Raw genomic sequence first — 144,179 nt, forward strand, 5'->3', positions numbered from 1 at the left:
TTTCGTAATATCTAACGCTATTAGAAATCACAGCTGAGCGTTTTCTTCGAAAGAGAGATTAATAATAATATTGATAAGAACTTGAGCTAAAACAATATTTTATAAAAATGATTTATTATCGAATGAAAGTTTATTAGTTTTTTTTTAAACGGTACATGTTCAAACATGATCTTACTGCCTACTTTATCGTTTGTCAATTTATGGCTACGGCCGTATGTTGTAGCTTAGCCACCGGGAAATGCCAATAGAAATGGCGTATTTCAAAAAAATACTTCCTTATTCTTAGGTCAATAATTATTATAAAGCAATCATTATTCGTAGGATGTTTATAACACTTGAATGGTCAAAGACATAGCTTATAATCAGTATCTTTAGAATTATCTTCAAATGTGTTAATCGTGCCCATTTTTTTAAATAATAAAATGCCTAATTCTTGTCAAATTTGGGATCACAAAGATTATAAAATATATTTTTTTGTCGTAAATATGTCACTATATAATGTTAACATTAATTTTACTAATGGTTTCTTAAATGCGTTTAAAAATTAATAAATCTAAAAAATCTTAACACCACTGCACATGGATGTACTGAAATATGACTATATTCTAAAACATTAGATCGAGAGGTTTAAAAGAATACTATTGTATGTAATAAAAATACTTTATATGGTCATCAAATGTTTAAAATAAATATAAAGAATAATAAGGCTTCAAAATTATATAAATAGATTATCTACAACGTTTAAGGAATGCCCAGGGTTATGCTCTGAAAATACCATAAAAGCTCCATTTTGACCTACGTTGAGCATGTGGGCCGTTAATCTATAATTGAATTGCTAAATTTATCAGGTTATTATTTACGCCAATAGAGATCAACTCAATTAGTAGATATCCATATATTTCTCTCATTGATTATAACAGTAAAACGAAAGTTAGCACTTTACTCTTCATATCGTTAGACGACAGACAGATTATAATATTCACGTTTGCTGGATAATATTCACAGTTTATTTTTATATCAATATATTTTATAGAATTTAATATATAGATCGGGTGCTCAGTGGAGTATAATATGTATAATATGGACGAAGTAGTTTATTTTATGATTCGTCTACCTGAGACGATAAAATATACAAAAAGTCACAATGCCAACGCCGGAGTTGGTAGTCATTCTGAAGTGTCAACTTTCAAACTTATTTAAAAGACACCACGTGATCTCTTTTTTTGGTAGATATGTATCTAAGGGATGAGAGACACATTTTCTTCTATAATTAGTCTATATGACAATATTAGCGATAAAAAGTCATGGTTCCAGCCCCAGAAGTGAACATGACTCGGATTATCATTAAAAAACCAATGATACCTACTCTTTGGTCAGTCCATCTGGAGTTGCTATCAATCCATTAGCTATCCCTCTCTCTTCAGTTTTTTTATGTCATATAGGTACTACGAAGAGAAGATAACAACCTGTATAGCTTGTAATTTATCAGCTTGAAGATTGAAGAAAACGAGGAAGACTTCTAAGTTATAATTTAATATTCTTAAATCATGTGTATTATTTTTTAATTCAATTAATAATTTAGAAAGTTTGACATAGTAAAATTCTTTATTAAGTACACATTATTTACGTAAGTACTAAAAAGGCTTTGAAAAAAATACGACACCTATCGGAGTATGTAAATTAAGGATGTTCAATAAAAATATTTTTTTCACTTTGGATATATAATATTAATATTTTACCTGAATATCACCTTGAAGAGAAATCGGTGTCTTAACCACAGACTTATTGACGTGAGTTTATATGCAAGAAGTCCCTGTTCAATTTTTAATATCCCGAGATTTAACAGAGACTGTAACCGTATGCAAAACACAAAACGTTTCAAAATGTGCAAGCCAAGTCAAAGTGCTACTTCAGTTTGCAATAAGAGACAACCCAATGATTTGAGTTCAATAAGGACCGACCCAAAACACTGCTGCAGTAAAAGACCGATCCGTAGCTTTCCCTGCAATAGAGACTAACCCTGGAGATTCGCTCGTATTACTATCGAAGCCGGATTCCGTGAAATGTCAGACAAACTATTAGTATGTAAGCTGTCTCAGTAGACAATTCGGTACTGTTACTTTAATTAATGGCTTAAATTCTGAATGGCTATTATATAAATTATCCTCTCTTTGAAGATAATTGTTGCAAGTAAATATACCTAACCTTATTAAATACACTTAAGATTCTAAATAAAATAAAACTGCATATTGCTTCGCTTTAGTGTTCGAAACTATTTTGTTAGATTTTTATAGAAGCCTTCTAGTAAGTTCTTAAGTAATTATACATTCTAAAATTATGCTTAAAAATAATTCAATCCATCAATTATATTTACAAGACGTGAAAGAGTGTCATAAATAAATTTTAATCGCTCCTAACGCTACCTTTAAATCAATTTAGTAGTTTTATGAGTAAAATGATGGTAATATAGTCAAACTGAGGTTAATAATATAAGGTCAGTATGTAAAAACATTATTTTGAAAATCTTCAGCAAAATATGTTCTGTTTATTTGGTATTAAATAAAAAAAAAAATAAAAAAAATAACAAGATTTTGAGAATGTACCGTTACATATTATATTAAACATACATAACTTTTTTCAAATATGATTTTTCTAATAAATATCTGAGGTGTTATGTATGTTAAAAAAAATGTATGTTTGTCATAAATAAATTTATTTAACATAATATGTATGTTATAATAGATTTTCAAACAATTTAACATGTTAATTTAAATTTTAATAATAACAATGTTAAGTAATTTATTCCACACTTAGTCCCTTATTTTATATCAGGTATTCAGTTCGGACCTAAATGGTCTTTCCAGTTAATTTGTATTGACACGGCGTCTCTGATAATGTCAGTGAGTAATACTGTTGATCTGTTCCAGGTAGGAGGGCGACATGTCGACGGGCCAGAGGTTGTAATAATTTAATCAAAGACGTCGCGACGCCGGCGGACAACTGGACGGCGTCCAACTCACTGACAACTCAGGCTTGTAGCATTCGGTGAATTCCAGAAATCACTTTGAGTTTGACGGTCCGCTTCATTATAATAGCTAGCGAATAGATCTATTTGAAACGATGTGACACTTTCGTGAAAATATAAGCGTCAACATTAAACAGTTTCGTTTAATTAATTTATTAGACTACATTAAATTGGCGTCGACAATAAAAAACAGTATAATTAATTATATCAAAAGCATACTATAAAAAAATTGAAGATTTTTTTACTGAATGGGACTGAAACCCACATCTATCGCAGTTAGGGCGGTGAATATTAGCTACTGATACAATTGATTAATATAATATTACATGATAATGATCATGCGTAAATTTAAACATTGGTATTATTAAAAAACCATTATTTTGGCGACTAAATTGCATAATGTTGAATCAAGGTATTAACAATATCAACTTATTAACATTGATTGATTTTTAACATTCTTACTTAAACTTTTTAATACTTTTTTTATTCCAGGAATAATACATAATATTTCAGAATGCATTATTCTGTTTTGAAGATAGCAGTGGCAAAGACTCCATACTAGGCGATTATTTGAAGCCTACCATCTTAAGAAAAATATTTTTAAATTGCATGTTGACTTATTTATATAATCACTTGATTATATATTCTATAAAATAATTTATTTTGCCAACGAGAGATGCCGTATATGTAGGAATGTATAACACAGCAATTAGAAAAAATCTGCAAAGGTTTTTAAAAATATACCACAGCGCACCATCTGTCTTGACGTGAATAAAGGTCGGATTAAGTTTCAAATAATTGTCATTTTTTTCATATGGACTTTACGTCACGTAGCCCCGCCCAGTCTATTAAATTGTATGAACTAAGGTAAGCTCCTATCGCAGAGCCTAAAACTAAATAATTAATAATTTGATAATTTAAAAAAAAAAAATCTATGGTGTTTAATCGAATAATAATAAATAAAGACTGTTTTTAAAATAAAAAGAACTTTTATCTAATGATTTTTGATGTGTATAAATGTTTTCAAAAAATACGTACTTAATTTAAACTAATCGCTTAATTTTATGTCGTCAGTGAGTTTTTGAAGTTTCATTAAATTAGTGTGTCATTTTCATTAGTGTGTACCTATTCATTAGTAGTAATATCGTATTATCTTCTTATTTCTCGTAAGTATACCTGACAAGTGTGTTATTTTGCACGTTACATAATTTCAAAGATTCAATATTTCTCAATTAGTATTAGACGATTTCTACATAATATATCATAACCAACTCTACCATTTTCCATCCACTCCTGAGAGAAGGTCTTTACTTATCTACTCTACTTGGTCAGAACCATCCGATCGCTACCAAGCACTTCAGTAAAGTTAAACATTGATAATATCCTCAATCCAACCTCACTCTTTAGGTCGTTTAATCAGCTCCACCGTACCACATATTGTATGTAATAGGCTCTGTGGTATTCGATTACATTTTATATTGGTTAAAAGCGTACATAAGTGAAAAGGCAAATAATTTTCAAAAATGGCTGGGACGAAATTTCGCATTCGCCGAGCGGTATTGGAGGTGAGAGCACGCCGATTTTTTTTTTGATGGCGTCGTAGGAATGTATTCTTATATCGTGGAAAGATGACTAAAAACGTTGTGCCTGTACTCGAAAAAGAAAACATGTCAATGAAAATATTATTATTATTACTAATACAATAATAAACATAACACTAAATGTACGCGTGTCGAATTTTTATGACAAATTATGTTCCGTTCGGCACGCGTCATTAGCACAATCGGTGCGTCGCATAGATAGGATCTTTTTAGACCATGCCTCAGCTGAGGTATAGCCTAAGGTCGCGTTGTTCGAAAAACTGACGCCCGCAACACTACTGTGGAATTTGCAACTAACGACTGGGAAAAGTAGAAACATGAATCGAGAATGGTTGATGTACTGAGGATGACGCAAAAATAAATAAATAAATTATTTACATATTATGAAACTTAGGTACTTTGTGTGTAGAGACATATTATTAAAAGAGGTTAGTCTACCTACAAGAAAGTAGCATACTATTTAATATATTATAACTTATAAGACTGACAAAATAAGATAATAATATAAAAACTACTTAGTCACGAGAGAAAAACAACTTAGTATTTTTTAACTGTTTCATCAACTTTTTCAAAGCACTATCGCGTGATAAATTAACACTTCCACTTAATTTATTAAGATCAAATTAATTATACGCGTAATTACGCCCATAAATTCCGTTCTAGAACTCAGCTGTCATAAAATAATACAAAAAATAATAAACTGAGTCAATTTTAAGACGTCCATACGTCCGTCGGCGGCATTTTAAAAATTATTGCTCTCTCCAAACGGTAGCAATAATTCCCAACAATCGTCTCAAGTAAATTTAAGTGGATACTTGGCAAGGCGCCAAACTAGAGGTATTGTTTATTAATTGAAAATAATATTATTGTCTTCGTATTATGAGCAAAGCTTTAACAATGAAAGCTGTTTTTTTTTTTTGTAACTTGTTTTTATGATGTGATGCTGATGAGTAGCCTATCAAAGTATTCACGTAAATAACATAGATTTTCTTTTAAATTACATTGTTATATTCTCGGACAAAATTAATGTTTGCACTCAGCGTTACCAATTTACCATGTTCCTAGATTTAGATCTAGATCTAACATTTTTCGATTTGCAAAAAATCAGGATTGTGGCGTTTTTACTAGCATTTATCAACAGCTTTAAATGTGCTGAAAATATACTAGATATTTAGTTTATTTGTTTTCATGCCTATCAAATTTATGACTATCATACTTAATGTAGGTTGGTCGGTACCTATTTCAGTAGAGTGAGAAATAAAACAACATAATTTTACACGTTGAATCAATTCATAGCCTTATAGTGAAATGGTAACATTTAATTTATTGTGTATTTAGGTATGTGACACCAGTTTGATGATTATCGGAATGACATGAAATGGAACTTGAACGCCGTTGACAAAATCTAGCGTTTTTTCCTACCAAATAACTTTTTTTCTTACCCCTTAAGTATGCAAAAGAAAATTCCTTAGGATACAGCAGATAATATGGAAGCGTTGTAATAAGAATGAGTATTGTACAGTGATACAATATAAATATTATTACAGTGAGAAAGACATTGAAAATTTTATATAGTCGAAACGTCGGTAACCGGACAAAACGAAACATGATAAAACAGAACAAGGATAAACAAAACAGTCAGTGGAAAAATAAAACATTAATTTTTGTCGTATCCATGAATTAATTAAATACTTATTAAACTTAAGTTAATAAAATAAATTTATACACATATTTAATATATTAAAATCACTGCATGTTGGCGGTGTCAAAATCTCAATTTATCTACGTGATTTTGATACTCATGCACAGCTCCATGAACATAATATTAGATTGATTAAGACGAGATATCGTCTGTAATTTTCTACAAACACGTATCTCAAAAATCACAACTTTTCAGGAGAGGCAAATAACAACTGTATTCTCTCAGTTTTTAATTTAGAAATAAAATTTCTTCTATGAAATATCCATTTAGTATAGTTACACATATTTTCATGAAAAAAATGTTATGTTTCTTCAATTTATCGCACTATACTTTCGACCGATCAGTCATATAGTCGGAGATACTAGAATGCGTTGCATGTTTATTGTGAATTACTGCAGCAAACACGTATCTTGACTTACGAGAAAGACCTTCAGTACAATTTTATTATCTGTCGGAGTTAAGTATTCTGCACACTTACAAACACGTAACTCAAGATACGAGTTTATAATATTTATAAAAGTCTTTAATTATTGTGATACGAGTTTTTGTTAATGCTTAAATCTATTATGTTGTAAAGTATGTTTTGAGATACGTGTTAGTGGAATATGTGCGTATTCAAATTCTGAATTCATTACATCAAACAACTCAAAACTGAAATAATTGACATACGTGTTTGTATAAAATTAGCGACGATATACCTAGCTTGCTGGCAAAATCGAGTTGTCTGGTTCGATTGAGGCTTTCCAAGGATTAGGAATGCAGAAATTATAAAATTTGTTTTTTTTACGACGTAATGGAAACCTGTGTTATTAAAAATCTATAAAACATAATATTGTATAGAGATACGACAATTTCAATATTATATGTTATGTATTATTTTACCTGAAATGTCATAAGTAGTTATGTTTATTTATGTAACCAAAATGTCTACAATGGATTGGACACATTGTTCTTATACGATAATGGAATATGTGTCGCTGAGTTTCAAAACCAGCTATAACACTTTTTTGAAATAATTAAGATATATCATATTATATCGATGGATTCGTTATTAAAATCTCTACATGAAAATTTTATAGCCTCTTTCAAAATCCACTACGATTAACTGTCATTTATGAAACAAAATCAATGCGTCTATCAATACCCGCTATAACACTACTGAAACATTCTAAAACCTTTTTAGTTCAAAAAGTTTTTATTGATTTTCTCAATTCTCAATATAATGAAAAAGTGTTATAGCGGGTTTTGAAACTCAGCGACACATATATTGTTTCAGTGGTTTTTTTAAGTTGCATTACAACTTTACTGTTATACCAAAATGCCTTGTAAGAAAAACACGGTATGTAATAATATAATATTAGGAACAAGTAGCTGGTAAAACACATACTCTGGATAAACACACAGGTAAAGCCGCATAAAATAACATGATATGATAAGTAAGTCTCACACATTGTCTATTTGGAATAACTATCATACATAATGCAACGGGTTCAGAGTTCAACGTTTGGTTGAATTGCAAATACTGAATAAATATTTCCACTCGCTCAAAACACAATATTGAATCAAGCGGTCGGATCGGTAATCGAAATAATATTATTTATTATATTATACGGGTGGATTGCTAATATTTGAATCTATATTTGTATAAACGATTATGCGGTGTTTAACGCATGTAAAAATGATTGGTTGGGCCGATTGTGAGTGATTGTCATCCTTATTCCCCACCTACCTAGAATCCAGTAGTATTGCCACAAGACTAAGTGACCGGTAGTTACGGGTCACTAATCGACCGTAAGTGCGAAGAACGGTTGTCACTTCAAGACAGCCGCCGTGCGTGGTCAGCTCGAGAGACATTAAGAAAACGGTCGTGTTGCGGGCTTGTTAAAAGCCTAGCCGTCATTAACTAATGAGTGATTCAAAAGTTAGTTGCAGACACTAGTGTGGTGTTGGCTTGTTATGGCTAAACCACAGTTTATTGATTAATTATTCAATCCTACAGACATACCTATCCTCATCAATCATACAACTCATCCATCCATATTATATCATCCATCAAGAGTATACCGCCAAGTGCCGCACACCGGGTATCCCGACAAACAATACCGCGCGAGTGATAATGCATCCAGACCACGGAGCCATCATAAATCATCATAAAGGTCAGTGTCTGGCATCCTGTTAACCCACCCTTAGATCCGGAATCCACATCATTCTTAAAATTATACAGTCCACTGCGAAAAGCGCCACCAATGATTTTAATACAAGTATTTTGCTTACATGAGTAACAAGATTTTGGGTTTATCAACGTCCCTCCAAAATCTGCAACGCCACGTACAACAATGACACTTGAGTTTAGCGCAGTTGCACTCAAATAAAAGTTATGTAATTTAAACATTCAAACAATGTACACGTGTTAATTGAGTCGGCATTGGTAGAATTTCATTTTACAAAATTATAATTATTAATTTTAATTGTATTTAATTCTACATCTATTTAGGTTGTGACACCATTATCAAGACTAGTAGACCTGTTCTAATATGAAACAAAGTAATATCGTTAACAATCAAGCACTGATTGTTCCACTGTTTAAGTAGGTATCATGTAAGATAATAATCATTAGAGCACACATTAATGACAAAGGTCAGTGTTAGCCATTCGTTACTCCAAACTCCAACACCCTCCTATCCAATATAGCCAGTCGCAATAGTACACCATTCCATACACTCCACTCGTTTACCTTAATACTTTTTATAATATCGTAATATTATAATAAAATTATTGTCAATACTGAGACATGAGAAAAACCATTACTTCCGAAGGTGTCATTTGATTTCTTCCACAAGTATCATTCACTAGTTTCTATCCCTTACCAATCTTGTCCAGTTTCTCAGCCCTTCCATTCTGGTGTGGTTCTTCCCAACATAAGCAATCCAGCCTTTTCAAGATTTTCCTATCAGTTATATAATACTTTGCCTAGATCTATTAGGTCATATATTTTGATTACCTGTAGTCATAATATATTCTTTTTATATAGGCCACCAATTACTTTTTTATAATTTATAAAATCTAACAATAGTTTTCAAACAAAATACAACTGGGATTTCCTTATTTTATACGACCCATTTGTAGTGTTGGTAAGTCTAAAGATGTTACGGGATATTTTTCTCTGGAAAACTGCTATTTTTTTCACTGTTCAGGCATTTTTTCAATATGTTTTGCCGATTGCAGTTTTTGGGTCTTATAAATAATACACAATGTATTTTTAGAAGAAATGCTAAATTTCATAATTTAATTGAAGAGTGATTTTCTAATAAAATCGTATCACAATTAAAAGCAACTATTTTTTAAAATCGTACAAATTACTTCAATAGTATTCTGCCATTTGTAAATCGGACTAAAGGCTTCGGTCAATTCTCTTTTGTGTAGTTATGTCGTCGTAAAAATGACTTATAAAATCCACTACAAGGTGGCACCCAAAGAAGAAAATATTCATTAAATAAAACACAATCTAAAAACTACGTAGTATGTAACATTTTTTAGAATATTATTTACTCATGCATATTAATAATAATATCACAATGGCGTGTTTTCAATATGAATACTGTAACATAAGAAGCTTTTAAAAATACAATGTCTACGGCATCAAATAGAATAATATTGAAGATATATGTAAATAATCAATAATCACAAAGAAAACAACAATGCACGAGAAGTGATGGTATAGGTGTGATAAAGGTGTACTTTCATTGTGCATTGTATCTCAAACAACAAAACACTTAATGTATTCTTTGAGAAATCACGCATTTATAAATAAATTGGGAAATACGTTCAATACTTTAAAAATCAAATGTAAATCAATATGATGTATTTAAATCAATGCTAGTTCAGTGCTAGTTATTATATAATATATATTTCTTTCTTGCGTTAGATCGAACAATCCATCTTATTGTAATTTTTCAGGTTACCCTTACATGATTAGCTGCGAAAATGTATGTTACTGTTTTTCGCACCACGTCGAAGCATATATGTTTTTACAGAATATTAGTTATTTTAAGAGACTTTTAACAAAAATAGTTGTTATCCATTACAGGTAAGATTTGAATTTGATATCTACAGATTTGGAGACCGGCGTTCAAGTTCCTATACAGATCTACTGTGGGTGATCAGAAACTATATAAAATTACATTGCTTATGGATCATATTGCTATCTTCCAGTCTAGTTTTAGTTAATGGTTTATTTCCATTAAATATTTGGTAAAGATCCATGAAGATACAATTTACCCGTGTTTCAAAAACTAAATTTAATTAAGACTCACGTTTCGTCAGTTTGATATGTATTATTTTTGACTGATGGGCGCAATTATTATCCGACATGTATATAATATATTTATATATAAGTGAGACTTCCTTAGATGTGATAGGGAGTAAATCCGATTTAGCTGCATCATGAAAAGATTCCGATGTTTATTCAACATAATATTTAATATTTACAGTCATACGAAAGAAGCCAATGACGTATCGCCTGCGCTTACGCTTGACAATCATACGGTTTTAGGTTAAATATTGAATGAAGCTTGAATTGTTTTTTTTTTATTTAAAAATATTTTCAACATGTTTTTATAAATAATTTAAAATTTTAATACTGCGAAACCTGGGTTGCTAAAAAATGAAATACATAATACTAAACTGACATCAATATACTCAGTCGATAGTATTAATCACGATGCAGTTGAAAATGGATATTTTTATTTCAAAATTAGGCTGTGAAAAACGGTTAGATCTATGTGAATATGTATTTTTACCCATTGCTGAATTGTTCACGTCAGAAAAACCGCGCACAGAAACCAGCGTACCGTGAAATCGATACGGAATCCTTTAATTAATATTGATTCAATCAACAAGTCTCCCTTTGGATCGGTCGCAATCAATTCGTTGGATTAATTTCTCACTTTTTGTCCTCTGCCCCGCGCACTGTTTCGATTCAGACACAAATAAAATGTGTCCGGTGGCCTTTGACGGCGATTTGTTTGAGGCTTTGGATCAAAGGATTAATGTATAAACCCACGACGTCCTGACTATTGGATGAAACCAATAAATTGTACTATTTAACAATGAAATTTTGCTATGATTCAAGAACACAAACATTTAATATTATGCATATCAAAACGTATCATTGACCTACAAAATTATTTTTTCCATTGGCTATATAATTCAGTGTGATTCTTGGTCGCGTCACAAAAAAGTTTCATAAGATTTAGATCTACCTAGCCAGTGATTTATTACAACAAAATCTTGCTTACTCGTTGAAATCTTAATTGTATTTGTTGTAAATACCAATAATCTATGAAAAAAAACAGTCAGCATTTTAAATAAAATAAAATAAAAACACAAATGCTGCCAGCGGGATCCATCCACAGAACTATCGATAAGCAATCGCGCAAGCTCCCTATTGCAGTATGCCGGATATTAGGTGAGTAATATTTTTTTAATCTTTTTAGTGATAATTATTATTGCAAACGCGAAATAATGAATTATCACTTTTTTATGTATTGCTTTGATTTTTTTAATATAGTACATTTTACCGAGGCTTTGACTGCGACCCTCAGTCATATTACTAGATACGGGCATTTTTCGTTCTTTAGATTGCTTGTCTGAAACCGGTTCAAAATGGCCGTTATTCGTTAGTAAAATCATGACGTCAGTATTGCCAACCAAATGATTCCACGAAAATGTAGGTATAATAATAAATTATACTATATATTATTTACCCCAAATAATCTAAAATTACTATTATAATTTTGAATGATTCAAAACGATAAAAGTTCTGTGTAGATAGGTACTATAGCTTTTTTCAAAATACTATATTTTTTACAAATAATTTTATTGTAAAAATATGACAATACTGCTTCCCTTGAAAATTTCAAAACTATTTAAAGTAGAAGGGTACACAGTACAAATATTGACCTGTGTGTCCCTGACAACAATCTTAGAAATCGGGAGCATCGGTTGTTCGTTCTCCCGAGGAGCAGAACTAACCTACCATTGGTGATGCCAATTATTGGGAGAGCAATAACTCTGTTCAACCAAATAAGTTCGGATGTTGATATATTCCATCTACATGAGGATGACTATAGGTGGACGTTGTTTTATAAATTCTTAAAATCGTGTCTGCTTAACTCATCCGATGTACTTCCTTGTACCTATATACTTTATATTTTTTTGTGTTTACACAAAAAATATTTAATAACTTAATACTGATCTTACTCTTTTTTATGTACCTATTACTGTTTTAATAATATTTCTTTGTTTCTAAATGTCATGTTGTGAACGTCTTAAACTTATAATTTGTAACGTCCACAATAAGTAAAAAAAAAACATAAATAAATAGATAAATAAATAAATAATAAAGATGAAATAATGATTAAAACAATGTAGACATAGTAAAGTTGCTCTCCTTTTAAGTGGTGATTCTAGTTATACGACGATTGCATGCGATTACCAAAAACGCATCGAATGTTTATGTAATCAAATGAGACCATTTTTAATTTTGCGATCATCGTAGATATCATAAAAAAATCACTTCCGAGTTACGTTACGAATTTTAGCCGATATGGCTATAGAATGGTATCTATTGTTGCGATGAGAAAACAAAGAATTATTTCAACACAAAAGGAAATTACATGTACGTTATTTTAATAGCATATCTGGTTATTTACCAAACATTAATAAATTAGGATAGGCTAGGTGTGAAAATGTGTATACCTATCACGATCTCAGATTTCCACGAAAAAATATCGCATTAGCGAGAATCGGTACGTATGAAAACAAATGTGCCTTTCGCAGAAAGAAGAAAAAATAAATTTATGTGCTAGCTAGGGATTCTGTGAATTCGTTTATTTTGTTCGTTTAGCGGTCATAAAAACTTAAGACAAAGTATGTAAGTAATAGAATTTCTAAGAGGACAATGAGATTTATTGTTACGATATAATATTTGCAAAATCGCTCATATTACTAATAAAACAAGTGTAAAGAATTAACAAAAACAAATGAACTTTACTGACCTTTTTGACATATCGTTATTCTACTTAGATTTAATATAATTACACACATTATTTTAGAAACAAAGATAGTTTTACAATATAATTTTTTTTTTTTTTAAATATCGGTTTAAACTTTTTTAACCAATTGTTATAAATTTACTACGGTAGGTCATGTTTTAAATTTTATAAACTATTTATATAACAACACATGATAACAATTCTATAATATAATATAATACCTACAATATTGTCATATTACTCAAAATATAATAACACTGTTGTTTGGTATTGTTTGTGATGGTTCATAAACATATTTTTAATACCTACCTCACTACGGTCCATTGTATTAAAAATGCTTTAACACTTATATGGTTTTCTCAGCGTAACACGGAAAAAATGTCAGATAATAGAGTAATAGCAGTTTTCATCTAGTTTAATCATTAGCCTGAGTACCCCATTGTTTTAGTTTCTCTTTTTTTCATATTTAGTCTCTACCTATAATTTATTCACTGCCTATTACTACGACGTTTGAGCAAAGGACAGTTAATAATATTATTTACATAAAATCCCAAGTATTAAGTACAACATACTGGGATTTTTTTACATTACCACTATATACAAATGGTAAAAGTTTTAATAGGAAAATTTTGACATTATTATATATTTACAGTTCTTTTATTTTATTATAAACTAGCTCCAAATTTCTTATAATACATTTCTTTAATAAGACTATTTATATGTTGGTGAGTCGTTAAAAAATCAACGAAAAATATTTTTCGGTGGATACTTAGTCAACATATTTTTTAACTATCACTAATAATATACAAATAAATTGGAATTTCGTATTATTATAATACCAATTTACGTACTGTTTTTTCTGTATTTTTTTTTTTTGTTTCTCTTATATTTCATAAAGCTTGTAAATAATTGTATGTACGAATTATAAAGAAAATAGCTGGTTCTATGGTGGGAGTTGATAAACATAATTTTAAATTAGGAAAGAAAAACATAGCTAACATACATCTGTAAAAACTAAAAAAAAACACATTTAGATTTTACAAAAACTGTCTCATTAAAAATAATACTGTTTATTTCAAACACGCAATTATTTTTAAAGAAACAATATTAAAAAATGTTCCTTGGAAAAATACATTTAAGCATATTTAAAAAATAAACCTACAGAAAAAAAAAATTAAGCAAATATTATCTGCTATAATAAACGAAATAGAAAATTTTAAATTATATGATATTATTAACGGTCTTTAGATAGGTATATAATTTTCATCTTGTAATGACAAAAACACTAATATTTTTACAATTATATTATTTAAAACCTTTTGCACTTAGTAGTATATAACGGGTGTGGAGACGTGGCGGGTGGTGGAGGGAAAAGCAAGTAGATAATATCTATATATAATAAGATATAGATAATATCTACTAGATATGGTATAGATTGGGTGGATTAATCTGAAGATATATAATTATATACATAACGTTAGATGAGCTACAAACGACTCGCGGGCGTCTTTCTAATTAGAGGGAGCCTAATGACCTGAGAGGGGATGGGGAAACAGAGTGAGAGGGTAGATTTTCGGTTTGCTCTTGTCTGGTATTGCTATTCTTTTTACGCCTTTATGTTGTGTCAATTGAATTAGTATTACGAAAAGATATAGGCGTGACAGTATCTTGATTGTAACACATGGGACTGGCGATAGGATCTTTCGTGTTGCTCTTTGTAGGGTGGCATTTTTCTCCTTCTATGGTGAGACTTCATCACCGTAGATCGTGACCGGGATCATTTAGTCGTTGACCAGCCTTCTTAAATTAAACTTTATAAAATGTTTCATTTTGAATTTAAAACATATCTTTTAATCACGATATTTCAACTATTAAATATCTTCAACTACTTTACGGACCAAAAAGAGATAGTCATCAATGGCACTAAGCTCGAACAAACTACATCTATCTGGGACAACAAGTGTCTATAGATGGATGTATAGGTATTTGATAAAATCTTTCGCAGATTAAAGCTGGGATGGAGTGCTTTTGGCTGCCTGAATATTGTCTTAAAAAATGACCGTAGTAAATGATGTAGTATGGAGAAGTGCATGCTGTGTATAAAGAAAAAGAACAAAAGGCGGAATGATTGAATAAGAAAACAGACACGGGTTTGCGATGTAATAGAGTTCGCTAAAAACCTGAAATGGAAATGGGCTGGACATATTATAGCTTAATTATCAGAAGACAATCGTTAGACAAATCTAGTAATCCAGTGGTACCCAAGAAGCGCAAAACGTCCGCAAAATAGACCTAGAGGCCACTGGATCGATGGAATGCTTAAGTGAATTCGCACAAACGTGTTTTAAAAATTTTAAAAGATTTTTTCTAATAGGTTTATATCGGAGAATTTTTCAAATTATGTACGTTCAATAAAAATAATTTTACATTCATAAATCTTGGGAATTATTCGTTGAATAAAAAAATAGTTTATTACATTAAGTAAGTAGGTTAAAATTAAAAGTTGGAGAGGTCTTGACGTTTGGCTAGCAATGAAGGGAAGCACCTTATTGGTATCTTGATTCAAACTTCAAAAGACGATTGTTAAAACTGACGCAATTTATGAAGTGTTTCAGATTTTATACTACCAGCTAATTGTATTGTAATTAGATAGGATATTGGCGCAAATCCAGCGCATTCGATTCGAGACGTTGTATTTTATAAGTTATTAGCAATAATATGTCTATTTGATGTAGGAGATTTAATTAAAAATATATTATGAATACAATTATGTCGTGTGTTTATATTAACTGCATTTGGGTTTAAAGAGAAGACCACAATTCTACCACTAGCGTGTTTTAAGTAAAATGCTACGGAAATATTTAGGAGCGGGCGGCACACACTTCTCTGTTCTTGTGCTACGACCGCAGAATAATGAATATGTTAGTAAGTATTGTTCTGTCTTTCCTCGTTTTATTCTTAATTACCTCGCAGCTTAAGATAACACTAAGCAGAAAACGTTTTTAGAAGAATTTCATAAAGAGAAATAGAAATAATTGTTCAAGGACGAAAATAATCGTTTGTGTTATTCCAAAAACAAAAGCGAGCAAAAATACTTTTACTATTTCTCAATCATCATTATCCAGATGAAGGCCTCCCCTAGCTCCCCCCACTCTTGTCGGTCCTTAATTCTTCGCTGCCATGCACAACCACCGAACTTTATGAAGTTGTTGGGTTGTTGAAGTGTGGTGTTCGATGTGTAGGTAGAGGATGATGATAACGAAGTCTTCGATGTAGCAGGGTGAGATTTATTAGCAGCGTATCGGTACAATAGTATATTATACAATGATAATTACGAACTAAGTACTTGGATTCGAGTGACATCTAGATAAATTATTCTTCGTTATTTATACACTAAAAAGTAATACATTAACATTAAATTCTGTTACATAATCATATTGAACTAAATATAGAGTCAGCATTTTAAATTGAGTAGCGAAATAAATTATTATTTGTTATTACAGTTGTACGAAAATATGATACTATAAAAATGATTATTCAGCTAATACACCGTAATGATTTATAATGTGCTGTGATATGTAATAATATACCGTATTTCATGTCGCCAAACAACTTGCTGATTTAGCTAAGATTATTTGCTGGAAATTAATTCGCTGGGAATATGTTACTGCAGAGTAATTTGATATCTTCAAACAATAGATATTTGTTAGCTATTATTCTGCAGCTACAAAGTTATCTATTGTACGGGTTTTAGAGTAGCATTATTTTTTTCTACAATTCGGATTTCAGCAATATGGATATTATTATGTTATTGATATCTACAAGCTTTCTTATAATATTTTATTTGGTATAAGTCGGCTATGGGGAAGCCAGGCGGGAACCGTGCTAATTGTCATAGCCGATTTCAGCAAACTTCATGAATTCAAGAATGAAAATCTAACCAAACTTAACTTAACTTAACCTAACTTAACCTAACCTAAACTAACCCAACCTAACAAAAATAATCCAGTAATCGGCTATTTTCAAAATGTATTTGCCGCTGGCTTCCCCATAACCGACTTGTACCTTTTATTTTAAATTTCATTTACAAGACGATGTTACGTTGATCTAAAAGGGGGGTTATTTTTTAATTTAATTAACTAATAGCAATGAAGTAAATTCGCGCATAGCTACATTCACACATTTATAAGTAGACGTCACGCAATTTCTATTATGCGATATCACGCATCGGGAATTTATAGCAAAATCACCTTTATTGTAATGGCATTAGAACAGTGTTTCTAGTATCAATGTTCATTTGAGCGAACCCGTCCGTACCGAACCATTCGGCAGACCCGACAAAAAGCATCGGGAATTTATAGAAATATCACCTTTATTGTAATAGCGTTAGAACAGATTATGCCATTCGACAGACCCGACAAAAAGGTGAGGTCATTTTTTTTCCAGATGCTTCGTCCATATTAATGTCATTCACTAGTAGTTGTATATATATTTTTATACGGTTAAAATATTCTTGTATTACAATTTATTCCTTGAAACGGGTAAATAAATACAATTTGGTATCTATTATTTCATGATATGTTTATTTAAAGCATTGTGGAAGAATAGCGCTAAGAATAAACTCAAACGCTGGTGTAACCCGAGGCAAGAAAACCGAAAAATCCTAATCATACAAAAAAGCGAGTATTCTTACGGTAGACGGGAATTTTTAATTAAAATATCCGCCATGGATGAATATTTATAGAAGGAGCTTTTCACTTGATCAATTGTTTAGCTGACTAAATACGCAATAAACAAGTCAATATGCCAGCATAAGAATTTACAATATTCCTTTAGGTATTTCAAAAAGTTTTCACTTGGCTTTTGTATTTATTTACATAACTTTTGTTTTAAAAAAATATTTATAAAAAAGTTTATAACACTCACCCTAAAATAACAACAGTGGAAGACAAGTTAATGAAATTCTTTAAAATTTGTATCTAAATAATTTGACTTAGTCATGTATATTATTAGGTATTTAAAATATTCAAATTAAATTCGAGGCGAATACAATATTTTTAAAAAGTTTTTTTTTTCAATTAAAAATAGTCTATTGTAGTAAAATTATTTACTTAAATAAAAAACATAAAACCTTTTTTCTTTCACATTTAAAAAAAACAGTTAAAACGGTTTTTCTTCATAATACACTTACTATACGTGTAGGATGTGTGCCTTTCTCGTTATTTAAACTGCATGTATTATAGGTGTCTTACCTGTAAAGAAAAAAAACTAATTAGGAAAAAAAATATCTTATGACAAACTTACGAGTAGCTACAACTAAATATATTGATAATCGAATTGAATAAGTATATTAACAGATATTGTATCTGTAGAGGTTTTATACTGACATGTTCTTGTCTATGCTCATTTCTAGAGCATAAACAATAACGTAGCGGAAATGACACAGTTGTCATAGAGCGCTCCTATACTGTAGTTGACCCGGCGCTCGACCATTTTCTGAAGATATTGATATAGTTATCAAATTTTATGTGTATTAATAAAAATAAGTGTGTTAGTTTTTTTTGTAATATTGGATATCTAGCTCATACGGCCAAATTATTTTTTCCACGAGACGGAGCGACAATTTTACCGATTTTACGAACCGGAACGGCGCTCCGGTCCATTTCGAGCCCTGAGTTGATCCAAACAGCTCATCGTTCCCTTTTAATATCAAAATCCAAAAGTAATATTATAAACCTTTACTCAAAACTTGAGAAATAATTTTTTCGTAGTTAAAAAGAAATATTACTCATTATAATTTATTTGATACTGGAAAATGTAGGTATAACAATAATAGTATGTATATTAGTATTTTTTACATCTAATAAAATTAAAAATAGAAAGCACTTATGTTTTTGGAAAAAGTCACTTCTTTTTATATATTATTAAAATGTATTCTGTTTTGTATCAAAGAGCTTAACGCCAAGAACCGATCTTTATTTTCTGCATAAAGTAATAAAGAATGTATGTATTGACACAGGGAGATAATGGAATATAAAATGTATGCATATATATTATATTTTAACTTCCTTTGTGTTGTGTTATTATTTGATCTTTAACGTTAGAATTTACCTTGGCAGAAAGCTTATAAAAATAGATAGGGGAGCTTTCTTCAGTTGAACGAGTGGGGTAGGTATATTGTCATTACTTTAGGCTGATGTGCCAGTACCCATGCGTGAAATTAAAAATCATTCTTTTAAAGAAGATCATTTGTGCTAACATATATGGTTGGTGCATAGGTATATATATATATAGGTCTCGTAAAATAAATAATAACAACACATAATATAAGAATGGAAGGTCTCAACATATAAATATATTAGTATTATTATTAAGAGAAACATCAAACAATTGCTTGGTTTTGAGACATTATTTTTTGACATCTTATTTCTTGGAATAAAACAAAATGTTATTTTTCCAAAACATATACATATATATTTACGCGAATATATTATGTATTTTTTTTTTATTTATCCAGTTTTTAGAAGATATTTGTAATGTATCGAAGAAATAAAAGCAAGAATCTGCTGTATATTTTATACCTTAAGTTTTGAATCCTTAACCTATGATTTTCTAAAAGCAGGCATTCACTACTCCAGCACCCCCTACAAATACAAATATTATTTAAATACATATTCATTTTTATCAGACTTGTGGGAATAAAGTATTTTTTGTAGCTAACCTAACAACATAAAGTTTTATTTCACAAGTTAACTACGTTAAACAACTTCTTAACGTAACCTATTTAAGTTTTCAAATCTTGTTAGAATAAAAATTGGTAAGTACTGTAAAATAGAACAAAAGGCTTTTTGTTTCGTGTTAGTTTTCAAATATTACGATTTACGTTTTATATATAAGCATGGTACGTTATAATTCTTATTATAAAGTTATAATAAAAAAGTCTTGGCTCAGAAATCTCAGAGATGTGTTTTAGCCTAATTTAATCCCTTTTTAGAGTAGCGAGACAATGCTTACTGAAATCATCGCTGTCGTCTGATAACGAACGTGGCACAGAAAAAACAATACATTTATGATAATATAATCATTATTATAATATGTAGATATTATTTTTTTATTTATTTCGTTTTATATAAATCTGTATTTAGGTTTATTAGAAGAGGTACCCGTAATGATATACAATAAAATATATATTATGTAAGTACCTACTTTATCGACAAATTTCATAAAGTAATTTAAAAAAACATTAATTTTTAAATTTAGAAAAGCTATTCTAAAAAGAATGATCGTTCATTTACTCCAACATTATTTACTTTTGTATGATTAGTGTTTCGTAATTATAGTGAGGTTTTAATTGCAAGGCTTAAATACATAATTATTATACGCAATAAAAAATAGTTTTAACTTTGAATCTCTTTTTTCATTCTAGCTGAGCAGGTTTTATGTGTCAATGTAGTTTTTTTGAATTTTCTGGGATAGTTTTATAAATATATTTATGTAGAGACATTCCTACTAAAATTGTCTCAAATGTTAAAATATTACTATCATTATTTAATGAAGTAATAAACATAATAATTTCATCTAGTCAAGGGTATTTTAAGTCAATAATTATATTTAATATACACAATTTGAAAACAATTCATGCTTGTACACACTAGAAAAAAATCATTTTGTAAAGAAAAAATATGACACCTGGCGGGACTTGAACCTGTATTTGATGTATTCGCGCCAGTATGCTTTTCCAATTAAGCTACGGGCATCTTATTAAATGACGACGATTTAAATTAGTAGTTGTTACATTAATCTAATTGCGTTATAATGTTGGCTATTGGTTTTAGTATATTAAATTAAGGTAGGTATCAATTAACTCCTTAATTACTAACCGACATCGCAGATTACTCCATTATTGAGCTTTTATAATGTACTTACACTTGCTAATAATTTTAATAAATTTATTAAACTATTTATCTGATACATTCTCAAATCTTCAATCTTATTCGTTGAATAAAAAAAAATATTACAATTTTATTTTTAATTAACTATTTCTTTTATTCACAAATAATTCTAAAGTAGAATTCTACTATGCTACGACTGCCATGTTTAATTGCGACAAATTTTAACTATTGGCCTTTTTAATACCTGCGTGTTTTCCGAATTATATTGTATGTTCAACAATTGTATTTATATAAGTATTACCATCTTATTTACGAACCATTAATAAATAGTTCGTGATGAACCGTCCATGCCATCATCTTCGCGTACTGCTATCGAGCTATTAAGACTCTTTTAAAATCCTTTCATAATGTAAAAGATTTCCAGCTTTCATATAAGTATAGGCACAATAAGGGTTGTTTTTGAATAAATTTGAAACGTAGGTGGCTATAACAAAATATTCACTTTTATTATAAATCGGAATCGTAATGATTGATAATAGACACAGTCCGAATTTATATATTCAAAGTTTTAGATTCACCCTTTTAGTTTTGCGGTTTTCTTAAAAGTTTCCTCCGCGGGGATTGCGCTCTTCACATAATAGCAAAGAGGGAAAACTTTCATCCCTGATCTTATCTGACGAGTTCCTGCATAAAATAAATTGCTCTGTCAATGGCTTATATGCAGTCCTAACTCCATATACCCCCCTAGAAGTCGATTTGAATTTTGATTCTTTTTATCATTTATGTCCAAAAATTATTGGACATTGCCGTATTTTTGAATAATTCACGTCCAAGTTAAATGCATTCAAAATATTTTCTTCTTCTTTGCATTCTTATAAACTTAATGTTTAAATGATAAATATTTTTTTACTCGCAATTTTTCTATCTTTTAATATTCTGGGAGATTTTCCAAAAGAACAATAATTGACAGTGAATGTTCCGTGAATGATTATTTATTATGTACGATAATAGTTTCATTCATTGTTTTCAAGATAGATAACATCATGATGCAAGCGTCTTATTAATACTATACTAGTAGAACAGGTTTCACAGTTTAAATATTTAGGGGTAGATTTAGCTGCAAAGATCTCGAGAGTGAAATTAAAAAGCAAGTAGGTAAAGAAATGCGTATGAGGATGTCTACAAGATATCATTTGTGAAATCAAAGCAATTAAATCAAATCCAGAGCAGACATATTATAAACTGAATATATGCTGCGAATCCTAGAAATTATAATAGTAATACACAGATCGTTCGCAAGCAAACCTTTATATGCTGGTGTAAGTATATACTTATACTATAGATAGATTCTATAATCATGTAATTAGGGATTGCAATACCGGTTTTAAAAATCCAAAATACCGGAATTTTCGTTAAGAAAGCACACTCGTTTACGTTTTTGAAAATGAATTATAAGTTATGAGCTGCTAAAATGGAAATATATTGAGTGAATCTAACAGAGGTGAAAAAATAATAAAACAAATTTTATCAAATATGTTAATTGTAGCAATGAATTATCATAATATTATTTCGAAACAGAAAACATCCATGACAAAAATGTTAATTATTCTATAATTATTATTGATGACTGTACAAGCTTTGAATTAAAGAAGCTTTTCTTGCGCTGGACTTATTATTTGCACTTGATAAACTTCTGAGGACTGATACATGTCTCCCAGTGGCGAAGGGTGGAGGTAGGCTGTTAAGATCCGCCATAAATAGTGCACATTAAACTTTTTCAGACATACATATTTGTTTTCATTGAAATAAGACTACAATTTACAGATAATGTTGGTTAGATTTTAAAATTCAATTAAACCCCGAGAAACCAAGCCATAATAGATAATAGCCAAAAAATACATGTATATCTATAAAATATCTTAAATTATGCAATTAAATCATACATAACTTTGAGTATTTTATAGATACAATAATATTTTTTATTTATTATAGTTTGGTTTACGCAGGGCTTAATGAATTAAAAAAATGACCCAACAATATGTGTAACATGTAGTTTTAATCCAACGAAAACAAATAACTAAGATTGAAAAATTGTGCACAATTATGTCGTATTGCCCAAATTAGACCAAATCTATTATGGTTTCGTTTAGGCAGGGCTTGATTGATTTTTAAAAATTAACTAACACCATCTGTAAATTGTAGTCTTAATTCAATAAAAACAAATACATATGACTAACATAGCTTAGTGTGCACCATTTATAGCGAATCTTAACAGCCTACCTCCACCCTTCGCCACTGATGTCTCCCTAACTGAGTCAAAGGCCGTCATAAACATACAAAATGAGCTAACGGACCATATTGTGATTAAGTCTGGTGTAAGGCAGGGTGACGCACTCTCCACCATGATGTTCAACCTGGTTCTCGAGGCCATAGCCCGTAAGGTTGACATACGGGGTTGTGTTAACTCTAACACATCCCAGATGTGCGCCTATGCTGACGACATAGTCATAACCAGCCGATCCAAACAAAGACTGATCGACCATGCCACAACATTTAAAAAGGAAGCGGAAAAGCTTGGATTAGAAATAAACGCCTGCAAAACAAAATACATGGTATCCACGCGAGAGCGGAGTCCACCTCGAAATATCTGTGTGGAGCAGCAGGTATGGGAAGAGGTTCAGAGCTTCACGTACCTGGGCTCTAACCTAAACACACTCAATAAAACAACAGAAGAGGTGAACATACGACTCATAGCTGCTAATAAGTGCTTCTACGCCTGTAAGGGTCTACTGAGTTCGAAAATCCTAAGCAAGAATAGCAAACTGCTTATCTACAAAACAGTTATTCGACCAGTAGCTACCTATGGCTGTGAGACATGGTGCCTCATTCAAAGGGAAGAACATAAACTGGCCATATTCGAAAGAAAGATCCTCAGGAGAATTTTCGGGCCCACATTGGAAAATGGAAGTTACAGGGTAAAAATGAATCATGAGTTAGAAGAGTTAATAAAACATGAAACGGTGGTGAAATTCTGTCGATCCCAAAGACTATGGTGGGCTGGACAAGTTGAGAGAATGCCTGAGCACAGGACGCCAAAAATCATGACCAAGTGGATCCCACAGTGGAAACGGTCTAGGGGCAGACCAAAGAAGAGGTGGGCTGACTGTATCGAAGAGGACTGGAGAAAGATGGGGAGGGCTGGAGACTGGAGAGGAGCAGCCAGGGAAAGGAACGTGTGGAGGACAATTGTAGAGGAGGCCAAATCCCGCCCCGGGATGTAGTGCCGAGAAAGAAGAAGAAGAAAAAACTTCAAGCTTCAATATTAGGACCATACATAAATAAAATTTGATATAAATAAAAAGGATTTCAAGTTATACACATTTATATTTTTTATAAAAATCGATGTTTTTTAAAATAGATATAAAATATATTAAAACTATGAATTAGTCAAAAATCTCTTAGGTGATGCTTAGAAAACTTAACAAACTAAATTATAATAATAAATATGACCATAAAATATATGTAATAATAGGGTGCGGTCCAATTCAACAAATTCACATTTTATTACATTTTTTACAATTGTAAGTTTATCTTTGACTTAAAATAAAAAATATTTTTCTTTTTAATGTTTTCAGATACATATTTATTCATGAATACAGTTGAAATTGTAAATTATCAAAAAAATATCTCAAATTGCAAACTTCGTATTTTTCCGCTAGGTGCCTCTTTAAAAAAGGCTCAGTGAAGACTTCGCCTTAATAATTATGGATATATTATGTAATCAGGTTGGATATTATTATTTTTAAGGGTGTTCGGTCTACCAGTGACACACTGGATTGTCACTACGTATACAATATTAGTAGATTTACGTAGTGAAATAAATAATAAAAACGTTTAGTAATAATAACAGTGTTATAACGGCTTTAGTATAAGATCACTTGGTAACATAATATTCTCGTATCTAACTTTTAACGATGACAGCTGTTTCCAGGTCCGGCCTAAGACCGATTAGACTAATTCGGCCTAAATGGGTACCGCATTTTAGGGGCGCGAAAAGTAAGAAAAAAAATGGGGAAATTTCGTTTTTAATCCTGAATGGTGAATTTGTTCTAAAATATTTAAAATACAGTTCCTCTATGTAGCGATGCTATATGTGAAATTGAATCACTGTCCAAATAAATTAGGCAATACCTTCTAATAAGTCGCTCATGAATATTTTGGGATTATTTTTTGTTTTAAGTAAATTTTGTTAATAAAAACGGCTAACTGCTTAAACAGATTTTACCGCAGCTTATTTTTTATTAAAAATGCTTGTGATCTGTATTTTAAAATATAAATAGTCAGGATTAAATTTGAGTTATGTGTACCAAAATTTACGAAAAAGAATAAGAATAAGGTGATAAATTTATAATTTATCTGTATAAGGAGAAATTATTGAAGTTTATAAGGTGAATTGTTTGATATACATATTATGTTATTTTTAGATGTTAGATGAGTACCTAAAATCTTTTTAGTTTCATGGCTAAGGTTAATTAAAACCAATAAAATTAATAATAAAATATGTTATTTGAAATAATTGGATTTCCAAATTCAAAAATTGTTTTGTCCAAATTTAATGCTTTGATGGTAGGAGATAGTAATTACTCGTATAATGGTAGTGAAATATTTCTTATAATATATCTAACAACCAAAGAAATAGCTAAAGAATGTATGAATAACTATATTTTTATGACGATTTCAGGAAGTTTTCCCTATTAAAGTTCACGTATATCTGCAGCAATCATACCACTTGGCATTAAATGAGTTACAAACTTCAATATGTATTGGTTGTCAAAATACAATAATAGAGCAATAATATTTATCAGCATTTTTTCAACCATAACTAGATCAGTAGGGTCTGTTTTGATTTTATAATTGCGACAATATCTTTTGAAATATATGTACAGCATTTTTATACATTGGAAGGAAAAAACATGAATCCTCACTCAACTCATCGAGTCCATCACGAGGCGCACTAATGTTGTCACGAGTTCTTCACTCAACATAGTTAACCGTCACTCTACTCGAATCAAGCCTCTCAGTTCCTTAATATAATCAATCTATTGATCACATCGATCTCACCAGTACATCATTATCCGTGACTATACCTCACGTTTTTGTCGTTATTATTGTATTCAGTGTATTCTTGTAACGACCAATAAATGCCTCTTCAAACATTCACGCAACAACGACGTTCTATCTCCTCCACCTTCACCTACCGCCAAATATACAATATAAACGATGGATCAAAAGAGTTATAAATGCTACTGCAACTTTTTTTTTTAATAGTAATTAGTGGTGGTATACTTGTATTAGCAGTGGACTGTATTATTTTAAGAATGATGTGAATTCCGGATCTAGGGGTGGGGGCGATTTAACAAAATGCCAGACACTGACCTTTATGATGATTTATAATGGCTCCGTGGTCTGGTTGCACTGTCACTCGCGCGTTATTGTTTGTTTTAGGTCACCCGGTGCGTGGCACTTGACGGTACACAGTTTATGGATGATAATGATATATGAATGATGATGGCAGGTTGTATGAATAATGATAGCCGGTATCACGGCTTTCCAGGTATTCAGACGTATCCGACGGTCACACTGACGAACTACTACTGAATCAGTCTGTATTATTAAGTCAATCACTAAGCGTCGGAAAGCCATTAGAAACCCGCACGCAACCGCTGTATCGATCTAACCGAATGTCTCTTGCATTTTCGCTAGAATTATGACCGGAGTTATGGTCTTGTACATGCGGCATACATCGGCACATGCGTGGTCTTATGACAATACCAAGGAATTTGGAGGTGGGTGGGGAAATAAGGAATAAATGCGAATAAAAATGGCTCAACCAGTAATATAGCTGATAATTAATGAGCCTTAGGTTTTAATTTTATTTTAATAGTATTGTAGATTTATTGAATAGTAACATGTAGGTGTTTTATACATAGATATGCTTAGGCCTCGCATATACTAGAAACGGCCCTGGCTGTTTCGGCTAAAGTTTTCGTTCATTAGTTAGGTACTCATTTTGTTTTTTCTTCTGTCTCGAGGAGGTATTAATGACATCGTTAGTTTTTTTTTGGTTTTCCCTCGCAAAAAAACTCGTTCTATCAAGAGGAGAAAAAACCGCGGACAAACATACGAGCGGGAAAACATGTCTTGGCGCAACAAAAGTTTTGATACGAGACTTTCTTCATTCGTCGAAAAAGTATACCTACGCACAAAACATAAAGAAAAAAATGTTTATTGTTTCTATATCGAATTTTGTTTTGACTACAACCTTTTCTAATATAGGTAATATTATACTGTCATAAAATTTATATCAATCCACTTTATCGACATCATTTTATGAACATGAATTTTTTAGTCAAGACTACTTGAATACGTGTATTAAATAAGGCTCTAAGTACCAAAAAGTAGTATTGCCTGTAGTTACAAAATACCGAGTCATTGCAGTAAAATTTCATGAAGCAGACCTTTTGAAAAATGTAGTTTTACAGTGTGAAGCAATCACGGCAGCTTCTATAATTTTAGGTATTAAGAACTCGCAAGTGTCAACACACCATCGTCAGCTATTTTATATTGAATGCCGTTGACCACTGCAGTGCTACTTACACCATTATAAATAAAACACGCCAACGGACTTACAACGTCGACAGGTTTAATTATTTTGCTGTATTTTTTTGACTTGCTTGAGGCACTTAGACTATGGTTGAAGTTAATGGCGTTGGTATGTAGAACATTTTTCTGTAAATATGTCAGTTTTTATTATTTTGGTACTTAGCGCCTTAATTAATACACGTATTCACTTTGTAAAAGAGTTAAATTACGAATGATATGACAATTGAAATAACAAGATATTAAAAACCAATATTCATAATATTATTATGGAATTATATTTAGTAAAACTTACTAGATTAAGAAAATAAATGTTAACATGCTAATACGTCAGTGAGATTTTAATCTGTTGCATTATTTTAGTTCGAATAGTCATTTTAACTAAACAAACCAATTCTAATTAAGTTTTGTACTACTGTTACTCAAATGGCATAGTACAAAACTTAAATCCATAGAATTTCAATTCAAATTCCATCAAGTACCTTCGGTCGATAGTATTCATATTATGAACAAACCAAGTTTAATTTAAAGTAAAGTTCAGCATTTCTAGTGACACAGTGTTATATTATTACACCAGGTAAATTTCTTTGTTAACAAAAAACTTTGTGGCCACGTGGTAAAATTAGTTATTTAATATTTATTTTAAACATTTGATGACTGCATTGCAATTGCAAATTAATAAATATAAAAGATCTTAACACCACTTCACATGGACGTACTGAAATATGACTAAATTCTAAAACATTAGAGCAAGAGGTTTAAAAGAATACTATTTTATGTAATAAAAATACTTTATGCAGTCATCAAATGTTTAAAATAAATATAAAGGATAATAACGCTTCAAAATTATATAAGTAGATTATCTACAACGTTTAAGGTGTGTCCAGGATCATGCTTCGAAAATAGAAAAAAAGCTCCATTTTGACCCACGCTGAGCACGTCCGCCCTTAAATACTCAAAATCCAATCTAAGAAATCTGGTTTGACTGACTGTCGTGTTTATTTAGATTCAGATACCTATTTTTCCGGAAATTTGTACGCATGCAGTTCGCCGCATCACACCGTGAAATGTTGTATCGGAAATATATTATGGCCGTAAATTAAAGACCGTCCAACCTCTTTGGGTCGTATAGTACTGACATAAAATTCATGTCTAAATAAAACAGGGTTCTTGTCGGTTTACATTTACAGGAAGCCAGCAGCAAACAAATTTTCAAAATAGCTAATATACAAAATTATCTGTTAGGTTAGGTTAGATTAGGTTAGGTAAAGCTTTCATACTTGAAATCATAAATATTGTCAAAATCAGCTATGAAAGTTGAATAAATGTTCATATTGAATCTAATAAAATTGGACTTTTTTGGAATTGGAATCTCTTTCCGATAAGAAAACTCACTACAAACTGTGCTACGGTGATACAATTTATATGTGACCAGTTTTCTGTGTTTTTTTTTAAAATTATAATTCATAAATATTATGTATATCTTCACCGATTTCGTATCCCTTTCTATTGACGATCATAACTTCTTTCAAATGCCTCTCCATCAATCTTTGCATTCTTTATTCCACGTAGCTGAAGGTATCGAAAGGCACGCATCGTCTTTTGCCAGATCAATACGGATGGAGGATGGTCGTCAGCGGACCATCACGCTGACGACTATGCTGCATCAGTATTGATCATTGAAATTACTGAGCTTCTTTCTGGCTATGTGGTCAAAGAATTGCAAAACTCTTTGGAGGCATTTCGGAGACGTAATTATCAATATAAATGCGTATTTTTATTATATTTCATTTTATTTACACCATTATCAACATGACGACTTTCCCATTCGAGATGATTTCCAACTTGATATATTGCGAGCTTTGAAAAATTTCGATTTCAAAAAAACGAGTCTTAAATCCATAAAATCGAAATCCAATTTGAAAATCGCGAATTTATATATGCGGGGAGGGGGAGAGGTGTGGCGAGAAGGGTGGTAAGTAGGCTCTTTCTTATTTATTGCTGGCCTTCCACCTTTTTATCATAAAGACATCCGAGGTGCAGTCACCATGAAAAAATCGACGTTTTATTTGATAACTAATCCTTGTATTAATATATTATTTCACACAGATATAAATAAAAACATTTAGTTTGGATGTACAATACGCTGTTTATTGAAATAATTACAAGATAAAAAGAACTTTTTATATACCACGTTTTTAAATTTTCTTTTGAATCATATAAACTTGACAATTTTATGTATTAATAATTTAGGACAAATAAGGCAATTGTCTACAAATCATTTTTTTGCTATTTTGCAACAAACAAACAAGCAAATATAGAATATTTCATTTCGATTTCCATAGTAACGCACGTATATATTAATAATTTAGTTGCTAGGACCACCCCCTTAGCAACCGATTACGGATTTCTTCCGAAATAACTTTTCATACAAAACAGAATTAACTAAAATGAATTCAATTCTACTTAAAGATGGCTAAAAGTATTAAAAGAATGCATAAGCATCGTGTTCTGATATATTCTAAAAGTTTGGAACTCAGGAAGTTAGTTAAAAATATATTGCAAGATTTGTACTGGATAAACAACTACCGGATAAACAAGAATACGAGCTTAGAAAAACGTGGTAAAATAATGACCCTTTTGACATAAATTCATTTTCCTGCGTTGGTAATATTTTGAGTAGGTATAGTATTAGAAAGGTTTAATTAAAGTTCTGTAACTACCCAAGCAGGCTCTTACATCTGAACTCGCCTCGTCTGCCACACAGCCATAAATCTTATATTCCAAGAACGACGATCCGGTGTTGCATATCGTCACCTTATTATTAAAACCTCGTAAGTCTGTTTAAGAAGAAAGTTGAGGGGTAGGAAAAAACGTAATAAAAACAATATTTATACACCTCTCTAATCGGTGAATCTGCTAACACTGGTTGTGAAGTACGAGGTTTTAATTCCATGTTTGAAACGAGACCTATGAGTTTTTAAAATTTGTCGATAACTGATGGACAGCATACTAGTCTAGACTCTAGAGAACCGAGGTTTTGAAAATTTTTTTTGTTTAAATTTTGTCGACCAATCTTCATTTTTCCATAATATCGGACTTACGAGGTCTTAATAGTAAAGTGACAATAAAAAGATCGCGCACATCTACCTAGCGACAGTCGCATGTAGTATTTGAAACGTATAGATATTCGGATGCGGCGATCGGCGAGCCGGTATAGGTATAGTAATGACCAATTCGTGGGTGTTTGTATGCGACCTGGCGTCTTCGATTCAAAGCTCGAAAAGCATGCAACTTGTCGATTGCAATTGATAATAGATGAATTCTTCAAACTAAAAAGTCACATTCGACCAATCTGCGGAGCTCCATTTGGGAACATTTGTTTTGTGAATAATGAACAACACGTTGCAGGCGAGATGAGCGTTGATGTGAGAGCCGGCTAAGATTTAGACGAAATTATTGTCGTGTCACAAATAATGAAATGCTGGTATTTTGTTTTAAAATTTTTACAAATTACCGTTCTGGCAAAAAGCCTTTTTAAGAAAATTCCATTATACTTGAATTTAATGTTTTTCTTCCATTCGGCCTGACGGTTTCACCCAATTTAACATCATATTGTTACGTAAAAATTAAATGTAACCATTTTGATCTCGGAGAATGTTAGAAAATGGTGGTGTAAGTATGGCTCAAATTTCATTCGTAACTTTTCAATCAACTTTTAATTATGTCTCAATCTCGGTGCTTCAAAGTATACTTTTTGTAAATAACGTACATACAAGACTAATATGGGATGATACGCGACGTGAGAAGCAAGCACATAGAAATCAAATAAATTGTGCGGCAATAATATTTACAACGAAATTTAGGTATGAGCTGTTGTCAAACTCCCAAATTGTCCCCATTTGAGGGTGTCTTCTCTGGGGGTCTAAACATTTTCGAGCGGACTCATAGTAATATGAATAGGGGTCGATTACGAGACAGACCAAATTTTGATACTATAATCTTCAATTTATTATCTGAAATATTTTTTATTATATAAAAAAAATCTATCTTAATCTGAATATACATAATTTGAAAATATCTCATGCATATACACACTTGAAAAAATCGTTTTTGGAAATAAAAATACGACACCCGACAGGACTATCTGCTGGATTCGCGCCAGTGTGCTTTACCAATTAAACTACGGGCGCCTTACATAATTACAACGATAATATTATATACCTACTTAGATTTATATTTTATTCCGACCATGTCCGATCCTAATAAGATCATAATATGGGCCTCCACAGAGTGAAGCTTTGTGAAAAAGATTTTTTATTTTTACGAAAAATGGATGAAACTTGCTCAACTTATTAGGTCCATACAAATTGAAAAACAATATGTGTACTTATCAGACCTAGGATTTGAACCTCGGACCAACGACGCTATAGGCTGAACCGACGCTTAAGCCGTGCGGCTATCGTACTATACTAAAACCGATAGCCAACCTTATAACGAAATTCAATAAGCATTTCATGTAACAACTACTAGTTAAAATCACCGTAATTATCTATGGCGCCCGTAGTTTAATTGGTACAACATACTGGCGCGAATCCAGCAGATACAGGTTCAAAACCCGTCGGGCATCGTATTTTTTTCTCACCCAGGCTTTGAGAAAAACACATAAATGTTTTTTGTCATGGCCGGGAATCGAACACAGAACTCGGGTAGAAGGCCAGCGCCTTACCCACTGCACCACGAGAGCCGCCTTTTTTTTAATACACCATTGACAAAATATTCGGCAACATTGTTTTTGTACCTCGCTGTTGGGTGTAAGTTTGACAGGAGGTGACAGTGTCTACTTATTATTTCCGTATTTCACACGAATGAAATCGTGGATGACCGCTAGTCTGACAATTTATTTGGCGCCTTTTGGTCCATTGTACAATAAAATTACTTTATTTCGAAATAATAATAAGCCATAATATTAATCAAAACAGACAATTGTGTTGTGAAATATTATGAAATAATATTAAGAATGCGATATCCATTATCCAGCGAAGAAGGAGTAAGTATAATCTATGCACACAAAAACTTTCAAGAATCCGTGAAATCAAGATATAAAAAATCTGATAAATGAAATGTCACAAACAAAATCCCATTGTCGTTCCATAATACTTGATAAATCTCCATAGATAAAGAAAATGAAGCGGGAAATTCCACAAAAAAACAAGATACAAAAATTAAATACAGCGTTGTTTGGTGACAAGGGTGGAAAAGTTGCGACGATCTTTTAAGCCACACTTTCACAGAATAAACTATTTTATGGAAAAATTAAAAGAGCCATTGTATTATCATAATTAAAAACTATACAAAAATGTATTTAGATTGAAATTAGAATTACATGAATATTTGGTAAAAAAGTTACTAAAATAGTTTTTCTAATACTGTGTATTTTTATTTGTTGACCATATTCGGTCCTAATAGGACTATATGGGCCTCCAAAGAGTGGAGGTTTGTATTAACAGATTTTATTTTTACGAGAAATGAATGTAAGCCACTTGCTCGACCTATTAGGTCCATACTCTGACTCATACACAAATTGAAAAACAATATGTGTACCTGCCAGACCCAGGATTCGAACCTGGGACCCTCGATACTATAGACCGGCGCTTAAGCCACGCGGCCATCGTGGGTGTTACTGTGTATACCTGGGGTATTATAATAAGGTTGTGGTCGTTAATCTTTTGACAAATAATTTATACCAAACATTTATAGGAAGCAGAACGATTTAGATTTCTATACATGTCAAGAGCGATAGCAAAAGCCGATCGCCAGATAGTAGCACAATTTGGAAAGCGCTTCAGTGAGTATTAAAAGGCCAATGGTTAAAACTTTTCGTAATTAAGTATGATTCCTTTAGCATAGTGGATCATGTGCGTGGGCGCGATAACCGAGAGATGCAGGTTCGATTCGTGGTGCGTGTTTTTCAAAAAGGTTTTTTCTATTGGTTATAATGTATTTTCTCAGAAGTGTTTTCAAATTTATGTACCTATGTTTAATAATTAGAATGTTACATTTTTAAATCTTGTGAATTATGTGTTAAATTAAAAAAAATCAATTAGCGGCTTAGGCGTCGGCATATAGCGTCGTGGGTCCCAGGTTCGAATCTTGGGTCTGGCTAGTATACATATTGTTTTTCAATTTGTGTATTAGTCAGAGTATGAACCTAATAGGTTGAGCAAGTGGCTGACATCCATTTCTCGTAAAAACAAAATTTGTTCATACAAACCTCCACTCTGTGGAGGTCCATAATATGATTCTATTAGAATCGGACATGGTCAGAATATATGCATTTACTTGATGTGGATAGGGAGCGGAAGTAGGTTTGACAGCATGGAGACATGACGAGGAAAAATAGCTCAAAATTGTTGTGATTATAGTACGTAAATATTTAATAGCAGAGCACTTACATTTTGAAATCAGGTTGCATTTTTTCTTCAGATTTTATAGAGTGTATAGATTGGAGTTCCATAACTTTTTGCATTTTAAGTAGATCAATAAATTGCATTTCGATAGTGCGTGTATTAATTTGAAAATATAGAGAATTTAATTATTTGTTTCAATGCGGTACATATTGTAATAAAATCCAGGATCACATCACTATTAATAAATTCTAGTTCTCTTAATATAGAGGTTCTGAAATAGTTAACCTTATGAGGCTAATATTTACTCATCGGTATTTTGACAAGCTTAGTTTTATTTTCACATTGAAAAATTCTGAAAAACCGCGAATTGGTGAATCTTTCCCATGTGTAAAGTAATCATTTTTCAAAACTAATATAATAATTAAGCAATTGTTTATAATGGATGTACAATAATATTACTAATTCTACAGTTGATAAGATATGTAAACGTCACCCCATTCCTAGTGTAATATAAGGAAAATTATCGGTTAAAATTATTTCTTCTATCATAAAATATATATGTGGTATATAGAAATTATGACATTAATATATTAATCCGCTTATATCTTTGATATACGGAATTATACTGCCAGTGATCACTAGTCTTTTTTTTGGAGAATTCTTTGATAATATTATATTCTGTAAATTCTAATGTTGTGGGTTTTGTGTAGAGTTGTTCGAACAGGCGACATTGAATGCTGCCTAATCTACGCTTGTATTCTAGCGGTGCTGTTTTACGGTAGCAAAACATCTCACCTTACGAAGGCTCAGAGAAACTCTATACTGAGTTCAGAATGTTTGTAATGTATACTGAGTGTGCTGTTGTGGAAAAACGAGAAGATAGAGAACGAACCAAGTAGCCTCTCATTACGCTGAGAGTGAAGAACCGACTGGCTCGCCTACGTGCTAAAGATACCAAAAGAGAACTTCAACCTGATTTTTCAAGCTAACTGGATTCCTATGATCTGGAAGGCCGTTAAATACTATATATAGAGTAAATATACGACAGAGCTACAGAATAATGGCATGACGCAAAAATACTAGATAGCAAAAGGGGTTCTTGGAGGCGTCGTGTGGTTTCCATATGCTCCAGATCAGAGACGGACATGACTGAAGTAGAATGAAAAAAAAAACAACAATAAATAAATAACCCTTCCCAAGTCTTGCAGAATCCTTGATGAGAATCACTGATATTGTTGGATAAAGCTAGTTCTTATCATAATTAAAATATATAAATAAAGTAACCATAGATATTTTTTTAGAATATTATTATTATTTCTGAAAATCACACTTATTTCAAAGTACCTAATTGAAGTAAAAATATGGTGCAACTTAGTGAGACCATGAATAGAAAAATAGACTTACCTATTATACTAAGAATACAAAAGAACGTTTCCATTGCAAATTTCTATTAAATTTCTTAATTTCCGTTTCATTGTGAGTGTCTTTTTGAGCGAAAGCTAAGTCGATTACAACTCACACAGAAGGGTGGAATTTTGCAATGTATGTAATACGAGAAAAGCGTTTAGGTGTTAGTATAATATACGCTTTCCAATAAGTCGAAGAATACATTATTTCAAACACTTGTACGAAATCGTATAAAGTACGTTAACTGATGGTGATTAAAGTAGAAATGTCGCACTTGATATTTGTATTAATAATGCCTGTTTATTTTCAGACTGTTAGGTACAGAAATTATCACTAAGTAAATACTTACCAAACTAATAACTATTTATTTGAAATAAAACTTAATTGTTTATGATAAGTAAATAATAATATACGTTTAGAGTATATTTTATACCATCATATATTACATTATTACGAAGAATATTATATTGTAAGTGAATTTATTATTTTTTTATTCAATATCAAAGAATGTAATATTTTATAATTATAATTATTACTTTAAATTCTTATTGATTTGAGTTTAATACTATTACATTAGAGTCATTTATTGCAAGCTGGGTTTCGCCTTTCAGCATCTTCAGGCACTATGCGCACTCACCAATCGCAAATACACACAGATAATGAATATAGTTAATTATCATTGTTTTCTTTTTGTTGTTTATTGTCTCGGTTGGTATTATATTATTTAATAGTTTATTGGTTTATACATCATAAAATGTACATAGATCGTTTCATTTTACACTTATTCTGTGTTACTCTTTTATTATTTAATTAACTAGGTATTTTTTATTCAAACGAATAATTCACAAGATTTAAAAATGTTATATTCTTTTTATTGAACATACATAATTTTCAAAACATTTCTGTGTATAACCAATAGAAAAAATCTTTTTTGAAAAAAACTATGACCTCCTGTATATAATCCTGCTTGGTGTCATATTTTTTCTATTCTATTTCGCAGAATATTTTCAAAATTATGTAAGTATGATCTTTTATTATTACAACGTTTTTACTAGGTCGTATTCTATTATTTTGTCCGGTGGTTGTTTGTCCGGTACAAATCTTGCAATCGATTTTTAACTAACTTCCCGACTAGCTAGACATTTGAAACTTTTAGAATATATCAGAACACGATGCCAATGCATTTTTTAAATACTTTTGGCTATCTTTAAGTAGAATTGAATTCATTTTCAGTTAATTCTGTTTTTTATGAAAAGTTATTTCGGAAGAAATCCGTAATCCAATCCACTATTATTGGTTGCTAGGGTCCTAACAAATAAATTATTAATATATACGTGCGTTACTATGGAAATCAATATGAGTGTCGAAATGACATTTCAGTATTATTTCTATCAAATACAATTTTTTTTGATCGCTTAAGCTAGTCAAGTCAAGTTTATATGATTCAACAGAAAATTTAAAAACGTTGTATATAAAAAGTTCTTTTTATCTTGTAATTATTTATTATGTAATTCACAATATAATAATATGTTACAGTTTGTTTTCAGTAAAAAGAATGTTAAGATTCTAAGAACTGATAGGTATTATATATTTTTGAAAAATCTCAGACTAAATTAATGTAGATAATATGCAATCGAATTTTATATATAACAAATATATTTTATATATTTGTGGTGGACTTTATAGTTACAGAGTGAGTAGGTACTTAGTTAATCTTTCGTACAACTATTATGTTATATTTATAATTATAATATACAATATTCAAACTAATAAATCATATAATAATAGTATTATTATGATTAACGATATTAGATATATATAATTAAAAAAATATCTATAGTAGGTACTGTCTAATTTTACGACATAAATATAAGAGTAAATATAAATTATTCGAATATTTGAGATACAAAATAATACATTTAAAAGAAAATGTACTACACAATATTTCAATATAATTTAACCAAATGCCAGATATTATAACTAATATATAATTGTAAATTACGCTTGGCACCTCTTTGTCCACTTAGTTTATTTTAGATAAGTATGAAAATATTTATTCACCTAAGTACGTATAATAAAATCGTCTCAACAGATTGGAAGTCTAGACGCGTTTAACTTATTTTCATGGCCGCTGGGAATTAAGCTGTACATTTTATCTGCATAGCTTAAAGAACATCGTTTCCTTTTCTTTATATTATAAACGAGAAAACGCCATATCATGTTCTGAAATCTAGGGATTGCAAGCCGGAACAAAAAAGCTTTCCCGGAGCTTTCCACGCTACACCGGGATTCTGCTTATAACACTGTAGATCTCCAATATATATATATTATATAACAACGTAAGATTATCTAGCGTACGTATTTTTTAATACACTTATGAGAAAATAATATATTGTAACCAATAGAAAAAATCATTAAAAAAAAGTAAGACACTCCGCAGGAATCGAACCTGCATCTCTCGGGTTTCGCGCCCACGCACATAGACCACTATGCTAAAGGTACTATACTTAATTACGACATATTTTACCTTATGGCTCTTAATAGTACTCTCTGAAGCGCTTTCTGAATTGAGCAATTATTGCCGATCGGCTTTTGTATTTTAAATGAAAATATCTAAAATGATATAGACCACTATATGCTAAAGGTGCTATTTTTGTTTTTATTTAATAAAACGCATTTTTTATAGTACTTATTGCACGTTTAATCAATAGATTAGGACCGGTTTCGTCCGCCTCAGAGGGACATTTTCAACTGAATACATTTTTTAAAACAATATTTATCAAACAAAATTCAAAGCGATAGATATAATATAACAATAGGTACATAAATAATTATCCGTCCAATACTTCTATCGCTTTGGATTTTGTTTGATAAATATTGTTTTAAAAAAATGTATTCAGTTGAAAATGTCCCTCTGAGGCGGACGAAACCGGTCCTAATCTATTGATTAAAAGTGGAATAAGTACTACAAAAAAAATGCGTTTTATTAAATAAAAACAACAATACAATGCAGTTCCACCATGAATTGACAGTTAACAAAATAAAAGAAATGTGTTATTATTATTTAGCAATTCCCAACCAAGGTTCTGCAAGATTAATATAAACACATGGTTAAAATTATAATAAGTCATTGACTCTGTGATTGGAAAAAATGTTTACATTGGTTATTTAATATTCTTTTATAATTATTATTGAAAAAAAAAATTAATTAAGAATTATATTATTGGTTTATGTTTCGGTATTTAATGGGTAAGAGATTCATAACGATACCAAACCCAAGTTTTCTTTAATTAACGGTAAAACAATTGAACGCGCGACTCGCGCGAGTATTATCGCATGATACAAAGTCTCGCAACCATTTTCCACCAAGTGGTAGCAGTGAAGTGTGTAACTAAAAATCTTTCATTTTCAACGATGGCGAACAATGGTCGAGCTATAACATTATTCGATTTTTATGAAACGAGAGTGACCGAATATTTAGGAATATTGATCAAAAAATAAAAACTAGTTTTGAGACAGAGAGGATAGCTTTTCTCATAATGAGATGCTCCCTTAGCAATCGAGACTAAGATGTACAAATCCATTTGGTTCGTTGTTTTGTATCAACGCTAAACTAGAAGATATCACGGAGAGCTAAGGCTTTCGAAATTTGACGTATCTTGAAAACTCATTGAAATGACAAATTGGCGTCCTAAAATGAATAAGAAAGAACCGACAATTTTGCCTAGTATCAAAACTATAAAAACGACAGTACCTCAGCCACATTATATAAGGACAACAGTCATTGCTCCCACGTCCTGAAGCAGGCCCTCGGGCTAGGATCTTTAATGGCACCCCTTACCTATCGCTAAGCTTAAAGGCAGTAAAATTAAATGGTGTATAAGGTAAAATTAAGGGCATTCAGTTTATTTTTTGCGATTTGTTGTATTTTTAATGTTTCTACTATTGAATTGTGGAGTTTCTGGGTATCAACATACAAAAATCAAAAATTACATCCTACAATTACATTATTATATTTAAAAAATGAATGACGTCGAAGTAATATAGCGTCGCAAGCGACTTTTTTTTACTGTTAGAGCAAATTTGTGATGATCTCAGTTATATGGAGAAACCTGCCACGCCGGGCTCCCCGTGATCCTGCGCCCCCAAGCTATAGCCTTGTCAGCCCCCTCCCTATAATGGGGGGCCGTGACGATAGTAAGCATTCCCAACTCGTTATCCAAGAAAAGATGAACGGACAACTTATCAGAGAACGACGCCACTTTGGATGGATTAAGAACCTCCGCAATTGGTACGAGTACTGTAATAGATAGCAGACGATAAAGCAAAGATCATCCTGATGATGGGTTATCTCCGATAAGAGAAGAATAATGGCCAAAAGACCACCAGTGTTCAATGAAATTCTGATATTAAATAAAACCGGTATATTTTTAGCCCTTTTGTATACCCTCGTTTATTTTTCGTAAAATGTTATACGTTGTTCGTACTTAATTCCGTAACAGTGCTGTGTATCATGTCAGCCTACTGGGTCTGGGTTAATTTAAAAACATTAATCTAAGGCAGACATTTTGAAAATGGGACGCGAAAGGAAATTCGACACTGATGAGGTCATTTGGTACACATCCGATATGTGGTTTTGTCAAAAACTTTCCAAGTTATTCCGGGTAAAACTTCTGGATTCTATGTATAGATATCTTTTCATTAAACAACGTTACCATTATACTAGCGAAATTCATTATTATACGTATCTATACAATTCATTCAAATACCCAAGTGACAGTATTGTAGTTTTATATATCGCATATTATTTAATATACGGTAATACATTAATAATAAATCATATTATCGTCACCTCAATACTACAACTAGATAACTTGATTTTCACTATTTTTGACATGGCCCTCACAAGGGGGGGCTGACAGGGCTCTAGCCTGGGGGCTCGGCGAAGCGAATCGATCAGATAAGTGAGATAAACACACATCACAAATAATTTGCTTTAATAGTAAAATTTACCTTTAATAATATTTTTATTTTAAATTATATGGTAATACGATATAATTTTGAATTGTGTATCAATACTCGACAACTCCATAATTCAAATGAATGTAATAAAATATACAAAAAAACACTAAATACACACATTAATTTTACCGCGTACACCATTTGGAAAACGCTACTGTAGAGCGTCACATTGCCTTTATCCTTAGCGATAGGTAGGGGGGCCCGCCAAAGATCCTAGCCTCGGGGCCCGCTTTAGGATGTGGGGGTCATAATTTTTGACATAGGTATTGAATATGATTCTACATTTCCTTCTCTACAAAATGATAAAATTAGTAAGTAAGAAGTTAATGGGAACTGTATTAATATTAGATAACTGTGAAAATATTAGATAACTTTAAAATCATAAATGCATTAAATAAATAAAATAATATTCTACAATATTTTTTCGTACGACTAAAAATTATTTAATTGTTGCCAATTAGACAAGCACAATATTCCATTTTTATTTTAAATAATAATTATAGCCTAGATATATGTTTAGTATTAAGATTAGATTTAAGTAAAGTTTAAATTTCCCTAACAATGACCAAATTATAAGCACCTTTATACAGTGATATCTAAGAGAAACTAAACGACCACAAAGACACTCTAAACCTGCTAGATAGACGAACTTATAAAGTTCGGTGGATATACGTTGCAGCAAAAAAAAAGGACAGAATTGAGTGGTAAAAGCTATATGATGCCTTCATCCAGCAGTGGATCAACCCCGCCTGATGATGATAAAATAATAGGTATTTAATGAGAGATCAAATTATGTACATACTAATTTAACTCATCACAATGTTACTAAAATAACGTGAAATATGAATATAATATGTTTTTTTTATTTTAGCTGTTGGTAAATGATCCCTGTATTAAAATAATTATTAAATATTTTAATATTTATCACTACAAACTGTTTTTTCTTTATAAAAACACATTTTTTTTATTAAAATAATGAATTTATTTACAATAAGTTCATAAAACAATGAAAGGTATGATTCGCGTGGCAGGTCACTTTCAACAGCTGAATCAATATTAATTTTTCTTTATTTTATTCATTGGTGAAACGCAGTACAAGAAATTATTAAGTCAACAGCTGTTTAATACATTAAAAAATAAACCAACATTAAAAACATAACTATTCGGGATGTAGATATATATATTATAGTATACATTTTTTCTGCCAAAACGATAGAAAGTAGTTAGTATCTATGATAAAGCTTGTATTATTATTTGATTATACTAGTTTTATGAGAAGGTAAACCTTTAATTAGAATCTATAAGCGCATACACCAGATTATACAGTTCACAAATCTACTTAACTAATTGCCTAATGGGTAACAGTGCTAACAGGTAATGCTGGTAGTACAATTCGGAGAAATCCTCTCTTCTCACATAATACAATCGATGGGTACATTCTTTATATTATCAGATATTGAACTTCTTGATACATCTATGAAAACAATCTTTAAGTAAAACAAGAAGTAGGGCAAGGATATAATTTCGTTTAGTTCGAACTCGCGGCCTAACATTTTGCGATAAGTATAATATATTATAATAATATTAATATAATTATCAACAAATAAGCTTTTATTATTACTCTGATAAATCATCATTTTAAATCCTTATTGACTAACAATTATTATAATGACATACATTTTTAAACGGCAAAGATTATTTTGAAATGTAAGTATATAATAAAAATGAAACATAATATTTTAGAATGATTCATAAGTTCGAGACTTGATATATTATTAAATTATTATCTCGATAGAAAGCTCGCACACGATTTTATATTCGATGATGGTTTACAATTATTGTTATGTCGTATTTGTTTATGTAGGATTTTAAAATTAAATTATTGAATTGGCATGGACAAGTTATATTGTTTGTAATAAATTAAAATTACCTCAAATAGCAAGACTTTGCTGTATTTTAAATACCTCCTATATGGTTTGAGTCATATTCTGAGATAATCGAAAAAAACTGTTAATTGCAAACATTTTTTGTAGATCCAAATCATAAATCAAAATTTAATAATCATATTTTTTTAAATATATTTATTATTAAATGGCAACATCATAGCTTTTATCCCATAGGATTGATTCTATATGCACCGTGTTGAATACGTTGAATCATGTGTAAACAAACATGCCGTGTTCATATACGATTATTTACTGATCTATATTGCGGCGGACGCACACATGGGATTAATAATTACAGTGCATGATTTTGGATGCTCTCACATAGTATTAATTTAATATCGATTTTATTTGGTGATTTAATTTTTTATTTAAACTTTCCACAGGTGATGGTATAATACATATGGTGGAGAAAATTTCGTCAAAATCACCACATAGAAAGTATTTAATATAAAGGGACGAAGTCCTAAATTTAATCACGTCACATTTAATCACATATTATGATGCAGTATTATAGAGCAATTATTATATTATTGTAAGTACAATATATCAATACGTCTTTTATCAATGTACGAGTAGCATACTCTTGAAATATAACAGTAACGTGTATGTGAAAAAGACAATAATAAGTACTCTCTCATGAGTGTTTTCAGAATGATGTATGTTCAATAATTGAAGCGCCTAGTTTGAAAAGCTCGTAATACGATTTTAGGCAGTTTTGAGAAAAATGAGAAAAAATCATATCTATTAAATCTGTGAACTTTGTATTTATTTTTTAATTTGTGACATTCCAAAGAGTATTTTGGCATTCCATTTTAAGTGTATTTGAAAAGTACACTCATTCATTTTAGCGGGTTTTGAAATTTACCCCAATTTTTGATCATACGTATTGATGCTCTTTGGCGATTTTTAAAGTTTTTGGCCATTATATTATATGTAACAAAAATATCCATCTAAATACAATATATCTAACTCAAAATTTTTCAAAAACCGTTTTAGGGGCTTTTGAAACTAGACGCTTCAATAAGAATGGTATATTCTTAAATCTTGTGAATTATTCGAGAACAAAAGAAATAGTTAATTAAAATTATTAGCAAGCTCAAGTAAGTTACAACAGTAAATATTGGAGTGATCCGTGACGTCGGTTAGTAATTAAAGTAATAAATACTTTAATTTAGAATACAAAAACCGATCGCCTACCGTAACTCAATTTGGAGAGAACTTATGAGCAGGTATTAAAAAAGCCAATAGTTAAAAAAATTCGCAATTAAGCATGGCAGTCGTAGCATAGTGCTTATGCCCAGGGCGCGATACCCTCGAGACGCAGGTTCGATTTCTGCCGGGTGTCTTACTTTTTTCGAAAAAGATTTTTTCTAATGGCTATATTATTTTCTCATAAGTGTTTTCAGAATTATGTATGTTCAATTATAATAATATTAATTACAAATCAACACTGTAAATTCTTTTAAATATTGAAAATACCTTTGTAAATAATATATTTTTTTATTATTATTTTACTATATTCGTTTAATGGTTAATTTTAATCATCGTTATAAAACTATAGCCACTATTTTGATATTTATTTTGTAACTATTAAAACATTTGTCTAATAAACGTATTTTTATAAACTATTTTTTTTATTTAATGAATATTAAATTTCACAAGATTTAAGAATGTAACATTCAAAAAGTTTTTTTCTATTGGTTATAATATATTCTCTCTAAGTGTTTTCAAAATTATGTATGTTCAGTATTTTCTTATATTGAATTGTAAAAAGTGAAATAAAAAATTATAATAGTGTAATAATTTTGAATATTTATTGACTATAATTATTATAAAGAATTTTTGAGTAAGTTTTTTCTTAAATTATGATTTAAGTATATTACGTTGTTTCATCACCCTAGTCCTGATTGAGTTGCAAGCTGCAGGCATAATACTCGCACGAGCAGGCAAATGATCTCGCGGGGAGCAGACTGCTTATTGTTTTCGGAGCTTTTTCCTATCTCTTGTTGGCACGCTGAGCTTTCAAAACTTAACTTTTCTCCTCTTCCTGCGGGATCAAGCGGCTTTTTCAATAAAGCCTTCTTCATTTCCGCCGGAAGTTAACGGCCTTCTTCCCGCGCGCTTTCCACCCTTTTGCTAACTTCAATCACAGCGCAGTGTTTCTGATACAATTTAATATGGCCAGTTCCATCATTAAAGCTGGTAAATAAAGCTTATGTATAGTACCAGAGTATGTATATTTTATTTTTTATTACCGAATCATTATTTTATATTGACAAATGAATACGTATTGTGTACCTTATTCACTTTGACAGAGCAACCTTTTAAATTAATTATATATTTCTGGAATAGCTTGCTCCCATCAAAAGTTTAATACATAAATGGGAGACTATACGGGTTGGCTAAGTCGACTAAATAGTTAAAATGCACTGGACCAAAAGGAATGGAATCAGCTTGATTCATCAAATAATTATTATATTATAAATGGAAAGTTGCTAAAGTATATTATTAATATAATAAGAAACAAAACCTTTTTTATCTTATTTAACGAATAATTCATAAGATTTAAGAATGTCACTTTTTTTATTGAAAATACATAATTTTGAAAATACCTCTGTTAATAATATATAACAACTAAAAAATCTTGATTCTCGTCGGTTTACAGCAAGTCTGTGGCAAACAAATTTTTAAAATAGTCGATATACTGGATTATTTGTTAGGTTCGGTTAGATTAAGTTAAGTTAGGTTATGTTAAGTAAGCTTAGGTTAGGCTTTCATTTTTAAATTCATGAATTTTGCTAAAATTGTCTATGAAAATTGGCGCAGTTTCTGCCTGGCTTCCTTTAAACCGACTTGTACCAAAATCTTTTTGAAAAAAATACTATACCCATCGGGTTTCGAGCCCGTACCCTCCGGGATCAGCCTCCGCCATAAACCTCAGATTCAATACTTATTTACTAATAAACGTAGTCGGGGTTTGATAGATGAATAGTACCTACTTAAAGAACGATAATCAAAAAAAAATATCAACGACAAAAAAACGGAGGTAATAGATTTTGAAACCAATAGCCTCAAATATAACACATAGTAATTGTAAATATATTTACACTCTATCTCGTAGCACTGACAATAATAATACGACATAATATTATACCTACTCAAGCATAATTCTTGTACCTACTCAAAATTGATAAAAGTTAATATGTGAGCAAAATGTGTATTATATTATGATAAAATACCAAGTGAAAAATAAATGTTACAAATAAATTTAATATACCTACTAGGCTCACGAGCAGCCCCTTTCGTCATTTTTATACATGATAAAACATGAGATGAAATTTGTATGTATGGGGATGAATTAGCCAAAGTCTTATGCCACCGATGCAAAAACAGGTAAGTCCTTAATATACTGTAAGTAGTCGCCAAGTATCACTTAACCGTCTTTAGCAAACAACAAAGGGCACTCAACCAAAATCCTCAAGTGCCCGTCGAAGTGCTGCCGAGAGAAGAAAAGAGGAATTCCTCGGAAGATCCCCCCAGACATAAAAACATACGATCGTATCGTTTGGTTTTTATATTCCAACAATTTCCCATTGCCATTACACAAGTGAGAGGATGGCATTAGTGTTTACATTTGTTTTATATACGTCGCCTGTTAAATTTCAATTTGGCCTATGTCCATTTTTCTAGAAATTAAGTAACTTTTTTGGTTAGTATGACCTAAGTACCTAAATGACTTACTTTGATGATTTCAACAATCAATTATTCTTTGTGGAAAGATCAAGACCGGTTTAGTCCGTTTAGCATGAAATTTTCTACTGGGTTATTACTAGGGCCCGGATTTATATGCTAGTGCATGTTTTGTTAGGGTATATGCACAGCTATGGGAGTCGCATAGAAATCCGATTCGAAAGACGCAGAATCCAAAAATAAAATTTTATTGTGCATATAAAAACATATTTGAGACGTTAGAGCATATTTGAGACATTCGTGCATATTTCATTAATAAAATATGCATATTTTAGGACTTTTGCAATTATACAAATCGGAGAGATGCACTTGCATTTTTATTGGCATCCTCGTCCATTTCATTGATTTATCAGAAAAAGTCAACTCGGGCACCCTTATTTAAATTTTGGGCTATCACCGCTTGCGAGATCATTTTCCGCATATTAACAAAATACTGACAGATATGCGGAATTTTTAATGCCAGAGAATATTGAAAAAAATATTGTAACTTATTTTTTCGGACAAAAAAACAGCAAATAATATTTAGGAATAGTTAAGTGTGTCGTTTTTGTTTTTTTACGTTGTGTTTAGTTTCCATAGTTTGCATTTTTATTTTGCATTTCTTGTTCAATTATTCGTACCTACTTGTAAACAGACTATTTTGAAAATTGTAATATATTGCTTAAGATTAGCTATTAATTTGTTATTCGATTTTTTATCTGTAATATTGGGTGAAGTGGGTATTTAAAATATTTTTCCATAAAAATGTCAATTTTTAACTGCATATTTCAATGATTTTGAGTGCATGTGTGCATGCATATAATCATGTTTTTTGTTGAATATAAATCCGCTCCTTAGTCATTACTATTAGTCAGTCTTATTAAGAAAGTCCTGTTAAGTAGACAAAACAGGCCCTGCGCATCTATTCTATACACAAGACTACCCTCGATAGCTGAAGACAGCAGTTTTGTGTATAGAATAAATGCGCTGATGACTATTTAAACACCTGGGTAAGTATTACTGTACATTGTTTTTTTTTTCTTTATTTGGAAGCAATTGAGCTCTTCTCTGAATGGAAGGCTATTCTGCTTTACAATGGTTTACAAAAGTATACATACATTTTTTTTTTAACGACAGGCATAAATAGTTACATTACTAATGATACAGAATTACATTTTTGTTACACTATACACTAGACATTTACGTTACATTTTTGGAGAAATTCATGTACAATTTTCATAACTGAAATATTTGGTTTTGCCAGGAACGAATTAATCGTAAAAGGAGGGTATAACCTGCATTTCCCCAACTTATTCAATAACACTTCTCTCTCCTGATCATAGGCATCACATTGCCAGACAATGTGGTTAAGATCTTGAGTGGGATGTCCACACTGACACTGAGGGCTATCTACCACTTTAATTTTGTACAATGATTCGTTGAGACTGTACTTATTACGTACTTATATGTACTTATTAAAAATTCCCTCAACCGATACCCGGGTCACAAAAATTGTCACTTTTAGCACCTCAAAATTTTGTGTAAATATACGTATTTGAGAACATACGTACGAGTGAATGTCTGTGTGTTATGAGTATGTATGTTGTGCATATGTTTTGTCAATTTATTTTACTGATTTTCAAAAAAATATATTAGGTAGTAATGAAAAATGAAATTTCGTAATACTTGTAAGGATTGCTCATAAAAGTCAACAACATAGAATAATAATGTACCTAATAAATACGCTGTTTAAATATGCAGGCGATACGCGACAACATGATAATGCGCCTTTACTTAAGCATATAGATGGCGTAGACCATTCTAAATTTTATCATATTTTTCACGCGATCACTCCACGAAGAAATTCACCAATCCTCTCTTCGACATTTATAGATAATTATAGTACGATTTTTTTAATATATGTTAGATGTTTTGAAGTCGTTAGGAGTGGAATTCTAATCTAGGAGAATTTATACGGCCTTTACCCAATATGACGTATCTATTAATAGATTTTTATATAATAAGGAATTATATATGTATTATTAACTTTTCTTATGCTAATTATTATAGATGTTTTGTATTTTGATAATATGGAACTATTACAACAGTTTATTGCAACGTTATGTCAATGATGCTATTATTTCCTGACTCGGGAACTCCCACCGGAAAACGAAATACCAATTGAGTTATTTTGAAATACCATATCAACATATCATAGACCTGTGAATTTTATTTAGGAAATTCCACGAAATATCTGATCTGAATACCTTGAAATATTTTACAAATTGAATTATCAATGGTCGAATTACCTTACAAGTAAAATATTTTAATACAATTATTATAGTGAGAATGGATTCTATAAAGTCATAATATTGGAGCTATTTGCAGCTGGGATATGATTTTTGTATGAGTATCACAACATTCATTCTAATACTACCTGTAGATTTACCTAAAAGCTTAGAATAATATTAACTTTTCTATTTACAATATTACAACTGCTCTAAAAATGTAACAGATTTTCTATGTTTTCATAATAATAATAAAGAACTTCAATAACACAAAAGTTTTATTTTTTTAAAACTTTATATTAGGTATCACATTATCGGAGTTTATCAAAAGATAATAAATATAACATAAATCTGGATATCATGTAACTGCCGTGTACCCGTTAAACGGCCATTAGATGCAATTAACATGTTATTTAAATGTGGAAATTAAAAGTTACGCAGTGATTGTTTTAATAGTGTGAAAATTATGTTAACTTTTTTACGATAAGTAAATATGTAGTAATACACCATTTGCCAAAACTATTGTAATCTTGCTTTGGATCAGACTCACATTCAAAATTATGTGTTTTAGAGGCTATACAACCACCTCCATAGATCCAGGAGACAGGTGTCTACAAGTATGGTAATAGTGGAGGATTATAAAAAATCACTATATTGAAAGTTCCATCGAAATGTTATAGAAGCCAACCAAATATTTTATTTCTATCGTAGACAGTCGTGTTGATATTTTCATAAAGACAGTTTTGTATTTATATAAAAACAAATCTTCCTTATTATTTCCCATGTATGCCAAAAAAATTGGTCGAGATTTTCTTTGGGTCGTGAATGTTTGAATAAAATAAGAAAAGTGAGCTTTAATGTAAATGTTACGGGCGATTGTTTGACTTTTGGTGTCGTTGCCAGTCGAAGCTTTCACTTGTAAAAAGCTCGTTGTGTAGACCGCTTAACACTTTGAATTCTGATAGTGACATAATTTACTTTTAATTTTTATGATATAGTAATAATTTAGTAAATGATTTTTTAATTGAAAGCGTTTTCGAACTACCGATAAAACCCCCAAGCTCATACTAATTTAGCATGAGTTTTGTTTAACCTAATTCTAGCCAGTTTAGTTAAGACATTCAAACATATACACTCATTTACTCAGAGTAAAAATGATTGAAATATTATGGTGAAACTATGTCTTACAACTAAGTGTCAATTTGGCGATTGCACTGCTCGTTATTGTATTATTATCGTTACGTCAATCAGTTCAACATCAAGGTCGATGCAAGCCATCAGTTTAGTTAATCCGCATTCCTTTTACTTACATCCCTATGTGATCACAACCAGGCCCACTATAGTCAAGCTGTAACACGAAACTGTAATCTTCGATGGCAGTGCTAGGTAGTGGTATTTTATATACTTACATATATATATTTTTAGAATTATTAATAACCGTGTCCTTGCTTTTTCGTACAAGTTGGTTGTTAGTATTTTTGAACAATCACAAACACACACGCTTTGAGAAAAACACATAAATGTTTTTGTCATGACCGGGAATCGAACCCAGAACTCTCGGGTGGAAGTCCAGCGCCTTACCCACTGCACCACGAGAGCCGCTACATACTTATATTGCAATATGGTAAAATGTTGATAATTTTTGTAAATTTAAAAAAATGGTAACAATTTAAAAGAAATAATATTATGTAATCGAGAATAATCATTTATTGCGAACACGTTACCGCATCACATTCGAAGATAATCAATAACTAGCACTACTATCATAATTCACAATCGAATATCACGGCCTGAATAACTATAGTCGACATTTGCTCACAAAAACAACCCACCCATTCATACAGTCCACTGATACAATCTTAAATATTATGATAAATTATGTTGATCAGGTAAAAGCTATTCACTAACATTAGTAATATTGTATAACATTACATACTATTTTTATAGTATGTTGTAAATTAATGTGTTATGTTACGCATCAAGCATTAACTTCTCCGATTGACGATTCCCAGAGTAGATGTTTTTGTGCGTAGGATACTGTGAAAAATATTTAGCGCCATCTAGTGAGATCACTATTATACGAGTACCTACTGAGTTTTATAACTACTGATGAGCCATGAGGTATATGGGTCAATGAGAAATGGGACCAGTCTCAGAAAATAAAAACTAGAATTGAGATCGCAAGGAGCGCCTTTCTCAAAATGAGACGCCTCCTTAGCAATCGAGATCTTAACCTAGGTCTGAGACTGCGTATGGTACGTTGTTATGTGCTCTCAATTCTTTTCTATGGTATGGAAGTATGGACGCTAAGCCAAGAGATGTCACGGAGACTTGAAGCTTTCGAGATGTGGCTGTATATACGCATCCTCAAAATTCCTTGGACTGACCGGGTGACAAATGTTGAAGTTCTCAATCGAATGGGGAAGGACCGAGAAGTTCTACGTAGTATCAAAACCAGGAAACTACAATACCTCGGCCACATTATGAGAGGACAAAAATACAGCATTCGCCAACTTGTCTTTCAAGGAAAGATCAATGGGAAGCGTAGTAGAGGACGGCGCCGCATTTCATGGCTTAAGAACCTCCGTGATTGGTACGAGTGCAGCTCCACCGAACTGTTCCGGGTAGCAGACGACAAAGATAAGATCGCCTTGATGGTGGCCTACCTCCGCTAGGTGATGGCACAATAAGAAGAAGAAGTTTTATAAGTTAAAAGTTACTATATTTGGCTAGTTTTGTTTGAGTTAAAAAAAATAATAGAGTAACTGTATCACAATTTTACATGGCGATTTAATTAAAAGTTTTTGGTTCGCTTTGCTGTATAACATAAAAGCTAATGTGATTTCATAAAATTAATGAAATATCTATATAATTTCATTCAATTATTTTATTAAGCTATACATTTGCAAGCTTGAACGGGTTAATGAGCATCCTCGTCAACGGGACGTGGCTTACGTTACGTTACGTAAAACTGCCCATTGACGTGAATATTTTTTTAGCCGTCGCGACGTCGGCACCGGACAAGACAGGAAAGAAGAAAAACGGAAGGAAACTAGAAATACTTAAGCCGGCAATAAAAAATTCGGATCGACCATTTATTTCAATGTGCCAATAAAGTGGGTTTGGCGTCTTTTTTATATTAAGCGCCCTTATCCTTAAAAATATGGGTATTTAGGTAAGACGGAGGTGAATGTTTATATATAGATAAATGTCTTAAGCTTTGGGTAATCTATAAAAAATAGTTTTGTTATATATTAAATACTGGCTTTGTTTCAATAGAGTTAGGTACAACTTATAACATGAATAATGAATATCTATAGTCTTTATTATGCCGTCACTACCAAAAAAAGAAGATCAATCATTTCTCATGCAAAATCAAATACGTACTGCTATAAAATTTGATGAGTTTGTCAAGCCAACGGATTATGGATGGATTTACCAGTAAGTACTTCTGAGCTTCAGTGCTGAGTTGTGCGGTGCGGAGCGTGCAGCGTGCATATTGTATGTATAAAATAAAAAAATATTTTTCATTTTAATGTTTTCAGATACATATTTTATTAATTAACACAGCTAAAATTATCAAAAAAATGTCTCAAATAGCAAGCTTCGTATTTTTCCGCTAGGTGCCTGTGATAGGTAAAGACATCGCCTTAACATGCATGCCGCACTGAGGTTTTACAAAATACAGTAAGTGTACGCATGATCACTGACGTCCCTAGACAAAATGCCGCCCCTAGGCAGCGCGACAATGCCGCCCCATTTTTTTATACAGTATTTTTTACCATCCTTTTATTAAGAAATGTGTTGTTTATTACTAACAAAATATATATCACTAAAACATACAAATTATATTTAGATATAAAAAGAGAATAAATATAATATAGGTAATTAATTATGTTAGACACTTCATCCAAATTCTTCACCAAATCATCAGAGTCTGAGGTTCTATTTGGTTGCTATTTCTGACACACTAGGTTTGTACCAATTAGCAATAAGTACACAAATTTAATATTTTCACACTATTTTTGCATACCTACATGTAAACAAAATAATTTTAGCTATTATACTTATACCAAATGGTTCTGGATTTACCGCCCTTCGAGTAACTGCCGCCCCCAAGTGACGCTTAATCTGCCTACCCCCACGGAACGTCACTGCGCATGATTGGGAGCCCCACTTTCATAATTCACATAATATTATTCTACTTAAATCTGCCTTTGAATGAATGAATGTATTTATTTTATTCAACAGTTATTCAGTTGTCTATCGGCACACCCTTGATTTGTCATCCCATAAGATTGGCTACCTTTACCGTGGCTCATAGCCATACCTGCCTTATACCTAATACATTGTTATTATATTTGTTAATTTTGTGGATTGTTGGGAAATGGCCAACATGAAAGTTTTCTTTCCACTTTGTGTTACTCTTAATTTGTGGATTTCTAAATCCATGTTGTGTACGTGTCATCATTGGTAAAATACTTAGGTTAAACACTACGCTTTAATGTCGTTGGGTTCGTATTTTTCTCTCTCTTAACAAAAACTTTCTTGCTTACAATATATATCTAAAATGAATATTAAGCCTAGTCCAAGTCGTATTTCAAGAGCGGTTTTGGTTAAATTTAAAAACAGATCCGTCTGTTTGTCGTGTATTTTATAAAATTACGTACCCAATTAAAAATAAAATAAAAATATTAATAATACTACTATAAAGTTTTAAAGTTTTTTTTGCTACCTAGTATCTACCTTTAACAGCAAATGGAAAATACACATTTTTTGTTGAGAGAGAAGGAGATATGAACCCAATACAATGGAAGGTTATTATTGACGATGCCATTTACGTGAAGATTGTGGTCAATCCCAGTAATCATGTTATGTATAAATACCCCTCCGTATGTATATATTGTGTTCCCAAAGCATATATTTAAATTTTTTTTAAAAATTGTTAAGTACGTATATTAATCCAAAAATTTGCAGTTAGCATATAATACAGAATATCTTTATAATAATATAATAAACTAAAATAAATGGATATTAAGATTGTTAATATGTGTTTCACTGGACTACCCTTAAAAACAAAAAACCTTTTTTTTGCATTTCTACTAGAGTATAATATGCTTCATAACTTTGCACTCTGACTCTAGGATGAAAATTATGTATATATTCACAAAATATTTTTTTAACGTACACATATTATTATCTGTCTATTTATTTATTACTACATAAATTAATACAAGTAAATATCAATTGAACTAATTTTGTGCGAGGTAATCAGGCAAAGAGGCGTATCAGTATAATAGTAAAGAGCGCAAAAAAGTGCAAAGCTGTAAAACGTCTACTCTACCATTTTAGTTTATTCAATATAAAACGAATAAACTTATCATGTACTTATAATATTTAAAATATACATATTGAATATACTTAAATACACAAAATACAAACCAAATATTTGTTCTAAATAATGCCTGTATCTCAGTACCTAGATAGAGCGAACTTTCTAAATTATTATTCATAATAAATACCATTGAATCATCAATGTTTCTAGTTAAAACATACAAGTTAATTAATATCAAGCTTGCCAGCTGATACATTAATCATTGAAAACACATAAATCTCAGAGGTCGGACAATATTGATATTCGGGAATCAGTTAGGTTTTAGATTCCTTACGCCAAACGACTTGATTTAAATCAGTACTAAAATAGTAACGTGTCACATTTTCAAAATAATGTTAAGAGCGTACTTCAGTGAAACAGTAGGTGCGACAAAAATTCTCACTAGTCCCCAATCGGAGACTGACCGTCGAGGTGTCCGCACGTCGATTTGTTTTGTCATGGCGTCGGATGAAAATATTCTTAAATCGTGTAAAGATGAGTAAGAAGCTTTATGTATGTACTTAAAAAATAAAACATGTCAATGAATTTACTATTATTATTAATAATATAACAATAAACATAACATTAAATGGACGCATTTTGGATTTTTATGACAAATTATATTTCGTTCGGCACGCGTAATTTGCACAATCCGTGCATCGCCTAGCCATGATCTTTTTAGACTATGCCTCAACTGAAGTATTGTAATGAAAAAATATAATTTTGGAAAGCTTCAGATATATAATTTGCCAAAATATTCTGAAAAAAATCGTTTACCGAGTGGAATTCGATCACCTCACTATTGCTTTCAATAAATTAGCTATGGACTAACTAATATCTGTATTGTGAATAATTCTCAATACTGTGGTATCTTATTATGTTAATTCTGTCAAAGGTAAAATGACATTACTAACATTATTAGTAGATGGTATTAGTATTAGTAATTCTTTGCACTTGCTAATAATTAATTATAACTTATCATCTAAAATAAACAATAAATTAATAATAAACAAATCTCTAATAGTATGTTCACTGATAATTTGATAATTCCTAATCCAGATATGACCACAGTCTTACGTAAAATAATTTAAAACCACTTTAAAAACACAAATTGTATTGTTATTGAAATACCATGAATTCAATACGATTACATAGTTAATGCATCAACTATAATAAATCTATCCTAATAATAAAATTGAAGTATCTGTAGGTTATTTCTAAATATTTAATTTTGATCGGTGTTTTGACTATTTCCATGATATAGATAGATTATAGTCAAAACTCTGCACAACATAGAGTTTTTTAAAACAGTTTTATAATTCGTTACGTCATATTATAATTTAAAAAATACTGAACCAATATATATGTAACTTGTATGTACATTTATCACGGACTATACTGTTTTACACTATATAAGTACCAATACAGAAGAGTTCTATAGGAATATTCCAAAAGGTTCTGAAGTTAAAATTAAAAAAAAGAAAAATAGGATATTTGTAAGCCGGCTCGCAAATCTAAGCTCGCCTCGTCTACCGCACAGCCATAATAAATCAAACCTTCTAGAAACGTTGCAGCGATGTTGCATATGAAGACAGCGCACATATGCGCCTAGCGACAGTCGTGCGTATGCGGTGACCGGCGGACCGGTATAGGAATGACTAACTTATAGCGTGTGCGTATGCATACTGGTGGCTTCGACTCGCAGACCGAGACGCATGCGATTTGTTGCTAGCAGCATTACATAGTTGTTTTTTGAAACTAAAAAGCCGCATTCGACCAATGTTCGGAACATATTTTAGGAATGAATGTTTTGTGAATAACGATGAGGTCATATCGATGTATTCGACACGTTCGTCTGCAACGTGTTTAGATATGCGAGATAGCTAACAATTATTTAATCACTGGCATGTACTGTGTTTCGATAACAGCGGTAGAGTGGTCAGGTGAATTAAGGGGTAAATAAGAGGCGCTAATCGTTGTCAATATACACCTTTAGGTGAATAAGTTATATTTCTGGTCGGAAGCAGATGGCGATAAGTCCACATTTTTCGAAAATTATGTTTTGGTGCCAATTTTTAAACGAGATTAATACCTACGAGAAGCAGATTGCAACAAGTCCAAAAATGCAGCAGAGTGACTTATCGCAATACGCTTCTAAATTGCGACAATCCTATCGACTACAAAATATATGAAAAAAGTTGGACTTACTTCATTGTGCTTTTAAAGTTTTTTATTTGGTTGGCAACATTTTCAGTAGCAGAGTGAAGTAAGTCCACTTCTTATTTCGCATTTAATGCTATTTTATATTAAAAGATACACTAATTTTGATATGTAACATTAAAAAAAAATAAGAACATTACATTTTTTGTACTGAAATAAAAAAAACCATCATTGTCTGTCTCGCTTGTTATATTTTACCATTCAAAGTAGTTTTAAATTTTAAAACTGCTCCCCTGAACAATTTCACTTTTGTGACTTACCGCCTTCTGCTTCTCAGACCCAGAATTATTTCTCCATTGTTAATATATGTATACTTTTTATTTCCGTATGTCACGCGTACGAAGACGTAGTAATAGGCAATATTATAAGAAAAAAATATTTTCATTGAACGAATTGATTAAATATTAATTTAAATATATTTTAAAAGATGGCGTGTGATAGTCTACCTTTCAGTATTTTGTTGAGTATTTTAACTTCCCAATATATGTACAGTCTAGAGACTGGTTTCTGCGTAGTCTTCGAAAAAGGGTCTTATTTACCAAGGCTGATCTTGTTTAAACAACTCAGAAGACGTCAAAATACCCGAAACGTTTGGAGGAGGACTTACTTGAAATGCCATTGAAACAAATAGACCAGTTCTCCAAAAGCTCTCAGTACTAAATTGAGAAGAGTGAGTGGAAACTTTCAAGGGATTTGTAACAATAATTTGAAATTCGCTGAAAATGCTTTTGTATCAAACTTTTCATTCGGTGCTTTGAGAATTGAGTTAAATTATATTATACTATTCATTTATCGAAGCGACTTTCAGTTGTTCATTATGAAGTATTTTATTCTATTCGACCATTTAAGTAATGTCACTGGCAATACTAGCATTCAGTTAAACTTAACTGAATATCATTTATCCTAGCTCTTTTGATATAAAATATAATAAATAAGTATGGTTTACAGAAACAAACAACATATTGTACTGTTAGATAAATGACCGATTTCTTTGTAATATGGTGCACATTATGATATGATGTTAATAATCTTCAGTTGATAAAACAGTATTTATAGAATATGTTATAGTTTGCTGGATTACGAATTTAGTTCACGGCATTACATCCAAAAATACCGCTGTATTTGTTTTATAATATTATATTATGATAGGTTACTACGATCAGTTATGAATAATTAAGATTGTAGTAATGAAATAACGTTTTTAATAGAAACTAAAATATAACAATTCAACTCCATGGATATTATTTTCATTTTATAATTTAATCTGAAAATTGTTCGAGATATAACCTCATTATTATCATGATCATACATATCAAGAAGAAGATATTTTAGGCGGTTCTGATGATGACTTCATATTCCATCCACAAAAATATCAAAAAAATATAGATTTAACGAAAACTTTGCTTAAAAAACATTAAAATGGACGTTATGTTACGTCAAATACAAGAAGAATCTTTTAGTTTATATTAAATATATAATTTAAATAATAATTTAAGTAAAATTATAAAAATGCTTCAATATTTTAACTGGGATACCTATGTCTTATAATTAATTACTAGAGTAAAAACTTGGTCACTGTACGGTGTTTGTATATAATATACCCGAACAAAAATATAGATTATACATCTATATAGTAGGCCTATGTATTTCTACATAGGGACAGATAAAAACAAAAAACTATTGTTTGAATAAAAAAACATATTTTTCAGGTCACCTAGCCCTCCTGCTCACAATGATACGGTCTTTTCGTTCAGGATTTTCTTCAATATCATTCACTTTTCCCAGAATCGTTTTTCGGTAGCTTTCAGGGTTACCACTCAATATCTGATTATATAATTATATTATTTAATACGTATTAATATACTTACTTAAATATCGTGACATATAAGTAACACGATAAAAAATAAACAATATTTAGATTACTTATCTTGAATACGATTTTTACCGGAAAACAAATATTATCAATAAATTCTCGCATTGAATTACAGTACCTACTAGTTTCAAGATATCACAGTATTTAAGAATACAAATTCTAGTATTAATTGCAAATATAGTACCTATATTTCTTTTTTTAGGTATAATATCTTTCTATTTGAATTATTTTTTTGCGACCCAGCCTATTCAGCTTAAAACACAATGCATATTCAAAAATGCTATACTTACGTAAAACTGACACAAAATTTATACTTGGTACTGTTATAAAGATACCGAATAAACACATCACAAATTTTTCAACATACATTATTCTTAAGTGAATAATTATGTAAGTAATATAAGTATATAGAGATATCCCTTTTAAAACACATAGGTACCCCATAATCATAATAGAAGTGGTTTCTCATATCAACTATTGAGATTTGACTGATGACTGTGGTGGAAAGAAGAGCAAAGTCTCACGAGAGTTGAGATCATACAGCCTTTCCGATGGTGTATGAAAATACATTATTAATATTCATCTGCATGTAGGTCTTTGTAGTTCGGAGACAGATAAAACACTTTCAAACCAGAACCAAAAAAGAGTATAAATTATCTGAAAGAGGGAAAACTGTGAATGTCATGTTGGAGAAACCACAGAATCCATGATGATAGAAACGGCTTATGCGTCCACCTCTAGAATTAATTGAACTTAATTCATTCCTCTGCTTTATATTAAAGAGGTTTAGATACAACAGAAATTGAAGAACAGGTAAAGTATAAACCATTCACGGGCATGTAACGTGACTTGACATCACATAATAAAAAGGTTTGCGTATGTAGAGGTTTACTCAACCCTACAACTGACGCATTATTGTCTATGGTCATTTATATAGCATAGATAATAATACGAACAGGAAATGACAGTCAATGAATCAGTTGCATTTCGGCTCCATTTACGCGCGCAGCTCCGCGTAACATTTAACCTCAAATCAAATCATAATGTAAACTTTCAAACTCAACATAAAAACTAATGCGACAGTCCTGTATTAGTGCCGTGTCTATCCAAACTTTATACCTACAATATAAAAATAACAAAATGAAATCAATGTGTATCATTCCTCACTACCCGCATAACCATATCACGCACACTCAACGCAACCTTCCAGAACAGATATTAATAAGATCAGGGCTACAGCAGCATCTTCGAAATAACCCCCGACAAGTATAACATTATAAACTAAATGATAAATGTAAATAATAAGTATTAGGGAACTTTACAAATAAATAATAAAACTTCTAAAGGTAACAAAGCCTATTTTTTGTGTTAATTTAAGTAATCACATTAAATACCTTTGTCTATCTTTAATTCTGTAATAATGTTGACAGTCATAGTGAATAAAATAAACAAAGTTTCCCTTTTTACCTGAAAATAAGCCACGGTGAAAAGTATAGTGACCGTAAAGTGATATGGTTGTTTGGCTCCGTAACATAAAATTAAACCCAGGCCTAAGTGCCGTAAAATTCCGAATATAAAATGTACCTTTTTCTGGTGTGGCGTCGCGTTGTTGGTATATCCTGGTTTATTTTATTTGAGCTTTTCATACGCGCTCTTCGGATAATTGGTCAACTCAATTTAGCTGCGGTATGTACGAATAATTAAACTCTGTATGGCAAGGGTCAAACTTAAAAAAAAAAACATACAAAAGTATTTAGACCAACATTATACCTACCTTATTTAATTAAATTATTTTTAATACTGAACACTACACGAATAATCGGCATAGGTACTGATATTTATATATCGTAATAATACTATCCAAACACCCAGTATACTGCTGAAAGACACAAGGACTGTCAGCGAGTATGTTTATCTTATATATTATAACGAAAGGCTGTCATCAAAAACAGAATAGTAATTGCAAAAATTCTATATTGTATTTGCAACCAAAAACATTACAAAAGTAACTAAAATTCACCTGTAAAATCTTCTGTAATCCCAATTATATGCTTCAGAGACTTGAATCGGTTAAGGTAATAAATAGAAAGACAGAAACTAGACGTATTTGAAATGACGTGGTGCTGAAGACGGAGGTTAAAAGTCTCGTGGATGTGAAATGAAATCCCAATTCGAGAAATACTCGTCACGATTTAAGTGCCCATATGCTCAGCGTAGGTCAAAATGGAGCTTTTATGGTATTTTCAGAGCATAACCCTGGAAATTTCTTAAACGTTGTAGATTATCTATTTACTTATATAATTTTTAAGCCTTAGGTATTATCATTTATATTTATTTTAAACATTTGATGACTATATAAAGTATTTTTATTACTTAAAAAAGTATTCATTTAAACCTCTTGATCTAATGTTTTAGAATATAGTCATATTTCAGTACGTCTTAATTAATTTTTAAATCCATTTACAAAACCATTACTAAAATTAATGTTAACATTATATTATAGTGACATATTTACGATAAAAAATTATATTTTATAATCTTTGTGACCCTAAATTTGACAAGAATCAGGCAGTTTATTATTCAAAAAATGAGCGCGATTAACACATTTGAAGATAATTTATTCTAAAGATACTGATTATAAGTTATGTCTTTGACCATTCAAATGTGATAAACATCCTACGAATAATAATTGCTTTATAATAATTATTGACATAGGAATAAGGTAGTATTTTTTGAATTTTTATTATCCATTTCTATTGGTATTTAGTTAGCAGTGGTTAAGCTACAACATAAGGCCGTAGACATAAATTGAAAAACGATAAATGAAGTAGGGAGTAAGATCATGTTAACGCGAGTGTTTTCCCTAATTTTCCCTAGAATTACCCTAGTTGGTAAAGGTATATTTGTATAATCCCGGTATCCGCGACTTCAGGAACGAAAAAAAGACTAGCCCCGTAATCCCGGAAATACAAATTCTAGCAAAATTATAACAGCCCTGATCGTAAAACTCTTACATTCCCGGTATCGCTTTGATTTTTCCATATGCGATCGCATTCCATCTCGTCGAAAAACACGCCTAAAGGCGTAACATTTGATGGCATTTCCACGCTGTGGATGTTAGCGATATGATGCGGACGAGGACAACTCGACGCGATTCCCGTACGGAAGGAAGCACAAACATTATTATTTCAGAGAATGTTTGTCTGACGGATTGCTTTCTTTTTGGGCTCGGTTTGTTTTTTTACGATTTGCATCGCATGATTGAAGCCGCGTGTTTACCTAATCGAACTATTAATCTACTCAGTGTAAACAATTCGAATAATATTTTTGGAGACCGGAAAGGGATCGGTAAATATATCGGATATCCTATTCCGTTTCTATTGATTATACGAGCAGTATTTAAACTTATTCATTATTTTCAAAAAAGGAATTCGCAATAATATTATGAAGATATTCAATATTTAAGAAATGTCTCCTTCTTTTGCCATATCCGCCCCTTAACTGGAGCATATGGACACCACGCGGCGCCTCCAAGAATCCCTGTCGCTCGCCAGTCTTCTTGCTTCGTTCCAGGTCAAACCAGCATCCCGTAGCTCCACCGTATACACTCTGTAGATTGTATTTAGCGGCCTTCCGTCGCCGGAATCCGGTCGGCATGAAGAACAGGCAAGCCAGGTTAAAGTTCTCTTCTGGCATCCGCAGCACATGGCCGAGCCAGGTCTAACGTCGCATCTTCACTTTCAGCGTGATGAGAGGCTGCTTGGTGTGTTCTCTTATCTCCTCGTTGCTCCTAAAGTCATACCACCCCGCACACCCAGTATTCGTCGCAAACTTCTGTTTTCGAAGTTCAGTATACGGTTGTTCTGAGCCTTCGTAAGGTGCCATGATTCGCTACCGTAAAGCAGCGCCGTCAGAATGCAAGCGTCGAATAGGCGGCATTTGGTTTTGACCGAGTACAATCGTGAGTCCCATACATTCCGCATCGAGTTAAATGTTGCTCCAGCAACAGCAGCAGAAAACAGCAGAATTGTACATAATTTAAAACACCTCAGACTGGGAGGAGCGTAGTAATATTTTTTTGAAAAGTTTCTGACGGTGGTCCAAATTATATATTATTATGTATATTCAATAACTAATGTTACATTTTTAAATATGGTGATTTATTAATAGTTTTAATTTTTTTTAAATGTAAGCAATGATTAAAATAATCTATTTTGAATTATATGGATCTAATTAAAATGTGTTATAAAGTTACCTTAATTTAATACTATTATTTTTAATATTCTATTAGGAATCAATACTACTAACAACTAAACCAGTGACGTCTCTAGACAAAGTGCCGCTGTTAGGACAACTTATAATGCCACTCTCTTTCATTTTACAACGTTTTTATTAGCTCGTATTCTTGTTTGTCCGGTAGTTGTTTGTCCAGTACAAATCTTGTAATCGATTTTTAACTAACTTCCCGACTAGCTAGACATTTGAAACTTTTAGAATATACCAGAACACGATGCCAATGCATTCTTTTAATACTTTTAGCCATCATTAAGTAGAATTGAATTCATTTTCAGTTAATTCTGTTTTGTATAGAAAGTTATTTCGGAAGAAATCCGTAATCCAATCCACTATTATTGGTATCTAAGGCGGTGGTCCTAGCACCTAATGATAAATATATACGTGCGTTGCTATGTAAATCAAAATGACATTTCAGTATTCTATATTTGTTTGTTTGTTGCAAAATAGCAAAAAAAGATTTGTTGACAATTGCCATATTTGTCCTAAATTATTAACATTAATATATAGAATTGTCAAGTTTATATGATTCAACAGAAAATTTAAAAACATGGTTTATAAAAAGTTCTTTTCTAGTAATTATTTAGTCTCAAATTGTATGCAATTTTTTTAGGTACCAACTTAGCTATTAAACAAACAAGTGCGACACAACAAAAGTGTCTTGTAAAAATGACATACTCTATTGATGAATATTAGGATTATTTTCACGAAACATACCTTCAGAACGCGAAGTTTTTAAATACTCGGACTTCTGTTGCAGACAGGTTTGGAGACCCCCTTGAGAAAATGTGATACACCACTATTGACTATATTATAATATAAACATAGGTTATATTCGTATTCGTTTCTTCATTTTCCGTCCCTACGCAACGCACGCCCTGTCTACCCTCCACGGAACGACAGTGTACTAACAATTTTTATTGACGCATTCAAATTTGAGACAAAATGTGACTTACCAGCAATATTCAGAAATATAATGGTGGCGATATTGACAGCTTACCTGAAACAAAAATAAAATTTATGTTAAGTGATAAATAATTAACACCAATACAACAAAATGTAATAAAGGACACGTTTATAGATGCGATGGATAAAGAGCTTTCCATTAAATTTATGAATGGACGCCTATAGGCATTCGTCTTCGGAGGAGATGGACGGATTAAGTCAAGATAGAGGCAAAAAGGCTAAGTGTGACCAACTGGAGAAAGATAACTCGGGATAGAGATTCCTGGTGGGTGGTTGTGCAGTCGGCCATTGACCTAAGTGGTAAGATACTGTTAATAAGAACAAAACATTGTGAATGAAATGGGTAAGTATTTTGAATTAAATAAAAAAAACTTAGTGTCCATGTTCAATAGCATAAAATAAAATACGTGAAAATTAATAGGAACTACTTAAAATAATAAAAATTTATAAAAACAATAAATTGAATAGAAACGCCTAAACAATAGTTTTCATTGTATAATAATTCGGAGCAATCTTGACACTATCTATGAATCATTTCATTGTAATAGTATACACCTTGAATTAAGTAATAAAGACCTGTATAGGTATATCTGCGATGTAATTTAAATGGTGGCAGGTCATACGTAGTGGACAAAAGCTGCAAAGGCCCGTTTCAGACGGGACACCGGTGTCGCGCTCGATATAATATAGGAGGCCTTTGTATTCGAATAAAGGAACCTTTGTATTATGTTTATGAACGCCCGAGAGCAAATTTGTCAACGCGTGTCCGGTACATTTTTCCATCAGCCGCTACATTCTCAAGTCGCCGATACACTTGTTTTTTTATACCGCAGCCAGTTTTATGTTCTAATTTATAACGCGAAATTATGCATCGACTTATTAACTCGGGGCGTTAATAAACATAATACAAAGGCCCTTTTATTCGAATACAAAGTTTTGCTTATATTATATCGAGCGCGACACCATCTGAAACGGGCCTAAGATACCCAATGCAGTTTTTAAATACAATACTCGACAAGCAAAATATTATATTGATTAAATGATGTATTTTTTGCAATAAGAAATACTAAATTCTTGTATTTTAATTTTATCAATGTTGAATAAGAATAATGAGATTTGGTGATATATAAGTACATAGTTACGAGTACCTAAAGATTATTTAAAAATCTAGAATTACCTGCAAGAAAACTCTGAAACAATTGAAAAGATGAATGTACTTCTATACTAAATAAATGATAAAAATAATTAAATGAAATTGTTTGAAGATAAAAATAATATGTATGTATCTAATGAATTATAAGGTGACATGGTTCATTCATGATTTCGTTATTGAAAAATATAACAGATTTTTATTTTTAATATTGAACTATATAAAAACAACATTATTAAATTTATGATCTCAAAACTTAGTTGTAAAAAAATTCGAAATAAAAAAACTTCATCTCGAAAGTTTGACGCTGTAAACTGATTCGTTTAGCCGGAATATAAATGAAAAATTACAAGACACTTCAAAGTTTGCCTCTCCCGTATTTGATTTGAATAGAAATAAATCAGAGGGGTGTTTCAAATACAGGGAGGGTAATAAATCAAATATTTCAATTACATGTCGCCATGATAGAGTATTTTTTTTAACATTGAATAATAATATGTCGTTTTTATTATTAGTAAACCATTATATAAAATAAACTTTTATACTTTTAAGCTCAGTATGCCTGGTTCCACATAGAAACTCTTCTCGACTGCAATACGTCGAAATTGTCGATGTTATTTTGTTGTAATTTACAAAGCAAATTGTAACTTAATAAACTGCCGCACCACCGGTGCGACATTTTTGGTAAAATTTTCAAGTTTCTTAACGTGACCGATACCTGTTTGATGACATTGGTAATTTGAAGTCCCCCCTTAGCGTAGTATCCAGACCCAACTAGGGCTCCATTGCAAGTTGATAGAAGTTTTTTGGTAGAAAAACATCTGTTTGTCGCATGTTGTAAATTTTACTTATGCTCAGCCGAAGGTAGAATAGTAAAATGTTACATCGGCGCATGTGCAGATGCTGCTTTTTCATTCGTTTCGGCTAGTCGCTCGGCGTCACTACCAAAGTTGCAACATTACCAGAGATTTTGTTAAAAAAAACTAACTTGATTCTATCGATCTGAAATCTTCACTTATATAATAAACTATTCGTGTATAGCTATCTGATAAAATGTAAAAAAAAAAAACATGAATGGCATCAATGTACATCGTAGAAAATAATTAAACTTAAAATTATATTTCATTATCCAGGAAATCCACAAAAAGAACCTTATTTTTGTTTGGCGAAATTTACGAGGCAGTGAACATAATTTGTCTCCAGAATACAAACGTTCACATGTTTACTTGCCGTAATAAACATATTTCATTTAAATTTGTGAAAATATTATAAGCAAAATCGGACGAAATTTGTGTTAAATAAAATACCTACATGGTTCAGAAAATAATCAATGATTATTTTACAGATCCACCAGTATAAGTTTTCCGCTGAGTGAGAGCGCCAAATGCTAACATTTCAGATATCATTCAATACTTTTTATACTGTGATAAACTTAGTTCTAAATTCGAACACCAGACGATTAATGATGGTATATTTATAATGATCTCGTCAATGCCTGCGAGCATCAGCCGAGCCATACACAGAACACAGCAAGATAGTGTCTCGAATACGGGCCGAACACACGTGCAGCGAATCTCTAACATGTCGGTATTTCGACGACCGCACAGATATTTTTGATGTTGCGCGGCGTGGGTTCAATCCATGCACATGGAAAAAAAAACTATTCGCTTACAATAATACAACGCTTGTAATAATCGATACTTTCGCAGTTCGCAGTTCGAGGAATTAAACCCTAAAATGATTCAAATGGCATAGTAGAAAACGTGAATCAAATTGCATGATAAATGAGTCGGTAAAGTAGGTATTTGCAACCACCCTGTATAGATATATAAAACGTTTGGTGTAACGCTGTTTTCGTGACAGATATGTGTTTAAGTACTGCGAATCCCACGGGGAGACAATTATTATTATTCCCCGGCCGAACTTTCGAGATGCTGTATATTATTCGTGTGTAGAGAACATTTCAAACTCTTATAAACTCTTTATAAAGTTTAAGCTGTAAAACCAAATCGCTGACTGTTGGCTAAAACTCCATCGAACTATTATACTGACAGTGCTGTCAGTCAAAAGTTTGGATTTTTGTGTAATGTTATCGGCAATGTCTTTAATAGGCTATTATTCCAAAACGCCAGGTTAATGAAAACAAATGTAACATGATATTTTCAAATACCTACCGATAAAACGTTTTTGTGTTAATCGTAAAATATTATTTAAGTTACAAATACAAAAATATATACTATATAAACGTTACATAGCACTGTTTAATATATAAACATTATTTATCAGTATTATATACAAAATAAAATCTTAATATATTTTCCGACCATGTCTGATCCTAATAGATCATTATGGGCCTACACAGAGTAGAGGTTTGTATTAACAGATTTTGTTTTTTTTTTACCAGAAATGGATGTCAGCCACTTGCTCAACCTTATAGGTCCATACCCTGACTCACACACACATTGAAAAACAATATGTGTACTTGCCAGACCCAGGATTCGAACCTGGGACCCACGGCGTGCTAGTCCAATGCTTAAGCCGCGCGGCCACCGTGGATGTCTATATGTATTATACAAAAATATAAAAAATATACTTAGATAAAATATAAAAAATCATAGATAGATATATTATATATATACATAACAGATATAATTATAGGTTATATATATATATATATACATTAGATATAGTCAATTCACTATCATTTACTTTTTACCTGTAAGAAATAAAAAAGCTTTTTTATTTTTAATTTATTATTTATATTAATATACTGTATCTTTTTACAAAATCTCTTCAACATAATATGTATAATTAATATATTCTACATATAATGTGTACCTACCATTATTATAGTATCCAATTAACGACAAATTTAATTATAAAATCAAGTTGGATTCGGTTGAACGGGTAAAATAAAAAGGTTTGTTTACTTAACATTTTTTTACACGTGAGTTAATGTGGGAATACTGTGAATTGAGGAAACTTTTTCCAAAGTCTTGAAACTACTGTGCGCCCAACAATCCATTTTCTAAAACTGAAAGGGCATCCTGAACAAAAGATGTGGTATAAAAAATTAAATCGAGTGATTATACACACATACTACTAAATTAGGCAAGCGAATCCGAGAACGATCTCAAGAATCGATAATTATGAATACATTGTACTACCGACTATTTTCATTTTTCTAAGGGGGACGAAACGTCCTGCGACCGTGTTGATGGCATGGTAATATTATCGCATTTCTAATCGATCCGTGCTTCGGTTTTATTTTATTGAAGAACAATTTTTGGTTGGTTTTAATTTTTTTTATTACCTCAATAAAAAAAAATTCACCACTAATATTTCCATAAATACATCGATATTATATATCTTTGTGACACCTAGAACCTATATCAATAATTGTCAGAATGCGTTCCGAATATTATGCCGGGTCCACAATGGCAACATGTCACGCGACAACCCCGTTAAATTTTACGATAATTATCATACTTATCGTAAAATTTAACGAGGTTGTCGCGCGACATGTTGCCAGTGTGGACCTGGCATTACGTATACGAAAAGTCTATGGGAGCCTAGACTAATAGTTCGACGATTAAGCCGCTCGGCCATCGGCCGTTCAATGGCCCATTGAATACATTATACCATTTTTATGATTACAAAGTATGTGATATTTATTTTCTTTGAAACGGTAAAAAAAGCATACATATTTATTTAATAATAATTGAAAATATAAATATTATATACAATTTTTGCCATATTCATGATGTAGTTAGTAATATGTAGTATATTTTTTTCTGGGAATCTCACAATTTGACATATTTTTTAAATTTCTCTGTAACGTTTTAAAGAAGTTTATTTTTTTCGCGAGACTGGAAATTTTTCTCGAGACGCAGTACGTAATTTGTCGCATGATAAATCTTTGACAGCTTTATAAAAAAATGACAGGACTAAGAAATACTGAAGTGAGTCGGTACTCAGGTATTCTTTAAAGAACTACTTTTTAACTCAGTTTTTATGAACTACTTTTAACAGACTTTGTAAAAAAAAGATTACGGTATCTTATGAGGGTAAATAATTTATATTAGTATTTTATTATGAATGTCGTTTAAAAAATTTTATCATTTATTGCTGACTTTTTTATTTAAGTTATTTTAGAACACCCACATAAAATAATAAAGGACTTTGATGCGATATAATTAAATTTGTTTATTTTTTGTGAAAACTGTTTGAATAAAAACGAAAATATACAAAAAAGATCTGAAGTTGTGCCTGTGAATATGATAGTATTTTTATATTTTTAATTAACGTCTAATTAAGAATTATTTTTTTTTTAATTTTTATTTTATTTATTAGGGAAACAAACGGTTACATATTGAACATATATAATTTTTAAAAACACATTCTGAGAGAATATATTATAACCAATAGATAAAATCTTTTTTGAAAAAAGTAATTCACCCCGACGGGGAATCGAACCCTGTATCTGCCGGATTTACGCCCCATCCGTCGCATTTGCTAATATGCTACGCAGTGACATACTAATTGCGACAATTTTTTTTTAAATCTATGTATGTAATTTTTTTTTTTTTTTAATTAAATATGTTCAATAATTAGAATGATACATTCTTAAATCTTGTGAATTATTCGTTGAATAAAAGAAATAGTTAATTACAGGTTACATATTGATTACAAAAATTTTAAATATAATAATGAAAAGTTATTGCAACTAGCATAGTTTCCATGTATAAATTATAATATAGTTAAGCCTAACAAGATAGAGAGTAAGAATAACATAAATATAAAGAAATTACATAAGAAAATTACATGAGAAAAATGAGGAAGAATAATGAATAATTAAATTATATACAAAAAAAGTAACATTTAAAAAGTTATAATATATATATATATCTATTTGTATAAAAGTTTGGAGATAGCGCATTTAAATGAAGCAAGTGAATATTAGATATATTGTCTACATTATTATTATATATGAAAGTATACGAAAGGCTGTTCGATATCGTAGAAGATAATAAATATAAGGCATAGTTTTTACTCACATTTAAAGATCTTGAGACACAACAATGGGAGTGATCTGTTATAGACGCACATACCTGAACGGAGGCGGTTACTGGAAGAGACCAAGGCCCACATAGTTTTGTAACGCCAGGAAGAAGAAAAAATACAAGAGAATTTAATAGTATAAAAAAGAATATATTATATTTATTTTTTATAAATTTAATAATAAATTAGACATCAGATCCTCGCAGAGTTAACGCAGAAATTAATAAAAATGTTATGACAGATAAACAGATCTTTTTAATATAATATAATATAGGTAATGATAAAGAGGGGGAAAACTTAACCTGTAATTACGTATGTTTAACTAATATAAGTAAAAAGTCTTAAAGCCTGACATTTTGGTGTCAAAGTTTATGCATTCGGTTCACCGAATATGGATTATAGCTTAACATTGTTTATTTGTATTGTAAGTATATTATTTTAGTGACTGAGTCGTGAGCAGTGACGTCCCTAGCCAAAATGCCGCCCCTAGGCAGCGCCAAAATGCCACCCCATTTTTTATACAGTATTTTTTATCATCCTTCCATGACTCCAATATCTAAGAAAAGTGTTGTATGGATACATTACTAACAAAATATATACCACTAAATCTAATTTAAATTCCATCTCTACTTCAACAGACAATATTGTGAGACACATTAAAATATACATCTGACAACTTTCAAAACTCGCGAGTGACTGGCAAAAATATTTGGATAAATTAATTGGGTTAATATGTACCTACCGATAATTCAAATATAATTCTCAAATCTGCACGTGTCATTGCTGGTCATCAAGGATGTGACGTCCAAGAACAACGGAAGTAAGCTAGACATCGCAAACCCGACAAAGAAACAATCCGGTTAAACATTTTATGTTAATTAATACATTTTGTTTCCAACCAGTGAGCTGATTTTTTATCGGAGAGATATTTCCCCGATTACTAAGTTTAGGTACCTGTCTATATAGATATACCTAATGATTCTTCTCGATTTGCTGCCCTTCGAGTAACTGCCGCCCCCAAGCGACGCTCAATCTGCCTACCCCCACGGGACGTCACTGGTCGTGAGTCCCAAGTTCGAATACTGGGTCTGGCAAATATACATATTTCGTTTTTTAATGTGTGTTTAGAGTCGTAGTATGCATCTAATAGGTTGATAAAGTGGCTAACATTCATTTCTCGTAAAAACAAAAATCTGTTAATACAAACCTTTACTCTATGGAGGCCCATATTATGATATTCTTAGGGTCGGGCATGGTTATAAAATAAATATTTTGCTGACATTTCTTATAAAGCTATTTAAAAAATATCCAACACGTTACCTAGTTTCATCGTTCATGAGTAATGAGATAATTTAAAGCATTAAATGTATTAACTACAGTAAGTATGAACTAAATTTCCAAAATTAGTTTTTATACATGCTTCTTCACTTAAAAGATAACGAAGTTTGATGTTGTCATTTTATTTATTTGTTATATAAACAGGAATTAACTGCGTTAGTGTGCATTTACCATTTGTGAGGGCGCATTCAAGCCTGAAGATGGAAGTCAAAACCAGGGTCGCAAATGCGGTGACGTCCCTAGATAAAATTCCGCCTCTAGGCAGCGCCAAAATGCCGCCTCTTGTTTTATACAGTATTTTTATCATCTTTTCGTGAGTCCAATATATAAGAAATGTGTTGTATGGATACATTACTAACAAAATATCAGACTGTAATTATTCGCAAATCTGCACGTGTCGTTTCTGGTCACCAATGACATCGAAGGGCAACGGAAGTAAACTAGATATCGCGAACCCGACAAAACCAGTGAGCTGATTTTTTTAATAGAAAGATAATTTCGTTATTATTAAGTTTAGGTAGCTATTTCTATATATTCCAAATGATTCTCCTCGATTTGCCGCCCCTCTACAAACTGCCGCCCCCAAGCAACGCTCAATCTGCCTACCCCCACGGGACGTCAAAATGGAGTGGTAAAAAACTCAAATCAAATTCGACTTTAACTTTAATATGCGTACATGAAACACGGAGAAAAAAGTGTAATTTCAAATATTTTGCTACATTATTTTTATGAATGAGTTTTTCTTACAAAAAGTCTTCCATGTTAATTTATCTATGTAAATAATTGATACCAAATAATCACAATTACAGGTTTTATTTACTCATGTTATATTGAAGATAAATACAGGTTGTGGAAAAGGCGGTCTATATTATTTTAATAGCAGTCGTTAAAAACAAGTATTTTATATACTAGTCTACATTTATAGACTATACGTAGTTTTTATTTTTAATTTGATTGATTTATGACCTTGCAAGTTCTATAATATTTCATTGGCCATCGTCAACTACTATCAACATACCATTTGTAAAATCAAATCATATTTTTAATTATATATTGTATTATAATATTATAATAATTACAAGATAAAAAGAACTTTTTATATACCACGTTATTAAATTTTCTGTTGAATCAAATAACCTTGACAATTCTATGTATTAAGAATTTAGCACAAATAAGGCAATTGTCAACAAATCAATTGTTTTGCTATTTTGTAACAAACAAACAAATATAGAATACTAAAATTTCATTTTGATTTCCGTAGTAACGCACGTATATATTAATAATTTAGTTGGGACCACCCCCTTAGCAACCGATAATAGTGGATTGGATTACGGATTTCTTCCGAAATAACTTTTCATACAAAACAAAATTAACTGAAAATGAACTCAATTCTATTTAAAGATGGCTAAAAGTTTTAAAAGAATGCTTTGGCAGCATGTTGTGATATATTCTAAAAGTTTCAAACGTCTAGCTATTCGGGAAGTTAGTTAAAAATAGATTGCAAGATTTATCCTGGATAAACAACCACCGGACAAACAAGAATACGAGCTATAGTAGTAGGTAGTACAAGTATAGTAGGTAACTCGTATCGCTTAAAATATTCTTTTTAAAACTCATTGTTCACAAATTACTAATGTACCTATATATAAACTTCTAAATAGGTACATCACATAGAGAAAAGTATTATTTATTCTTTATTTCTGTTGCTAAGCAACGATAAAATTTATTATTGATGAATAGTTTTCAACTAACATGTATTTTCAATGTTTTCTTTCAAAAACATTGTTTTAACTACAGGTTTTACAACTTATAAACTTATTTAGATTTCAACTACATATTTTAATCGCTTCAAAGACTTTAAATAAGTTTTTACTTTAAAAACAATATAGATAAACACGTGATTTCTGATGAATTTTAATACAACCGTTGTGTATATTTCTTTCTGTGGATACTTACAACGGGTAGGCCCCGATACATCTTCCTTTGACTATGTTCGATCCTAAGAAGGTTATAATATAACCTTCTTAGGATCGATACCCATATTATGGGCCTCTACAGAGTGGAGGTTTGTATTCACAGATATTTTTTTTACGATACATGAACGTACAATAAAATTCCTTTATATTCAGTCAAAGCATAATTTTTGAGACATTATTTTTAATGATATCATCAATAGTAATCAGATACGTTTGATCAACAAAAGGATGAAAGATTATTTCGATATTTAAAATGAACAAAATCATTCAGAAATTAGACACCCATGACAAAGGCAGGCTTATACAATGGTTGGTAACATAACAAAAAAGGTAAAGTATCTTTTAAATCACTATACAATGTAATATATTTTGTTCATTATATTGATTGATTCATTTAGATCCTGGATTACATTCATTTCTAGGATGCTGTCAGAGATCGATAGATGGTTGGCTAACAGAACAGGTGAATACTGCTCAGCTAAGTACCATAAACAGCAAATAAGCTTTTGAGTAATCTTGTATTGTAGATATGTTAGTTCTGTTTGTTGTTATGAAATAAATTGTAATTATGTTTCGAAATAAAAAAATAAATTAAATATTACAGTGAAAGTAAAAATATATATGCCAAACTTCTCGAACGGTTAAGAAGCGTATGAGTTAACACGAGAGGGCATACCGACTTAAACACCACGCGATGTCAGCAATTGCCGAGCACTCGATGGATACAGGACACAAATTTTAATTAGAAGCCAAGATACTGGGTCGGAATAAGGGATATTTCTCACGATTGGTAAAGAAGGCCATTGAAATCCATAGAAACCCTGAAAATAGGATTGATGGGTTACGGTTAAAAACGTATTGGCTTCCGGCTGTCAACAAAATCCAATATTCGATCCGGTATCTCCGGTCGTAACGATTGACACATTACTATGAGCAACGTTTGCTCTTAGCTAGTCGGATTCCTTTTGGCATTCTTAGAGCGACGTTTGCATTCATACACATACACTTCATTTCATCATAACCATTGATATACTACTGGATGAATCATATTATGCTTCTTAAAATGATGCCCGATTTTCAGCGACTCGGCCAGTGTTAAAACTTACTGTTTTAATATCAGCGGACTTAACTCGATATAAGCTCACTTAATATTTGTCTCGAAAACGACCTGGCAATAATTATGAGTAAGCCCGATCTAGCTTGCATCTGACTCTAACTAATAGTCAGCGCATGACGACTTGCTCCGCTCCGCTCAGACATGAATTTTTGGTAGCTTGCAAGTTTTGGGTTGCAGACACCTTTAGGGTCACTATTTCAAGAACGCAAATTTAGTTTTACAGCCAGGGCAATACGGGTGAAATTCGGGAATCCATGTTAACGGTCTTAACGCATTATACTTACAAGGAAATATTATAAGACGATATTCGTAATATCTTCTTTTGTGGTACATTTTTAAAATAACACTTGTATGGGAACTCCTCATCTAGTAGTATATCAATGATCATAACAAATAAGCCCTAAACGTCCAGGAAAAAAAGGAAGAAGTAGGTACACGCGGAGGGGAACCCAAGAATCTATTACAATGCCTAACATAAAATTTCAACCATATCAAGAAATACTGGCATGCACCTGAATAATAATATAAGAGCGTTGTTTATATAATCAACTCAATATCCTCTTTCTAAATCTCATACATAATTTTCAGGGAGCAATCACGTTATCTATACTGTGTTAGAAGTTTGACATTATCGTTAAAAATGTAAACTAGAAGTTAGACAGTTATCGCATCATCATAACTACATATACTGATACGACTTGTATGTGTTAATAAAACTTTTTAAACGTGTCTTTCCTAAAACAATAGTTTATCACTTACGTCCATCTTATATCGAGTTCAGCAATTACATATTACGTCACCTGAATAACGCTGTATGGCACATTACGGGCTGTTTCGACTTAAGACATATGCAAGATTACAATACATAAAATTACATATATTTCGATGAAATCGGTAGTTTGCAGTTCTAAGAGGAGTGTTATATCATGTTGAAATATTCCTTTTGGTAGAAAATATATAGTACAGTGCAAGAAAAGAAAACCTACCAATCCAGTAAATATGTACTAAAATTCTAATGGAGTTCAATTTTGTACTGTTCCATTTGAGTCGCTTTTTGCGACCCGGGTTTCGCCTTTCGGCATCTTCAGGTACTGTGTACACTTACCAAAAGGCAAATATACACTGACAATGAACACTATTAACTCTAACTTATATAACAAATCAATACAATAAAGTAGTTAAAAACTTTATCACCTACGATTAAGTCAAGGATCACAATAAAAAATATAACAACAAATTATGAATAGTTTTGGTAAGAAGCCCCTATCATTAATGATTTAATCAATACGTGTATAGGTACATCATCATTACCTAATAATAGATCATTATTAAATACACAATTAAAATACTACACTCAAGATATGTAAATTCGTCCATTCTGGGAACAATGGTAACGTGTTGGGAATTAATAGTATATTAATATTATCAATGGTATAAATATGTATTATTTATTCATTTGAAATAAATATTTTTTTAAATACCTAAATAACAAATTATAATCTGTTTTTATTTTTAACTTACCCCCTTTTATTTTAACTCCTTTAAGACAGTTTCATAATAATATTATTATGTACAAATTCCTATTATTTTAATTTTAGATTGCAATTAGATACAAAAATATAATATTATCATATTTATATTAAATATTTATATTAAAAACAAATATTTAATAATATTCCTTTCCATCTCTTTTGATGAAATAAACAGTTTTTTAGTTCTTGTAAAATCACCAAAATATGCCATGAAACGTTGTTCGGGAGACGTCGTCAATAATTGTCAAAACTATGGTCGTTTTCTTGTGATGTTCCTGCATTTCTAGTGCAATATTTTCGCGTCTGCTATTTATTTACAAAAAAGGACAAGGCGAATCGAAAGACGTGTCCGGTGGAGGTTTATTGCGGCCATTGTGGGCGGAAGACAGGGACATTAATTTACCTTCACGGTCGAGGGACAAATAATCGCTCCAACTTATTTTGTGTGGATGCATTTGTGTAGCACTATAATACAGCTTCAAGACTTGATATGCAAAATCATAACAATGATTCATTTGAAAATAGTACTATTTATCAAACCAAATACAGTCGAATTTCGTTATTACGAGGAAGATGGGACCGACTGAATTTGCTCGTTATAAGCATTACTCTTATATCGTTATATAACATTTTTCGCGCCACGTTCTATTTAAGCATAGACATAAAAAATCTGATAACCATCGTAAAAATCACAAAAACAAGCATGGCATTCTTAAACAACAAAATAAGTTGTTTATTGTAATGAAGTACTGAGTCATCGGCGCTGGTAGGCACTTACCTACTGACTTCACAAAGCTTGGAATTTTCACATGCAATTTCAACCATATGCGTGGATACTTTTTCAATGTTTTCGTCGCAAACACCAATTAGGTACTTAGACACTTAACTAGAGCCATAAACATAATCCGATCCCGGCGGCATCGGTCTAGTAACTGCCTGGTCCGATTTTATTGCTTAGGGTCGAAAATGTTGTTTTTAAACGATCGACACATTAATAGTTTTGCTCGGTATACCCGAGAAATAGGTCGTTATTAAAGTGAATAAATGTATGGAGAAAATCATAAACTAAAATGTCAACGAATATTGCCTCATTACATCCGAGATCTCGCTATTTCCATGATCGTAATAACCAAGTTTGACTGTATAATATTTTGTGGGTTACTAACTAGTAGGTATCTATTCTAGGTAAGTAATAATTTCTTTTCATGAATTAATTGACATATCGCTGAGCGATGCAGCCGTTTTCTGAAATTCTTTTTACAAACGAAATAACGTATTGTTCCATCAATCTACCAGTTTGTCAAAATGATTTATCGAGCGGCTCCCAAATAGTTTACAATAAAGTTTTATCGTATTAATGCTACCAATAATCAAACTGATAATTTCGCATTTTTTTTACAAACAACTGAAAACATAATTTCAAAATATTCAACTACTTAATCTGCAAACCGGCTAACTCCATTAGGATAGACTTGTTCCTTTTACGATATTGGAAATTTGGCACCTGCAGTTGGATGTTTTATGTGAAGAACGATAACGCATTTATTTATAGGTTTAGGAGTTTAAAATTTTCTGTGAGCATAGAGAACATGCTTTATAACAAAATGTCATTTTTGGTCAAAAGTGTAGTTAGCTGTTTTGTAGATTAAGGTGGATGCTTATACTATCAGAGGCGAAAAGAGGCACCTAACGGAAAAATACGAAGCTTGCAATTTGAGATTTTTTTTGATAATTTACAATTTCAACTGTAGTAATTAATAAATATGTATCTGAAAACACTAAAAAGATTTTTTATTTTTTTTTAAATTTAAAGATAAACTGGCAATTGTAAAAAAATGTAATAAAATGTGAATTCATTGCAGGGTCAAATCTTATTATTACATTATATTTTATGGCCATATTTATTATTAAAATTTAGTTTATTAAGTTTTAGATTTTATGTGGTGTAGATTTTTGACTTATTCATCGTTTTAATATTTTTTATATATATTTTAAAAAACATCGATTTTTAAAAAAATATAAATGTGTATAACTTGAAATCCTTTTTATTTATATCAAATTTTATTTTAGGCATGGTCACAATATTGAAGCTCGAGTTGATATAAATAAAAAGGATATCAAGTTATACACATTTATATTTTTACTTAATAAACTAAATTTTAATTATAATTATGACCATAAAATATAATGCAATAATAAGATTTGACCCTGCAACGAATTCACATTTTATTACATTTTTTTACAATTGTAAGTTTATCTTTAAGTTTAAAAAAAAATAAAAAAATCTTTTTAATGTTTTCGGACACATATTTATTAAATAATGCAGTTGAAATTGTAAATTATCAAAAAAAATCTCAAATTGCAAGCTTCGTATATTTCCGCTAGGTTCTCTGCTGGCATGCGTCTCCCCCTTAAGCAGTTGCATTTGGTGTAATAAGAATAAAATTCAAATGTAATAATAGCTAAGTATTCAATAACAACCATATCATAGACAGAGTGATCTGAATGTCGGTGACTACGGTTTTATTGAGATGCGTATTTTTGTATTCTGTTCAATACCCTACCTCCATACTTACCTACAAATAAATCTCCACGGTGGAGTAGTGCTAAAATTTCCACATTTAATGCAGTGTGTTTACTTTAAAACACATGTTTTGTGAGATTCATCCAGACTGAAGACTACATGAGTAAGGCTAATATCAATTCCTCGAACTCACATCTTTCACTTTCTAGGTGAGTGCTCTAGTTTCTAAGCTATCAATCCGTCCGTGATTCATTTAAATTATTTATAAGTACTACGTTTCATATGAAGACAGTACTTAAAATTTCACCAATCGAAGGCGATCCAATTCATAATCAATTCAGGTAAATTAAATAACTTAATCGTGACCGACGTCCGGCGCTGGCCAAGTTTACTATTGACGTTCTTGATTATTTTTAATAGATACAAAATTACAAGGTTACATTCTTTATTACAGAAATACGTAATTTAAAATAATTACAAGACAAAAATAACTTTTTATGTACGACGTTTTTAAATTTTCTGTTGAATCATATAAACTTGACAATTCTAGGTATTAGTCAAAAATTTTATTGTACTTGATAGAAAAAGAAGCAACCAATAATAGTGAGTAGTAAATATTACTTTCAACGAATTTTTTCCGAAACATACAAAACAGAATTAACTGAAAATTAATTCAATTCTGCTGAAAGATGGCCAAAAGAATTAAAAGAATGCTTTGTCGTCGTGTTGTGATATATTTTAAAAGTTTCAAATGTCTAGCTAGTCGGGAAGTTAGTTAAAAATCGATTGCAAGATTTGCACCGGACAAACAAGAATACGAGCTAATAAAAACGTTGTAAAAATATTAAATTGTATTCATAGATTCAATATAGTATTCTTATCGACGTATGTGTAAAACACATTATTATAACTTGGAAGAATAATATACGATAGATAAAATGTGAGTAACCATTTTACTTGTCCTACATATTATCCATAATATTAAATTAATAACGACTTATGATTATATAGAAAAGCATTAAAAAGAAATTAATACATAGCATCTTTAGATACCTTCGTGTCTCGCTCAAATAAAGCTACGATGAAAAGCTTAAAAAAGCTCTGCACTAGATTGACGTGTCAGATAATGTATGAAGAGTATTAAAAAATAAGTGGTATCACGTAGAGTATATTATTACGGTGTAATGTGGCATGTAAGTAATTATTAAGTAGGAGTTTAATGGGAGAGCTTTGGAGGCTGTGGTTGGCCCACCCAGGATACTTAAGCGTAGCAGGGATCGCCAAAAATAAATAAAATGAAGACTCTTTTTATAACTTATCTTATAATTTTATTGTATAATATGCTACTACTTTATCATAACAATTATTAAGAGTATTCTCCAAACAATATGACAACTTTGCTAAGCTGAAGAGACGTGAGGGATGAAACTTCACAGGGGAGTAATTTGAAATAAGAATTTTATTAGTTTCACCAAATATTTTTCGCTTATTACTCTACAAAAGGAATAAATTTTGGTAATGTAGGTACTTTTGGTATGATGTACTCGTATCATAAAATAATAATCTAACCTTATAAAATAATAACTCCTTTTTGTTCTTACACCCTTTTGACTTAACAACACTTGTGTCACGGTTTCGTGTTCATAACACTGTGTGCAGTGATCGTTTTGGGAAGGTACATAATGTATATACGCGAAAAACTGGAATGATTTGTAGTTGTGCATATCGCCGCTACAATATCTGCAACCATGATATAATTAATGATAAGTCTACTAGGTACTACTACCCGACCATGTCCGATCCTAATAGGATCACATGGGCCTCCACAGAGTAGAGGTTTGTATTAACAGATTTTGTTTTTACGAGAAATGGATGTCAGCCACTTGCTCAGCCTAATAGGTCCATACCCTGACTCATACACAAATTAAAAAAAAACAATATGTGTACTTGCCAGACCCAGGATTCGAACCTGGGACCCACAGTGTTATAGTCCAACGCTTAAGCCGCGTGGCCACCGTATGTGTAAGGTATATACACACACCTATATTTTAATGGTAGTGTTTTCATATCCTCAACTGGCTCTAACGGAAGAGTTACATGGATTACGTGAGAAACTCATGATTGAAAATCCGGATAATTTGGCCATTACGGAACCTTCTTTATGACTATTATCCACAACTATTGGCATTCAGTGGTACGCGGGATCTTCCTCAGCAAAATAAAAAATGTGATATTCTTGATAGTTGATCAGCTCAAGTGGAATCAGATCTTTTTAGTCCTTTCCGATCTTCAACTTGTCCAAACAACATGCGTTTTTTTAAGATGTGTTAACTTTCCTGTAAGCTATAGATATATAAAAAAAAATAGAGAATTTGAAGCAGAAAAGTATAATATATCGAATCTGGTGTTTGCTGATGATTGACTTCTTTCGCCATCTACAAGACTCTGAGCATCCGCTTCCAGCACCATATTCGAATGCGTCTAATCTGTGTCTTTTTATTGTCTTAACTGTCTAAAGTGTATAATTATACAAATAATTAGGAAGACAAAAGATCTTACTAGTCGCTTTAACCGTTTTTTTTCTTCTTGTTTTTTTTTTTTAATTTAAAATGAACAGATAGTAATAATATAACTGCAGTGAAAGTACACCAATCTTTTCCAATAATTTATTTATTAAATCAGTAATGAACTATCGAAATGTCCAACAACTGAAACATGAGACAGCTAATAAATCTGGCATAATTTTAGAAATTGTAGACATTACGCTGATTCAATTTATTGATAGTTTAGATTAGGCAAACCATGTTCTAACAATCTAACATTTGAGTAAATCTGGAGCACTGCTATATTGTAAAGCTAAAACAGTTAGTTTAGTCGTATAATGATTTCAGAAAGGTCTGTAAAAAATTATAAATCTTATAAATACTCATGGCAGTAGTTCAAAATTTAATAAAACTCTATTATGCCTAAAAATATGACGTGTTAGATGCTATTTTGTATTATGACATTATATTGTTGCCGATCTATGCTCAGTCTGAACTAGTGCATCGCTTTGAGATGCATTAAGTCAATTATGTTCCAATTTACCATCCCTAATGCACCTTGGTACTTTCTGAAAGTTGTTTTGTATGGAATTCAATATCATTAATGAAAGTGTTGATCTAATTTTGAACGGTAAACGATATTCATTGAAGAATTTAGTGAATTTATTCACGCTCACTATATTCAATGTTCACTTCATGTTTTAGCATTTTGCGATCATTTTGGGCCCAGATTTAATATTTTGAGCAGTGTCTCTATTAACTATATTTAAACAATGCTATTATAATAATTTTGTTTTGTGATTCAACCCTAACCCACTAACACACGCAGTAGGAGATTAATAAAAGGAATTTAATAAATTAGCTTTCTCATAGTCATATGGGAATGCCTAAACACATTTAATTTATTCCTGAACAGGTAGGTAGGTTAATAAATAATACAGGTAAATGTGGTTGAATAATGAACTCCAGACAATTTTTGAAAAGTAACATTCATGTCCTTGACCTATTCTGCTAATGTATCCGTGTTAATATTGAGATTTTTATTATGGAAACTGATATCCTGTTAAAAATAATTAACTTAATAATAGAGTAACATAATATTCTCACAGTTTCATAATAAATATAAATATTCTGTTTCTATATCTTTGTTCCTCGTTGTGCCAATTTGGTCAAAACAGTTTTTTTTAATTTCCTGTTTATGTAGATTAGACCACTAGGCTTAACTCATTTAGTGCTTACACCGCGACTGGCGCGTTTGGAGTAGTTGGCCATTCGATATAATTAACGTGTAATTTAAATTTGGTTATTTAAAAGGTCAGTAGTGATTGTGTTATTAAAAAACTTTAAATAAATCTACAACCAAAATGATATTTTCAGAAGTAACATGTCTCATTTAAAACAAAACAAATTCTACGATGTACATAGTCATCAGTCACACCGGAGCTACTATTACATAAACATTTAATAATATCTAGTTAAACTTGATATTTTTATATTAAAAAAGCGCTTAGATAATAATAATATCAGATTCATTCCATCTTTGAAAATGAATTATTGGAGTGATACAATTTTCATTGAGTTTGCGTAAAATAAACAATAAAAAAAAAATTGTGTGTTGTAAAATGTTACATTGAAAAGTTTTTTATCTATTTTTCTTAAAATATTCTCAGACACTCTTCCTAGGAAACATAATTTAGTATGAAATATTAATGTCCAACCTCATTAGTTTTAAATTAGTCTGTTATTGGGAAGGTATTATTGGACGGATAATTATTATGTACCTATTGTTATATTATTTCTATTGCTTTGAATTTTGTTTCATAAATATTGTTTTAAAAAAATGTATTCAGTTGAAAATGTCCCACTGAGGCGGACGAAACCGGTCCTAATATATTAATTAAAAGTGGAATAAGTACTATATATAAAAAAATTGCGTTTTATTAAATAAAAACAACAATACAATGCAGTTCTACCATGAATTGACAGTTAACAAAATAAAAGAAATTAACGAAGTAAGATAATATATGAAAATCGAATAACTATCCAACCGGTAGAAACTTAATATTACACATAAAAAAAGTTTTTTATAGAATATTATTTATTAATATTGCAACATAATATTGCAAAACAAGCGATTTATGTGAGTCAATCAAATTTCAACAGAAAGCTAACTTAGCAAAATAATATAATAATTCAATTAATCATTAATATCGCAAATTAAGAAATAATGCTATGTAAGTTTACCATGATATATATGCACAAAAGTTGTTTGTATGAAAATCAATCTTGATCAATTATCAAAACTGCATAATTGTTCAAATTAAATTCAATTGTTTGATTTACGAAACGAATCTTTCATTGCACAATAAACCTCATAAGCATGATTATAAAAATATTCAAGTAGTTGATAGCAGTATTTTCTATTGTATCGAATCAATATAAAACACTTGAAGAAAGCAGCGTCGTCATTCAGTTATCTAAGATTCAACCGTAAGGTTATCGCTAAGCTTCGCCCGGTCAAATTCATAATCCATCAGAACGCATTCTCGTGATTTCACTCAGCTAAATTATAATCTGTAAACTTACCTGTAATAATTAAATTGATATTTATTTGGAAGGAGATAATAAAACCAGGGTTCATTTCATTCACGCACCAAATTCTGAGTTATTCATTTGGGAGTCAAACCAACCAACCCTGTCTGTTCCTTACACCATCTCACTTCCGATAATAGTAATTTCATCACAAATCCTCTGACGTTCGAATATTTAGAACTACGCGCTTCGCAGTAAAAAAAGTATTGTCAAATATATTACCATGTGGCGCAGCTCAGCGGATAACTTATACTGGTGGGTCTATAGTCATACACATTAATATTTATAACAGGATATTCCTAATATATACAATTTTAATAATAAAATGGACAAGCTAGAATTGAAAGAACAAAGTAATGACATACACGCGAATTTATAAAAATCACCAATATTTCAACGTTTCAATGTAATATGTATGCTACAGCACAATATAAGTAAATTTATAGATACCTTGGCATTATAGGAATATCAATAAATGCGGTTTTGCAATAATAATTAACATAACTACAATAAAGATAGAGTATCCATATTTTTAACCACATTGACTTAAAAATGCAACTTGTCTGATAAAACCCAAATGAGCAGGATCTTTTTATGAGATCCCTTTTATTATTTATATGGTGCGTCCATTAGTAAATTAATGATTGCTAGAGAATCATAAATAATCGTATAAAACTCACTTTAACCATTGAACTTTCAGTATAAATGTGTAGAGGTGTGTGTGTCCATCGCCTAGGCGTTAAGTTTCCCTTTGCTATAAAACTGTTTTCTTTACATAATGCTCAATAGTCTCATGTGTAAGCAGAGAAATCTAGGAAAGGCCGATGCCAAAATGCAGTGGAGTGCTTTATTTTTCTTTTGGGTGTGTGACTACTACACAGTTTTTTTAAATTCAATATCATAGGTTTACAAAAGTAGCTCGTTATTATTACTTCTGAAAAATAAATTTCAAACAATGCAATAATAGGTTGAAGTAGACAATTATTTAAGACCATTGTTTTTACCAATAAAAATACAATTAATATTTTAATGATTAAATGAATCGGTCAGTTTATTTATTTATTTACCAAAAATTTTATCAAAATTATATAAATATACCAAGATCTTTTTATGAGATCCCTTTTATTCTTTATATTGTGCGTCCATTAGTAAATTAATCATTGCTAGAGAATCATAAATTATCGTATAAAACTCACTTTAACCATTGAACTTTCAGTATAAATGTCTAGAGGTGTGTGTATCCATCGCCTAGGCGTTAAGTTTCCCTTTACTATAAAACTGTTTTCTTTACATAATGCTCAATAGTCTCATGTGTAAGCAGAGAAATCTAGGAAAGGCCGATGCCAAAATGCAGTGGAGTGCTTTATTTTTCTTTTGGGTGTGTGACTACTACACAGTTTTTTTAAATTCAATATCATAGGTTTACAAAAGAAGCTCGTTATTATTACTTTTGAAAAATAAATTTCAAACAATACAATAATAGGTTGAAGTAGACAGTTATTTAAGACCATTGTTTTTACCAATAAATATACAATTAATATTTTAATGATTAAATGAATCGGTCAGTTTATTTATTTATTTACCAAAAATTTTATCAAAATTATATAAATATATATATATATAAATATTTATCAAAAAATGTGGCATTATAGTTGAAATAAATTAATGTGGGTACCTATCTATTAGAAAAATAGTTTCTATTACACGCGAGTACCTAAACAAAAAATAGAAATATAACAACGAGAATAAAAATATATTTAATTACGACTTATTTAACGCATACACAAACATTAAATTTAACTACAGTTTATTTTAAAAAAACAGTCGACATTTAATTTATAACAACCACACGCTAGGCAGGGTCGCAACGTATAGCATGCGATATCAAAGAATTTAAAATTACGAGTATCAAAAATTAATAATATGTCTTGCTTAAATATAAAAATTGTAAACGAAATCTTCTTCTTCTTTCTTTTTTTTGCCATATCCGCCCCTTAACTGGAGCATATGGACACCACGCGGCGCCTCCAGGAACCCCTGTCGCTCGCCAGTATACTTGCTTCGTTCCAGGTTAAACTAGCATCCCGTAGCTCCACCGTATGCACTCTGTAGATTGTATTTAGCGGCCTTCCAGGACGCCGGAATCCGGTCGGCTTGAAGAACAGGCAAGTCAGGTTGAAGCTTCTGGCATCCGCAGCACGTGACCGAGCCAGGTCCAACGTCGCCTCTTAACTTTCAGCGTGGAGAGGCTGCTTGGTGTGTTCTCTTATCTCCTCGTTGCTCCTAAAGTCATACCACCCACCGCACACCCAGTATTCGTCGCAAACATCTGTTTTCGAAGCTCAGTATACGGTTGCTCTGCGCCTTTGTAAGGTGCCATGATTCGCTACCGTAAAGCAGCACCGTCGGCACCAAGCGTATAATAGGCGGCATTTGGTTTTGACCGAGTACAATCGTGAGTCCCAGACATTCCGCACCGAGTTGAATGTTGCTCCAGCCATTCCCATTCGGATAGCGAGCTATTTCTGCAAAATGCCATCTCCCGTGATGTCTACCCCCAGGTACTTGAAGCTGTCGACGCTCTCGATATTTTGTCCGTCGCTAATCAGAGGGAAATTTGGATCAGGACAGGTACTATTACACAAGATGAAAACGAAAACAGTTAATAAATAAAAAAAATGTTTTATAACTTTATTTTATCTATGAAACAGGAGACGTAAATATTGAAAAAAGTATTTAATAATGCATTTGTAACGGTGACGATAAAAATGTATTAATATTAATAAAATTTCACTAAAATTTTCCTGTAATATGGTCTCGCAGTGCAATGTGTTGTATACTGTTTTATACAATTAAATTATATAAATATCTAAGCATAGCTCAGGATGACTCTTCTTCGTAGTGTCGGGTCTTCAATAGCTACAATGTGTCGCTCTAGAAGTTGGCGAAGGCAACACCATTTTCCTCGACATGTAAGATCTCGTCGAGATTGCAGCTTACTGGGCAAGCCTTGCATGAAAAGAGGTGCTCCATGCTTTGCATTTCACCGCACTTGCAGGTTTGGTCATCAGAGAACCCCCACTTCACTATGTTGTCTCGAGTGCGCAATACCTGGTTCTTAGTCTGTTTAGTCTGTTTTTTTTTTTTTTTTGAATTATTAATAACCATGTCCTTGCTTTTTCGTACAAGGTGGTTGTTAGTAATTTTGAACAGTCACAAACACCCAGGCTTTGAGAAAAACACATAAATGTTTTTGTCATGACCGGGAATCGAACCCAGGAACTCTCGGGTGGGAAGGCGAGCGCCTTACCAACTGCACCACGAGAGCCGCCGTTACCATGTACGGTACCTGAAACTGGCTCCGGGTGGGAGATGCTCTGCTGGCGTTACTTAATCTTCGAGACCCTCAGAGGCTAAAATTGATTCATGGTACAAAACTGTAATCAATTTAAAATTTAGATAAAAGTCCTTGAAAAATTAAATGCCGTCTGACTTTTATACAAAAAATATAAATACTCATACCTAAAAGTATTAGTCTTCTTATAACTAAAATAATATATCTTGAATGAATCTAGGCATTGAGATCGTAATTAAATTTCTACTAAATTAATTTCCATACTATTTAACCCCCACCCGTCAAGGACGTCACTTCTGTTAAGTAAAGTATTATTCTGAGATCCATTAGATTTCAAAGGCGATATCACAATGAACACCTGCGAATGCTTTCAACACAAAAGGAAGATGCAATATTCTCACAGGGTATTCCCCAAACTTACCAGGAGAATCGAGGCCTACAAACATGTTAGTTAGACATTTTACATACACAATTTGTTACCATAAGAATAAAAAAACAGTAGGTGTTGTCATAAATATATATATAATAATTTATATATAGGTATAATGGTATTAAATTAACTAAGTGCATATCCAAAAAAAGGGCAACAAGAGGTTTTTTTATATTCATGTTTCATTATTCAGTTGTTGACTTGTTATCGTGTGTTCTGTTTTCTTTACTGAAAACAAGGAAAAATAGCAGACGATGATAGCCCAAAAACAAAATATCATAAAAAAAAATCGGTGTGTGTACTTATGTATGCGCGTTAGAAGTTATACTTCTTTGGCGTAACAAAACAAAAACAAAACTTGTGATAAGCTAGATTCTTTTACTAGCTCATAATTATCTTGTTAAATTACACACTCATGAAAAAGGACCGCTTATTGGAACGCCGTTGGTTAATTTGTATACATTTCAAATTATATTACAAAATTATATAATGGTTTCTCGTTGTTTTTATTTTTAAAGTACCAACTGTCACTCTGACGTTTAATTTTTTGTTTTAACGTTTAGTTTGTTTACGTAAGGAATTGCAAATGGCCAACAATAATAAATTCGCTGCCTAGGCAACGGAACAATTCTAAGCTATAATATTATACTGTATAATCGTCACGGTTGCAGTATCATACTGTGGCGTAAAGGTAGTGCGTTCGAATCCAATCACTGTTTCACGGTTTCACTTGTATTTTGGGATAAATGATGATGAAAAGTACAGAATGGATGATAGACACGACGTTCGCTCAAACCATATCAGATTTACCGCAACGAAGGTCGAACAGATGCGTTTTGGATGAGTCACTCTGTGGTTAACGCAGCTTCGGTCGTATCGTATATGATCACGGCGCGATAGAGTCAGCTTTAACAAGCCTAGGCGAATCGGCTGTCTTGACACGTGACTGCTAACCGCCTGATCTTGCGACAATAACTGGGATTTTTTGTAGGTGAGAAAAAAGAAATGGGGCCACCATAATTGGCCAACTAGTAATTAATATCATGAATATATTGATTCATAGAGTTTTATTTTCTTTATAAATAAAAATAAATTAATCATTAGAATATATAACTACGAGTAGCATAATGTATAATAGAAGCCTTTATTAAAAGTATTATCGACGAGTTAACAGAGAACTTGATTCAATTACAAGATATGTCACAAATAATAATTGTATCGCGAAAATCATATTATGGTATTTTTGTAAGAAATACAATTTGTATTAAGAAACTATAGATACCTTTCCAATCAAATATTCCAAACTATTTAATATGACCAATAAACAATAATTAAGAAAAACTTCAGAACATAGATTCCTAAAAAATATTCCGACTGGATGGAAAATTAACCAAATTAACCAATCGCAATCTGAGTCAGAATTAAACCAAAAGAACCATTATGCAGCAGAGGCAGTAGCTATACTAGTCTACCTTCTTAAGAAATATTAATTTAAATAACCTAAACACAATCCATATGTACAAAAAATACCAACAGAGCCTTCTTTTATAAAGTATTAAATTTATAAATCACATACACATAGATATATTATATCAAATTCTATCGAATCTTCTACTAACACACGCTAACAAAGGTTTGTTATAATTATTTACCCATATGGTACCCAAGAGATACAAAACGTCTGCACGGTAGACCTAGAGGCCGCTGGATCGATGGAATGATAAAGTTATGCGCAACGCACAGGACCGAGAGAAGTGTAATCAGCGTATAGAGGCCTTCATCTAGCAGTGGATAGATTCAGACTGACAATGATGATGAAGAGTGTATATTTTTATATTAACATTTAGACAATAAACGTAGAACTCAAGCGAGCAATTATTACTTTATCAATAACAAAAAGGATTGTTATATCTGATAATATAGCATCATTAAATCTCATAGATGCTTACTCTTGATACAAGTTATATTTCTAAATAATCCAATTGATACAATCTCTAGGCGAATTCAATTATTTTCTAGACAGCTTGTGGTAAGCCTACTGAATTTAATTCGATTTACAGAGGATGATCAATGATAGTTTGTATAAACTATTTTACAATCCTATTTCTTTCGGCTTCTCTTCATTTACGTAAAGCTAAAGGTCAGATTTTCCGTAACTATTATTATCAGTACGTTTTAGCGGCGTGACCTACTTTACTTCGGATAGTGCTTTATTTCTACGAGTATCTAGACGGGATTTATTCATTTAATCACAAGCTATTTTTTGTATTTTTAATTAAGACTAGCTGCCCGGTACTGCGACTTATAAGAATTAATTTTTGTGTAGGACTTGATATTTTGTAATAAATCTAATATTTCATAAATGTAAAATATTATTATCATATATATAGCGACCATTATAACTTACGGCGCGGCGATGACGCTTGTGTTGTGATACGAAATTCGCCTTACTATTTGGTTTTACAGCCATCGCATCTCAAGTTATAGTTATCGGTATCGATCACCAATAAAAACGTGTTTATAAATCAGTTAATAAAATTTATCAGCATCGCTCCCCACGCAAGTTATGACAGAAAATATTACATTTATTTGTTTCGACAAGCTTCTGTCATCGAGTTATAATTAATACAAAAAAAAATAATAATAATATATGCATTGGCATGTTTTCTTTTTAAAGTAAATTGGTAACGGTTTTTAGTCACCTTTACACGATTTAAGAATTAATACCTCCGTCGCCATCACGAAACAAATTGACGTGTTAGCAGCTCGACGTTCGTTCTCCGATTGCCAGCGAGTCCAAAATTTCGTCGCACCTATAGTTGAAAATTATTTGACGTTTCACTTAAGGTGACGCATCAGTGAAACGCCAAATAATTTTCAACTGTACGCGCGACGAAATTTTGGACTCGCTGCCATTCAGTGAGAGAATGTTGTCACGGAACCACGTCACTTTGCTGCGTGATGGCGACGGGTCAATTAATTCTAAAATCGTGTAAAGATGACTAAAAACGTTACCCATTTACTTTAAAAAGAAAACATGTCAATGAATATATTATTATTGTTACTAATATAACAATAAACAGAACATAAAATGGACGTATGTTGGATTTATATGACTAATAATATTACGTTTGACAGGCGTCATTTTCACCCGCCACCCGCAATCCGCGCATCGCCTAGCAACGATCTTTTTAGACCGTGCCTCAACTAATGCATGGCCTTAAGTACAGTCTTAAGTCCCTGTTGGATAAACTCTCCAAACTGATTTGATTTTGATTAAATAAACTATCTAGTCTCTAGTCAATCCAGCGGCCTCTAGTTATACCTTTCGAATGTTTTCCACCTTCCAAGTACTTTTGAATCACTGAAATCACTCATTTCTAACAGTAAAACTTTTCTTCAGCTTTATGGCTGCATAAAATAGTAAGCAAATATTATTGGTATACAAAATTAACTTTATTTTCACTCTCCTTTCATGGTTCAAGTTTAAGATAAAACAATGATAACATGACTCGAACACAGCAGTTTTATCCCTTCATAAGCAATTCCGACTTATTTAATCTTTAACTGGTTTTTGCGATTCATACGCTGGAAAGAATTTAACGGTTATCTAAATACCCTAGAAGTCAGCCCATCACCATAGTATTATTTTAACAGACTTTTTCCATCACTAAAATAAATTAAGAATTATGCAAATTTAATGAATTATTTTAACTAAGTAATTCTTTTACGAACTTAATTATTAAAATTTTATCATCATAGTTATTACGAGTGTATATTATAGATATACTATTATACTATATCATTATTAACAATTCCCTTAGACAAATAATGATATGATTATAGGTTACATGTAGCGATTCCAATTCCGGGATCACGAGTTATTTTCGATACCTATGAATCCCGGGATTGAAAAACATAATCCCGAAGCCTTCGGGATTGATTTTTTATCAATTTTTATGGAAAATAAAATAAAAACGAAAATATAACAGAAAAAAATACTTTTAATAACAACTAACTACATTTGAAATAAACTGAGTTTGAAAGAAGTTTGATTTATACCCATGTGTAAGTTGCCGATTCGTTTTATTTTTTCACATAAATTAATATAAATGAGAAAGATTGGAAAAAACAATGCTTCGCACTTTTAACAAAGTAATTCCACCATGATCTCATACATTTTACGGCAGTTTCATATTTGGCTGACTAATTAGATTTATGAAGCGGAAAGGCCATAAGTACAACATGATTTGCTTTACTATTTTAAATCTCGCTAACTCATTCATTAAGTATTTACTATCAGAAACAACAATCAATCAATCAAAATTTGTTTGCTGCTGGCTTCCTGTAAAATTTACACTGACAAGAACCGTCTTTTATTTAGATCCAAAGAGGTTGGACGGTCTTTAATATACAGCCATATATTTCCAATACAACATTTCACGGTGAATTGTGATACGGCAAACTGCATACGTACAAGTTTCCGGACACGATGATTATATTGGATCGAGGCCAGACGAGACAGCCAAAACTAAATATATTTTACTGCAAAGGCTACATACAAATAAGGACAGTCACATGCAACACAGATAACACATTCAGAGAACACGTAAAAAATAACAGATACTCGATAGTTGAAAAGTTTAGTATGTGGTTAGACCTTTTTCATCTACAAGGAGACATCTAGACTATAAACATAGTATCCCATACAATACCATCATCCATGGAAGACCCGTTGGTCATGATTTCACCGGATAATCAAGCAAAAGATACAATACAAGATATAAGTACCGAAGACAGAACTTCGCAAAAATATGTATGAATAAAATAGACATGTAGATACATAGAACAAGAATAAAAGGTTGATAATATTAAATGTTTCTCGTAGATAAAATAATCAAAACTAGTAATAAAATATTGGTGTATGTTTGTGATTTTAAAATATTTGTTATGTGATCAAATGTTTAGACTATATCCGGGAGATCTAAGCATGTAAGATAGTTATTTTAATTTGTTTGTTATAATATTTATACATTATAACTCAGAAACGAGTAGACTTATATTGATGATACTTGAACAGCTTATAGACTGCATTGTTGGTAGTGTTGGTACCAATTTTTTTAGAGTTTTATCCCGATATCCGAAATTCAAAATGAAGTAAAGCACAAAAATAACGCAGTTGTAACAATTAATCAAAACTAGGTAAAACGGTCAGATAGTAGCGGTGGCGTGGTGAGGTGAGGTGAACGAAGAAGGGCGTGCACTTAGATACAAACATTATGCAACTCATTAATTTGAAGTAAAATCAGTATATTTCTTCATTTCCTAATTATATTTTGTGTTATTTAATATAATAAAACATATTACTTATGTTTATGTATCGAAGGTAAGTTTAATTTTTCTTTAACTTTACTGTGCCTGCAAAGGTGCATTCTATAATCTGATTGCATATCATTTATGATGGCTCGCTTGTGAAAACGTCAGCTTATAAAACATGAAAATTTACGATATAGGGCTGTTTGCCATTACTATTATTTTTATGCGGCAGTTAAAATAGTATCAAGTGCACAATATATGACACTATGGCAACTTATATGGGTGCAATATTTAACTTGTTAGTGAGAATTCACTGCATATAAAATATTGTTATCAATGTTTCCTATCACAGAAGCAATGGGCAAAAGTACATTAAAGTTATGTGAAATCTGCATAAATATTAATGTTATCGTAAAAAACACAATACTGGGCAGTGATAATAATAACCAGCCAACTAAATAAAATTAAAATTTGTCCAGTTGTTAAAATAACTAAGTATAGGTAACTTACCTTTAAAAATCAATCGACAATGTTATATCACAAGAAATAAGTTTTTCACCATAATGATGTATTTTAATGTGTAAAGAAAATATATGTAATAATATATTCTTTTTAACACTACAATAGGCCACGAGGCCTAATGACAGTAGTGTAGTGAAATAGTAGTGTAGTTAGTAATAACAGCGAAATAATAATACCAAATACCCGGAAATTGATAAAATCAAAATATAATTATGTGATTTTCATCGAGAATATTTCATATTTTATTTACTGTTATTTTTTGTTGAAAAACTTGATAACGAAAAGGAAAAGTTCAGCCTTATATTATTATGATGTGAACAATTAGTTACCTACATATTTACACATTTATGTACACTTATAATTAAAACTTTAACAATAATTTTACTGTAGAAATAATTACCTTCAGACAAAAATGGTTTTGGAATTGTATAAAATGTAAAAAAATACTGAAAATAAAAATATTTAACTAAGTTTAAACTCACCTATCTAACTTTTTAATTGTCTCCTATTTCTAAAGCTTTGAGTCTTTCGTGAATCATAGAGGTTTATTCAAAGATTTTAAAGAATTTATGGAGTTTAAACATATGAAAAATAAGTAACAAAAAAAAAGACCTAATGTCCAATAATTTTCATCCAAACTTCATCAGGTGTTTGAGGAGTTTATAAGGTCGTTGCATATAAAAATGTCATTTAATATGACAGACTGGTATTTACTTCAGCGATTTGATGGTGAATAAAACAGTAGTTTCCATCTTCATATGCAACATCTTTGAGTTTAGTTAAGATATTATGATAACAGTGGCGAGGGGTGGAGGTAGGCTGTTAAAATCCGATACAAATAGTGCGTACTAAACTTCGTCAGTCATGCGTATTTGTTTTCATTAAACTAAGAGAACAATTTGCAGATAGTGTTGGTTAGTTTTTAAAAATCAATTAAATCCTGCCTATCCAAACCATAATAGTTTAGACGTGCTATGGGCGATCCGATAAAAATAATGCACACTTTTTCAGTCATACTTATTTGTTTTCGTTGACATAAGAATACATATTACAGAATAGATAATTTTTTTAATTCATTTAGCCCTGTCTAAACGAAACCTACCATGTGGTTTCCTAAATAATGGTTTGGTCTACACAGGTGTTAATTTTTTTTAAAAACTCAGCAATACTATCTGCATATTGTAGCCTTGGTTGAATGAAAATAAATATGCATGACAGAGAAAGTTTAATGTCTACTATATATGTCGAACCTTAACAGCCTACGTCTACCCTTCGCCAGTGTATGACAATAATAACTCGTACCCGTATAACTCGATGTAAAGTAAATTATTGCATTCAGTCAGAGTTTACTGCTAGAATATTATGATATTAATATAACTTAAGTTATCTCTATAATATACCAAGCATATGAAAATAATAGCTGTATAAAGAATTATTACTGTATAATAAAAATGAAACATTGACTGTTGTAGATAAGTCTATATTTCGCTATATTTTATAATAAGCTATTCATAATTATTAAGAGACATTCATACATTAACTACCTTCTAAGAACAACAATCGCACAATAAAACAATACACCAAGAATTCGTAGATATCTCTTCGCCACACTCGCTACGTGGCAATTTCAACGGGTTTCTATTATTTCATACTTTAATGCAATAAACCAGACGGTTTCCGTATGAAGTGTTTAACGTTAAGGACACGACAGAGTGATGCGGCGGAAACAAGCGACAAAGAGTGGCCAAAAATAATTATACTTATAATAATGAACTTGAACCTGTATCTGCTGGATTCATGCCAGTATGCTTTACCAAGCTACGGGCATCTTAGTTAATTACGAAGATTTTAACTAGCAATAATTGTTAGATAAATTGCTTATCGAATTGCATTATAGTATTGGTTATCTGTTTTAATACATATATTAAATTAAAGCGAGTATCAGGTTAATTCCTTAATTATTAAGCGACGGTTCAAGTCCCGTCGGGTGTCGTATTTTTCCTAGTGTGAATAATATGCATGAGATGTTTTCAAATTATGTATATTCAATATATAGATGTTTTATTTTCAAATATTGTGTCTTATTCTTTGAATAAAAGAAATAGTTTAATAAATAAAATCATTTCGTATACATTAATATAAAATAATATAATATTGTGTATAATTGAAATGCCAGTTGTTGTAGTAACCTACGGTAATGTGAATATGTAAATATAGTCTAATATGTCAGACAAACAAAAAAGAACATTGTATGTAGATATTATGTACATGCATAAATTTTTATTTGTATTACTTTACCACATTTATAATACACAAAGACCGATTGATTATAATGTTGGCAATGTGGCAAGATGAAACTGGTATTGTTATTTTATAAAAAAATATAGAAAAGTAATAAAAACATTTAAATGATAAACAATATTTAAACTATGTGTATTGACATCTATTTCAAGTTATAAACCCATCTACAGAACAACCATAAGATAAGTAATTTGCAAAACCTTCAACAGTATATTAATTATAACTTACTAGTCATGACGAAAAGAGGGTATATTGTGTTCATCTATGTATATTTTGTTCATGAAACAAAATAATAAATAAAATAATTACAAGATAAAAAGAACTTTTTATATACAACATTTTTAAATATTCTGCTGAATTATTATGCTCAATATGCTCAAACTTGTACTTGATATGAAGTAAATAAAAAACAAACAAACAAACAAATATAGAATACTGAAATGTCATTTTGACATTTTTTTTGATTTCCATAGTAACGCACGTATATATTAATAATTTAGTTGGTAGGACCACCCCCTTAGCAACCAATAATAGTGTTTTACTTTTTACGAATTTTTCTGAAATAATATTCCATACAAAACAGAATGAACTGAAAATGAATTCAATTCTGCTTAAAGATGGCTAAAAGTATTAAAAGAATGCATTGGCATCGTGTTCTGATATATTATAAAAGTTTCAAATGTCTCTCTAGTCGGGAAGTTAGTTAAAAATTGATCACAATAATAATAGACATTATTTTTTCACAAGAATAAAATGCAATAAATGAATATGATATAAATTATATAATATTTACATTTAACGAGTTTGCCTTCTCGATCTCCATCGCTGTCACACGACGTTTTACTTTATCGCTTCGCTACATTATGTTCATCGTTTAAAACACAGGGATACTGGGGTTCATTGAACACCGAACACCGCAATGTCATTACTTCGTCAGGGAGCGACGCAACCCGGCAATAATTTCGCCTCAAGGGAATGAATGAGCCCCATAAATGCGACCCAGTGATTGAACACACGGAGGTTCTATGAATATGGAGACAGTTTAAATAATTACAAATTTTCTATTGAATCATATAAACTTGACAATTCTATGTATTAATAAAAACTTTTATTGTACTTGGTAGAAATACTGAATAAATAAAATATTATAGAATACTGAAATGTCATTTTGACATTTCATATTGATTTCCATAGTAACGCACGTATATATTAATAATTTAGTTGCTAGGACCCCCTTAGCAACCAACAATAATATCGTCGATTGATTTTTAAAGGTAAGGTATACTTAGTTATTTTAACAACTGGATAAAATAATTACAAGATAAAAAGAACTTTTTATATACTTACCACGTTTTTAAATTTTCTTTTAAAGAATATAAACTTGAAAATTCTAAATATTAATAATTTAGGACAAATAAGGCAATTGTCAACAAATCATTTTTTTGCTATTTTGCAACAAACAAACAAATATAGAATACTGAAATGTCATTTTGATTTCCATAGCAACGCACGTATATATTAATCATTTAGTTGCTATGACCACCCTCTTAGCAACCAATAATAGTGGATTGGATTACGGATTTCTTCCGAAATAACTTTCTATACAAAACAGAATTAACTGAAAATGAATTCAATTCTACTTAAAGATGGCTAATAGTATTAAAAGAATGCATTGGCATCGTGTTCTGATATATTCTAAAAGTTTCAAATGTCTAGTTAGTCGGGAAGTTAATTAAAAATCGATTGCAAGATTTGGACTGGATAAAAAACCATCGGACAAACAAAAATACGAGCTAAGAAAAACGTGGTAAAATCAAGAGTTATATAAGATGCAATAATAAATTATCTTCTAATGGATTTAAGTTATGTACTATTCCATTTGAGTCGTGTTTGGCGACCCGGGTTTCGTCTTTCGGCATCTTCAGGCACTGTGTATACTCACCAAAAATCAAATAAACACTGACCACAAATACTATTAACTCTTACTTATATAACTAATCAATACAATAAAATATGTAAAAACTTCATTACCTACCTATCAAGTCAAGGGTCAGTATTAATATTATAATAAATTATGTTGTGGTATAACTGGTACATCATGTTAAAAATGTTAATGTCTGATTCATAATGAACTAGTCAAATATCTTACGAACCATCGGTGGAAAAAATAACCCTCCAAAGATTTGTGTGGAGCTAAATATTCCAATTAATATCCAATACAACGATAGCTAGTATTATGTATCTTAAAAATAATTAGGGATGTTTACTCGATTTTTCCTTTATTTTGTTAACTGTCAATTCATGGTGGAACTGCATTGTATTGTTGTTTTTATTTAATAAAACGCAATTTTTTTTTTATAGTACTTATTCCACTTTTAATTAATATATTAGGACCTCGAATAATATCTTAACTGTTGTGACTAATTAGCCCTTTACGACATCTACCATAAGGCCCGTTTCAGATGGGACACCAGTGTCGCGCTCGTATATAATACGGAGGCCTTTGTATTCGAATAAAGGGGCCTTTGTATTATATTTATAAACGCCCCAGAGCTAATGAGTCAACGCATAATTTCGCGTTATAAATTATAACATAAAAGTGGCTGCGGTAATAAAAACAAGTGTATCGGCGGCTTGAGAATGTAGCGGCAAAGGCTCCTTCATTCGAATACAAAGGCCTCCGTATTATACACGAGCGCGACACCGGTGTCCCATCTGAAACGGTCCTAAGATTCCTACTAGTATAGAAGTTATTATATTTATGAACCTTACATAAAATAAGGATATGTTATAATTATTATACTGTAAACAATTGACTTAGGTCAACTTATTACAGTATACGATCGAACAAGTTTTTTTTTGAGAGGGTAGGTTTGATGTATTTAAACACTGCATTTATCACGTGGACACACTTTTATTCGTCAAGGCACGTAAGTTACACTTGTGCTATATGTTGAAATTTTGTACTGAAAGGGCAGGAATTTTAAATAAATTAAATTAAACTAAGGTCAATCAATTACATGCTGTAATATCACGATAGTAACAATTAATACATACTGATAATTTTTGTTTCTGTTTTTCAATTTATTCGGTTATAACCCACAAACTACTGGACCAATATAGATAAAACTTGCACAGCTTATAGGTATAATGTATTAATGATATTATCTCGATATTTAAAAATAACTCTCTCAAAAAAAGCCAGTTGATATACGAGCGCTTATAAATCAAAAATTTAATCTGTTAATAAACATTAATCTTCTTCTTCTTTTCTTCTTTGGCCATATCCGCCCCTTAACTGGGGCGTATGGATACCACGCGGCGCCTCCAAGAATCCCTGTCGCTCGCCAGTCTTCTTGCTTCGAAACCAGCATCCCGTAGTTCCGCCGTATACACTCTGTAAATTGTATTTAGTGGCCTTCCAGGACGCCGGAATCCGGTCGGCTTGAAGAACAGGCAAGCCAGGTTGAAGTTATCTTCCGGCATCTGCAGCACGTGGCCGAGCCAGGTCCAACGTCGCCTCTTCACTTTCAGCGTGATGAGAGGCTGCTTGGTGCAAACTTAATAAAAATTACTATGGATATTAACATTAATATCCATAGTAATTTTGTGTGTAATAAATAATGTTGATTTAAAAAATTACAAAATATAAATCAGTGGGTAAGCAGTTAATATAGATGCATACAATAATAGCCCTTAAAAAGCATTCAATAAAACTCATATTTGCATGATATTAATTGTGTCCTTTAACATACAGTTAAAATGTAAGTTAAATTCACCTGACCATGACAGAGAATACGAAAATTTCTGGTTATGGACAGCTGTAATAGGGGGATATATCAGTGTTACACACTTCTATACCGAATACGTTACATAATGAGACATACGAGGGTGAAAGATACCAGAGGACCTGTCTAAATTATATATTTCCTCCTCTGAATTACGTTGAGAACTATCTGTGCTGACAGTTTACTGTCCCTAAAGTAATGCCGGTACTAAAAAATTATGTATGCGTTATATTATTATTTTCGTAGTGAAATTGTATGTATGGGTGGATTATAACATTGTAATCTAGCAAAAACAGGTTCACGATATTAAACTAATGACAGTTTAGTAATAGTACGTAGACTAATTATTTACTGTGAACCAAGGGTATGGAATCTTATCATTTCTATTCAAAAATATATTATACCTAATAACGTTGATACGGTTTGAAAACCACTTTACAATAATGATACTTACTATTATAGGCCATCCAAGGACTGAAACCGTATGCGGTTTCGAACCGTGTGCCATACTAAGCTTATCTTTTCTGTTCATGGAAATATATTTACACAAATTATATTATAAGCATCTGACCGTATCCGTTTATACCATACACTTACATTTGAAAATTTAGTGACAATATATTTTCATGAACAAAAATCATAAGTTTAGTATGGCACACGGATCTAAACCGCGTACGGTTTCAGTCCGTGGATGGCTTCTTATGCGTTTATCTGGTAAAATTCAATGGTATAGTAGACTATAGTTATGCAGAGAGCAGATAATCAATTTTAATTTTTTTTTAAATGTATAATATAACCACAAAAAAGTTCTAGAATTAAATAATATACTACCACCAATTTTATATCCTTAAAAGGTATTCACTTATATAATTATGTAATATCGGCCCACGTGCTCGTCGTAGGTCAAAATTGAGTTTTTATTGTATTTTCAAACCATGATCCTGGACACTCCTTAAACGTTGTAGATAATCTATTTATATAATTTTGAAGCCTTATTATCCTTTATAGTTATTTTAAACATTTGATAACTGCATAAAGTATTTTTGTTACATAAAATAGTATTCTTTTAAACCTCTCGCTCTAATGTTTTAGAATATAGTCATATTTCGGTACATAACTGTGCAGTGGTGTTAAGATTCTTTACATTTATTAATTTTTAAACGCATTTATAAAACCATTAGTATAATTTATTATGAGATATTTTTTGTAAAATATTCACGATAAAAAATTATATTGATAATCTCTGTGATCCCAAATTTGACATGAATTAGGCATTTTATTATTCAAAAAATCGGCAAGATTAACACATTTGAAGATGATTCTAAAGATACTTATTATAAGCTATGTCTTTGACCATTCAAGTGTGATTAACATCTTATGAATAATGATTGCTTTATAATAATTATTGACCTAAGAATAAGGTGGTGTTTTTTTGAAATACGCCATTTCTTTTGTCATTCCCTAGTGGTTAAGCTACAACATACGGCCGTAGCCATAAATTGTCAAACCATAATTAAAGTAAATAATTAAAAATACTTTATGCAGTCATCAAATGTTTAAAATAACTATAAAGGATAATAAGGCTTCAAAATTATATAAATAGTTTATCTACAACGTTTAAGGAGTGTCCAGGATCATGGTTTGAAAATACAATAAAAACTCAATTTTGACCTTCGACGAGCATGTCCCCCCTTAGACAATCTAATTTATATTGTATAATATTCATCATGGCCCCCACATCTTGAAGCGGGCCCCTAGGCTAGGATCTTTGACGGGCCCCCCTATCTATCGCTAAGGATACAGGCAGTGTGATGCTCCACTGAAATGGCTCCATTGAAATTAAGGGTACCTTTTAGTGTATTTTTAATACTTACATCCACTTGAATTATGAAGTTATCACGTGACGACGCAATTTAAAATTACATCACACAACCACATATTTTAAAATATAACCATTAATAAAGGGAAATAGCACCGCAGGCGAATTTTTTAACTGTGTTAGAGAAAATTTGTGATGTCGACCTGCCACGCCGGGCCCCATGAGCACGGGCTCCCAGGCTAGAGCCCTGTCAGCCCCCTTTCCTTGTGGGGGCCATGATATACATATCACAGCGTTGGAGTGGAGTTCGGATCAGGAGCACGGAGTATGGATTGATGGGATTTTACCCGGAGCAGGAGCGGAGCCGGAGCACCGAAAATTTGTAGTGCTCCACTGCTCCGGATGTTTTTTTTTTTACTAAATTTTTGTCCTAAAACCCAAAGAAAATATTATATTTGACACTTTGCAACATTGGAATTATTTTTGCCTTTTTTTAAATCATTCTTGACAGAAGATGCATATAATGAGAGTCGTTTTTAGTTGGCAATAGTTCACAGATATAAGGGTTTTATATTTATTTAAATAAACAATAGATTTCTGTATAAAATCAAGCTTAAATATTGGGATCATAACGAATTTTTTTAGTAATTATATATTTTTAAACGGTAAATGATGAAAATGGGAATTTTGTCAATACTTTTTAAACCAATGGTACATTGCCGTTGTATGTATGACAATGTTTCTTGTAATATTACATAGCCTGCATAAGTATAAATAAGAAGGACATTCCATAAATCCTCACTCACTCATCGAATCCGTCACGCGACGCACTTCTATCGTCACGAGTCCATCTCGACATCATCTACCGACGTTCCACTCGAATCAAGTCTCTTAGTTCATTAATATAATCAATCTCTCGAACACATCGATCCCCCTAGTGCATCCATACCCGCGATTATAACCTCACGCTGTCATCTTTATTATTGTATTCTTGTAACGACAAATAAACTCGCCACGAAAACTTCAAGCAAGACGACCTTCTATCTCATCCACTTCATCTACCGATTAAATATATTATATAATTTTAAAGTGTTCATATTCGATATTAGGTAGGTGCATTCAAGATAGATTATTTAAATATGATATTTAAATGATATACTAAATAAATTATGCGGCTTTAATATAAAATGGCAAAATTTCTTTTATAATATGAAACAAGAAAAATTAATGATTTACATCTATAATATCAATAAATAAATTGCTACGTCATAAAGAAGTATTTTTTTATTTATAAAAAGTATTGTATTAAACATAAATTAGTATTAGTATTAGAGTCTCTTACAATATTAGGTTTATTCCAAAAAATATGACGAAACCGTCGCTGCTAAATGTTTTATTGCAAATATAAACTTTTTATGAAGCATTTAATCTAAGCATAAAAAGACAATCGGTAAAAAATGTCAAAACAATCTCCGATAAAACTTACCCCACGCATTTATTTACCCCAGTCTCCCCGAGGGGAAGTCTGACCAATCAAACTGTTTTATGCAGGGAATTTGATAGACAGTGAATGTACTATCTTTTAAAACAAATTTTTACACATGAACGCTATAGAATTTGCAATTAATTAGTTTTTCCTTCACGATTTTGTTTCAAATGTATTAAAAATATTATTAAAAAATTACCTAACAATGTAAATGTCATAATAAATACAAACAGTACCTGCAAATATTTTATTTTGGTCATAATCGCATTTTATCACAATACTAAAGTAGCGTTTATGATTTAAAATCAGCTTTTTGTATGATTTGTATGACGGACAGCAGTGATTACAGAGGGGAGTCTTTCGATTATAGCACTGTTTCTCAAAGTTAAAACAATATTATATTAAGACGATACATCAGTAAAACGGCAAATAATTTTCAACTATAGGCGCGACAAAATTTTGGACTCGCTGGCATTCGGAGAGCGAACGTCGAGGTGTGAATACGTAAATTCCTTTCGTGATGGCGACGGGGGTATTAATTCTTAAATCGTGTAAAGATGACTAAAAACTTTACCCATTTACATTAAAAAGAAAACATGTCAATGAATATATTATTATTGTTACTAATAGAACAGAACATTAAATGGGCTCATGTTGGATTTATATGACAAATTATATTTCGTTCGGCATGCGTCATTTGCACCCACGATCTTTTTAGATCATGCTGAGGTATAGCCTTAATGATTTAACATTATTTATATTTAAGCTTACAGTAAAAAAATATAGAAATTAATAATTACATTGGAGATATTACTAGACAACATAAGCATGTCGTCTTTGAAGTTCTGGTGGGTTCACAAGTTTTCGGCCAGTTACGGAAACGGCAGCCCGTATTACACGTAACAAATCGTTAAACTTATTTTCAATATGAATTTATTAAATTACTTACAATATAAATCGCGTATTACTATGACATCTCACCTGATTCACTGCTCAGTTCTGAAAAAAATAATCATTGCTGCCATCCGATTCCACACCAATGTTGATTATCAAGTTTTCCATAATATGTGTATATTCCTAAATCACTCGCCCTGTGGGATTCTTCAATTTTTATAACCGATCAAAAATTAGATTATTGCCTTTCCGCATTACTCTCTAAATGGTGCTAATAGGTACTCCAGTTGCTTCTTTGCCGATTTAACAATATTATATTTGAAGTTGTACTTTTTTTTTACTATTAAATATTCGGTCACATTAAAAACAATAATTCCTCACGCTTGTCTTTAGAAAGGTTTATTGTAATACCCCGATAGAGATGGGGTTTTTATTAAACTGTGAATATGCTACTGTATCGTGTAAAACAGACTTTTCACACACAGACGCAGCGTTTACACACCTACTCTATGCGCACGAAATCAACTATGCTTCTGCGCAGGTCCGTTCTTAAGTTGTTTAGCTATAGTAACAGACCTATTAATATCCATCACAGCTGCATAGTCTAGACCCTAAGGGTTCTCCCAACGTCCTCAAGTATATACAACAAGTAGTACGATATTTCTCCGTTTCCAAGTACGAATCCAAGATACCTATGGACCGTAGCATTGACACTGAGATCTTAATTAGCCAATTGAAGCCTCGAACGTCCAATAAATTCCTCTTTGCCGTAAAGAACTTTAGAACAATGTCTATTTACATGACTTCTAGTTATCTATTTTCAAGTTAGTTTATCCGTATATACCGAATTCATCCAATAGAGATAATATACCTAGCGAGTAATGTTTTTAAATAATATACCAAAGTATATAAAAATGTACAATTACGTCACATTGGATTTCAAGTTGTTTATTACAAAGTTTTATGATTATTATTTTGTCAATGCGTATACATTATGTAAATATCAGTTGATACCAGAGTGGCAAAAACCGCAGAATTGGCGAAGGTAATATCGATTAAAACAAGTAAAAATATTGATAATACACATTTAGACAGTGATCAATGTATTATAATATAAGTATCCCGCAGTAGTTATTAACATTCTAACATGCGACAATATCTGTGTGAGATAGGCAAATATGTGTAATAAGCTTTTAATTTTAAAATATTTTGAGTATTTACCTATAGCAAATTAATTATAATGTATGTATTTATAATAAAATAGTGGGAGAAATGATTCAACCAGTAAATTCCCAGTGGAGCATAGAATTTCCCATTCAAAATTGTTCAAAACTCAACCTTCTCTTTGCTCCCCTGAACAGTAGTGATTTTAGACATATTTCCATTTTCCTTTTGCACACGGTTTCCTATTGTATATAATTTGATACCTGAAAATTTTCCAAATAACCTGAATACATGTGTAATATATTAAAAAAGAGACTATCTAATACAGTAAAAAGACTCTGCGTTTAGTTCGTGTTACTTTATAACTTGGATGTGAATACGCGTCATAAAATATTTTTCGTAAATATGTGGTGAATACCAAGTGATAAATAAATATGGTATGTAGGTACCTATATAAAGTCTAAAAAAGTAAAAAATAATGACTACCTCTTCGAGTGTGTAAGTACTAATTGCGTAGGATATATGAATCCATGCTAGAAAGAGATGAATGACGTATTCAGCAAAACCTGGAGCTTTACAACGTTACAAACTTGGTAGACGATGTGAGGTTCATGTAGAACTTGAAGATTACAGTCTTCAAACCGCCAAGGGTAATCCTGGTTACCATACCAGACGGTTGGAGGTCGACTGGCAGGCCGAGACTCCATCAGTTTGACGGTATCACTCGTAGGATACCAGGATATTGGGAGTTGGAGGAAGTTCTTGTAGGAGGCTAGGCTATGTCACGTCTTATGTTGTATAACGTATATGGATCGTGTTTTTTTTTAACACGAGCCGCAGATTGAAAGTAACTAAACCGATTTAATAATACACATCTGAAACCACAATAATACCTACTTAATTACTACTTGTAGGTATAGAAGTCACGATTTTTCCTAAGGACATGTATTCAAATACCCACACGTCTATCATTTTCTACGTAGGCAAACCGTAATAATATGCTATGCAAAATCAATGTTTTATTATGGTTTCTCTATCATAATATGTATTTCTTTATTTATACAACTTACTGTCATAATGTGACGTAGACATTATTATATAATGGGGTAAAATGCTTTGAGGTTTGCTTTATTGTAATTGTCAAATCCCAACTTACATAAATAACTTTATTGTGATAAATTTGCTGGAATTATAACGTAATATGATATTATAAAATACTAATAGATTGAAGTTATATACCTACTTAATAATACATCGATACAAATACATTGAAATATTTATGTACGCATACTCAGCGTTGCCAACTTAGCATTTTTCTTGTCAAATCTAGCATTTTTCGATAGGCAGCTTATGGCTTTTTAATTAGCGTTATGTAATGCCTTCAACAGTTTTAAGTGTGCTTAGAATAAACTAGATATTTAGTTTTTTTATTCAGATATTTAATGAAGGTAGGTCGGTATTTAAGAAATAAAACAACACATCGAAACAATATGAGCATTCTTGGCGTTATAATGATATAATTATCAGATATTATAATTTAATGTATGCTTAGGCATGTGGCATCGGTTTGACGATTATCGGAAATTCCTCTCTCTGATATTACCTAATTATTACTTACCTATCGTAGGTAGTTAGATCAATAAATTTATTTTTTGTCACATTTTAAATGAGTTTCTAGGAAAATTTTGTGTAATCTTTTATGCACTTTTTTTCAAAAGGCAAAAAAAAGTATTGACATTTTATTTTCACAAAATCTAGCGTTTTTTCCTGCAAAATAGCTTGTTTTCGTACCCCGTCTGGCATGTTTTTGTCAACGACAGTTGGCAACACTGCTCTTACTGGATGTACATTTTGCATAATTTTATTGACGGCCCTGGTAGTCGAATGCGCAAGGTACTGGCTTTGCACACCGAGGATTCCGGGTTGAGAATACAAAAACACTACATTACGAAAATAATTCGATGGCTGTAAGATTTACCATTATATGATGGTTGTAGAAGTTTTGTCGGCTATCTGCGGAACTATAAATCTCCCTGTATGTATCATTAGGTATGTGAAAAACACGTACAAAATATCTATGGTTCCAATGCTGTTTTCATCCTTTACAATACATACAACGTTATCGTGCGTCATTCAGTGGTCACAATACATATAGGTACGTGATTTTCTCAAACCTTAGTGCTTTTGTGATTGTTTTATAATTGGTACTGTGTGATGTGTCGTAGTCTTATTTTTTTTAAATACCAGAGTACAGAATATAATAATGTCTCCTTTTTCTTCATTGACGTCGCAGCCCAAATAGACCTTTGAACTCACAATTTGTACACATATAGTCGTATGTCAGAAAAATAAGAGTACATTGTAAGTAGTTAGGTACATATTTGTACACTTTTATTTATAGTTATTTACCACATATTTTATAATACACAAAAATTGATCGATTATAATGTTGGCAATGTGACAAGATGAAACTGGTCTTGTTATTTAATAACTATAGACAAGTAATAAAAATATTTAAATAATAAACAATTATATATTCTACAATATTTGAGCTATTTGTGTTGACATATATTTCGGGCTATAAACCCATCTACAAAACAACCATAAGATAAGTAATTTGCAAAACCTCCAACAGAATATTAATTATAACTTACTAGTCATGACAAAAAGAGGGTATATTGTGTTCATCATCTTCTGCCATTCGCACAACAGTATCGTAGTTTTATTTTGTTTATAGTTTTTTATCAAATCAAATTTATTTATTTTACATATAATGAACATAACAAATTATAAATTCAAAGCGTTCACGACATGACATAAAATAAGTGTTAATAATTTTTAAAAATAAAAATACAGAGAATAAGTAATAAAATAAGAAAATAAATAAAATACGTAACAAAATAAAAGTAGATGGAAGCACACAGAGTGAACTTTGATAGACCCTATCTTAAAAACTTATAAAACAACGTCCACCTAAATTCACTCTCACGTAAGTGGAATATATCAATATCCGAAGCGATTTTATTAAACATGATTACTGCCCTCCCAATTGGCATTACTAATGGCAGGTTAGTTCTGCACCGTGGGAGAACAAACAACGGATGCCCTCGATTCCTAAGGTAATTATCAGAGACACACAAGCCAACACCACCATGAATGGCAGAGTTCACATTTACGCCGCGTATAAGTCTGAAAAAAATATGTAGCTAAATAAAGATCCCTTCTAAATTTTAAGCTACAGTATGTAAGCATCCCTAAGAGAAAATCAGTCGTATAGAGCCACGGATAATATCCATACAGCCGAAAGTAAAGGAGTCTTAAAAATTTCTTTTGGACTCTTTCCACCATAAGGCCGTACTTCAACTGATGCGGGGCCCAAACGATAGACCCACTCTCAAGTCTGTTTCTAACTAAGGAGTTATAGAGAATTTTTAGTTCATTTAGAAATAAATAACCATAAACAATATTATTAATAGGCATACTTACTCTCTTTGATATGATATTCTCTGGCTTTAATGTTCTATGTTTCGAAGAAATATTATGAAACAAAATAATAAATAAAAAAATATCTGAATAGGTTTATAGAGTACCTATCAATAATAATTATAAGATCATAAAAAATACCGCGCTTTTTGCAAATATGGTATAATTCTGTTGTTTATTCTCCATACAACAATATTTACTTACATGATAAAAAATATTGGTTCTTAGAAAAAAGCAAAGTTTTCGCCTACATACAAATAATATAAAGCAGCTGTACACAACCCGCTATGTATTTCAAACCACCAACAGGCTCTATAGCCTAATAGTTACTTATAGGTATTATTGTATTGTTTTACGGTGAAACATGGCAAAAGGCTTTCAACATAATCTAAGCTTTCAACGCTATTGAGTGTTAACTTTTAAAGTTGATTGTAATATTATTATGCATAGATTGTTATATTATGCAGTGAAGATTTATTTTATATATACATTTTGACATAAATTAGCTTTAATAGTAAAAAAAAGTCGCCTGCGGCGCTATTATACTTCATGGCTATGAACATTTTCAAATACTTATATAATTGTGCAATATATTTTTTGATTATTATGTGTCGATACTTGAAAGCTCTATTATTAAATTATGTATTAGTATGTATTAAAAATCTCCAATAATTCACTATATAAGTACCCTTAATTTGAACTAAAACACAATTTGGAAAACGTTAATTTAATGTTTCACACTGCCTTTAATCTTAGCGGTAGGTAGGGGGGCCGCTAAATATCCTAGCCTGAAGGCCTGTTTCAGGATGTGGGGACCATAGTATAAGTACACCGAGTGCAATAGATAAAAGACCGATAAACGAGAAATTAGGCTGTGAAGAAGAAAAATAGCCTATGGGACTAATTTACATTCTCCTCCTTGGGCCCCCCCCCAATATTAAATCTTGGGTGCGCCACTGCATTTTGTACGTGTTGATTATAGCCATGAACATTAAAATGTATTCAAACTACAGATGGCATAGTAGCATTGAGACCGGATGACACATAATAGGTATATTATCATCGATCATTTAACTGAGCGGATTACAATTATTGTACAAATTTTACAATAAAAACAGTTTTTGTAGATTGTAATTTTCCAAATAGATTCAATTAGCCAGTGCTTCCCAAACATTTTCATAGCACGGTCCCCCGAACAAAATTCCGACATACTGATATTTTTTACCGAAAATTATTAAATATACGCAATTTGTAACATCAGTTGATTCATGTAGCTGAATTGCAAAGAACTTTCACAAAGAACATTAGAAGATGACATACGTATACATTGTATAATTAATATTATTGGTTTTTAAAACGGCTACTTCCAAAACCATTTTTTCGAGATAATCCTGAAATACCGCTAATAATATTAAATTTACGACCATCATTAGGTTTTTTTACAACAAAAAAATATGAATTAGCCAAAATGGCAAAATAAAATGACACAAAACACATTCAAATTACAAGAAAACCGTGTTTAAAATTGATTTAAAAATATATATAAAAAAATACAGCTGATGAATATAACCAACTTTATAACCGACATCCGGTTTGATAGTATTTTACTGAAAAAAGCAGCTAACTTGATAGTTTATAAACATACACACCAGGGAAAAGTACGCAGAGAACCAAAACCGTGCAACAAAAATAAAAATGAAGGTACTTATTTGAACGATTTTGAAACCAATGACCTCAATTTTTAGCAAATGAATACATTATTAATTGGTCCATCTTGTAAAAAGATTATGTATTCCTGATCTAAAGGCTAACTTTCATGAGAATATTATAACAATACAATGCTCAAAATAAACATTTCAATAGATCCAAGAAAGTGTTTTTAGACTAGAAGGAACTCAACGATGTTACTTCAAAGTTTGTATTAAGCTGTCTACAGTGTGTTCATTATTAATTATTATATTTCGTACTTGCGTTGGTGTATTTATATTATTCATTCATATTATAATAGTGTCTGCGGGTGTTTCTATGAATATTCAGTGATTATTAGTTTCTACGTATGAAAGATAAAGATTCTTTAGTCAATGTTAATGGTGATTCTCTTTATCCTTATTGTAAAGCAATGCATGTATTTCATCATCATCATCATCATCAGCCTGAGTCTATCCACTGCTGGATGAAGGCCGCTTCAAGTTGCTTCCACTTCTCTCGGTCCTGTGCATTGCGTTGCCACGTACTTCCGCAGAACTTTATCATTTCATCGATCCAGCGGCCTCTAGGTCTACCTTGTGGACGTTTTGTACTTCTTGGATACCACTGGATGACTAGATTTGTCCAACGATTGTCTCTTCTTCGAGCTATGTGTCCAGCCCATCTCCGTTTAAGGCTTTTAATAAACTCTATTACATCGCAAACCCTTGTCTGCTTCCTTTGGTGGGCAAAGGCTGACTATGGCCTCAATGATGTATACTGATGCCAATAGGTATACTTCTAAAAAATGTTGAGACGCCACTGTCCAAGAAAGTCAGCAAATCCTATCTCTAGCCTCCGCGTGGCGTCCCCCGGGCAATGCAGATAATGTGCTGTATAACGCAACATAATATCTGGAGCTAATAGAGAAGGGTGCAAGGCGAAACTCTGGCGCCTTAAAACGAGAGACCTTTGGCTACGGGAAGGATCACCCAGACAGAAAAACCACACACCAACCCGTCTGGACAGCGTGGTGTGTTATGTCCAAAACCTTCATATGAAAACAAAAACTTCTAGAACCCGGCCCTCATTCTCCGGAGGCCAACCTGATACTGATCACGGCAGCGATCAGCGAAGGAAGGCAGAGGGTGCTAACAATCCCCGGAGACCCGGAAAAGGCTGCCAACAGATGACCATTGCTACATATAACGCAAGAACATTGTCCAGCGATGCCAAACTTGTAGAGTTTCAAGAAGAGCTCCGGAATATCCACTGGGATGTTGTCGGACTCAGCGAAGTAAGGCGTAAAGGTGAGAGTATTATTACTTTACAAAGCGGACATGTGCTGTACTCTAAAGGAACCGATGAAAGACGCAAGAGCGGTGTTGGATTTGTTGTCAACAAAGCTTGGAGGGACCGCATAGTCGAGTTCAACTGCATTTCTGACAGGGTCGCAAGCGTGATACTTAAAATCAATGCTAGGTACCGGATTCAGATTTTGCAAGTATATGCTCCGACACAGAGCTATCCTGATGAAAAAGTGGAAGAGTTTTACGAGGAAATAACATCCTTGAAAAATAAAAGTAAATGCTACTTTAACATCATAATGGGAGATTTCAATGCACGTATTGGATCATACCAAAGAGATGACGTAGCGGTCGAACATTTCGGACATGGCTCAAGGGATGGTAGAGGGGACATGCTTGTGGAGTTTGCTGAAACCAACAATCTTCACATCATGAATTCCTTTTTTGAACATAAACCTACACGTAAATGGACGTGGAGAAGCCCGACAGGAAGGACCAGCGAAATCGATTACATCCTCACTGACAGAAAATATACATTTTTAAACTGTAAGGTGATCAATCAATTTAACACCGGCAGTGATCACCGGATGGTGAGATGTAAGATAAGATTGAACGTCAAATCATAAAGATCCAAACTGCAGAAGAAGTCAAATGCTCGCGTATACCTGCAGAACAATACTGAATTCCAAAATGAACTCAAAAATGCACTATCGGCTTTCTTAGATGAGAACGAAACCGTTTCCCTATCCAACGCGGAGGATATAACGAATATTATTCTACAATGTACAGAAAAAACAGGCGTAAAAAGCTCAGAAGTTACACCTTCCACCAAGCTTTCGAAGACAACATTGAATCTTATAGAGCAGAGAAGGAAAACCAAGAGCGATAGACAGGCACAAAACGATATGGAGTTTTCATCGCTTTGCAAAACCCTCCGAAGGAAGATTAGAGAAGACTTTCGTAAATTCAATGTAAACCTCATACAAGCAATTGTGAAAGCAGGCAGAAGTCTAAACAAAAACAAGCAATGCTTGTCGATAGGAAAACGTCAAATCACAGCACTAAAAGCAAAAGATGGTTCTATCGTCAGAAATTGGGAACACTTGTTAAGCCGAGTTGAAGAGTTCTACAGCGATCTCTACAGTGATGACACTGACAATACGACTATAGACTTAGATCTTCAGAGAAATGGAAATTCGGAAGACCATACTCCCGAAATTACATCCTGGGAAGTAACCCATGCTTTAAATTACATGAAAAAAGGGAAAGCCCCCGGGGAAGACGGTTTAACGATAGATATCCTCAAAAAAGCAGGAAAGGATGCAAATGAAGTACTTGCACAATTGTTCACAGCCTGCATATGCAAAGAGGATGTCCCAGAGGTATGGAAAAATGCCAGCATTGTCATTCTTCACAAAAAAGGTGACAGAGAAGACCTAGCAAATTATCGTGCAATAAGTCTACTCCCTATTCTCTACAAGACGTTCACAAAAATTCTCTCAAACCGTCTGCAAAATGTACTAGACGAGAACCAACCGAGAGAACAAGCCGGATTTAGAGGAGGATACAGCACTATGGACCATATCCAAGTCGTCAGAGAAATCATAGAGCGGTACCAGGAATACAAACTGCTACTATGCATGGGTTTTATAGACTATGAGAAGGCGTTTGATTCGATAAAGAAATGTTCAATACTCAACGCACTCAGAAAACAAGGAATCCTTGGACGCTATATAAATATTTTCAATAATATATACAGTAGCGCAACAGCATCTGTAAATCTCCATAAACCATCGCGCAGATTTCCTATCAGCAAAGGAGTCCGACAAGGTGATACAATCTCACCTAAACTATTTACAGCTACCCTTGAAGACTTATTCAGGCAACTTGACTGGAATGACAAAGGGATCCCCATAAATGGAGAATACCTGAGTCATCTGCGCTTTGCCGATGACATAGTAATTTTCTCGTAAGACTCAGAAGACCTCCAAAGCAGAATGCAGGAACTCGCTGAAGTAAGCAACAAAGTAGGTATAAATGTAACAAAGACGAAAGTCATGTTCAACTGCTTTGCAGGACAAAAAGAGATCCTCATCAATGGCACTCATCTCGAACAGGTGAAAAGCTACATCTATCTGGGACAACAAGTATCTATAGATGGATGTATATTTGATGAAATTGTTCGCAGAGTAAAGCTAGGCTGGAGTGCTTTTGGCCGCCTGAATAATGTCTTCAAAAGTGACCTTCCACTTTGCCTAAAGCGCAAAGTGTTCAACCAGTGTGTGCTTCCCGTGATGACATATGCGTGTGAAACATGGACCCTAAGTAAAAGAGAGATCCAGAAACTTAGAGTAGCACAACGTGGTATGGAGAGGTGCATGCTGGGCATAACGCGAAAGGACAAAAAGAGGAATGAGTGGATAAGGAAGCAGACAAGGGCATGTATTTATCACATTATAAATTATAATCATAGATGGAAGTTTATTATGAGAATGAGACGATTCGATGCCGCCAATGAGACGCCACCGACTGGGGGACATCGACTAGATACCGTACAATTGAGTGACGTCATGTATTAAAACCTAGAATTTTTAAATATATTTTACCATTGATCCTTTAAATCCTTTTAATTTATATCGAATCAAACTTGAGAAGGGTCAACTTCATTTGGAGAACACTCACACATGTAAATTATCAGTGTATTATATTAAACATACACTCTGAGAAATTAATATAAAATTATAACCAATAGAAAAAATCTTTTTGAAAAATTAAGACACCCGGCAAGAATTGAACCTGCATCTTCGTGGGTTTACGCCCCGTCCGCGCATTGTCCGCTATGCTACTAGGTGACATACTAATTACGACAATTTTTAACGATACTGTTCGGTTATCAGGAATACAGCGGAAAACACACCGATATACTGGATTATTTGTTAGTTTGGGTTAGTTTAGGTTAGGTTGGTGAATGGTGACATGGCCAAGAAATGCACGCCTTCAGCCGGCATTTCTTGTGACGATTTTGTGACGTCACAACTTTTCAGTCCGATCGTAAATGTCGATTTTTGTATTAAATTGCGCGGCCTACCTCTAAACAAAGCTATAATGAACATGTACTAAGTCTCATAGTACAGTCTGAGCGACTTACAGCCATTCAGAGTGAACTATGGATGAGTTTCTTTCAGGAAGACCGAACGGTCTTGTAAGATAAATGTGAGTAATTAAAATGTCTAGAATTAAGGTTAAAAATAAATCATAATATGTAAACGACTTATGTGATATCATTTGCTAAATGTTGTAAACAAATGCCAATTCATAATTAATCCATTTATGAATTATATAAAATCAAATTTTATTTACGTGGAAGGATTTGAAATTTTGTCGCAATGTATTTATCGCTGAATATTGTAAAATATTTCAAAGGTTCTCAACCAGGTCTAAGGGCTGGGCCGGTTGAGGGTATAGTGCCTTTGTGGTTATACCAGGACCGGGGTAACGTCATTAGGTTGGATTAGGTTAGGTTAGGTTAGGTTAGGTTAGGTTAGGTTAGGTTAGGTTAGTTCTGGTTAGGTTAGGTTACGTTAGTTTTGTTTAGGTTAACCTAACAAATAATCCAGTTTATCGGCTATTTTCAAAATGTGTTTTCCGCTGTATTCCTGATAACCGTACAGTGCCATTTTAACTATTGGCCTTTTTATAATACCTGCTCATCAGCGCTCTTCCAAATCAAGCTACTGTTGGCAATCGGTTTTTGTTTATTAAATCAATGTAGGTACCTACTACTTTAATTACGAACCGATGTCACGGATAGAAAATATGGTTAACTATGTTGTGTTTAAATTTAAAGCAACACGATGGTGCAACGTTTCGTATGATGCAGGTTCGATTCCTGTGGGGTGTCTTACTTTCTTCAAAATGATTTTTTCTATTGGCTATAATATATTTTCTCAGGAGTGTTTTTCAAAATTATGTATGTTCAATAATTAGAATGGTACATTCTTAAATCTTGTGAAGTATTCGTTGAATAAAAGAAATAGTTAATTATTAAGAGTTGTATTAAATTGCATGTTTTGAATTTTGTCGGTAGATATCCTTAGCAGTAGGTACTATTAGCAGTAATATAAAACAAAACGTTATGTACGTGTTAAACATTCGTATACTATTATTAATAATAAATTGTTTGTTACTGACTCTATGTTTTCTTTTTCCAAACCCACTTATTATTTTACCAAAATAATAATAGGCTATTATGGATATGGAAAAACATATGTTAAACAGTGTAAATTTTAATTTAATATCAAGATTGCGTGTAACTATTTGGATAAAGTATACCCTTAGGGGAAGGTAATAATATCCATGTCGAAGTATCGATTTGACATCGCAAATAACGTGTTGAAATTTTCACAAAATAGCAGCTGCTTATGTGTGGGCCCTGAAAAGTTTTTAGGTAATATTAAATTTGATTGATTGACACGTTAATGTACACCACGCCAAAAAGTGTCACCGGGAAATGTGAGCATAATAAAGCCTGTGGCTGGAAAGGTGTTATGGAAATATATTTCGGGTTTTCAAAAGGAGATTTATGAATAGCTACCTTTTTGCCTCTGATGTCGTATTATCGAGATGTCGCGATATACCGTAAAATCATATTATTTTGGGTCACATTGTAACATTACAATATAACATCATAAAGTCGCAAAATAGTTGGAATCAGAGACTTTTATCTACAATAAACTGTTACAACTGATTGTCATAGATAGAAAAATGTACCAATATCATTTAATTTGCCATAGCACTCAATGTGTTTTATACAGTGATCAACTTAGCTCCAAATTCAAATAGCTAACGAATAATTTTCTTATCTTATCGGAGACAGCCTTCACTCAGCTGTGAGAGAAGCAGAGGATTGCAAGGGTGGAGAGTCTCAGTTGCAGAGAAGATGGCGGCATTTTAACAAAGAAGACAGAGATCATCACACTTTTTCCATCACAAAGTGGAGGTTTGTATTAACATTTATTTTACGAGATATTGATGTTAGCCATGTGCTTAATCTATTAGGTCTATACTCTGAATCCAAACACAAATTGAAAATTAATACGAGTATTTTCCAAGCCTAGGATTCTAACTTGGGACTCACGACATTTTTAAGCCGACCCGTAAGCTGTATTGAGCTGCCTAACTATGTAGAGTAATTTATATTCACAGGCAGTTATAGCTGCATAATGTATTATGCTATGAATGCTTTGGTTTAGGTACAAGTCAAACATATTGAGTATTCGAAATGGTCAATGTATGTAGTAATTAAAAAAAATATTACTATATATTCGTAAAAATTCAAATTTCAGGATTTATGTTAGCAATATCTGCAAAATTAACAGTCACGAGTGAATGTAGGACAGATGAGGGTGATAATAGTGTAAATTTTGCTAGAAACAAATCCAAAATCCAAAACAACTCGAAGATAATAATTTAAATATTAGTCCTAAGTAATGTTTTTTAGTTAGTATTTAAACATATAAAAAATAACGATTATTTGCATGTGAAAGGATGCTATTAATAGATTTGGTTAACACTTGACGCCATCTATAATCTACTTAGTAAACTTTTTATCCTGATTAATTGTAAATTTGATTATCTTTAGCATTGGAAATTTGAAGTATATCAGATAACTTAGTTGTTAGAATTAATTCGCATGGGTAACTTAACCTACAAAACCATCCACGTAAACTTCTTTATTATGACCTTAGTTTAAAATTCGAACATAGGATGGCTTAATATATTATATTGCATAAGAACGCGGAAATAAATTTCAAATTGATTTATGTGAATCGATTATAATTTAATTCAAATTGACCAAGTACCTTTCCTCAGTCGATAGTATTAATTTACATAATATAGTATACTATTTACTGTATGCGAAAAGCGAGAGAAACCCTTACTGCCAATATCAAGTGAGGTGAATATATTATATTATGTAAACAATTAGTTACCTGAATACATCAATATTATGTAAGTGAAATTAAAATGAAATTTATATACATGACATTTGCGTCACTTTTTTATGCCTATCATTATAGTGAGATTTAAAATACACGTACCTATCGACTGTATACGTATCGTCCTTCCTGTCATATTCTATACAGACTTTGAATATGTTGACATACCTGTAACAAAATAAAATAAAAACATTAGTATTTTTATCATAACAAAACATATTAAAAAAGACAAGACATTTTTAGATAAACAGGAAAGAAAATATGAGTAATGAACCTACTCAGATTGGTTGGTTGAACTGTGTAGAAATAGGCGTAGAATCTTTTAGATTTTTAGAAAAACCTAGCTTGAAATAAACTGAGTGGAATAGAGATATGGTTTAATTCAATTCATATTGAACATACTGGCGCGAATCCAGCAGATACAGGTTCAAGTCCAATCGAGTGTCGTTTTTTTACCACGTTTTTCTTAGCTCGTATTCTTGTTTGTCCGGTGGTTTTTTTTATCCAGTACAAATCTTGCAATCGATTTTTAACTAACTTCCCGACTAGCTAGACATTTGAAACTTTTAGAATATATCAAAACACGATGCCAATACATTCTTTTAATACTTTTAGCCACCTTTAAGTAGAATTGAATTCATTTTCAGTTAATTCTGTTTTGTATGAAAAGTTATTTCGGAAGAAATCTGTAATCCAATCCACTATTATTGATTGCTACGGCGGTGGTCCTAGCAACTAAATTATTAATATATACGTGCGTTACTATGGAAATCAAAATGAAATTTCAGTATTCTATATTTGTTTGTTTGTTGCAAAATAGCAAAAAAATGATTTGTTGACAATTGCTTTATGTGTCCTAAATTATTAATACATATATTTGTCAAGTTTATATAATTCAACAGAAAATTTAAAAACGTAGTATATAAAAAGTTCTTTTTATCCTGTAATTATTTTCTACAAAAATGATTTTTTCTATTGTGTTTATGCATGAGATGTTTTAAAATTTTGTAAAAGTATTCAATTAATTCAGTGTTGTTTGGGCATAACCTGTTAATTCCAAATTGTTGAATTTACAGGAGAGCCATTTTAAGCTTTGAATTGCCCACATAAATTCAGTTCATTTTTTATTTAAAATTGAAAAAAACATTTTAAAATAAATAACTGAAGAAGAATATGACAATACTTAGATTGTCAATTATTTCACTAATTAGGAAAATAAGTTCACTTATCAGTGATCAAACTATGATAAGATCTTTGGTCATGTTTTGACCAATCTAACCACTGTGTTTGTTCACATATCATCATATTATTACTCGTACAATAGCGTTTTGAGCATTTTAAGTGAAATATAGATATCGGTTTATTACCAAATGGAAGATAATACTATAGTGACCCAATTTTTACTCTTAACATAAAATGACCAAAAAAAGCAGTTATCAGGTTATGCCCAAACAACACCGAATTTATGTTGACCTCAACCATTGCCTTCAAGAACGCAGTGTTTCAACTCATAGTATGTAGTACTGCCAATAATAATGAAAAATTAACAAAATTACCGGAAAAAAAATAACCAATTTTCTCAATATGTAATGCTATTATTCTTACAGTAGATATTTGTATCAAATTCCATGAAATGGCCACTGAATGTCATTTTTACAGCTTATATAATAGAGAAATAAAACGAATGTTTTAAAATCAAATACTTACATTGTAAATAGAGAATAATAATTATTATGGTATGACATTTTGTGGTTGAACTGCAATATAAGTTAATGACTATTTTATTTTTGCACGCCATAAAGAAATTAATAATAACCGTTAATAATAAAATTTACAAGGGTTTCCTTTACAAAATATACTTGAAAGTTTTCACCGCTTGGCTATACAAAAAAGTTGTAAGCTTAATCTCAAGGTAGATACCTCAATTTATATTGATAAAGTAGAAGTTGAAAAAGTCTTCTTCCGGGAATATCCCCAAGGACCTGACCAGCCTGTCAACACGAAGAAACATGACATGATGTACTGCATCTCACGACATAATTAGATAATGATGGGGAAGATTGAAGAGTGGGCAAATAGCCTGGAGTTGCGAATTGACTTGGTGCGAAAATTTGCACCGCGGGAGATTTTATATCACAAGAAAGGGGTAATATAAAAATACATCTTTCTTTATTAAAAATAAGAAAAAAAAATATTCAACTAGATTTAAATGAATTATTTTTTTTTTTTTCATATAACTCCAGTGCTCTATCTATTGGCATTTTTGATTACTTATAATCCGATATAAATATAAAATAAATTTGTATTATAATCAGCTTGGATTACTTATTTTTATTACATTCCATTATTACACATGCACATTAGTGGCGAAGGGTGGAGGTAGGCTGTTAAGATCCGCCATAAATAGTGCACACTAAACTTTGTCAGCCATTCGTATTTCGTTTTCATTGAAATAATACTTATATATTTACAGGTTCTGTTGGTTAGTTTTTAAAATTCAATTAAGTCTTGCGAAAACCAGCAAACAATTAATAGATAATAGTAAAAAATAAGCAATTAAGTCATACATAACTTTATAGATAGAATAATATTTTTTATCTATTATATTTTGGTTAGGCAGGGCTTAATAAATAAATAAAAAAATGAACCAACAATACGTGTAGGTACATAATAACATGACATCTTAATCAAACGAAAACAAATAAGTATAATTAAAAAGGTTTGCAGAATTTTGCCGCATCGCCCAAAATAGGTATACCAAAACTATTATGGTTTAGTTTATGCAGAGTTTAATTGATTTTTAAAAACTAATCAACACCATCTGTAAATTGTAGTCTTAATTTAATAAAAACAAATTTGTGTAACTAACTAACGAAGTTAAATATGCACTATTTATGGCGGATGCAGCCTATCTCCACCCTTCACTACTGATGAAAATTACACCCAGCATGCATCTTTTACACCATGCAGTGCTAATGTAAGTTTCTGGATATATCTCTATCCAACCATCGCTAAACTGCCAATGTCTTTTTTTAGCTGTAATCTATCTTGAAATTTAAATATTGTGTGAAACTTATGATTCGATATATTATATTCATTATACTATATTGTGTGGCGATCTGGTTATATTATATTCTTGAAATCTCCGAAGAATAGGTCTATTAATTATGTAAAATGTGGAAAAAGTACTAAAACTAATCATAAAAATAGTTAACATACTTATGAAATGCTTGTTATCTTTTAAACTTACATCTTAACCATTTTAGTTAATTCGATCGGAATCGAAGATGTTCATGACTAAAAAAACTTTTCAAGAAACTAATCTTGTTAGGGGCAAATTGACAGATATAAAAAAATATTTTTTAGCTAAGTGAAATCGTTTTTCTGGTTATGACATTTTTTGATAAAAATAGAAATTTAATATTAAAAAAAAAATACATTATCTTCTACCCGCTACCGCATGGAACTGACAGTATGGTATGAGCGAAAAAGAGACATTTATCTATATTATTGGTGTATTTAAGATATATAATTGGTTTGTATTGATATTTAAGTTAAAATGAAATCTAAAACATAGACACTTATTGCTGCAATGATTTGTATACATAGCACATACTATTGTCCGGCAACTTCATCTTGGCTACGTAGCAAATCTGTGAACTACAATCCCCTCCAGTACAGCTAATCGAACTTCCGGTTTCAAATTAGGAACGCCCCCAAATTATTCATTACATTTTTGACACTTCGTATTGGGCGCATCTATCAATTTACGTAATTTGAAGCTTTTTATATTCAAAAGATGTCTAAAACAATACGAAATGATGTTCGTAATATTATCAGTAAACTTTTGATTTATTGCGAAGAAGAAAAAGAGTCGTATTTAAAAGGCGAGCCTATACAATACTTTAAACAAGCCCATTTTACGGGTTCTTGTCATGTCAGGTATGTCAAAATTCAGTGTTGCAATCCTAGAAATATTTCCCCAAATACTGGAAATTATGTTAGTATTTTATAAAGTTATGTGTATCGTAATCTATTTTATTAACATTTTAGACGTATAATTAAGTATAAATGATCATTAGTTAGTTCATGAATTATCCTTGTATTTTTAAACCGATAAGTAGGTATATATTGTTTTAAAATTTATGTAAGATGGATATAATTTAATTTATAGAAAATTATTTTCACAGTATGTGTTTCTACAACAATTTTAGTAAAAATACGATATAAAGACATCATTTGTAAATTAAAAAACATGTGATTGGGTCATCAATATAATATTGAATATGTTATATCTTTCACTTCTACTTATTTAGTCATAATTTGTGTGCTAGTTATTTCATTAATAAATACCTGCAGCAATATTATCAGTTAATGTGGGCTCAATGATACATTTCCTTCCAAATTCAATAATTACGCTGTATTAATTAACTTAATATAATAGTAAGAATTAAGAGGTGAAATTATTTGAAAAAAAAATTCTATTGATATTTATTGAACAATAATTAGACTTATAAATTAATGTACTTAAAATATACTAAAACTAAAATGTATTAAAAAGTGTACTAAAACTTAAAACCTTATTTCGCGGATATGTTTTCTCAAAAAATGACAACACTGAGAAATATTCTAAATGCGACAAGGGCGACTTCCTGTTGTCGCCTAAATAATGTTGTCGGACAGTACATACTATGTAATTAATGATTGATATTGGCTATTATTAGAAACATTTATTATGTATTTTGATTATAATTATTGAAGTAGAGTGACTTCAAAAAGAGAGCAATAGATGGCGCGGCCCATTGACTGGACGCTGCAAGCGCTATGCAGACGGTAGACTATATTATGTTGACTCTGTAATTATTGATTACTCTCACAGATTTACAGCCAGTCAGCTTAGTCTGATTATCTCTGACACTTTTGATCATGCAGGTCCTTTATTTTGAAACTAAGCACCTTACACAATCGAGATTCGTTTCTAGGGATAATGTGGTTTCTAGTTGTCCAATGTGATACATATTTGAACTGAACTAATCCTTTGGCAAGTTTATCTGGTTATTTAGTTTAGGGAGTCATCTAGTCTTGTTAATCTGTTTTCGTGTACCGTTTGAAGTATTCTCTATTATTGTTGATAAATCTCTGTGAACTCTGAATGAATACTAAAACTATAAATAAAAAATACACTAAGTATAATATAATCTTATTAATAAAAAATATTGTATAGCATTGTCAAAAATTAAAACTCATTAAATACTAATATTATGGGTGCTATTATAATAACAAAGTAAACATAGCGCACATCTTGAGAATACTGATTCCGTAATAGTTTAAACAAAACGATTTATATTATTAAATTTAATTAAAGTAAGTAAGTGCGAATATGTTTTGTTATAAGCACTCGAACACACGTGGCACATAAGTCGACAGTTGGCGAAAATTGCTTTGAAAACGTACTGTCTCGCAATTGAACCAAAGGTGCGCAACTACTGTATTTAATCACTGCATGCGAGTATAGCATATATCGCCAAAGTTATGCTATTACCTATTATTAAATGCATTTTATTGTTTACATATTATTTTTTTAATTTAAAAGAATATAGAACAATAATTATTAATACTATCGTTAAATAATAAAAAAGTACTTATATTCCTAATTCAAAAATATATTTTTCGGTATTTATAATGAACAAACTATGTCTTTGTATCCACCAAAATGTAAGCCACCAAACACTAAAACGGTAATTTGATTGATTAATTTTATATAGATTTTGAAAAATTAAATACTTACTAAAAAAATTGAAACCAAAAATATATTGTTGTACAAACGTACTCCCTGGTGACAAATATTAGGTTTTAACCAGTTAAATCCATAATATTATGGTCAGCGATATAGAGAGACAGCGATGTAAAAGAGATCCCATTAACTTCGTTCCAACGGCCATTTTATTCGCATAACTCCGCAAGAACTCAACAGGACCGGACGTTGCTGGATGATAGAAAGTTTACAAGATAAGTCATACAGAACGCAGATTTTAACGACATCGTTAGATGTAATTAAACAAGGTAGTTATCTAATTTAATGACTAGTAACTTTTCGTAACATTACTTTGCACACTAGAGTCAAATTAGTCTTGATACATCAAAATGGTTATGATAGTTTATTATACGTTTATATAGAGTTGAATAAAATATTATGTACCTATGCATATTGTTGTATTGTAACAGACACTTTGTTTCAGAAATTCCAGTACCAAACAAGCATTGGAATACTTATTTATGGGGATCACCAACCCAAGCCGTGTCAGCATTTACTTAGACTTATGTAGCTAACCGCAATTATGATTTCCCTAATAACTATTTTCACGTAGAATCAGTCAGTATCCAATTATCACACGCTGATCCGCAATTCATTGGATAGTCATTATAAGCATCCATCCGTCAATAAATAGCCGATCATAATTGTTTGGGAAAGCCACTCTATCATAACTTCCCGGACTGTCAGACTAATGTACTTGTGGTTGTCAATATACTTGTATAAATAATATAGTATTGTAAAAATAATTACAAAATAAAAAGAACTTTTTATATACCACGTTTTTAAATTTTCTGTTGAATCATATAAACTTGACAATTCTAAGTATTAATAATTTAGGACAAATAAGGCAATTGTCAACAAATCATTTTCTTGCTATTTTTCAATAAACAAACAAATAAATATAGAATACTGAATTGTCGTTTTGATTTCCACAGTAACGCACGTATATATTAATATTTTAGTTGCTAGGACCACCCCCTTAGCAACCAATAATAGTGGATTGAATTACAGATTTCTTCCGAAATAACTTTTCATACAAAACAGAATTAACTGAAAATGAATTCAATTCTACTTAAAGAAAAAAAGTATTTTTAAGGTTAAAAGTATTTAAAAAATGCATTAGCATCGTGTTCTGATATATTCTAAAAGTTTCAAATGTCTAGCTAGCCGGAAAGTTAGTTAAACATCGATTGCAAGATTTTTACTGGATAAACAACCACCGGACAAACAAGAATACGAGCTAAGAAAAACGTGGTAATAATATCTATTACCTATTGTTTATTATTGAAAATATAATATGTTAGAATTAAATCTATTTTTGGTGTAATGTAATAATATTGTAGAATTAAAGTAAATACTTACTAATAAAAGAATAATAACTAAATATTTTGAAGTGTAAAATTCTAATGTTCATATTCTAATAAAAATAATAGTTATGGGTGATAAGGAAACTTTTGTGTGTTAAGATTGTCATAGCTGGAGGTCTTGAATTATCGGTTTAATATGCGTTTCGACTTCGCTGCTGTTTCAAAACTGGAAATTTCTCGCAGAAAAATGGCGCACGTCATGTTCCTTTGATTATTACAAAGAACGCCATTCGTACTAACCATTTTAGTATTATTTATCAAAATAATAAAATTATTTATCATAATGTATTCCCTGCTGTGTGAATGGCTCCACAAACAGTGATACTTTATATTGATGTATTCATATTTCAACTCTAATCTTTTCAGGTGGGTGTACGTTTTTTTTAGCTCGCTACATGTAACGTGAAGAGTACCATGTTAGTTTCATAAAAGAGATTAAAAGGTTAAATAATGGATACAAAGAAACTTAAAAAATGATAATTAATAAAGGTACTTATTTAAAGCTAACGCTCATTTAGACGAGTCACTGCGGATAATCATCCGCAGTGAATTGAATGCAGACGTTCATTTTTTGTTTACACGTGTCATTGAAAGTGAAATACACAATTCATCCAAAATGGCGTCAATTGAAATTACACTGCAGGTTGGAATTCAAACAATTTGTGATTGTTTGTTATATGAATGCAGAAATTTCATCAAGAGAAAGAGGAATAGGAAAAAGAGTCGTTGGTGGATAAAACCATAGACTGTAATGTGACGTAATATTATAGGGAATATAATGACAGTACTCAGGGGCGCAGTGAACATGAGCTGGACTTTTGGAATCATCCGCAGTGAACACAAAATGATCAAAAAGTAGAACCAGTTGAACTTCATTCACTTTTGATTCCGGATGATCACTTTCAATGATTCGTTGATTCCTCCACGATAATTGTCAAAAGGGATTCGTTTAAATGGGACTTAAGTGTAGTTTTCGCATTTTATAAATAAGTTAAATACCAATCATTAAATTTGACCTTATAGGTTATATTAAAATCAAGAGGGATATTTTAAGAAGTAACAGTTTTTTATCACGCTGGTTATTCGGATTCTGAAATTGGTTATTTACAAAACTAAATAATGTAGTATTATTTTGTTGTCTTTGCTTGCGTGTGGAGTGGGCAAGCTAATTTTTTAAAATTATTTACAGAATAGTTATAAACTATTCACTATCAAATAGCGAATTATCACACCACATTTGCTCCGATAGGGAACTGTAAATATTGGGCAGCAAGATGTACCAGTTTACCTAACCTCATGAAAGTTAAAAAAAATTGGACTATTTTGTAACGTTAGTTATTTGAAATTGTTGTTTTAGAACAGTTGAGGGCTATTCCTTCGTGTTTTTGAATTGGCAGCCATAGAAAAACAAATGAAGCGCGTAGTTTCAAAAGCCCCTAAAACGATTTTAGGTAGTTCTGAGAAAAATAAGAAAAACGATTATAGGTAGTTTTGATAAAAATGAGAAAAACTCATATCTGTTAAATCTGTGAACTTTAAGTATTTATTTTTTAATTCGTTACATTCTAAAGAGTATTTTGGCTTTCCATTTTAGGGGTATTTGAAAATCAGACCCAACCATTTTAACGGGTTTTGAAATTTACCCAAATATTTGATCATACGTATTGACGGTTTTTCGCGTTTTTTAAAGTTCAATCTGTGGCCACCATATAGGTAACAAAAATATCCTTCTAAATACACATCTAACTTGAAAATTTTCAAAAACCGTTTTAGGGGGATTTGAAACTAAGCGTTTCAAATATTGTGTACTTCTTCTTCTTCTTCTTCTTAATATTATATATCGGAATATTAAAACGAGGTAGTTAGAAACTTGGTACTATTTTGTGACTGATATCTTAGGCAACTGCTTAAAACTCATTTAGTAATTACATGTCAATTATTGTACTTCTTACATTCTCAACCCCTCAGTATTACGTAATAATTTACCTGAACCTGAAATTTCTGTGGTTTGTCATAAAAAGTAAAGCTACGCTTTTGACGTTAGACAAACGAAAATAAAAACAAAAGAAAAAACATCTGTTACTTTTCATAAACGTAAAAATGTGATTTTCTTACTTTTTAGAAGAATTTAAAAACATGCCGGAATTCAAAATAATAAAAACAGTGAGAATAATACCTACTTTTCTTTCGACCATTGGTTCTCAAACTATGCAAAAATATTTTATGCGGCCTTTGTGTGGTGTATAAATAGAGTACGAGTGTGATACTTGTATTTGTGTCATGGCCGCCGTCGTGGTTCTGCGATATGTAACGAAAGGATTACCAGTATTATGTATTATGCTCAAATTAGATTAACAGATTGAGTCTAGCCCGATCGTCTGCCACGATTGCCAAAATCTATTATCTATGGTTTTACGTGATCGTGAACAATCGTGAGCAAATTGGAACCAATCCTATTTCCATCTGCTACGATTCACGAATATTGCCGAGAATGCACGAAAATATCCGAAGCCACCGCAGCTTTGACGTAAAATTGCGAGGGGAAACTGTTCAGTTCAGCCAATGACATATTAAATGGACGACTCACTTCATACCCGGCGAGCACGAGAAATTGTGCATGAAAGTCATTCACGGATGTATAGGTAGATGTCACGTGACAATTGATGTATCCGTTTCCATAATGCGATACAAGCTTCGAGAATCTATAGTAATATAACCTTTATTGTAATGGCGTATTAGTGTCATGACTAATTGCGTTAGAAACAGATTCTCGGTTACTTACGACTTCTCGGAGATTAGACGCAAGTGAGCTCAGCGAATCACAGGCGACTGACTGTCCAATGGTTCCTGTCATTCAATTGCATTGAATAAACATTCATCAATATCTTAAAATGGCATTTTATAAATAATAAATAATACCAATACATGCAATGTGATATCCCATCTTTCTTGGAGTGTTTGGTAGATTTTTTTACAATTTTTAACTAGGCACATTGGCATTTTGTAACACAATAATAACGGTGGAGTCGAAACCTGACAGTCAGAAATTATTTATGGGCAGACCCAGCGGTGTCGCCAGACCGCTTGCAAGCAGAATGTTCATTTGAGCGTAGGATACCGATATTAAAATATGAATTTCGCCATCCGGCAGACCCGACACAAAGTGAGTGTCATTTTATTTTCTAGATGCTTCGTCCATATTAATGTCATTGAGTTCAGCCATCAATCTAACGAAGAAATAGTTTTCAGTCAACCTATATTTTTAATAATAGCAACACTATGTTCATTTTAAGCCAATCAAAAGCAAGGACCAATGCGATCGAATCGTTGCGTATAATTTCTTATAGTGTAAAGACGTTGGTCACGATGGTCGGCGTGGATCATTGGATCAAGTTGGATCTGCGCGTCTGCCAATAGTGCCAATATAATTAAGCCTTATGGAGACTTTTTCCCCCTACTTTTTTTCAGAATGTGAATATCGAATCTCTCGGGATATTTTTAGTTACATGGTAACACTAAAATGTCAAAGAATACCTGTCATTGCGTCGATTTTATTTATAGCCCCAGCAAGCTCATTCTTTTTCTTCTTAGCAGTAGGTTATAACACGACTTATAATCATTCTGCTTACTTGCAGTAACTTGCAGCACGCACAAATAACGAAAGTCAAATGATTGAAGGGCGAGGGGAACGAAGAAGAAAGGGCTAGGGAGGATTGTAGTACTCGAAACAGTCACACTGCACGTTATACTTGCCGCAGACTACTTACAATTACTAATTAAAAATTTAACTATGTTTTATGATAGCTATCTTTATTGTTTTACTGGTAGTGATCGATTGTATTATGATTAAAATATAATTAATTAAGGTTTTATAATAATTATAATGAAATGTATTTTGTCAGTTTTACATAATGCGGATTGACAAGGTCGGCATATCAACTGTTCGATTTGTGACTTTTATTGTCGACCAAAACTGTTAGTTTTATTTTCTACCCCTGGATGTTTCTATAATCGACAATGGACCAAGACATATTAAAGAATTCGAACCTATTTAATCTGAGAGATCTGGTTATGTATACTTATGTAATATATCAATTATATATTTAAGATTGACAGAGTGACCGCTTTTAACATCCTAAAATGGATAAGAAAGGAGGAAGAAATTATGATCAGTATTAAATCTAGAAAAAAACAAAATCCCTACTAGGTACAGTATGAGAAAAATACAATAATTTCCAAATCATTATCCAAATAATTATTAAGAGTATTCCTGGCTGAGGATGATGTTGTATTTCGCAGCTCAATAATCTGCGTGATTGGTTATATTCCTTATAATAAAGTGTTGATCGCTTTTGACGAATGAGAATGGCAAATTAAGAAGAAGTGGAGTTATTTTATTTCACTTTTTCTTGGATGAAAATAATTAATAATATATTGACCAAAGAATTTACATAATTCCAAAAAGGTCGATGGCTTAAAGGCATGAACACTTACCCGAAAATTGAAAGATGTGAAATCGAATGCCACTCTGTCCAACTTGTTTTTTTCTAATATTTGTACCATTGTGATAATTCTGTGAGAATTTTTTCTTATGAAAACCTAAATTTCTATAGTTTCATGTAGCTGTAATGACATACATAATGTTAATGAATTAATCATTTTTTTTTAAAGGGGTGCAAACTTGAAAACTTTCGGCGCCCTTTCTGTGGGCAGATTGTTAAGCATCCGGCCAGAGGAAAAGGGAAAACAAAGCACAGTTTCCGTTTCAGAAAATTTGTAACAATATAGCGAGTGGTTGTATCCCCCTTTACCCCCTTTCTAAGTAAGTAGGTACTGACCGACTTGTGTTTTTTTAAACGGTTTACGGCGTCCGTATTATTTATTTTATTATTCTGAAATCATCATTTCTGTTTCTTTTCACGCTTGAAATCTTGAAAATATATAAACATTAAAAATGATAATATAAAAATATTGCGACACCTTTTATTGTTACGAGTATTATTCAACTATCATTCTACCTTACAGTTTCCTCCCCAGACATGGGATGAATTTCAACAATTTGGTTTATTTTTATGAGATTTCACATCAATATAGATGGCAATAAAAGACGATATAAATGAAAAAAATAACTCTTACGATAACCAATAATGAAGCAACTAGCGCTTATCTTATCGCACCATCATCAAAACTACAATATTAAATGACTTGTATACGCTTAACTTAAGTAATATAAAACACAATATATAATGAGATGGAATGGGATAATCTCTTTCTATCAACTTGGGACTATTCAAAAATAATACCTACTATTTTTGAATTCGTATTAATTTCAAACAATCATTTTACTTTCGTACTTAATTTTGTATTTAAATATTAGTTCCACGAATCAAGTATTCTTGGGAGAATATTGAACGCCACTGCATTGATTCGAATTAATATATTTCAGAATAGACAACAAATTATTAAGTTATTATTCAACAAACTTGCTTCAGATATCGATATATTTCACTTAGATGAGGGTGAACTGTGGGAGTTTTTATAATTTCTTACAATTGGATCCATTTAACTGTAGACTATTTATTGTTCTTATTGTATTTCTCACGATATTATCTCATTTTAACTATAAAATATAATAGGTATATGATTAATAAAATTATAAATGATAGATAAAAATCATATTTAAATTTAAACTTAATCATTTAACACTATTAAGGTTTAATCATTCATTTTTTTAATGTTTGCTCTGATACGAGTATTATAACAAAATTAGTAAATAAACTTACATTGCATATTTGATGTTGTAGGTACATACCACTGAAATACAACAATATATTATTATATAATGTTTCAACAAATTTTCATATAATAAGAACATTTTAAAATAAAATCACTGGCCGGAACGTGGAACGAGCTTTTACGTTCTATAATAGGTCAACACATCAGACAATATTAAGGCTTTCATTTCACCTGTATGAAAGTATCTTGGCTACCTGTTGCGTCGACCTGTTGATAATTTAATTTAGGATTCTGCTTATGCTTTGCCGTTATGAACATAAACATTATTATTTATCCAGGAGAATGCTATAATAACAACAACCATATCTAATGTATGTATTCATACAGTTCGAGTAAACTTAGGTTTAGCTTTGAAGGCGATGTGTGTATTTACCTTCATATAACTACTGTTAGAAGGTTGTGTACTCACTTAATATGAAATAAATTATAACGAAATCTCTGTTTACAGAGAGGTAGGTGCTTAATGATTCATATTATGTAAAGGAAAATTAACGTAAACAATTTTAAGTACGGAATGGGGATATTTCGCACCGTGAGTGTAAAACCAAGGCATCTGTCAATTTTTCATTTTCGAAATTAAATGCAAAACAACTGTAAAATTCGTGAACTTGATAATGTAAAAGTGAAGTAACTGAAAGAACATGCAATATAATGTATATATATAAACCAAATATTATGTTTTTTTTTAGAAACTCTATTTCTATATCCTAACAAAACGAAGACTTCAAACCCTAATATATCCAAAATATGTCTTTTACAGATGCCTTGGTTTTACACTCACAGTGCGACTTGATGAAAATTCAACTTAAATTCAAATTATTTATGAAAGATTGGTTGGGCCAATAAAATTATGGTCGCTTTTTCCCATCTATTTAAAATCCACATGTGTCACAAGTCAGGGCGACCAGCAATTACGGGTCATCAGTCGACCGTGATTGTAGAATATCCAGTAATCTCAAGTTACCTCAAGACAGCGGACGCGCCTAGGCTTGTTAAAGCGAAGCCATCGTTTAATGATTAATTCGATTATACAGACTGATTCAGAAGTTATTTATGGACCACGGCCGGGCCAGCTTGATATAGTGTGACCGTCGTCCAAGCGATACTTCTGAATATCTGGAAAGCCTTGATACTGGCTCTTGTCATTTATCAAAAGTGTACCGTCAAGTGCCGCGAACCAAGTAACTCAACAAACAATACCGCGCGAGTGATAGCACAACCAGACCATGGAGCCAGCCTCGACAGCAATAAAGATAATGCCTGGCATCCTAAAGCGCAACCAAAGATTTGTATTATCCCAGCGAGCCGGGTTTTGCCTTTCAGCATAATGTGTAAAAAATATATCTACATACAATAGATGGGATGTTTGATATTGGTGAATATCGTGCGATTTATAATATATTTCATAGCACCATTTAAGGTCATCATTTTTCTCAAAACAAGGTCGCTTTATTGATCGATATACATTCAAATTATTCAACAAAACAATAATATTTACATTCTTCAATATTAAAATATCTGTATACAACATGTTACGTAAAATGAAAATAAATCTGACAGCCGAGTCAAACAAAAGAGCATCAAATTAAAATAGAATCCAAAATATGCAAACTTTATCTGTCGTTAAAATTCAAAATTAGAATTGGCAGAAAAGGTAATTTATATTTTGAACTAAGAAACTTCCTGTTTTATCTGTACCTAGATGTCAGTTCAAGACAAGTAGAAAAAATAAATCAAACAAACATATTATTTTGACTTTTATAATATAATAAATTAAGTAGCAACCTATTATTATTGTATTAATTGAAATTTTCTTTTGCTTTACATCAATCAATGTGGCAGTAAATTACTGTATTATTTTATAATATTATTCTTTCATGTTTTCTTTATTATTATTAATTAGTACATACATATTATACATATTTATATTTGTCTACTGTATGTACATTTCTTTACTATTTATAATTATTTCATTGCATACTCTGTTCTTTTATTGTACGCATGTTATTAATGGCGCGCTAATTACTGTTATATTGTCATAATATTGTTTTTCGTAATTAAATAAATGTATTGCATACTGGTAAAGAATAGATTTTCTAATTATGTACACATGCGAGCCCATCTAAAAGGAGTTAAATTGAGTAACGATAATTGCTGTCTATGTGACAGCTACACATCTTAAACTGTATAGCATATCATCGACGACTGTCCAATACTAGAAAAGGAGCGATGGACTCACATAACTCTGTGTAGACAATATAATCATGAAATTGACCTGCAAACACCTCACGAAATACTAAACAACAAAACAACACAAGAACACTACACAAAATATTTAATTCTGGTTATAAAGAGAATTAAAGAGATAAATGGAGGAGCATAATTAATTGCACATTAATGAAATAAGCCCTCTCAACCTCCTTGTATGAAAAACAAAGAGCATGATAATTAATACAATATTAAAAAAAAAACTATGTACAGATAATAAAATGCAATTAAGGTTGATTTTTTTATAAATAATCAAAATATGTAATGACCTTTATATATTATATTAACGCAGCGCTCGAAATGGAAAAATTTACGAACCGGAGCGCTCGGATCGAAGATTTTTACATAGTAAAGATATCAAAGTGTATCTGTTTTTATTCATAAAAATAAGTGTGTTAGATTTTCTCCAGCTCAGTCGGTCAAATTATTTATTTCACGAGACGGAGCGATAATTTTACCGATTTCACGAACAGGAACGGCGCTCCGGTGCGTTCCGGTCCATTTCGAGCCCTGTATTAACATAAATTACTGTAATATAGGCGTAGGTTTAGTAATGTAACGGATATTCAGTCCGTTCTGCACGTTGTCTTTCCAGTGTATAGCTACATAGTGAAAACGTTTTGTTAAAAATAAAAATGTAACCAGTTCAATCAGACGTTTTACTGTACGGACCAAAGGGAGCTATTGCGTTGGACCCCGAGGGACCCATCTGTAATTGGGTTTAATTGTGTTCGATTTGTATTGTAATATTCGTAAAGAATAATTACTGTTTGGTGGAACACTACCGCACGTACAAAAACATGACGTTATGTTTTAGGTACCACTCACTCACTCGTAAAGAGATCCTAACTTACAGTATCTGTTGTCCAATCAAAATTTACCTCAAGGCATAGATAGGTACGTCAAAAAGTATAGAGATTTTTACCGATAATTCGATACTGAAATCAATACTTTCTCTCAATAGCGGTACTGATTTTCGGAAATAAATCCCTCGCGGACAAGCATCATTCGATTTTGATTCTTGCGAGTATTGATACTTGTTAACGATACCGATACCTGCGAATCTATTCTTCACACAAGGCGGCTATTGAGGGTAGTGTATCATATTTATGTACTGAGGCGGTTAATTGTTGCAATAAGTTAACTGTCTGAATTATCAAAAAGTGCTATGTTTTAACAGCATCTTTCTTGGCTGTGTCAACTTTTAGAGCGAGATAGATAATTTTGAAAATTTGGACGGCTAACTTATTGTAATGTTTATAATATCTCAATAAATCGATATAATAAACTACCCTCGATACCCGCCGATACAGCCTTGAGTATAGAATAGATGCGCTGACATTGAAATAGAACGTTATTAGACGTACGTAATAAGAATTTAAATTCTCAATTCAAAATCCATCAAGTACCTACCCTCGGTCAATAATATATTTTTAAGTGGTACACTTCTTTTTCAAAGAAAAGTTTTGTTATCTCTACTGAAAAAAATTGAGCGAATAAGATAAGGTATTTTTTTATAGATGTTATTTTACCGTAATTTCGTTGTTTCCATGTATCTTCTGTATTTAAGAAACCACTTTTAAAGACTGATACAGATAAAAATGGTAATAATCTAAGCCGGGTGCACAGTATATTTTTATATTTTGGTATGCAGGAAAATAAATGTTACTTTTTGGTATTGTTCTCGAAACAATTATTGGTTATAATTACTTAGTAATAATCAAGTTTTGTTAATCGAGTGTCAAGTTGGCACATTGGGTAAGTACCTACATTGAAGTTAAATAATATTATTTACTATAAAATAATATATACATACATAATATACATAGCTGAAAGACTAAAAAACTAATATGCAATTTTATTCATAAAAATACGAACGATATGTTCAGTTTAATGAGCGTCACAAAATAAATTCGTTGACACATTTACATCTACCGTAAGAATTTTAATTTGATCACTTCGTGGCGCATGTTTTCAAATGCTGACTCGGAAGCAAAAGTGTGAAAATAATGTATTTTTTACTATGTATTTTCTCTATAGACTAGTTGGCATTGAAGTGTTCCTTATATTATATAATATAAGGTATTATTATAAGTGTACAACAATAACGGTTTGATGCTATTTATAAACATAGCATATATAATAATTCTGAAATCATTTTTACAGTGCGCGCAAACGTGACCTCCTACTACCACTAGCCGCAGCGTGTAGCATTGTATTTCTTACACTGTTTATATGGGATATTAGAATTAGCGTGAGCATTTATATTGACCGGATGGAACAAACAATGACGCTTAAAATGCCCAAAGCTAACTATTAGCACTGACTACCACAAGTACATTGTTGCTTGTGTTGATTTGAATAAATTTGTTATTGAAAATTTAAATAAAATACCTACCAGCCTATTATTTAAATTCAAATTTATTTATTTTACATATTATAATGACAAATTATAAATTTACGGCGTTCATGGTATGATATTAAAAATATGTTTTAACAATATTTAAATGAAAATATCTTTATTATTGTAGTTATCATTTAACAGAAACTATTACTTTCTATACATATTATTATATCGTCTCTCTTCTAGCAGAACACACTAACTGGATTATACTAGTTTTGAGTAATTTGACTTTGAAGTTGTTAACATGTTTGAAATGGTCTATCATGCGAGTTTATTAAGTAATTGTTCGAAGGATGACTTTAAAATAAAGACTATTTATTAAGAAGGTTTCCAGACGGTAAAGTTTGAAATAAGGAACATTTTGGTATAACTAACTCAATATGTCATTTTTTCGAATTAGTGTCTTCTGCCAGAACAGTGACGATATAATATATCGACTTCTCCGTGCCAAAAGGGTGTAAGTAACATTTTGATGGTTTTGAGTTAAATATTATGTAGTATATATAGTGTATATATATAGAATTACGATCTTCCCATTTGGACGTAAGTGATAACCCTACAGAAAACCAATACGAATTAACATAACCACCACTAACGTAACGTACCAAAATTAAAATGATTATAATAAACAAATAAAATATAACAGAAATACAAACAAAACAATTCGGTGTTTTCTATAATATGAACATTAATTTTTTTTTGGACAGCCAAAAGAAATTAAGTGATTTAAAAATTTTAATTGCAAATAAAAAAAATAATTAACACTACATACTCTAAAAAAATATTATTCTACCATAAATGAAAGAAAATAAAACTCCAATACTAAGAAAAAAGTTGTAAAGAAACGAAGTTGTTCTCATTAACAAGACATATTTTTTCACTCTGTATTCTCTTGAATAGTAGTGATTTGTCACTAACGCCGTTTTTGCTCGGAATAGTCGATATTAAGTACTCACGTAATTGGTAAAAAAAATAGGATTACATTAAAAAAAATGTTGAAATTCTCTGTTAAAGAGTTGTCAAAGACACCATAAATGGGTTTTTATACACATAATAAAAAAGATGGGAATATTTTTCATTTCAAATCGAAATAAAAATCTTTCCGATGTTTAAATAGGTAATATAAAATTAATGGTTTTCGAAAGTATATAAAAATACGATTATAAAATAAGAATCTTTCTTCTTTATCCATGCCCGCTTCTTAGATAAAGAGTAGAGTATACAGAAACCATGCGACACCTTCACTCTCATTGTCTTCCGTCTTCTCAAGTAAAGTCAGTTCACCATGCCATGCTAGCGTATACACCCTATAGATGTAATTTTTAGAGGACATTTAAGACACTGGAATTCGGTTGGTTTGACTAAGTTCTCATTCAGACTCTTTCGGCCAGAAAATCGAGAGTGTGAGAGATTTTAATGCCCGGTCATTACACTTTATGGGAGTAGGTACTTCGCAAAGAAAGCTGTTTATCAAAAAATGGGGATCCGCTCCATGGCCCCCTAAAGGGTGGGGGCTGACAGGGCTCTAGCCTGGGGGCCCGGGCTCAGGAGGGGCCCGTCGTGGCGATTCTACCAGATAAGTGAGATAAACAAATATCACAAATTGGCTCTAATAGTAAAAAAAAGTCGCCTATTTTCCTTCAGTGATATTATTTAAAGTCATGTGGTTGTACAATACAAAATTTAATTGTGTATCGATACTTGACAACTCCATAATTCAAATGGATGTATTGAAATATACAAAAAAACACTGAATATACACATTAATTTTACTGCCAACACCATTTGGAAAACGCTACTATAGAGCATCACACTGCCTTTATCGTTAATGATAGGTAGGGGGGCCTAAAGATCCTATCCTGGGGGCCCGCTTCAGAATGTGGGGGCCATGATCCGCTCCCTTAAAGGATAAGAGCACTCATCTGATCAGTAAGAGATGTGTGATTCAATATGAAAATGTATAGTAGGCAATGACATTAATATGGACGAAGCATCTGGAAAAAAAAATGACACTCACTTTTTTGTCGGGTCTGCCGAATGGTATATTCTGTCCTAACGCCATTACAATAAAGGTGATATTGCTATAAATTCCCGATGCTTTTTGTCGGGTCTGTCGAATGGTTCGGATCGAACTGGTTCGTTCAAATGAACATTGACACTAGAAACACTGTTCTAACGCCATTACAATAAAGGTGATATTGCTATAATTCCCGATGCGTGATATCGCATAATGAAAATTGCGTGACGTCTACCTATACATTTCCGTTGTCCGTAAATAATGTTTGATAGTAAGTATGTCAAAATTATCATACTGATAATGCAAATCGATTTTTTATGCATTTATAATAAACAAAATGTAAATAAATTCATACAATTAAATAAGTTACGTCCTTTCTTTGTTTATTAACTGTATTCTCAGTGTGCATTTGCCATTGGTGAGTACGTATAGTGCATGAAGATGCCGAAAGACAAAACCCGGGTTGCAAAAACCAACCCAAATTGAATAGTACAAAGCGTAAATCCATCAGAATAATTTATATTCAAATTCCATCAATATCCAAGGTCGATTGTATTAATAATATTAAATAATTACAAGATAAAAAGATTTTTTTTATGCCACGTTTTTAAATTTTCTGTTGAATCATATAAACTGACAACTCTATGTATTAATAAATACTTTTTTTTTGCATTTGATAGAAATACTGAATCAAATTTTTCAAAAATCTTCAATCGTCCAATACAAATCTTGGACAAACAAGAAAAAATATGTAGGTACTGGACACACAAGAAAAAATCTGTACCGACGCGCTTATAAAAATGTGGTAATAAATGAGGTATACTTTTCTATTACGAATCGAAATACAACCTAGATACTATTAACTGCATCATATATTATAAAAATATTGGTTTTTGAAAGTATTGTTATAGGTACTTAAGTAAAAAAAAAATAATAAAAGAAAAAGTACAATGTAAAAAATATGTTAAATTAATACCTACCTAATTGAAAGTTATATTTTCGCCAAAATGACAAAGAAATAGTAAATTTAATATCAACAGAGCTTTTACAATTTTAAAAGTGAAAAATTATTATTTTCTAACTAATGAGTAAATGTTGTTTTTTGTTAATTTTAATAATATTGGGTCCACGTGGCTACGTATATTTTTAATAAATTTCAATTTGATCGTGATCAGGGATGTGCCTACTAAACCTTCAATGATAACAAAACTTTCCCATCTGAAACAGAATGTTAATTAAAATATAAAATAAAATTTTAAAGCGAAAAATTCGCGCGAGAAAATGTTTGTTTAAAATTTTATTAAAAGGCTCTCACGCAGAAGGTATTCGTCATAATAAATTATTCCATTTTTGTTTCCCCCGTCGCCATGGCAACGCGCCGCGTAATTGAATATTTTTTTTAATGTTTTTAAATAACACTCGACCTTTTGAAAAAAATGTATCAAACGAAAATATTATTATTAATAAGAAATAATATTAAAAAGTGTTTTACTTACGCGTACATTTTTTTCTTCATTAGTGATTATATTAAAATTTCATGGTTATTTAAAAAAATCTTTAAAGTAATAAAATTAATTCGAAACATAATAAAAAAGTTAATATTAATATAAAATGATTTTAAATAACTGTGCTTATACGATCAGATTAAATATTTTTTTTATTGTTTAATAAATTTCATTTTAGATATCAAAACATTTATTATAGGTACCAGGTTGGTATGGCTTAATAATTTTTAAAAAAGGTAAACAACACCACTTGTAATATGAATTCTTAATTCCACGAAAAGAAAATACAAGTATGACTGAAAAAGTGTGCACTATTTTTGTCGGATCGCCCATAGCATACCTAAACTATTATGGTTTGATTTAGGCAGGATTTAATTGAATTTAAAAAAATAACCAGCACCATCTACAAATAATTGTATTATTAGTTAAATGTAAACAAATATGTATAGCTGACAAAGTTTAGTGTGCACTATTTATGTCGAATTTTAACAGCCTACCTCCACCCTTCGCCACTGGTAAAAAGGCTTATCATTCATATTTCTTAGCTTAACAGACCCTTTTCCGACATACTTATTAAAACACTTAATAGGACGTTTCAATACAATATTTCTTACAATACCGTTTATTATGTAATAAGCCCAAAATATCGAAGAAACAATAATATGGAAGAATACGCGGTGATAACCCCAAATACAATATATTAGGGAATAACCATCAACTTTTCAAATGATAAATCTTTGTTCAACTTTAATATTGCAGGTGCTACTTAATTCGTGAAGAATCAGAACAGGTACCTATTGTGACTAAATCAATGTATATAAACAATAAAATACAACTTGTAAAATGAGGCACTTTATAATAATATATAGGTAACTTCCATATTGTTTAACATTTATATAAAAATAGCTCACTATTTGAGAATTCATTTATACAAAAATATGGTTGATTGATTGGGAAGTTTTAATTGATATTGACAACTGTTCATTAGTACGTCAACTTTCATCAGTAGACTTTGTTCGACAGCTATGAAAAGCTCTATAAATCAACGAAATTTTCGAGGGGATCAAACTTTCAAATCTAGTTGTTGGGCCTAAACTAAACAACTTTATCTTGACTACCTAATAGTTCCCTCCAAACCAACTCGCCCCGCACCACACTCGGACTTAATCGTGCGTATCACGAAGCCCTACGTTTAATGTGAAATATCATCAGTTTTTTAAACATGGGAAAATCTTCAGGAGCAGATGCCCAAGACTGGGATCGCCACGCACTCAAGTCTACTTTGACTGACCGACTGACACATAATTTAATCGAAGTGCCCATGGGAGAGAGGAGTACTAAGAAATAATAAAACAAAATGATTCTAATTAATTATTGGTTATATCCTGTCATTATCAGGTGATAAACTTTAAAAAAATAAGTTGGATAGAAAGGATTAATGATACATATACGTCGAAACACTTATTTTACACAGTAATGCCATTAATAATAATATTAATAATTATAAAATGATAATACTAAAAATAAATAAACAACTTAAGATTCGCAGATGATACCACACTAACTGAAAGAGAACTTACAGAGCTGCTACACCGGGTAGAGGAAGACAGTCGCAAATACGGCCTCCTTATTAATAGGAATAAAACCAAGTTAATAGTTGTTGATCGGGCCAACCTTCTACCAACACCAAGTACACTCCAAAACCTCGAAACAGTTGACGAGTTTGTATATCTGGGATCGAGCATCAGTAGAAAGGGCAGATGCGAAGCGGAAATAAGAAGGCGCACACAGATTGCAAAAAATGCGATGACACGCCTTACCACTATATGGAAGGATCGGGGTATTTCGATTGCCACAAAAATGATGCTTGTGCAAACATTAGTGTTCTCGATATAACTATACGGAGTCGAGTCGTGGACCCTAAAGGCAAGAGAGTGGAAGGCAATTGATGCCTTTGAGATGTGGTGTTAGCGCCGAATGCTTCGCATTTATTGGACGATGCACAGGACGAACCAGTCAATCATCCAGAGACTGAAGATAAAGGAACGGCTCTCGACGATATGTCTGAGAAGAATTCTGCAGTTTTTTGGATATATTGGCGGACCGGACAACCTAGAGAGACTGGTAGTTTTGGGTAGCCTCTAGGGAAGGCGAAGAAGGAGCGACCAAGTGAAAGAGCTGACTGGGGGCACCATCCATTCTGTCCTGAGAGAAGCGGAAGATCGAGAAGGATGGAAAGTCTTGGTCGCTCAAATTTAAATGTGGTCACGATCCTCAGCCATGAGTGAACGACCAAAAATAGAGAATTATAAAGAAGAAAAAAGCAACAGACCGAGCCCCGAAAAAAATCCTTTCTTGAATGGGTGCTACGTCAATCAAGAAATCATTTGCTCTCGTGCAAATAGAGATGGCTTAAATACGTAGAGATGTTCGTACTAAGTAAGTAGTTACAATTAAACTTTTACTGTCGAAGTTTTCATTCTCGTTATGAAAGGGCGATTACAGCTGATTGGTGCGCTTTTCGAGTTCAATTAGTGAAACCAAATTGAATCGAACGAATAAGTTAAGTTACTTGATGAGAGTTAAGTGCAACTAAATTGATTGAAATGTTAGTTTTTACTCGCTAGAATGCTTACAATCAAACTTTGTATCGGTGGCCTTAATTCCAATAATTGATCTGAGTTAGGCCAGTATTATTTTATAAAAAGTCAATATTAACCAATGTTATATTTTTTTTAAAGTGTATGCGGTATATAGCAGTATATGCGGTAGGAAGGCAGCAATTTCTTCAGTACTGACTAAAGGTGGTGATCAAGGGGATTGGAACAGCCTTAGAGCAGACACTTCAAGGCGATAATGAAAACAATATGAACGGTTTCAATATTGCGATGTGGAAGGCAACGGGAAACCACCACATTAAAATCCCACGAAAACCACATGAAATGCAACATCAAAATCATAACAGTACGTCAGGCGATCCGGCTGACACCCGGCGCCACGCAGGGTCTGGGCCACGTGGTGTGAAATTTGTTACTAGGCACACGGGTGTGATTTATCAGGCAACGTGTGGGAAATCAGATACTGGTAAATCGGTCAAGAAAATCCCAAAGAAAATAGGTACATGGAACGTAAGGGGACTTGTACAACACCCCGGAAAGCTCGCAATCATCGAAAAAGAGATGCAGAGATACAACGTAAATATAATGGGTTTAAGCGAAACACATTGGAAAGGATCCGGACACTTCGTGACTGAACTTGGCAAGATGGTATATTGTTCAGGACAAAACGAAAGTCGAAACGGAGTAGCTTTTATTGTACCACGAACTCTCCGAGATAGTGTCATTGGATACAATTCGATCAGTGAAAGGATAATAACAATAAAGCTAAACACCCAGCCATGTTTTCTGAACATTATAAAAGTATACGCGCCTATAGCTGCATCAACAGACGAGGATAGCGAAGAATTTTTCAAGGAGCTAAGAAGCACAATCCAAGAAATACCCAAAAGAGAGATCACCGTTGTTCAAGGCGATATGAATGTCAAAGTCGGTGATACCATGAACAACAATCATCTCAGAGAGTTTATCGGTTAATTTGGACATGGCAATCGCAACGCAAGAGGGGAAGATTTTTTGTAGTTCTGCGTAGATCAGGATCTTGCAATCATGAATACATGGTTCCAACATCACCCTAAGAGATTATATACATAGATCTCACCTGGTGATCGCTATAGACACCAGATTGATCTCATAACAATAAATAAAAGATAACGGTCATCAGTGTTTAATGTACAAACCTACCCAGATGCAGACTGTGGTAGCGATCACCAACTTCTTGTTGCCAATATGAGACTAAAGTTGAAAAAGACTAAACGATGTGAGAATACTCGACCGTTTATATTTAACGATACTACGACATCGCAATTTAGCGAGGAGGTGAATCGTAAAATGGCATCACTATACGTAGACCCCAGCGACAATGTCGAAACAATATGGAATAAGTTGAAGGAAGCCACCCTATGCGCGATGGAGGATGTCCAGAAATTTAATAACAGTAATAAACATCCGAAACGTTGCAAGATCTGGATATCTTATGAAACATGGGAGGCCATACAAACAAGAGCCGATCTTAGAAATAAGGGACTTAATTCAACTATACAACATGCAAGGTACTCTGAACAAAACAGAGTTGTTCAGCGACTCTGTCGGCGGAACAAGAATCTTTTCCTCAGAAATAAGTGTGAAGACATCGAAACCCATGCTGTCAGAGTAGAAACTCGCGATCTTTTCCAAAAAGTGAAAGAAATCACAAGAGATTTCAAGAAAATGAACTGGGCCATCGAGGAAGAGGACGGCACACTACATATGGAGTTGGATAGGGTCACGGCAAGGCGGAAAACATATTGTGAAGCCCTATATAGAGATACAGAAGAGGATGATGAGGTGGTTGACGTAGATATCGATGAGCAAGAACCTGAAATATTTTTAAGTGAAGTGATAGAGGCGATAAAGATACTAAAAACCCACAAGTCACCAGGTGGCGATGGCATAGCTCCATAAGATTTAAAAAAGGTCAATGATGACGGAAAAAGAACCATGCATCAATTATGCAACATGATCTGGAAAAGTGGTGTATGGCCCAAGAACTGGACAGAGTCAATTTTGATCCCCCTGCACAAAAAAGGTTCCTCACGTAAATGTGAAAACTATCGAATAATCTCAATTATTCCACATGCAAGCAAGATCTTATTACATATAATCAGTAGACGTCTGAAACATTTCATCGACCGACAAATACCCAAGGAACAAGCAGGTTTTGTTATGGGCAAGGGAACTCGAGAACAAATTCTGAACATCAGACAACTAATTGAAAAATGCAGAGAGTTTAATTACCTTATGATGTTATGCTTTATTGACTATCAGAAGGCATTCGACTGCGTAAGAAGGAACTGTATGTGGAAGGTACTTCTGGAAATGGGAGTTCCATCACACCTTTCCTGTCTCATCAAAAACTTATATAACAATAGCCATACAAAGGGCAGAGTAAATAATGTGTTTTCTGAGAGTTTCCGAACCGAGAAGGGAGTTTGTCAGGGATGTGTTTTATCCCCCCAGTTATTCAATATATATGGAGAGCATATAATGCGAAGAGCCCGAGATCATTGGCAAGGCGGAATAACAATTGGTGGCCAGAAAATAAATAACTTAATATTCGCAGATGATACCACACTAATCGCTGCCGATGAAAGAGAACTCACAGAGCTGCTACAGCGGGTAGAGGAAGAGAGTTGCAAATACGGCCTCCTTATTAATAGGAATAAGACCAAGTTAATGGTTGTTGATCGGGCCAACCTTCTACCAACACCAAGTACACTCCAAAAGCTCGAAACAGTCGACGAGTTTGTATATCTTGGATCGACCATCAGTGGAAAGGGCGGACGCGAAGCGGAAATAAGAAGGCGCACACAGATTTCAAAATGCGATGACACGCCTTACCACTATATGGAAGGATCCGGGAATTTCGATTGCCACAAAAATGATGCTTATGCAAACATTAGTGTTCTCGATATTTCCATACGGAGTCGAGTCGTGGACCCTGAAGGCAAGAGAACGGAAGGCAATTGATGCCTTTGAGATGTGGTGTTGGCGCCGAATGCTTCGCATTTCTTGGACGGAGCACAGGACGAACCAGTCAATCATCCAGAGACTGAAGATAAAGGAACGGCTCTCGACGATATGATTGAGAAGAATTCTGCAGTTTTTTGGACATATTGTCAGGCACGGACCGGACAACCTGGAGAGACTGGTAGTTTTGGGTAGCCTCTAGGGAAGGCGAAGCAGAGGAAGAGTGTCGATGGAGAGACCAAGTGAAAGAGCTGACTGGGGGCATCATACATTCTGCCCTGAGAGGTGATGAAATTTAAATGTGGTCACGATCCTCAGCCATGAGTGCACGACTAAGAAGAGAGCGGTATATATATATGCGGTTAAGTCAGGATCTTATACGTATAAATTATGTACATATTAGAGACGTGTGATTAATACTGATTTAAAAATAAAAATATATAATCAAAATCTTTTAATACCTATTTCCGTTAAAAAGGGCCTTTTTAGGGTTATTCCAAATGATTTATTATTATTTTTGGTGTAGTTGTAGATAGGAAT

This window comes from Rhyacophila brunnea, unplaced genomic scaffold, assembly GCF_057557595.1.
Source record: "Rhyacophila brunnea isolate RB1 unplaced genomic scaffold, BYU_Rbru_1.0 scaffold_18, whole genome shotgun sequence".
NCBI classification, from domain to species: Eukaryota; Metazoa; Arthropoda; class Insecta; order Trichoptera; family Rhyacophilidae; genus Rhyacophila; species Rhyacophila brunnea.